Genomic DNA, 144,179 nt, shown 5'->3' on the forward strand with positions numbered 1-144,179 from the left:
TAGAATAGATTATTTAATGCTCGCCGCATCTATATAGATATCGATACTTCGTTGACGGCAAGTAATTTGAGTGATTCTTTCACATAAATATGTAAATGTAGTTTGAAAATCGGTTGTCGAATACTTGAAAACTTGATTATTTGAAATGAATAAACTTGACGAAGACAAAAAAAATCATTTTTGACCATATTTAACAAAATAAGCGGAAAAACTAATTATTTCATGAGCAGGAACTGCTAAGGGGAGCTCTTCGTAAGAATTGAAAACGGAAATCGTAAAAACGTCTATGTTTTCCGAACACTTAGCTCCGGCATCGTGTGTACATATAATATCATTGTGAACGATACCAAGCAACCTCATATACCAGTTATTACAAATCACATCTACACGAAATTTCATTCATACTTGCCATAGATAATATTTACTGAATAACGTTACTCTTTCATTTTGATGAAATAATATGTCATTTTGAACGTAACCATTTTCTTCAACAAAATTCTGATCCCGTTTGTCAGCGGCTTAGTATCTCAGTAACTGCCCATCACAACTACTTAACACATTTCTTCACCATGGTATACCACCTGAATGACATAAATTCCATCATTTTTTTTTTTCATTTTGCTGAAGTCATACACTTATTTATACCTGTCATTTCTTTTTCCTCTTTTTTGTCTTGAAAGTGTTCTGTATGCGATTGTCATTAAGTTACAATCTCAGTAACAACACATCACAGCTGAATAAAACTCGATGGTAACATCAACTTAGATCCAATAACACTCGCTTTCAGGTGGATGAAATTATGCACCTGTTGTACTCAGGCATAATATTCCTGATTAGCTCGTAGTGACGAAAGTCGTCAGAGAAATTGCCATACCGCGGCTTCGGCTTACTTATTCTCAGCAAGCTCATATCTCAGTAATTAATAGCCACAACAGAATGAAACTTCATACATGATTTCCCAATGATAATACCAATTGAACGATATATGTTATATACATACAAAATATGAACAGGATTCTAGAACTTAGATTTAGAGATTTTGGACATGTATAAATACTATTTTACACCACTTCAGATATTTTGTATTTTAACAAGACTACACTCATTGTTCGCGAAACTGCCTAAATAAATGTGTTTTCAGTTTTGATCTAAAGCTGGCTTCAGTCTGAATGTTTTTCAGATAGCTAGGTAGATCGTTCCACCATTTAGGACCGACGACTGCCATAGATCTGTTTGCTAATTTTGTTCGCCGTCTAGGGATGATAAGGTTAGTGACACTTTGTGAGCGAAGTCTCTATCGTTGTCGAGTAGGTACAAACATTTCCCTCAGATATACTGGAGCTGTATCATTGATGACACGGAAGACTATTACTAAGACTTTGAACATGACTCTGGCCTTAACTGGAAGCCAGTGTAGTTCTTTCAGAAGTTCGGCACTTGGTTGTTCATAGGAAGCATTCTTGACTACTCTAGCGGCATGATTTTGGACTCGCTGTAGTTAATTGATTTGGTAGGCTGGAATTTCTGTAAATAAACTGTTCCCGAAGTCAATGTGAGAGTGAACAAATCCATGCATTAATGATTCAGTTGACTTTTGTGTGAGATGTTTCCGTATAGCCCTAAGGTTTCGTAACTGCACATGAGCTGTCTGACACTTTTTCTGAATGTGATGGTCAAAGTTGAGTGTATTGGTCATAGTTACACCTAGGTCTCTGACATGATCGACGCATTTTACGTCACACCCACCAACGTTTACACTTGTGATGTTCAATTTTGCTAACTGTTTTCTGGTTCCATACATAATTATTGCAGTTTTAGACTGATTCATTTTCAGTTTGAAGGTTGTCATCCATTTTATGATTTCATTGAGACAACTGTCGAGTTGTTGAAGAACAGTTGTCTCATTTTGAGAATTTTCCGCTTGAAATTTTAACGCAGTCTTGTGGTCGTCCGCGTATCCATAGAGACCAGCTGGATATTTCTGCACCACTCGGTTGAGAGCCGATATATACAGGGTGAAGATCTCCGGTCCGGCACAAGAACCCTGCGGGACACCAAACCTCAGTGGCTCCGTGTCAGCTGCTGCCTGTTCGACTAAAACTTTCATTGTTCTGTTCGTGAGATAAGATTTTATCCATTTCACGGGAGTGCTATGTATACCAAATTCATCTTGAAGGATTTGTATCAGTATCGGGATATCGATGGTATCGAACGCTGCACTCAAGTGGATCATGACCACGATTGTTCTTTGATGTTCATCTACGGTTTCCAAAAGATTATAATACATTTTGACAATTGCTGTTTCAAGAGGAATGGTAAATTTGACACAGGGCGATAGTTTTGCAGTTCAAGTGGGAGACCTTTCTTCTTCAACAAAGGTTTTATCACAGCACTTTTCCATTCCTCAGGGAACACACCAGATAGCAGTGATCGATTTACAATTTCTGTCGCAAAGGGAGCAAGTTGTGAAAAATGCTCCTTTAATTTCTTAGTTTGTAGCACATCAAGTTCACATGTCAAAATATCGTTTTCGGAAAGTGGTTTGAACGCAGTAATTGTATTCATAATCACAGGTGGATTTGAGTAAGAAGAATTACCATTGCTGAGGGTTTCAGTTGATACGTTGTCAAGATCATTTCTCAACTTGATTATTTTATCAGCAAAGTATCGTAGAAAGTCATTTGCCAAAGATACTGCACTTGTGTATAATGGAAGTGGATTGTCCTTCAACCTTCCCAGTAAATCGGATGTTACAGCATATAACTTTTTGATGTTTCCTTCTACTTTTCCAATCTTGTTCTGGTAGTACTCATCCTTGGCTCTAGAAAGTTCAGCACTATATATATTTCTTACACCACTATATACTTTCTTTGACAGGTCAGATTTGTCATTCATAAAGATTTTCTCTATTGATCGGTTGTACTGTTTAAGCTGTTTTAGGTATCCTGAGTGTCTTACGTCTGTCGATACTAATATTGTCCATTAGTATGAAGTCGTACTTTCCACGCACCACCCCGCACCTTTTAAAAATGTATCTTACTTTTGGCTTCTTCTGTTACTTGACAATGTCTCTTAGAAGCCACTCACAATACCCCAACGCACCACCCCGACCTTTGATACATTTTTAGATAATATCAATTTACTTTATTGTTCTCTCAATACTATTTCTTATCTAACAGACCAACAAAACAGTACTAAAATATACCCACCCTACCCTCCCCCACCTTTCAGATGATGACCTTTCTCTGATGGTTAAACCCGTTATTTCGGCAAGCGGCGTTTTCTGCTAACAACTCTTGTTAAATCCGTTTTACATCAGCCAGAAGAGAACTGTAATTTTCTTTCTTTTTTTTAAAAAAAAAAAAAACGTCCGTTTTTCTAATGGCGTGGCTTGCTCATTATCAAAGAAAGAAAGAAAGAAAACATTTTTAAAAATTCAGACCATCCTGATTGTAAATTTATACGCCTTTGGGATATTGATCGAACAATCAAAATGACAACAAACAATTATGATGGAAAAGATAAAACAGAAACATACAACATTTCCTGAAATCGTTCTATAACCTGAAACTGCCATTGTAAGCTTTTTAATGTGAAAAATGTTCAAAGCCAGCGACAGAAAAATACTATTGGTCTAATCAGGCTGAATATTAATTCTATTATTTGGATTTACTTCATTGTTTGTAAAAGTTCTGATAATATCTTTGCTCTCATCCTGTTTTGAAAAGGGTATTCCAGAGTTATTAGACATTTCAATTAGTTTAATTCTCTTAATTGGAGACGTGCATATTTCTAATATCGCACATCTTGTCTTGATTTTAAAGGCATAACCACTGATAGTGCGTTACATGTGATAAATTACAATATCACTAAAATGATCCAGATTATTGTTCCAGATTTAGGACTTTAAAGGAAGTTTAATATGTTCGTCAGTTTATTTTTAACAGGTTTTTGTGTTCTTACTTTTAACAATCTTAGTGCTGTCTCTGGAATATCACTCTGTAAACGAGTAATATGATACCACACCCAGTCATATTAAACTAACACCGCGGTGACCAGTCCAAACACTATGAAGCGACTAGTGCAATTTTTAAGTCTTTGTTATGATGAGGCCTTTGAGTGAACCTAAAACCTCCCGCAAATCGAAACGGACGTAGTCTCACTAAGCTAACGAAACGGTAGGTTAAACTGATCAAGTCAGCTCACATGTCATTCTAATATTTTTATTCATTTGCTAATGTTTTGACATAGGATTTCGAGTAAATCCTCCTTAACTAGCTGACTTATTTCATAAAAATGATAGTATTGAGAATCAATATTTGTAACTGCCTTAGCAACCTACTGGATAAGCGTCCGCTACGAATGCGGTAAGTCGTACTTTCGCTCATAGACTGTATCGTACCAAAAGCGCGAAAAATGTGTCCATAACACACTGCTCCACGCTCAGCATTTAAAGTTCTCTGATGAGGTATCAGGAGGGATAAGTGTAAAATGAAGAACGTCTCATAGCTGACCTCGATAAAGTAAAATAACGATGACGCCAAAAATAAATACAACAAAATATATCAGTTGATATGTATAAAAAAATTGCGAGGATGTAACGAGTTGGACAATTCTTAAAAGAGAAAAAAATCGCGGTGATTGCTATTACACCGCGATTTACAATGAGCCTTGTCGATATGTTGTCCCACTTGATCCCAATGAAAATATAGGTAAGTGTTCTCATGATATATGCTAATTCTATTCATTTTGCATCAATGAAGTATGAAATAATTCTGAAATTGTGTTTGTAAGCTTGCGAATTACATCTTTGTCAACAAAATAAAATGTTTCAACGATTAAAAAACACTTTTCTTTCTTCGCAGTTCCGTGCAGAATGAGCCCAAATATACCTTTATTTAGTACATAACTTTGATTTTTAACTGGAAATTTACAGACCCGCCAAAAATGAACTTCATTGAAACAAATATATCTATAACCAAAATAAAGGCCCTCGCTGCATTAATTTTGCTAACACGTTACCTGTTATGCAATTAATCTTTATTCATTATATTTTGAATATTTTAATCATAGTTAAATGTATATCTTACTCTTTCGAATCAGAAGTCTGTTTGCACTTGTCTAAATATGTTTACCCCTAAGTCTTAGCCTCATAAATTTCATTATCAATTTAAAAGAGACCATATGATTGTATATCACAGTTGTTGTTGCACATCGTGTATGATTATCATCATGGGAACACAATCTATGGTTGATGTTTAATACTAGAAATTAGGAATTGGTCTTACTAATGATTCGTTGTTTTTATACGCTATAAAATAACTTAATTTCATAACCTGCGAAGTACGCTCTTTAAGGTTTAAAAGTTCCTAGAAATCTTACTGAGTCCGATCACTTGTTCAGCAGCGTTTTCTTTCATAAATAACGGCATAGTACCGCTCTTTCGTTCTTGCATTCACACGCTTCTTGCGAAAAGCTCTAATACTTGTGGTATATATCTGAGAATATAAATTATTTCCTTCTAAACTGAGCTCGTACCTTTAAATCAGACTTTCGTTCGATAGAGGACGTCCTGGCCAGTCGCTAAAAAGTAAGCCAATACAATAATGAGCTGTCAAAATAAATTCACCTAAAATATGGTTTTTATATTAGTATTGACTGAGATCTTGGCTAATGAAGACCTAAGTCTGCAGGATTTATATCAAGAAAATGCACTACGAGATGTTTGCAATTGTTGTCTTTGCAGGTAGCTTATAAAATTTATTGAATTTTATTTTTTTCTTAAATATAAGATGTTACGTTTCATGATTTTCAGTTTATATTGGTGTAATTATTTTGAAATTTATGTAAAACTTATACACAACATATTAATGAATCGGAACGAAAAGGTTATTGTCTTAGTTTTAAAGTTTGATATAGACCAGGAAATAAATTTTTATAAGTCTCACATAAAAGTAAAGCTAAACGTCTTATATTTTACGTAGTATTTTTACATGCTGTATGAAAGGTAATTTAGATAAAGTCTGCCGTTACTAATCTCTGTGTACTTTAATGTTAATTACAATTCCAAATTAAATTAAATTGATAACGTAAAAAGTGTTTAATTCCTTTTTAGTCTTCTGTGGGATACATGTAAGTCATGGAAGCAGTAGTCCTAAATACACGTGGCCTCTCTTCACTGGAAATCCCGTACTGGAAATAAAACAAGATGTTGCTGAAGGAAAACAAGGTTGCTTCATTAAATCAGGGAGTGTCCATAGTACGCTTGATTATAGCGGTATTTACCTGACAGGAAGTGCTCACTCTTACGTTGATGTTAACATTGATGACTCAGCAGAATTTAAGGACTTTTCGTTCACCGTATATGCTTGGATTGAAAACGTTATGGGAGCAGGAACAATATTCCACTACAAACAGACTGGAACAGGCGGTGAAGACACGGTTGCACAAGACATAAAAGATGTGATTTTCTGGAATAACCAAACACATTTAGCTGCAGAAACATATGGACCAAACAATGAATTATATAGTTCCACTACAGCTGAGTTCAATATTTCAACCATGGTTCAGCAATGGGTAGGACTTCGCTTCAGCCATTCACACAATCAACAAGTTAAGCTTGTTACAAACACAGGTGTTTACATAAAGATGGAAACAATGCATCACACGCATCTTGGACAACCTGGTACGCTTAGATTTGGATCTTCATTCAATGCTTCGCGACCATCTTTCTACGGAAATCTTATATGTTCAAATATGTATGACACATTCGACGGCAGCCTATCCGATTCACTTAAAGAGTGTGCAGCTGGCGTCTGGCAGCAAAACACAGGTATTTTAAGCATATTTCTAGATTGTTGAGTGGTCGGATTTTTATAAACATGTAGAAAATATATGCATAAACCGGAAGTGTACTGATGAAATCATATTTTAATGTCTGAACAGTCATAAAGAAGAATGTTTGAATTTGAATATAACGCTGATATATAACAAAATTACTGGTAAATAAAAAAAGAATAAATTGAATAAAACGTTTGTGGCATATTGTCAACATAACAAAATAATTATGAATGCTTCAAGAGAAAATACATTCAATCAACTTAGCCACACTATGATGCAGAAAACTTTGATATGAAGCAATATAAGCACCAGATTTGGTGTTTATTTTAATTTTAAGATAAATTGGCACAAAATGCACAAAATCAAAATAAAATTCGTTTATAATATATGAATGAAAATAATGTAATTCTATCTACGAAAACAATAAGAAATAAAATTGCCAAACTTAACTGCACTTTATGTGCTTTAAAGGCTATTAAACATATTGCATGAAATAATGAAAGAAGATTTTACAAACGCAACGCGCGAACTTGTATGTGTGAAAATTAGCATTTTGGGACCTCACTAATTGAGATACATTCTGCAAAACTGACATGTTTAGATCATCTTTTCTGCAATAAGCTGATTTCAGAAGTATAACATAATAGTTTTTTTATTATTATTATTATTGTTGTTGTTGTCGTCGTTTTTGTTGTTGTTATTTACACCTTCAGTAGCACACTCACAAGGTATGTCGGACGATGTAACTGACAGCTGTACTGGATAGCTATTTCAGTTTTCATCCTACGCTATACCGCTTGTTTCATCTTTTAGGTATGATGTTATTTCATTATCTCACAATAACATACTCGATCATACCGAGTCTTTTATAATGTTACATGGTTCCGTTTTGTGCTTCCAGCGGATCTCTTACATGATTTATTGTTAGACCAAAAACATGATATAACAGTAGCCTGTATGCATAAATCCATTCAGGTAAGGTAAATGGTTTTGACCTTCAGTTTCCGCTGTGTAGAAAAATTCCAGTTTCTAACGAATGGAAATCTCTTTGAAATAACAAATAAGTTAAAATAACGATACTCAGTGAATGATTTTAGCAAACAATGGAAACTGCATAATATGCTTTATCAATCAATTTTCAAAAATCATAGAGACTGGATGTATTCTAATTCACCGTCAAAATGGTCAAAGCTTATTCAATACAGTTACAACACATAATTATTGTTGGAAAATTTACATTATTATTCCACCATATTATGATGGTAAAACGTTATGTCTCTTTGATCAAATATGGTCCTACTGTTGAAGTTCCCAAGTGCGCATGTCAGTAATGAAGCATATAATCAGTCTGAATGATATTTCGAAACATTGATAGTATGGTGTGTTTGGTGTTCACCGCTCAAACAGTTTGACGGTACGCTTTCGTCCGATTGTATTGAACCCTATTATAGCAGTTCTTAAATTTCCCCGGGACTCGGCTGTATTGAAAAAGTTTCGTAGAGCCCTGTTCTATGACATTGTAACATGATGGTGTTAACAGTGAAGTTGGGTGCACGCTATAAGCAGGTTTAATTTCCCCAGTGCTGTGTTTTCCACCGGTTCAGAGACAGTGTTCCCATGTGTTCCTACATCTAATTGTTGTGTCTTAGTTTTCTACACGCCTTACTTGACCTATTTTTTGTGTATAAACGTGATTGCATGCGTGTTGGTCCTTTGCATTACAGAGCGCGCACTTCTAAGGGTTTCGGTTTGTTCTTGGAAAGGGATGTCTTAATGTTATTTTAAATAAACTGATTGCCTTCATGTTATAGCATTCTTCGAATTGTGGTTTTTAGAGTTTTTTAATTTCGGCTACCGAGGTAACCCATTTATTGTCCCCGTTATAGATGTGCGGGGGTCGGGGATTCATCCCCCATCACATCTTACAAAAAGTAACATGATTGCTATTACAACTAAAATATAATCATATTAGCTAATGAACTGTTGTAACAAAATTCTTGGGGATTTTTTTTTGATAATAGGGACTAATACCTTCTTAATATACAATTTAAGTGAATCTTTATTTAACTATACAAAAAAGTATTTACTTAATCTGTTTAATTATGCACTTCATAAAAAGATTATATGCATAATATTAGTTAATTAGACAAATCATTTTTTTAAATAAAAAACAAAAATTAATAAACATTTGTAATGGTTAAATTTTACATACTGTCTTCCGTTGTCTAGCGATTTAAAAGCATTTTTGCGTAGGATAATATTTCACTTAAAATATAAATAGACAAAATCTGCATTTCGAAGATAAAAAGGCCTTTAGTTCGAAACAAAAACGTTTACTTTCTATGTGATTGTAAATATTTTATGTAAAACATAAAACAACAGGTTTCGGGCGAAAGAGAGTGAAAAATGAAAAACCTGGGTTGGTGAGGACACGTAGAGGGGGCATCTTATATGTGATACAAAAGAAACATAATGTCAACAGTAAAAGCTTACAAGTATATTCTTTCATATATATTCTATATCGTTTTATAGTGTTTTGGAAGTTATTTAACCTTGTGTTTTACTGAAAAAAACTTCAATGTATTACTCTAGAAAAAGATTTTAGTATTTTCCCCATAGAGTTTCAAATTAAGTCATTTCAAAATTTTTGAAAGCAATATATCTTTCCGTTTTGTAGTAAGAGATCATTTTTCTTTTAAATATATCGATTGATGGCATCTGACCTTGTATTTTGTTATAATATAAGAAGTGTTTGGCCTGCAACAGAATAATGTTAATAGGTACATAGAACTTCTATTACCGAACAAAATATCTGAAGGATTCCATTCTGCTAAATCAATGTTACATTTATTTCTTATATAATTTAATAGTTGGATCCAAAAAAGCTTAGTTATCTCACAGTTCCAGAATAAATGTATTATGGTTTCTTGGAAATTGTTACAAAAAGTACAGCTATCATTACCAGTTATATTCATTTTCTTTAACAAATAGTTTGTGGCTAAAATTCTATGGTTTATCCTATACTGAAACCAAATTAATTTTGGGTCTTTAGTAATTCTAAAAACGATGTCATATATTGAATAATTAGGTATATTATTAACTTGTAAATTGAGTAACCCATTTTGCCATTTTAGAAATGATTTTGGGTACTCTCTCTTTTTATTTATCTGCTTATAGATTGATCTGCAACCTTTATTATCTTTCTTTAACAAAGCAAGACTTATTGGTATAAGCGGATTGTAGCTTTTTACAGGTAAGTATCCAATACCCTTAACTTCGAGGAAGCGCCTGACGGATGCCAAAAGGCCATTGTACTCTAGAAAATTAGTCCTAATGTTATAACTGGAAATAAAGTCGTAATATGTGAAGAAATTTCCTTCGGCATTAATGAGATCGCCTAAAAATACACCCTTTGCAACCCATCTTCTATAACATACACTTGAACCTCCGACCTTAATACCTGGGTTATACCACAGATTAACCGCTCTAAATTGGCTACTGCACGTCGGATTTATATTTAACATTAGAGAAAGATAACTAGATAACACATTTTTCCAAAAAGGATTTTGCTCTTGAAGCATCTTTCTTTTTGTATAGTCTGAACCATATTTATAAATGTCTTGTAAAGCCGGATAAATATATTCAACCAATTGACTGGATTTATTATTCATGTCTAACAAACGTCTTAACCAAGTGGCTTTTAAACTATGAACAAAAGTCTTAATATCAATCATTTTAAGGCCACCGTATTTGTATTCCTGTGTAATTGTGCTTCGTTTTACTTTATCTTTAGAATTATTCCAAAGAAAATTGAAAAATAACCTTTGCATTATATTAAGTTTTTCTTGTGAAGGATTAGGTATTGCTAAGATTAAATGGTTTAGTTTGGCGAGAGCCAATGTTTTATCACAACAAGTTTTCCTAACGGTGAAATCACTCTTTTTGACCAGCAAGAGAAAAGCTTTTTGATTTCCTCAATTTTAGCATCATAATTAATATTTACCATGTGTGTCAGATTAACAGAGAAGTTCACCCCAAGTACGGTAAAAACAGTGTTTTCCCAGTATAACTTATATTCTGGGCAGAGAACAATTGTACTATACTTTCGTGCTCCAAACCATATAACTTTTGTTTTCACTGTATTTATATTAAGGCCGGAGATTCTGCCATAGAATTTTAAAACTGACATTGTGTTTATTAAAGAGCCATCAAGTAAGAACTTGTGTCTCAGCAACTGAATATAATCAAATTTTTAACGTGTATTTTAGACATTTATAATATGTGTATATCTTAATAAAACTGCAAGATTTTCTGTCACAAAGATATGATTAGGTTGGGCGACAAAGCATCACCTGACGACAGCCTCTTTGCAAGAAGACCAGTCTGACATTGACCATTTTTATTACACATGATCAATATTAGTATAAAATAACGAAATCATTATTACTGATGAGACCAAATAAATCAAACCTTTCGCCATAAAATCCACATACGTATTCAAAACTCTGCAAAGTTATAGTAGTAGAGGACCAGATGTTTTATTTTTCTGTAAAAAACAAAATGTAAACAAATGCCTAATGTTAGTTGCATCAGCCGCTGGTCAAAAATCTGTTCGGTCTTCATAATAAAATTATGACATACTTTTTAATTTAAGGCTGCAGCAGATCGATTTGTAGACACATTAACAAAGAAATAGTCCATTCTTAAGAGAGATTATCTTTGTTCTTTGTAACATTTTACTGTGTGATAGAAAGTTCTCCAACAGTTATAATTGATAACTTTTAACAAAAAAGCGATGTCATTCCAGAAAAACCTAATAAACTCTAATGAAACCATCATTCCTGGACTGGTTTATTGGGCATCCTTTAAGTATTTCCATTAGTTGTTAGTCTCCTCGAGAATATGTTTCGTTTCGAAAGTTTGGACTTGTTTATATTAAATAAATCATTAAAGAAATCTCCGTGTCATAACTTAAAAGCTAAATGACGTTACTTTCTGTCAGTATTCTCCTGTGTTTAAAATTTCCATTTTCCGTTTTTTAATGTGTCATAACTAGAACAAATTTCTGTTTTCTAAATTGCAAAAATATTTCGCTGTTTTCGCCTCTTGAATCCATCTAGCTCTTGATCTTACATAACTCCTTCCATTCTTTTTCCTCAAATCAACAAGTCCTCTTTTACTGTCTAATAAATCATAATTTATAACTGTTTGTTTCCATTTTCATTTCTTTCTCAGTGAATTTTCTTATCAATTTTAATTTTTTTATGGAATGCAAAAAAATGGTTTTTTCCTCTAACTGCTAAAAGAAAATTTAAAAAAGCTGATCATTTATGTATGTTAATTTGAAAGGCCATCATAATAGTCATTATATGTTCAGCGATTATGCATATTGAGATTATTTTGGTTTTTATAACCGTATTTTTATTTTCCTTTACATATGTGTATTTTAATAAGAGTTAATAGATTTCCAGTTGATATTCCTTTTGAATTACCAAATTATGAATAAAAACTAAGAATGGTCGTCCGATATCGTAATACTTTAGACTTAAATCGTAAACATGTATCCGTAAAGAAAAAGTCCAGTCTTGCTTAATGATTCTTGAACCATGTAATTTATTTCTAAGTGATTCACACTCCAGAGTCTATAAAAGTTAAAATCGACATTATACTTGTACTTCATCTTGGCATTTGGTATTTACATTAACATAATTATACGAATTACTTCCGCGTTAAGAATTAAATTAAAGTCTCCGCCAAATGAAAAAGAATTTTATAACTGAACATTTTATCAAAACCTCTGGGAAAAATTGATTGTCTTGTTTGGACCTATATGGTACAACGTAATTCTTTATCACATATTTTACAATTAAGATTAATAAATACCTCCTTATCACGTTCACTTTTAATTAATTTAAAGTTGAAGTTATTGTTTACAAGAGTTGCAACACCCCGAGATTGACTACTGTAACTACTAAAAAAAAACATTCGTAGCCCCATTGACTTCTTATATATTTTTCTTCCACCTCTGTAAAATGAGTATCTTGCAACATACAAATGGTATACCTTTTACTTTTTAAGAGATTAAGTACATCTTTCCGTTTATTTTTGTCGCCCATACCCTGAACATTCATTGTTATTGGTTTAAACAATATTTATTTTTCAAATGAATTACATGCAATTCATACAATATACACACTACAAAGTTATAGCTATACAATATAACATAACAAATTTCAAAAGGTGTTAATGATTGTTCACAGAATTGAGGAGAAAGCTTGGAGCTTATACTAATGCCTCGCTTCTGAAGGTCGTATAATGCTGCACTTACGGTGTTCAAACATTTCAGTTATATGGGTTTAAACCTACGTGAAACAAAATATAAATATGTAAAGTGAAGGTTGATAATAAGAAATAAATGAAAACTTGGAATGAATAGCTTAGCAAGCATGAGCAGCATACGTACAATGATAATAGTTGCAATGATATCAGGTATCGCATATGTAATGTTAAGTTAAATAGAAAAGAGTGGAAGATGAAAGATGTATAGAAAGAGAAAGGAGGGTCAAGTTCCAGGTAGAAGCAAGTGTGGGTTCAGTGTTTGAAACGTTGGGTTTGAGTGATGTAGTCATGTACATGTTGATATATAATCGTGTTTGTGTTGTTGTCAAGAGTGTCATTTCCAAAAAGTAGAATATTTGTAGTGATTGGTGTTACGTTTGCTAGTTTGTTTAAAAGGGCAGTTCTTTGATTTGTATATAGAGGACAGGACAGAAGAAAGTGGTTTGTATCCTCGATGACTCCACAATCACATAAAGGGCTATCAATGATGTTTTTAGAGAAAAGGTGTTGTTTAAGAGAGCTACAGTGCATGCGTAATCTTGCATGTTGTATTGAGGCTTCTCTATTACCAGAATAGTAGAAGTTTGGAACATTTGGATTGTGTTTATTAATAGCATGTTTGAAGGCTGATATTGATAGTGAGTTTTTTATATTGTCAGATAGGGAATTCCAAGAGGTAATTGTAGATGGTAAGAAGGAGTTTGCGAAGAGTTGACTATTTCAGGAGATGTTTCTGATGTCTTCAGAGTTACGTAGACCATACGGGGTGTTGTGTCCTACAGTAGCTGGAATCATGTCTGTGAGATATGAGGGCGTAAGTGAATTTACCATTTTGTAGAAAAGAATAAGCTTATGTTTTCTTCTACGATCCTTTAGAGGTTCGAGTCCAGTTTCTCGATAGAGATTTGCGGAGGAAACAAGTTGAGTAGCACCAGATATGATTCGAGCAGCGTCCAGTTGTATGCGTTCAAGGTCGTCTTGTTCGCCTTGAGGGATATTATCCCATACAATGTCAGCGTACTCAAGAACAGGCCGGGTGAAAGAAATGTATAAAGTTTCAAGGGATTTTCTTTCTAGAGTGAATTTAAGGGATCTGAGTATGTGTATACGTTGCCAGGCTTTGTTTTTGATTTGGTGAGTGTGGTTTGTCCAGGTACCGTTGTCTGAGAAAGTAACACCCAGGTGTTTGTGAACAGTAACGTTTGCTATGTGTGTATTGTTGAAAATGATTGGTGGATGTATTGGTTTGTTTCTTTTGCGTGTGATTATTAATGACTCAGTTTTGGAAGGATTGAAAGACACGAACCATTTGGTAGCCCAAGAGTTAATTAGGAGAAGATCAGAGTTTAGTTGGTTTGCAGCAGTTGCAGGATTGTCAACAATAATGTATAGAGTTGTATCGTCAGCAAAAAGACGTATTGGAGAGGAGATGGTAGTAACAATGTCGTTTATGTACACAAGAAAAAGAAGAGGCCCATTGATTGAACCCTGGGGAACTCCAGCAGAAAGCGTAACTGTATCAGAACGGGTACCAGACAAGACAACAAATTGTTTTCTATCAGAGAGGTAGTTTTCAAGCCACGAGAGAACCTGACCGGAAATGCCACTTTGGCGAAGTTTGTACAACAGGCCACGATGCCACACCCGGTCGAAAGCCTTGGAGATTCATTGTTATTATAGAGACAGCATTACTCATTTAACCCTTCATATTTTACACTACAATTGCAATCTTGGTGGGAATTATACAAAGGATTTACGTTTCTTGTATGTATCAAAAATCCCCCTCCCTGACCAGACCATCCACATAAATGTCATCAGTGTTCTTATGTAGTTTAAACATAATTAAAGTTTCAAATTGTTGAAGAGAAACTGGTAAAAATCTAGGTGTTTTAATGTATTACGTTATTCAGATTTGTTAAATAGAGCTAGTCCGAAACAAAAATGGGACTAATAATATCAATTAGTTAATCATTTACAGTCAAGACATGTATCAGGCTCTATGTTTTACCAATATTTCATTTCCAAAAACTGTGTATCGCACTGCAAGGTTGACCAGTGTACAGTCCATTAAACTATTTTATCCAACCACTGAGTCACGCTTATTATTGCCGCAACAAAGGAATTTAATACAGGTGAAATCAACGATTACCGAAAGAGGTCACAGAATATGCAAATGACTCAATCAACCTTAGCATGCTATACTTCATATCTTATAGAACCTATTACCGTGAAATAAAATCCATGATATGTGTACATGTAGTAGTATAGTGAACGTGTAATAACTTTTTACACATACGCTATATATGATATAAAAAATTACAACACCAGGCATCCAGTTCTGTTCATAACTAATTGTGAGGCCAAAGTATTGCATTTGATCACAGCGGGTGCAATCCATCTGCCAATATTTGTGTTGTATGTTCTAAAACTAGTTACGCATATTTTAAGTTCTTTTTAAACCGTGCAAAATATTAAATAATTAAGCATGAAACATCACATGTTGACAATGTCACTATTTTACTCAAACAAAAACATCTACTATTTTTATGTTATTCCTATTAAATAAACTAGAGACGGGTACCTGCAAAACCTGTTTTGGCAGGTGGAGCCACTGCTCGTCACAAAAGCGCGGTAGCTATTTTCGGTGAAGCATAACTTGGCGCTCAATCAAAACACTCTAATTTTCGGATTTCCCCAATGCCTGGTGCGTAATACACAGTAAATATAAACAAACGCACGTGCTCAAAAATCAAAACAGAAAATAGTAAATCAAGACTGTAAATTGACAGATCTCTTATGACTAGGCAATAAAATTATTACGTGTCACACATAATACTCTATACTTGTTATAACAAATATTACCTAAACTTTATTTTTAAACGTGGAAAATAATGAAAAAAATAATGTATTGATAGTAAAATCATTTCAGAAAACTGGCTGAATCCTAGAAAAAGTAAAAGTAGAAAGTACAGTATACGAGTACGGCAATTTAGTTAGTATGGCTGTAAAAAGGGAAATACATAAAGATGGTCTCTATGATGAGTACTAAAACTTTAAATGTTTTCTTAAGCAAAACTGTTTTTAAATGCGCAAATTATAAATTATAATAGTTTCAAATGTATGAACATGCTCACGCATCGAAAGTTTCATACAGGAAAATGTTAATAGTTTAAACATGGAATGATCGGTCTTAACCTGTTAACCTTCCTTTGCACCCACTTCTGCATGTAATTTATTCAGAAACTACTATTTTACTGAAGTCAGTCTTCCTATCAACGACAATCTTTTTGTTGTTTTTGAGAAGGGCTATTATTTTACCCTCGTCTGACCATGCCGTTTTCACTTTGTCCTGAGAACTTGTGTGTTCAAGTAGTTTTGCGTTATGGTGGATCAGATCCTCTCTAATATCTATAGCTGAGTTTTACAAATGTCTTCGCGCCTTAATGACATCGTGTTTTGTGAAACGAGACACAAACTTACAAATAATTGGTCTGTTGGCGTCACTTGAAAACCTCCCCATTCTGTGAGCTATGTCAATATCAGCAGTTGATATTTTGACGTTGAGTTTTTCATTTACCAACTTTGCAACTCTTTTTGCGGTCTCCATGGATGTTTCATTTTATTTTTAATTTATTTTGGTCTTCTAAACCGTACAATCGGACAGTGTTTCTTCTGGTATACTGCTCCAGGTTATTTATTTGTTCTGACTGAACGGTTAGCTTTATTTCGCGCTCCTGAAGTTGTTCTTTCATTCTTTTGTTCTCCTCCACTATATGAGCAGTTTTTTTTCTGCATATTTTCCATGGCAATTTCCATATCTGAAACTGTATTACGGAGATCAAACACAGACCTTTCCGCCTTCGTGACCCTATCTTTCAAACCATTTACCTGTTTATTCACATTTTCAAGTTCTTTCTTGACTTGACATTTTACTTCTTTTTCTAACTCTTTCAGTTTTGTACTAACAGAATTCTTCTGTTACCATTTCTTTAAGCTTTGATTCAATAAAAGCTTGTGAAGCAAGTTTATTCAGTTTTTCTGACACATTTTCAGCGTTTTCTCTATATTATCGTTTTCGAAGTTTTCAGTAGGTTTTAAATGTTTATCAATCGTTGTCAGACCATCTTTTACTTCTGGTGGACCTTTTTGTTTTGATTTATGTTCAGGGTAGAGAACCTCAGGAGAGTCCGTCTCACCGACCGTTTCTTCTGCACTTTTTCTTTTTTGGTTTGTGGCATTATGGATTTTAAGCTTATTTGTATGTTTATGTGTTATTTTGACGAGAAAACACAGTATAAAAATACCTGTCAATATCTGTCAATTTTCAATGGTATCCTTCACAAAATCCCGTAAATTACGTGCTTACATTTTCATTCGATTTATCCAAATTTTTACATTTCTCTTCAAACAATCCAAAAAATCAATCCATAGTTATATTCCTTGATTCAAAACCTCTCTTTTGATACAAGTTTCTACTAATTTAACTCACTAGAAAAAACATAAATCCTTGTTTAGCTGAGAGAAAGTAAAACACCGCTACCGCGTTTTTTCGCAACCTTGACCTTTTTTTTAGAGTTTGCTACATACTTATTTTTATTTAACTGATGACCTTTAAGAGGGCTAGAAATTAAACATATAATAATAATAATCTAATTTCATTGCAAATCAACATAGTGCTGTTCAATATCTGTTTTCAATTCTTTGTATTTACAGCTGGAGCTACTCCGACGGAAACCTGCGACGATTTAAAGGGATATCTCGAGATTAAACAAAGGAATGCGTCAATAGATGCCTCGATTACAGCTTTAGATTACATGGCAACAATGTCTAGAGTAAAGTGTGCAGAATTTTGTCTGCGTACCGAGTTATGCTGGACATTTACGTTGGATAAAGGTTTAGGGGTTTGCAAAATTTACGATGCCGACTATTCATCAAACATCTTGTCAACCATCGGATGTAATTATTATATACGACGGGATGTGTGTTGCTGAATTATGTCTTTGAATAACTACATTTATTTTTATTTATAGCAGTAGTTGTTGTTGTTACCTGTCTGGATGCTTTAGTGGAAGGTATAAATCTCTGGATGAGCATCCGGGGTCTTTGTCGATCATTACAAGCTAGAAAGTCGCGACGTTACCGGTTTTCTGTAGACTGGTGCTGTTATCATTTCTGGACCTTTGAGATCATTAAGTAAATTCAGTGTTGCTGTAAAACAAAGTTGGTTCTAGCGAGTGTGAAGGATATCTGATTATCTCTCATAAGTATTCTCAGTCAAACTTTTATATATATAGAATTTGATAATTTAGAAAGTTCGGGATATAGTGATGCGCGGGCACTTTCATTCACGATTCATTCATGTTTATTACACGTACAGTTTAGCGGGATTTTTTGTTCCTTTTTGTTTTTTTTTTTGTTTTTTTTTTTGTTTTTTTTTTTTTTGCTGTTGTTTTTTTTTGCTGTTGTTTTGTTTTTTGTACATGTCAATACACATCTACTCAATGTTGGAAGAACTGTCCTGCACTCATAAATCTTCGCCAAAAATGTTTGAGCGTTTTCGTTATTTTACGCGAAATTTGTATCCTGAAAATTTTACATTACATTAAATTACATTATTAAAATAACCAATAAAGTTAACCAATGACACGGTGACGTAGTGGTAAGCTCTCTCAAACGTTCTCTGTATCCGCATTAACATTGCCTTGAATTCAGTTCATACCATTTTTGTAATTCATTGTTATGTAATTGTATAGATATTATATTTATTCTTAAATAAATTTTATCAAACGTATTACTTAGTTATTCAAGAGCACCATTAGATGTGGAAATACTGTGTAGCTCACGGTGAACGGTTTGTAATGCAACCACTGATTTAAACTATTTTATCTGGATGTATGAGTTAGAAGGATGTAACAAAAATTCGCATCTGCTGATCATTTTTATCAAGTAACGGATAGGAATACAGTTCTGAGGATTGATGTTAAATATAGTACAGATTTCATCGGAATTTGCTAACATAACGTTTGATTATGGTGCTGTCATATCCACTAGCAATAAAAGATATTTGAAATTGGCTTGATTTATTTTTTTATTATACAATTTAATTCGTTTGGCGCAGAGGTTAGATGAGCCCAATAATGTAACAACCAAAAGTCAATACTATAAAGAAAACCCATTCAATAGACAATGACCCTAAACGTATGTATTTCATTGTGTAGAAAAATGTGAAATCCCGAGAAGGAGTTTTTGTAGAACACAGCTTTGGAATGAAAAAAAAATATCATATTATAACATTTGTAAAGAAAACTTTGTTTCTAAAGTGTGTAAGTTGTGAAAATTAGGATAAAAATACACACCCTTACAGAAATACAAGCTGATGCAGGAAATAATATAATAAGTATAAAAAAATCAACACTTTCAAAAGAAATATTTCAATAGAAATTTGATTACTTAATAACAAAATCCGACCACAATATAGAATCTTTTAACGAAAATAGGAAATCAGAAATAGGGAAAAATAAGGATCTAAATCCATCAATTTTATCTGAAGTACAGAGTATAGTTGCTAACGAGGAGACGAAACTCATTATGTCGAAATACGAGTAAACAGAAATTCATAACAGAATCAGCGTAGTTTGCAAAGTACGTACTCAGTTGCATTACTCCTCGAGCACCCCTGGTATCATTGAAGTGCTGTAGTTACGCATGTATTTACAATGTCAGACATGTTTCAAATAGAACCAAGTTATGCCAGAAAATGCATTACTATTTTAGGATGCCCAGCGAACTTGTTTTATTTAAATTACATGAATAATTATAAGCTATAAGACTACGGAATAAACATTCATCTTTCATTTTTGAAATATTGCATGAAATGACTTTTTAACAAAATAATTCTTATTGTGCACTTTGTTACTATTGGTTGTTTTAAAGGATTCACTTTTGTTTACACTGTTTACACTTTGTAAATATGTTGAGGGCACTGGGTGAGGCTTTCAATCCAAACTCTGTTTATACTGTAAGTCTTTGTCCACTACATTAATACAGGATAAAGTAAGGTAGATACTTTCTACTGGATTTTGTTAGCGTTTCAAATGTTTATGATTATGCTAATTTGACTAAAATATTTTGTCAAGCTAATGACAATACAGATTGTGCAAGTTATATCGACCTACCTACGTAATCAGGTTTCTTGACTTTGGAACATGATTGTGATTAGGAGTGAGGTATTTGTGTGCACATTGCTGGTTTAATCTCCCCAGTGCTGTTCTAAATATCTGCCAGTGTTCACAATTTCAGAAAGAACGGAAATCTTGTTAAAGGGGAATTACGCAAAATGCTGTTTCTTATTTTGGAGGCAGAAAAGAAATATAAGTCTGCCTTACGGAATTATTTTCCCTCCAACGACTTTTCGACCAGACAGACACAGAAAAAAAACTTGAAATATGCATTAAATTTTGACTTGTCACGGCTTGAAGTTTTTGACGCAAATTTCAACTTGTTGACCAAAAATTTAGCAGAAATTTAAAAAATCTATTTTCAATCTCTTGTCCTAAGATATTTCCTCGACAAGCTGAAAACTTGACGTTTACGACAATTATTATCTTGCAAACGTGAACCTGCCGCTCATAAGACAGTGCTATATGTCGAAACTTTAGACTTGTTCCGCAATGTTTTGGTTAATATCCTTGTCGTTTCGGAGAAATTTAGAAGGGCTAATTTCAGCTCCTCGTGTGCTAAGATATACACTCGAAAAATGAAAAGTTGACGTTTTATCAACACTATCAGCATTTCTATTAGCCTGGAATAAAGTAAACATACAAGTGAGACATGATTATGTTGTCGACATTTTAATTTATCGTACAGAGTTTAATAGAGAAGTTACCTAAAATTTCAAATTAAACTTTTCAGGAATTTGTATTCAATGATAAAAGATTGAAAACAAATTCATAAAATATGTATTTTTCTTCTTATAAAAACAGAACTATTTGATATTTGAAATATGACAATCTAAAAATGGCAACTCCTGTATTGACAGTTTTTCATTGAACTCGAGATTTCATCGATTAGTGTCTGTATTAAAAGTCTCCAGGAAATACATTCAATAGATTATAGTGTAATCTTAGTCTGCTTCAACACTTTGAGACTATATTGACAATTCATCAAATCTCCTTATACCTCATAGATACCCTTTTCAGCATAAAATGAGAGTTAAGATCTTATATCATTTTTATTTTCTTATTGTACAAAGCCAAAATGCAAACAGAAATTATAGACCCATTATGAACATTTTTGTCGTTGGCTTTGAACATTTTCCTCTATAGGATAGCGTATAATGGTAGTTTTAGGTTATAGTTCTTGTTCAGGAAACGTTTCATGTTTCTGTTATTTTTCATCTTTTCAGTCATAATTATTTGTTGTCATTTTGATATGTTCGATCAATATCTGAAAGCTGTATACCAGGGATGGACTTAATACAGTGAATATTGTATCGTATTCACTATTGGAAATGTTTTCATCAAGCTGTACAATTATAATGTTTAGCAAAATGAACAATACATATTAACATACAATTTGAATAACGTTTAAACAAGCATACTAAATATTAAATTATGTTTTCTTGCAGACGAAGCCGTATTTTAGGTCTTTCGTTTATATAGGATGCTGTCTACTGAACCAGCTAATATAGTACTGGGGTCAATGAGGTCTACCATGCACCCCCCTCCCCCGCCCCCACCCCTCGACTTTTTTTCATAGGTACCAAATTGTTCGGCCGGACCAACTCTTTCAAAATAAAAAATGTTCCCATGAAAACACTCTTTTCAACTATATAAGATTTCACTGTTTCCATGGCAACCATTCATTTTTGGAAAATACGACTATATAGAGGATTATCAGTCATATCTTGGTCAGTTTTGGTGATTAAAAATGGTGTCAAAATGGAGCTAAGACATTGACATTTAAAGCCAGCATTTTTATGATATTAACTAATTTGCATATTCATGAATATCAATGAGAATGTTAAAAAATAAAATTTTGTTAAAAAAACAAACATTTTCTAAGTTTTAAATCAATTTAAATGTACTAATCAGCTTTGTTCTGGTCTTAAAGTCTCTCAGTTTATGTAATATATTATTTTGTTACTTTTATGGCACATTTATTTACTCAAAACTGGATGTGCTCAGCTAATTTGCATAAAATGAACCAGTGTCACAAACAACGAATAAAATTCTGAAACCCTTAAAACTGAATAAAATGAGATAATTAATTGTTATCAATGAAAAACGCATTTTTATGTGGTCTATAATGTTATTTTTACATAGAATTAACACTTTATTTAAGGAAGAATAAAAATGTAACATACATTACACATGTTACGTTACCATTTCAACAACCTTGTTGTATTGCATCAATTATTCAGAAAATATTCCATAAACATGGTTAATAGTAATTATTTTGTACTATAATAATACAATATACTTCTTTACTTGTCAGAGAGTGTAATATTTTTTCCATTACACACTTTAAAATACGTAACCACTACCATTGCTTTTTAAAAAGATATTTTATAAGAAGTTGAAGCCCAAATTGTCGCATACTGATTTATTTAAACTGTAAGCTGTAAGTTTTAAGAAGGTTTTCTTCTGTTATTTCAGAAATAGCCTAAAATATATATTGCACCATCCATAAACCGTAACATTAAGAGAAACACTACTTAGAGTAACAATGCATCAATCATAACATAAAAGTTTGATTATCAATTATGTTACATACCAAAGTTTATGACAAAGGCATTACCTCTCTTTGTCAAACTGTAGCAAGAGACTCGAGATTATGATACAAATTGCTTCAGAATCAAAGTGTAATCAAATTTCATTCATAAAATTAGAGTGATTTTGAGAGCCTATGATCTTCTTTTGTCATTTGCTTTCTAATTTATGAATGATATACTATAAAGCAACATATAATTCATAACAGATAACCAACAAGAGAGCAAATATGCTATATTAGATAACATTAAAGTTAAAACATCGTAAGTAACATCTTAAGCAAGACATGCAGGATTTGATTCTTGTAACACTACTGCCTCATAATCTATGCATTCCATATTTTTCAGACATTTCATCTGATTCTAAGTTCAAATTTTAAGTAATCCATAATATTTCACTATAACAGAACACTGTTTAAGCTAATGCTAGGGGTATGAGGGCAGTTTCACATTTCACTACATCCAACGAACAGACATAATCAAGTCAGCTATTATTTTGCTCGATTGTGTTGTTATGCTTCAAAAGGATGAGCTTAAAAAAACAATTTGCTATTCCTTAAATACTCTTTAAGTGCTATATGATGGTTGTAAAAAGTATCCTCGTTCTCACTTTCAGTGTTTTTTTGATTTTCTGGTACCATACTTACTAAAATAGAATTCCTCCTAAGCGAGTGCTAGGGGGCGTAAGGTGCTTTTCACACTTCGTTACCTCTCATAAACAGCCATGATCCAACTGAGTTTGCTATTTATTTGCTTGGTTGCGATCTTTGCTTCAAAGTGATCTTCTTAAAGTCTGTTGCAAAATGTTTTCAGCAATTCATTAGTGTCGTTCATACAGCACTTAGTATCTTTCTGTCAGTTTTAAATAGCATTATGTGATTGTTTTCCTAACAATTTGGTTTTCATAGACTTACTATCATTCACATTCTTGACTGCTTTTTCAAATTTTATAAGTTTAAATCTAAAGATTACCTGAGGTACCTGAAATTTCATTTTGTTTTTTAGTTTTTGTTCAGTGCAGCTTTTCAACAGTGAAGATTTCATCAATGAGCCCGTGAATATCTCAATACCATTCCTGTGTTTCTGAAACTAAAAAGCAAAATGCTAAATTTCTCACGTAAATAACTGCATTGGTGCACTTCACAATAACACGAAACGAGATAAATATTCCATTTAAACGATTTCCATGAAAGGAAGCCCCAAATTGTAACCCTATTATCAGTGTATAAATGTTAGCAGGGATGTATACATGATTAATATATACAGAATATAATTTTATACAAAAAATATATAATCAATGGGAAATCCAAGTATTGACAACAATATTGAAACCATCAAATAAAAGAACAACATATTTAAGAAACAGATGTTAGTATAATTAAACCGATAGATGCATTAATTCAAAATGAAAAAAGGAACATTTAATGTGTAATGAATGTTTCAGATAATTTCTTTGTTGACAAATGTGAAGAAAGAATGTTAGAATTAATACTTTAAAGTTTTAACAAATCCATGATATCATAATATTAAAATCAGTGGTTCAGATTTCTTCATATATATTTCTAAATACAGCAAAGTACAGTGGTAACGTACTTTAAAGCGCCGTTATGGAAAAAAATCTCATTGCTTGGCAAGTATGCAGCTGTACTATTTTGTAGAAGTATTTAACAACTCGATAACTAAATATTCTTCTACCATTTCCTGAGAAAAAGAACGATACAATAAAACAAGATTACTGGAATGGTAACGTAGCATGTGTTAAGTATGTTACAAACAGATTCCTCCTTCAAACAAGTATTTACATTATATTTTTATGTGCTTCAGCTCAAATAACACAAGTTAACTGATTACAGTTTAGTTCATCATGTTGTTCAGTTTTAGTTACATCTTGTTTTCAGAGATGTCTGTTTCAGCATAGATTTATTCAAGCAAATTTGCTTAAATACCTAATGTAGAAAAATTATTTACCTTCACAGTAATAAAATACTATTCTAGAAAACACTTAGAGACATTAAGACCAGATCAAAGCTGTCTGATCTATATTTTCTAAATAACTGATGTAACAAAACAAGGTTATTGAAATGGTAACGTAGCATGTGTAAAGTATGTAACATACTGATTTCTTCTTCAAAAAGGTGCTCAAACTTCATTTCCAAACAATATAACTCGCATAATTGTTATTTCATTGATAACATTTAATTTTATCATTATATTAGATTTTAGTGGTATCTTGTTTCCTGAGATGTTGGTTGTGGTTATGGTTAATATTATGCAAATTAGCTAATTAAAACATACCTATTTTGGAGTAAAAAAGTTACCATCAGTGTTACAAAATACTATTTACGAAAACACTGACAGACTTTCAGATCAGATCAAAACTGTTTGGTACATTTAAATTGATTTAAAACTTAAAAAACATTATTTTTTAATAAAATTTTGTCATTTTGTAATATTCTCATTAATATTCAGGATATGCAAATTAGTTAATTAACATACAAATGCTGCTTTTGAAAGGCCAATGTCTTCGCTCCATTTTGACACCATTTGTATTGTTTAATCACCAAACTGACCAAGATATGACTGATTATCCTCTATATGGTCGTATTTTCCAAAAATGAACGGTTGCCATGGAAACAGTGAAATCTTATATAGTTGAAGAGAGCTTTTCATGGGAACATTTTTATTTCGAACAATTTGGTAGATATGAAAAAAAGTCTAGGGGTGCATGGTAGACCCTACTGGCCCCCTACCTAATACTTTTGTTTGTCCAAGCAGGCAGTTGATTCATTCTCTGTAAGTGGTACTAAACTGGATCGTTAGGATAATCGGACAAGTAAAATATTTTCTTTTTAGATACCTTCTGCCAATGTAGGTATAGTGAAGTCAATGTTTATAACTGATATTGGAAATTTAAGTTAACATACAAATTGACATCACACTACACCAATCTACATGTTCCTTGACCAATCCATTCATATATAGATGGATATGCATATTAAGTTAACAAACAGCATAGTATTTTGGTCTTAAATGGAAATCTTTCTAACTCGAAATCACCTCTAATCCGAACATTGTCCTGATACGAACATGTTCGGATAACGACGGTTCAGCCGTTATATTTCTTTCAGCTTTAGTCATTTCTGTAGAGTTTACGTCATCGATGATTTTGACCAGCTGGCAAAACCAACAATCTACCACAAAATATCCAGAACACTCTTAATTTTACATTTTACGATATTCGCAGGAAAGGTTTTGACCCAAAGCGATAATTGGGCTACTTACCACATCAAATGAAGAATGCATGCTTATTCAAATGAAATGAATACATCATTTTAGTAAACGTTACACACCTCTTCATCATTGGATTACATGTAGAATGCTCAAAACTGTCCACAAAATGTTTAGTGTATAGAACATCATACGTAGTGGAAGCCTAAATCGAACCGTTTTAGTTGAAAATAAATGTCCGACCATATATTTTGAAAAAGAAACAGAAAAGTCTTCACTTGAACTACATAGAGAGTATGAAACACATGAACTTGTAAAAATGGAAGCGTTTTAACCTCAACGCAATAGGCAACGGACACTTAACATAGAATTCTTACTTGTTCTGGATGAAATATTTTTCTTTCACACGACACACTCTCACGGTGGCGATACCCTGGGTATGCAGGGGTGCAAAATGGCGGCGGAATCTCTCGATTCATGTAACATTTTTCATTATTACTGTCTTAGTACTTAACCAATTTTAACGAAATAAAGACGAGTGCCCGCTCATAAGAATACTACACCCTCGGCTATAAAGCCTGGGCTCCTGAGTTTCGTAGTTTTTGTGAAAAGTGCAACGGTGCATTCTGATGGAAAAAATGCAACTGCTATGTAGGGGGGCATTTTTATGAAAATGACTAAACCAACTATCCCCGTGTGTTTCGAAAAACGGCTTGTAGGGCGGAACTGGGCTTGACATGTTCCAAAGCTGTTGTAGAACTTTAGCAAGTGAAATCGCCAGTTTTCGGCAATTCCGGGCGATTAAAAGGAAATGCTATGTGGGGGAGGTGTTTTCATTATGTTATGTGGGGGTGCTTTTGACATGTGGGGGTGACTCAAGTTAACTGGGTACTACAGACGCGCAATAATACGGACAAATGAAGCCAGCGAAAAATACTTTTAACTGTTAGGGCATATTATATGTCAAAATATATTGTGATGATGTCAGTCCGTTCGTCTTTGCATGTTTCTTCTCATACATCGTTGGCACTAGAAACTTGAAACTTGATCACGATACTTCTATGGCCTTTGGAGAGTGCATTTTCATACGACACCTAGATATAAAGCTTTAGGTGTCATAAGGGGCCTGGATCTATTATATTAAATTTGGCCATAACTTGTTCTAAATTAGTACTTGACCAATTTGGTTAATAATCAAATAACAACCTTGTTGACAAGATGTTCAATTATGTTCTTTAATATTTGACCTTTACCTATATTTGACTTTTCACCTTTACTTTTAAAATTCAGAACATAGTCATTTTGATGTCCATCTGATATTTGACATCTACTGTTTAAACGCTAAAAACAGTTAGTTTGCTGTAATGTTTTTATTACTTCACACATTTGACTCATATTCACAAATACCAATTCTTGTGACAAGATGTTCACTTTGATGTATTTAAGTATGACAATGTCCTTCATTTTACTTTGATCTTTGCGTTTAAAAATCGGAAATAATTAAAATCCCCATAACCTTTGTCAGATTTTATAACCAACTTGGCTGTAATGTAAACTGAACAATCCATGCAACAAAAAAGCGGCATAGATACGCGATGGTATCATTTGACAAATTCTAGTGATTTATTGTAGTCCTTTAAATACATTGTGGCAACGGACGAAAACACATATTACCTTTAGGCAGTCAATAAAACAACATAATTACCAATAGTAAGTCATTTATTGTAATGTTACATACTCAATACTATAATATTAAAAAGTTGTAATCACTTCACATTTCCAAATGAATGCAATTCTGTTTCAGTATTGCTATTATACGACAAAGATTGTCTTTATTTAATGAAGAAAACGCTTCACGATCTCATTTTCCACCGGTGCAAATGTCATGTGAGAATAGTAAAATTTAATTTGAAATACAAATGCTGTTTCAGTAAGACTAACCCCGACGTGTATTACTAAAAACATATTATATCTCCGTTGCCGCTGTTGGTTTTTTTTGCGAATTTTGCGACCGGGGTTTATATCAGTTGATTGGCTGCATCTCCACAACCAGGAACAGCGATGGTAACATTCATAAAAAGTCTTTTAAAGAAATTGGAAAAAAATTAAAGGTGGCATTAGAAATTGTATTGTACTGAAATATAGTCATGACAGCTGAAACTTAAAATATTCTATGGTTCTAAGTGGTAAAGCAGTTGTCTAAATAACGATTTTAAACATTTTCGATATCACTATCTTCCTCCTTATTTTAAAAAGAAACTGTACGTAAAACATAATATTATTAAATAGAACCTTTCAATTCTTTTTTTTAATTGCCAGAACCTTGTTGGCCCGTATAAATTTATTGCTAGTCCATAGGGGAAATAATTGGCCGTTCGAACAATATTTTGATGGGTCAAACTCGTTCACATACACAGGCTAAATTTCAAATATACAACAATTCGGTTTGAAATATCATGCTACGATTTTGACTTTCACTATATATTTCTACTAACACGTTCTTCTTCATTTTTTTTCAAAGTTAAAACAGTTAATCAGAAAATAAGATAAGGAAATATTGCTGCCACAGCACTCGTAGCACCGAAAACAAAACAAAACAAAATATATCAAGAAATGAATCATTCATTAGCATTAATTTGATAAATAGGAAAATTGCCAAGTGTCTTACCGTGAAAAAGTTATCCTGAAGGTCATTGTAACATGTCTATATATCAATGTAAAGGTAATATGACAATGAGTAAAGTATGTGAGTTTCAAAGACATCAATTAAGAAATGAATTATTTATATGATATGTTTACGCTTGGAGAGAGAGAGAGAGAGAGAGAGAGAGAGAGAGAGCAACAAAGATATTGTCCCCGATTTAACGGATACGGGGATAAAAACACAGGGAATATTATCAAAATACAAGTACGAATCTGAACGGACAGAGTTGACAGTCTGTTCCAGAGATATGTACCTAAATGTGTCCGTAGAAGGCATTTATATGTTTACTTCACATCCACCTTCAAAATGAAAAATTCTTGAAAAGGTTTTTTCCATGAGATAATTTCGATCCATATTATATATACCTTATATATCAAATGATCATATCACTGCGTGCCTCTAGCAGCCTAGCAGCCAGTTAAGTCACCCCCACATGTCAAAAGCACCCCCACATAACATAATGAAAACACCTCCCCCACATAGCATTTCCTTTCAATCGCCCGGAATTGCCGAAAACTGGCGATTTCACTTGCTAAGTTCTACAACAGCTTTGGAACATGTCAAGCCCAGTTCCGCCCTACAAGCCGTTTTTCGAGACACACGGGGATAGTTGGTTTAGTCATTTTCATAAAAATGCCCCCCTACATAGCAGCTGCATTTTTTCCATCAGAATGCGCCGTTGCACTTTTCACAAAAACTACGAAACTCAGGAGTCCAAACTTTATAGCCGAGGGTGTAGTATTCTTATGAGCGGGCACTCGTCTTTATTTCGTTAAAATTGGTTAAGTATTAAGACAGTAATAATGAAAAATGTTACCTGAATCGAGAGATTCCGCCGCCATTTTGCACCCCTGCATACCCAGGGTATCGCCACCGTGACTCTAATAGTAGGACAGAAATTATGAAAATCGTGCAAGATTCAAGATTGCTTCAATTTTCAAAATGACCGCTACCAATTAGACACAAACTGTACATGCATCTAAGATAAAGCCATTCTTTTTCTGCCCTTAAAAGCACCCGTTGTTATCTAAAACAAGTCAATATATTGACAGACAACACAACCTGGTTATAACAGATCATTCTTTTCGCGATGGTTACATCGATGGTCATCCAAAATTGGACAGAAAATATATAAACGGGATAATTATTACAGGTATTACCCTATGCTCAAATAATAACATAATAACATTGATTTAAAAATGCAGTACTGCGAACAAAAAATACAGTTCTGTCTGAAAAATATGGCCGTCAATTTCAAAAATGGCCTCTAGAATAAGCCCACATACATTATGAGACTAAACATTGTATTAATTGATTTATCGATGATATATAAGTAATCATCATATTGATTTTTTTTAAATATTTTACATTTATGGCAGAATAAATTAATTATGAAGGAAATTATGATAAATATGGCGCCATTAAAACAGCTTTTTAAAATATGACGACAGATATACAAATGTATTCAGTGCTGCTAATTACATTCATTTAGATACTTTCAAAACACTAAAAGTGATTTAAACACAATTAAGCTAAGGAAAAATAATTACTTGAAAGAGACAAATGATTTGAAAATATCGTTTAAATGTTATTTCTATTTAAACATAAACAAGTTATCTAAAATTACCTATTAGAATTTGTACGTAATAATTATCAGGAACGGTCAAAACAGCGAGCCACAAAATATCCGCCTAAAATAACACCGCATTTATACTGCTTAAAGGTTAACCGCTTCCAAAATACAGTTTCAATACTGCAATAGCTTTGAGTATTCTTTTTCATCAGTATAATCGGTAGTGAGAAAGTAAAGTGTTGGTGAAATGCAATGATACTATTGTTAACAAGCCTTTAGCTGTGTTTTCAAATGCCAACATTTTTTCTCACATAAGAGCTAACACAATATTATCTTTTGATGATTTTTTTCTTGTTACTGGACTTTTCAAAGGAGTATGGATTTTAGTTTGGCTGCCAAGCTTTGATATGCCAGGCAAATAATTCACAGAACTGTTTTTGAGTTGTGGTTTCTATGGAAATAAATGAGGCACGTGGTATTAAACCTGGTACAAATAAGTGATAGCTATTCCGTTTATTGTTGATTAAAATATGTTGAACTAAGCGCAGAATGATGAACTTAGCTGCAAAGACAAGTATTCATATCTTATAACACCACCTGCTTGCTTTACATGCAACAGCAAATTATTAAATTTACAGCATAATGGCCGTCAACTGACATAGTGTTGGAGAAAATTACTATGACCAATCGAAAATATAAAATTATGCACTTTCGTTAAATATTTTAATCAGAAAAATTGACTTGGCGAACATGCAATATTTAGTTTTGCAATATTCCTTAATCAAATGCTTCTTTAGGAATAACAATGTACCAAGAGCGCAGCCTCGCCGAAACAAAACCCTACATCTGTATCTGTATGTATGTGTAAATAATTAACGTTTACTCAAAAAATGCATGTAACAATTAAATTAAATACACACGCAAGAACAAAAATGTATCGCTTACCAGAGTTTCACAGCTCAGACAGACAGAACAGTAAATATTTCTGCCAAATTCCTTGAAAACTGGCAAGCAAATTCAGCGAAGATTTTTTCCAGACATACAGAGAAATACAGACCTGTCCCAATAGCACTGGCTTTTTGACAAATCAATTAACAATTTTAGAAGAGGGTCATCTATGGTACATTGATGCGAACTTATTTCAAAATCGAACAAGCGATGTAGGAAGAAATTGAGTACAAGGATCTTTTTATATTTTGAGATCTGGTGGCCGTGACCTTTTGACAAATCGGAATTATATGAACGCTCTTGGTAGACGGTCACTTAAGTGACCACGCCGTCTGGCAGCCAGCCATTTTTCTTCGAATCACAATAATTTCAAAAATGGTAAAAGGTCACCCAAGGATCATTCATGTGACATTGATTTAAACTGGGTCAGCAACTTGTCAAAGGGAGATTTTTAAAGTTTCCGCTATATACATAGAAGTGACCGAGACCCCTGGTGGCTTAGCTTTCTTATGAATCGGATTATATTAAAAATCATGATAGTGTCACCCGAGAAAATTTCTGTAAAATCACTTTAATATCTCTCTGGTTACACCGAAACTAGACTACTGTAACTTGCTGCTGTATAGAATTTCCAAAGACACATTGCAAAAACTTCAATGTGTACAAAACACAGCGGCCCGCATCATAACCAAGACTCCGCGTTGCAATCACATCACACCAGTCTTGAAGGAGTTGCATTTGGCTTCCGGTTCAGCACCGAACCGAATTCAAAATCTAGACACTTACATACAAAGCCATGCACAATGAATCTCCTAAGTACATTGTCGATATGCTGGACATGAACAAGCCTCGTAGAGAATTAAGGTCGGCAAATGGCCAAGTGTCTTTGGTTGTACCGAGGAGTCGAACGGTAAGGTATGGTGACAGAAGTTTCAGGCATGCAGCTCCAAAGCTTTGAAATGCCCTCCCAGCAAGCATCAGAAATTCAAACTCACTGTTCGCATTAAAAAAAAAACTTTGAAAACACATCTCTTTCACGCATGTTATATAAAATAACAAAATCTGAAAAACTGTTGAAAATGGCGTTAAACCCAAAAACAAGCAAATAAAAATAACAAAATCATGACAGGTTTGTTTCGTGTTGAGAAAGGGATTGCTCTCCTTTAATAGTGTATGTAATGTAATTTAACGTTGAACATAATTGATGTATGATCTTGTTTTAATTACTATTCCTTTTAATCTTTCACCAATGTATTTACATGAATATATATGTATGTATGTGTTCTTTAGGTCTTTGTAAAGCACTTTTGACGCACATATTTTGTATGAAAAGAGTACTACATAAATGTGGTATAATAATAATAATAATATCAGACCATTTGTTTAGAAGATTTCCTTGTAAGATTTTGTCGTCGGCCCCTAAGTTCAACCAGGCCAAACCATTTGATTAATTTTGTTTGATGACCATCATATAGTTAAAGTTTAATCAACTTCCTTTTTCATGGAGATTGTGGATGCAAGGACGCACGACCAAAATATCTATATCACGTTATCAGAATAAACACAAAGCTTTTGCAGAAAGCAGGCAAAGAGGAGAAACGCCAACTAACATATGAATAAAAATTGCATTTTTTATTGCTATGATTCAGTTCTTGTAATGTCTCATTGCCAGATGGTACTGAAGGCTTCAAGGAAATAATTCAAGCAGCCGTGTACGAAACTTCATTTATATTATGGAAGAGTCTGGTGTTATGTCCAACCATTCACGTTATGTACATTTCTGTGAAGGATCAGACAATATCGAAAGCTAGTACGTCTAAGCTGTTATTGTTGAAAAATTCATGATAGTGTTATTAAGAAAGAGGTGTCCATTCAGCTACTGACTTTTAAATATACTCTTCATTACAAATGAAATGCTAACTAAAAATGATTGAACATTTAAAAGATAATCTTAGAAATTAAAAATAAAAAGTTCTGTTTTGTTGTTGCTACTCCCGACTGAATATTTTGAAAGTGATGTAATACGACTTGCAGTCTATTATGGTCTTGTAGCTGTCGTTGCTGACAGTAATAATACCAGTATACTGGAATTAATTTGGAAGCTTTACATACAGAAAATGTTAATGAAGATGTCTGGCGGTCAAGACGATTATTGTGATGTTGGTTGGACTATTTTGATGTAGATCACGATATTTATCAATTCTATTACATTAATTGTAATGTCCGATGCGGCGTTCCATATTTTAAACACTTAACTTTTGCGCATGCGTCATAATCAGATTTGTTTGGTTTTATTCATTAGTGTTTGACTTCCGGTATTGAATCGGTTATACTCGTCAATGTACGCCGGTGGCGGAAATTGGCGAAGTCCACTGAAGCAGTATAGTTGGTGAACACTTGTCAGTCTATTGTACAGTACAGTACATGTCTAATCGTTTTGTTCGTTTCCTGTTTTTGTATGTGAGTTAGAATGAGAGAAAGTCTTTTTCTGCGCACGCATTTGCTTTCCTACCCCGCACTTTCTATAGTCCACTATTACGAGTAAGACGTATATAGATCTACATTTAGAGAAAAACTTCAACTACAGTTACTTTATTTCAATTTCGATTGAAATAACTTATACAGACGCTGTGGTAAGATTTTACCTAATGTATTGATATATAATTTATGTATGTTTAATCCACGTTGATTGAATATCTATGTGCAATGTTGTATTGTTTAGCTATCTTTCATGTTTGTCTAATATATGTTTATATGTATGTATGTTTTAGGGCAATTAATTATGGATTATAAAGAAAAGAACATCGAACCTACGCCGATTTCTGAGGAGGCGAGACTGATCAAACCGAATTGAACAGCGTATGCCACTCTATGCTCAATGCTTTTCTTTTGAATAAAATGAGCGGACTTTTTTAATCATGGGCAAATTTCTGAAAACCAAAAACATTGACCTATACATTTAATTTTACCATATTATATGCCATATGTTCATTAACGATTACGTTAAGTTTCATTATAATCTAGATTGTAGAAAAAATCTGTTCGGGAAAATGTTATCAAAATAGGCTCCAATTATGAAAACTTGTGTTAGGTCTCTCTTTTGTATCCGTCTAGCAAAAAACGTCAAGCACACGACCCTTTCGTTTTTGTTTAATCATACAGTATAGAAAACGTAGACCCTAGCGTGCAAAACTACCTCGATGTCAAAAAGACTGTAGATACCATATCACCTTGATATTGTGTAGAACATGTAGAACAGTAAGCGTTGTTTATATTTTCTGCCGTGAGAATTGTGCTGAAAAATTGTTTACAAAATTCCTCTTTAGAAATTTATGAGGTCAGCAATGCAAATAGCGCTTATTCATATTTGCAAAATGATTTTCGTGACAGATTAACAAGATATTTTGCTTGCATTGTTCTCATAGTAAATGATCCAATACGGTTATTATTTACAAAACCGATCAATATTCGATTAAACGTACTTGCAGCAATACAGTCCTTGTGAACTAGACATCGCGTCAGATATTCTTGTTCTGCACCTTTGATTAACCGGAAAGGATGGCGTAACGTCATTTATCCGGAAAATCTACAATAATGCTCTAGATTGCAAGGGGGTGGGTTTTCATAATTTTGAAGCACGTCCCGGATACTCAAATATTTTCGTTTGTATTCAAACAGATAAAAAGTATTAGCATTTGTACTTCATTCTGTAATATAGTAGTAACGTTTGCTTCAAAATGACATCAATTTAGACCTTTGACTATTTCAACCTATCCTCATGCGCTCTAAATATCAAAGAAATTTAGGCATGTTTTCCTAATTTCTAAATCGTTTGCGCACTCAAATATAATTTGACCACGTATTAGACAGAACAACCCCTCTGCAGCTAAAAGAACGTTTCATTAAATCTACACCGTTGAACTTTTTCTTTACGTAAAAGTGCCACAATAGGTCGACAGACGTCTAATGTGACTTCGGGTCTTTCTCTTGGATACCACGCGTTGTCTTATTGTTGAGTGTTTGAGCTAAGCTATTTGAATAGTCTGAACAGAAATAATCTGTAGAATGACCCACAAATGCTCGTTTTTAATAGTGACCATAGACACAGTATGTCTTCGTCCTGTTACAGCGAATGCTTGTGTACAATCATCTAAAAATTCATTAAGAACATTTCAAATACTTATTAACACAGGCTGAAATGTATGCCAATGATTAAACGAATATTAACTGTAAGAATGCACAGATTGTCAAAGTCTGGTTTTATTTGCTTATAACTTTAGATATCAACCATTTTGCATAAAATTTTACTAATCAAATATATTAAAAGGACAGACATTAATTCTTCAAAACTCTCAATTCAGATGGTAAACATTTTTCTAATTTTGGATAGTTGATGACTTTAGTGAAATCAAATGTAAGTGGCTTAAATATGTATGCTTTGATCAAAGCATATTTAAGGTGACCAACAGAAAGTACCAAATGCAGATGGTGAATTCAAAAAACGTTCGACAATCGGTTACGTACCTATTTTTGCAAAACCATATGCAAGAAATTGTTAAAACAAACATTCATTTTGTTGATTTCAGTCAAGAATTTTATTGGTTACAAACATTTATCCGTTGTCAATGTTAGTTAAGCGTTCTAGTGACTGGGAATAGGTGGTCCGAATATCCATGGTTTGTTCCCACAATGGCCCATATGATCACATGCCACGCATTGGTTCCTGTGTTCAGGACCACACTGGCAGCTGTTCATGTCGGACTGACAGCATGCACAGTTATACTGAGTTTTGTCGAAGGCGCATTGACAGTCTGCTAGAGCCAATGTGTATCCGTCGATTCCCATATCTGGGCCCGCTTGAGCTGAAAAATAAAGCCATCATTCTCTCAAACAGCAAATGCTGTTAAAGCATTATTGACAATTATTTGATTTTATTCAACGTAAAGTATGGTTCACAGGGATCTTTCCAGTAAAAGTTATTGACATATTCATTAATGGACATTATCGTAGGACAATGGGTGTAACCTTCATAGAAATAGAAGGATTAGCGGCTATTTTTACATCTTGCATGGTTAGAAAAAGATTAAATCACCTAATTATCAAGTGCACAACCTTTATTGGAGAGATCACTATGAATCTTTTTACATGAATCTATAGATCAACGGAAGAAAAAGGAATCTTTCTAAAGTCCCGCGTGATACACAAGGAATAATGTTGAACTGGCATTATTTGTCTAACTGCCAGTTTTTAGTGGATGTTATTATCATACGTTACAAGCAGGTTTAACAGCAGACAATACATGTATATAAAAATTACAAATTATTTCGTCACTAAGCTCTATTTAAATTTCTTTTTATTTACAGCTTGCATATGAAAGGGAGCTTTAGAAATTTCCAGAAGGTGGTAATATTTTGTGCTGTAACATCTGTGCATCTGAAATGTTTTAAGCTTTAGTATTTTAGAGTGTGCATGTATGATCTTGGTGCTAGTAGTGGCTGGCGTATCTTTTTATTTTTCTAATGCACAGCCGGGCATTTAATTATGTCAAAGCTTCTATGAAAAAGACAACAGCTCCGAAAATCAGGGCTATATATCCCCGCAAGATGAAGAAATTTAAAACTTAAAAGATTCCTGTTTTCTTAATGTAGGTGTGTGGGAGCGGGGATGTAATATGGCGGTGGGTGGGATGAGGAGCTTTATGCGACGGCGGTCATGGAAAACTAAGGCCTAAAAAACTTAATGTGATTTTTTTTGGAGAGGGTGTGGGGTAATGTGTGGGTATATGGGGGTGGGGGTGAGTAATGTGAACTCACTTTGGGACCTTGAACTTTGACCACCTACCAACAAAGAACATGTGTTTTGCACATTGTCTCATCGCCATCTACCTATATGATAATTTTATAGTCAATAACTTGGGCGGTTATTCAATTAATTCCTGGACACAAAATTGATTTTACCTAACTGTAACTTGACCTTAGACCTAACGACCTGGTTAATGCGCTCTGCAAATTGTTTTATTGCCAATAAATTACCTATATGCAAAGACTTAAGTCAATACCTTGAATGGTTATTAATCCCCCGCCGTGGCGGAGGGTTTATAGGAATGGTCTGCGTCGGTCCTTCCGTCCGTCCTTCCGTCGGTCCTTCCGTCCGTCCTTCCGTCCTTCCTTCCGTAACAAAATCGTGTCCGGTCCATATCTCCTAAACTCCTTGAAGGATTTTCATGAAACTTGGTTCAAATGATCACCTCATCAAGACGATGTGCAGAACCCATGAGTCAGCCTTGTCGGTTCAAGGTCAAGGTCACAACTCAAGGTCAAAGGTTTGAGCCTGCCATTTTGTGTCCGCTCTATATCTCATAAACCCCTTGAAGGAATTTTATAAAACTTGGGTCAAATGATCACCTCATCAAGACGATGTGCAGAACCTATGAGTCAGTCATGCCGGCTCAAGGTCAAGGTCACAACTTAGGGTCAAATGTTTGAGCCTTCCATTTTGTGTCCGCTCTATATCTCCTAAACTCCTTGAAGAATTTTCATCAAACTTGGGTCAAACGATCACCTCATCAAGACGATGTGCAGAACTTATGAGTCAGCCATGTCGGCTCAAGGTCAAGGTCAGAACTGAAGGTCAAAGGTTTGAGCCTTCCATTTCGTGTCCGCTAAACCCCTTGAAGGAATTTTATAAAACTTGGGCAAAATGATTACCTCATCAAAATGATGTGCAGAAATTATGGGTCAACCATGCCAGCTCAAGGTCAAGGTCACAACTAAGGGTCGAAGGTTTGAGCCTTCCATTTTGTGTCCACTCTGTATCTCCTAAATCCCTTGAAGGATTTTCATCAAACTTGGGTCAAATGATCACCTCATCAAGAACACGTGAGTTAGCCATGTCAACTCAAGGTCAAGGTCACAACTGAAGGTCAAAGGTTTCAGCTCTGTATCTCCTAAACCCCTTGAAGGATTTTCATGAAACTTGGGTCAAATGATCACCTCATCAAGACGTTGTGCAGAATTCATGAGTCAGCCATGTCAGTTCAAGGTCAAGGTCACAGCTAAAATCAAAGTTTTACCCTTTCACTATCCATAGCAGTGGCGGGGGATTTAGCTGTCCTTCAGACTGCCTTGTTATGTTATGCGCCAGACACAAAATTTGAAGGACAAATTTTACCTTTGGGCTCCATTTGTAAACATACACTTAGACCTATCGACCAAGTTCATGCGCTATGCACATTCTCCTAACGTTACCTACCTATATGCCAAATTTAAAGTCAATGACCTTAATAGTTCCGAACAAAAATATAAAGGTCAAATTTGACCTTTAAGTTCCTTTTCGTTTTCTGACCCCGATATTTCCTAATTTTGAAGAGTATTGAGAAAACATTCATGAAATAGTTTTCTACCGCCATGTCAATGATGTAAACTTGGGGTCATATCATTCAGGCGGAAATAAGTCAAATAAAGTATACATTTTTTATCTTTAATTTTGACAGAAATAAGATAATTCTAGAAGAAAATGTAATTAGATATTCAAATTTCGATTTAACAAAGGCCTTACACGCTATTATTTTATAATAGTGGAATTATTGGAGAGAAATGTTAACGCAACGACACATAAACCGACGTCACAAATGACGCCATATACCCGATATAAATGAAAATATATGACATAAGGTTTGTTTGTAACTAGGAAGACTTGTAGGGAGTTCAAAAATGAGTACGAGGGCCATGATGGCCATAGATCGCTCACCTGAAATTCACTGCTGGATTTAAATATTTTGGAACTAGGTCAATACTGTTAGATTATTTTCACATCGGCCTAGCGGTTTCAGTGGAGAAGATTTTCAAAGTAATAGCCATATAGGGAAACTATCCCCACTGGCAGCCATGTTTTTAACAAAACCGAATGGTTTAAGGATTTTATTAGAGGGTCACCAAAGGAACATTGATGTGGAATTATTTTGAAATCGAGCCAGCAGTTAAGAAAAGAAGTTTTTTATTTTTGTTATCTTTTGGTTTACATGGCAACAAGAATTCTGCATGAATGAGCGACATTTGAATGAATCTGAAAGCGGACCATCAAAAACACGTTCCTATGAAGTTTGATTAAAGCTTGACGGACGGAACAATGACGGACATCAAAAGATTCTAAAGCTCAACATGAGTAATTGGTGCTTAGGCGAGTTGCAAATGTCCGATTTCATAAATATTTCGGCTTTAATGTTTAAAAGGTAAAACTTTATGAAAAATGGCCTACAAGTGTAAATGTAAAACACTAAAAACATTATGCTCTCCTAATCCAAATCTTTTGAACCGCTCTAGTTCTGTAAAATGCAATAGGCTTTTGTTAAAGTGAAAGAAATGAAACAATGAGCCCCATACAAACATTCTCTGAAATCTGATAGCTTACGTGTTCCACAGTTCTTTGATGACCCGCAAAGTGTACACTGCTGTTGGTTAGGAGACGGGCACTGGCAACCACCGTCATCACAACATGCGCAGGTCTTTAGGGCTGGCTGGTGTGCACATGGACAGCCTGTCTTGTTACTGGATAAAGACCATTTTTAATAAGGAGATACTTTTATAAGATAGTGTGCTTCGTTCATGTTTGGATATTCAAACCCAGATGATACTTTTTATTGCAATTATTAACTGATAAAAATATTCATAAAACTTTAACATACTGACACATGTTCACAACTTTAACACTATCCATTGACTTTCGACTTCACGTTATACTACGCTACAGATACGGACACAATGACATTTCAATACAACGCGCATTAAACAAACATTAAATGTCTATCATTTTTTATTCGTAAAAGTCATTATTGATATTGACTACAATAAACAAACCCTGAAATGACGTTAATTCTTTAGCGGAAAAAAAGATAAAAACCAAGTGCATACACACTTAACCAAGTCTAGTTGATTACCTTGTCCATATATCAAATCTCTTGTATTCCACCCCACCAAGCGGTGCTATGGGTAATGTGATGGTTGCCTGTCCTACAGAAAAAATAGAACCCTTGACGTGCAACTTCGGAAAATTTTAGAAATGTAAAACTTGACAGCTTTGGTGTCTACCAACTTTAGAATTTATTTCTTAGAAGCATTTTTGTAATGTTCATTATTTTAAAAATGAAATGATATGATAAAATTTTAAGAACAGCAGACAAATAAGGCAGCCATTTTTGTATTTATGGTGTCGCTGTCCTACTGCAGAAGTACAAGTAATTCACATAAGACATATTGAAATGAAGAAGTACAATTATTAAGGAAGTGTCAGTTGCTTTTAAGTTTTGTTTATTAATTAGTAAACTATTAGTAAACTTATATAATTATTATTTTGTTTTGTGTATGGCAGCTTATTCGATGTTTAAATATTCAAACATTCCCCTATGATTTACCGTTTCTTTGAAGATCCTTTCACTCCATTCAATTGTTTACTAATTCTTACTTTTCTAAACATTTTTATGGTCACTCATTCATATGTATGTCCTTTTGATTTCGAACTTTAGGTATAACTTCTGTTTGTACGTAATTACAAAATATAAGCAAAAACTAATTGATTCAGTGCGTTTTTATGCTTCAGACATAAATTTTAAACTATTGATGTTTGCGTGCAATACGGGGAAGCAGGTCTATGAATCCTGGTGTCATGCGTTCGTTCGCCGAGCGAGGCCTATGTTCCTCGTGACGATGGATAGAAGATATTGTGTCTGAAATCATTTTCCTCCACCTCTGATTCATATTGGGACTTGTATGGTGCGGAATCCAGGAAGGTCAGTACTACTGAGGATAACTACCCGCCGTTAAATAACTAAAATACTGTTGAAACAAGGCACTAAACTCCATTTTAACAAATAACACAAATAAGTTGTACTTTGTATCATTCTCATAAAATAATATTTTCAGTATTATTGCTATCTGACCGCTCTGTGATTGATAAATGAGTCTTCATGCTCAATCAACTTGTAATATGTTTTAAAAGTAAGATTGTTCAAAAATCTATCAAATGTAACATTAAACCTTATGAAAACAATTATTCGAAATGTCAATACATTTTCTTCTACATACCCGCTTCAGATGTCCATGCTTGCTTGTTTTTAGTGGGATCACATTTCATGTTTCTATTTGCTGGGTTAATGTCGCCAGGCTTTCGGCAGTTGCCGTCAATCAGACATGTGTTCCCCTGTTAACAGACACATATCAAAAATATTCCATATTAAAACAATTATATTGCAGATGTGCAAGTAGAAACGACCAAATTAAGAAAGTTCCACAATATTGTTATACATGTAATAAAATTTAAATGACCCATTAATTCCCCGTCTTAACGACATATGTGTCATAAATTGTTTACAAAACATCGCTTATGCAACGCTTTTCAGTGAAGTATTGCAGTTCATTGACGCCATTGGCGGGGAAATAAATTGGTTTACTTCTGTAGAGGATTTAAACAAGACAGTCATGACGGCACTTTATCGCTTATCTGAATCAATAGAGAACATTTGTAACACATGAAATAAACGAAATGATAAACATGTGACCCCCTGTGCGGGCCAATTCTAACACCAGGGACAAGGTTTAAACAACCTTTGTGGAGAACCACTATATAGTATTGCTATATATACTGCTATACACTAAGTGTCTTACTACAAGAAGATTTTTTAAGCTTTTCATGTATAAATAAAAAAGCGGTCCCCAGGGCGTGACCAATTGTATCCCAAGGAGCACTGTCTCGGCAAACTCGGTAAATGACCACAATACAGTTTTCATGTCAAGTGTCTAAGCTCTAGCTCTTGTAAATTTAGACAAGTTGTTTTTTTAATTTTCTCACATAAATGTATTTATCATATATTTGACGTCGCGGAGTCTCGCATTTTATTATTTTATTCAACTCGTTTAATAAATTCATTACGAAAAGACCATCATGTAATATCCTTTATGTAAAACAAGTGAACCCCTGGGCGGGGCTAATTGTGACGAAAAGTGCACCATTTGGACAAAATTTGTAGAAACGATGCAACACGACAGAATAAGTCTTGATGTTCTTTAAGATTTTCTGACATAATTCAGTTCAAATTTCCACTACATGCTTAAAGTGAAAAGTGATTACGCCGTCTGGCGGCCATGTCATCAATTTAACTGGCTGATATTCCATCATAACAGCTCTGAGGGTCGGAAAAATTACGTATGGTTATTCTTTCTAAACTTGGCCAGTAGTTTCTGACAGCAAATATTTTTGAAAGTTCTTCCTAAATATATATAATGAAAAGATGCCACGTTTTTCGACGAATCGAAATAATTTAAGCAATTCAGGTACAGGGTCATACAAGGAACATTTGTTTGATATGTTTTTTTTTTTCAAATCGCACAGGAAGTCTCTAAATTTCCCATTCTATGCATACAGGTAAAAGTGACCATGTCTTCTGGTGGTCATATTTTTGACGAATTATTGTACCATTAACAGTCATTAAAATATATTTGCATGAAGATTCATTAAGAAACCTTCTATATACATTATAGGAAAAAGCGATCACGCATTTTATTTGATTTTTTTTTTTTTTTTTTTGACGAATCAGAAAACACGGAACAATCTTGGTAGAAAGTCACCCATGGAACACTTCTGTTAAATCATCCTGAAATCCTGCTTGTGGTTTCTAAGAAGACTTTTACATGGAATAAAAATTTTTGAAAATTTTAGTAGAGGACCAACCAAGGTACATCCTGGCCAACTTTCATCAATTTCTCCCTAATGATTTTAGAAATGTCGTTTGAAAACAAAGTGTGGACTGACGGACGGGCGATGTATGACGGACAGTGAATACTCAGAAGAGCTAAAAAAAGAATATATAAGAAGGAAAAGAGAAGAAAGGTAGGTTTTATGCAGGAGCGGATCAAGGATTTTTCCAGGGGATACAAATGAGGGTAAGTGCGGGAGGGGGTATCTGCTGGTGGGGGTACGGGGGCCTCCCCCAGAAAATTTTTGTTTCTCGGGGTCAACGGAGAGCGAATTTCGAGTGTTTTAGAGTAAAAAAAAAACACCAAGAATCTGAATCCCATCAAAAATGTAATCATCACTTCGAAAATAAAAAATCCAATATTATTTTACAAACTTTCCCATGATACGAAAACGAGCATAGTGAGAGTACGGATGAACAAGGATGAAAAAATCATTATTGGACTTGACTACGTTTAAGCCCCCTGCCAATGACTCGCCGGCTTCTAAAGGGTATTGCCATTATCGATGTGGATGTTTGCCGTTTGATCTCAAATGTTTCCAGTTCCGTCTAACCACGAGGAGGTATCCACTTTTAGAAGCTTTTATTTATTTTATGTTAGATATAGGGCTTGGGGTGTACCGTTCTAGACGAGCTCATTTATCCTTGAATTGAATTTATGATACACAGCAAGTTATGTCTAGATTCTCGGTGCCGCAGCACATAATATGAGTTTTGTACTGTTTGTTCAACTGTGAGAGTGCAGCGAATTCATTTATTCTTGAATTGATTTTACAATAGTACTATACACAGCAAGTATTGTTTAGATTCACGGTGACCGCAGCCGCAGTACGTTATTATATGACTGTTGTACTGTTTGTTCAACTGTGAGAGTGCAGTTCCAGTGAACATCAAGATCAGCCTGCTTGCAGTTTTTTGAATAAGTAAATTTGTTTGTGACACATTACCTGAATGTGGCATGACTCTCCAGAGTCCCTGCAACTGAGGCACGTTGAATCTGTCTTAACGACCTTCACCTCGTTACTATAAAGATGACCATCATTTGTAATAGACATATTGTAACTGATCACTGTGTGTCCTGAAAGAAATTAGCATATCAATGAAAATGTAAAGGTTGTGAAACCTTCTGCCTAATTGATGCACAACAGGGCTTATGGCAATTTGGACTTAAGTGTAGAAAAAGCTATCTGTCCTATTTTCAAATTTTCGCTGGTTCTCGTGGCAACACACATTTGCGTACGTATCATGAAGACTGCTAGCCTAAAAGTAATTTTATTTCTTATGTCGAAAAACTGTCACTAATTCAAGGGCGACAACATGATGTAACCGTTGAGCGGTACATCTTGTGACTTTACACGTACTGAGGTTTCAAGATTGCCCATGTAATGGTATCTTCACTGCGTAAACAGTTAAACAGTTGACCGACGGACGACAAAAAAGGACGATCACAGTAGTTCAACCATTAATTCTCAGTCCTCAGGAGTGCTTTAATTGCAGACAATCTGATGTAATATACTGATTAAAGAATTTACAGCAACAAAAATATATCATTTAAGCTAGCAACTTTACGATGTCTATAATAAAATTATACCTCCAACTGTCTGCTTAGCTGGGAGTTTGCATCCAATGTTGTTCATATTATTGTAGACAACGCCTGTCGTAAACTGTCTTCCAGTTGCCACAAAACCAGCCCCATCAAACTAGACAAACATTGAAATTAAATAATATAAATCAACCTGTTTTACGATCTGTGTGCATTGAAGAACAACTTTCGCTTTCACGTATCAAATATTGACTTAAAATAATGGATACATAACTTAGTTTTAACAGATAAAGTAAAATTGTTCTTACAGAAAATGTAATGGTTTAGTTGCATTAGAAAATATCATTTGACGTCTGGTCCTGAAACAAACCACTTGGGCTTTTCTTGATGCAGTGAATCGCAAACTGATTGTGACTTATCAAAAAGTACATGTAGTTGTAACAACTTTAATGCTTTATGAATCCAAAATTGATTCAGTTTTACAAAAGAGAAAATATAGTACAATTTGTCGAGATCTGTATTGAAAATTAATGAAATATAACTCTCAAAGCTTACTGAATTTAAAATAGTGCCATATAGAGAGCTTAAAATTCTGACATCCGTTCCAATATTTCAATATTTCAAAACATACAAAAAATTATTGTTTTGTAAATAATGTTAATAATATTTTAACATTGTCAGTTGTAGTCTAGAAAAATATTATGAAGAAACATTAAATAAATCTGCAAATATATATCAAATCTGATCTGATACAACCTACATATTATAAAAGATTTATTAACAATACTTTAGGCAAGTATTTTGTTCTTAACTTTATTTAGTTGTCACAGATATTTTCAAAATTTTCCTACAGCATCTATCTGCAGCTAGTCACAGATGGATCATGCTTTTTATGTAAGCAAACCTTTTGAAGGTATATCTACTTAGTATACAAGGATTTTAATAGTATTATGTCAGTGACTTAGTCATCTTACAAAATATTAGGTCTTAGAATATGTAAATGTATAGAACTAGTGTATAGATCAAATTGTCTCTTAAAAAAAGCCATACGTATTTTTAAAATATTTTAGTAATGCATTCTTTTATCATGCTGTACGCATGAAGAGACATAAATAAAGTGAACATGCTGTACGCATGAAGAGACATGAATAAAGTTATCATGCTGTACGCATGAAGAGGCATTAAATAAAGTTATCATGCTGTACGCATGAAGAGGCATAAATAAAGTTATCATGCTGTACGCATGAAGAGGCATAAATAAAGTTATCATGCTGTACGCATGAAGAGACATTAAATAAAGTTATCATGCTGTACGCATGAAGAGGCATAAATAAAGTATTTGACTCGACTTCGTTCCGTAACAGTAATTACTGACTTGTTTTTTTTTTTGGTGGGGGTGGGGGGGGGGGGGGGGAGAAGTGCGGTACGGGGGTTGGTATTAAAAATTATATACATGAACACAATTTTCAAAAACAAACCCTGAATTCCTCTATTTTGCACGACAGTCTTGAATTATTGTACATGTTGTCTCCAGCGACAAACACGGTTTCGCACGGTCTGGTTGTGACGTCGCATAACACGGATCCTTCAAAGTCGCTATAAAACAACAGAACAGAAATAAAATAATACAAAACCGCATAATCAGATGTAGATAACGTTACAAAAGTAATAGTTGGGTGTCAGTAAACCACTTCTTTCACATTTACATTGTGACGTCACATAACAGCGAAAAGCAATGGTCAAAAAACAAATACTAAAACAACGCGGCATCACAGCATACAGTAACTACAGTTACTATAAAATCTAGCTATTAACAAGCACAAAGAAATTTCCGTTTATATATCTCCTCATAATTTGCTTGCTGTTAAGGATGTAGGATCAAATTTTTTCTTCAGTTAAGAATTTATTCATACTCTATGAGCTTGAAGAAGTTTCCAAGACAACTTAGGGCAAAAAAGCACTGGTCATCGCACTCGATTTGATTTTATAGGGCATTTTCTTTACCCAATGTTTAAGCATTTCTAAAATGAAGTAAAACTGAAAAAAATATCCTACTTAATGTTATAGGGATTTCCGGCTTTACACTATATACTATAAATACAGGGTGATATCAGTAACATATAAATAAGCATATATCACACTAACAAATCTTTTTCATTTTCACATGTTGGCATGATTACCCCACCCACTTATTTTTAAATAAACAAAATATATTTAAATCTAAAAAAATCTGCTGTTAAGATTTTAAAAATATTTCGCTGCCTAAATGACACACAAAAATGCTTCAAATGTACATTTTGGGCAAATGCCAGCCAAAAATAAAGGTGAAAATTTGTTTTTTGCAGGAAGTAGAATCTGTTAGATTTAATGGTACATTATTAGTCATATTTTAATTATTAAGCATTGATTTTTGGCATAAATTTTGTTAGAAAGAAATATTTGCTTTTTTTTTTTCAAAATGGCGGATATCCTGACAAAAGGAAAACGCTGGTACCTTCTTAAACAGCCATATAACCCCTAAAATCAATGAAAAACGGTCACCGCATCATGCTTATATCAGTCTACCTAATAATATTATATATTTCCGGCGGAGTTCTGGTGTTGATTTCACAACCGTCGCCAACGAAGCCACTTGTGCAATGACAAACGCCGTGCACACACGCCCCGTTTCCGGAACAATCGTTCGGACAGCGGTCTGTTGCTATAAATGCTGGAAGATTGCCGTCTTTGTCATAAAATGAAGAATTTCTCAACACGGCATTGACACATGAGGCTACGGCTGCTCCTAATGCGCTGTTGATGAATGATCCGTCGTCAAAATACTGAAAAAAAAAGCATTTAAGTTTTAACATATAATTTATATATCTTAATGCTGGAGGTATTCCTCAGACAAGCGATATAGGTCGTTGCTGACTCGGAATCACCTAGACATCTCCATTTCACAATCACAATCATTTTTTTATTTTATTTTTGTTGGGTTTAACGTCGCACCGACACAATCATAGGTCATATGGCGACTTTCCAGCTTTGATGGTGGAGGAAGACCCCAGGTGCCCCTCCGTGCATTATTTCACCACTAGCGGGCACCTGGGTAGAACCACCGACCTTCCGTAAGACAGCTGGATGGCTTCCTCACATGAAGAATTCAACACCCCGACTGAGGCGCGAACCCACATCGATGCGGGGCAAGTGATTTGAAGTCAGTGACCTCAACCATTCGGCCACGGATGCCCCCAGAAATAATCAAATAATGTGGTAGAAGGTCAGTGCTTGTACCGCAATGCCAGAAATAAGGAATAACGAGCCATCTGGTGTCTTCATCCACCAAAATTGTAGAATTGTCGTCAAATAGCGAACAATATGAAGCCATATTTATTAGAGATACTTTTGAGAAAAGCGCATGTCTCCCACAACTGCCCCTATGAAAAATGTCTAGTTTCTCTAGATGGCTTAGATGAATGGACCCAGTTAGACGGCTTGGACGAGTGGACTCAATCAGTAATTCTAGGGCCATAATTCAGAAGTGCCTGGGCGGATTTGGCTAGTTATCGAACTTGGCCGAGGTCTTATGGTCAAACATATTTTGTTCAAGTTTGGTGAAGATCGGATGAGAAATGTTCGACTTAGAGTACGGACAAGCTTTGTGACAGACAGACACACAGACAGACACACATACTGGAGTAAATCAATATGTCTCCAACACCACTGTGTGGTGGGAGACATAATTAAAGTAAAACTATTTTTCTGTCCATGAAAGCATGAAACAGACCAACATTTATACAGCTATCACCGGACAAGATGGACTGTCATGACTAAATAAGGTCTAACCTTGAAATCCTCGACGCATGTCTCTTTTACAGACGTGAAATCCATACCAACATGTGTGATACACTGTTGTATGGTTGAATGCTTGCTGAAAGCATCGTTACAAGCTTTCTCTGCATCCACTTTCGTTTTTCCATTTTCTGTGGGGAAATCTCTCAGCGTCGGTGCGTATGCTGTAAGTATGAAGTTTTCCTGATTGTTAATGTCAAAATATTCTAAAATTAGTTTTAAAATAGCAAGTGTTGAACGTTTGTTCTGAACAATAAGGCATATCTGCCTACGAAGTGGGAAAAATAAAATGATATTCGCATGCACATTAACCATTTTACTCTTAACGCAAGAACAAATATGATTATTATAACAGAAGTTGAATACACCTAACCAACAAGCAAACTTACACAGGCCGTAGTCAAAGAAGTAGTGTATCGGTGCATTATCATCCCCTAGGTTTCCCGCCGCTCTTCTTTTACGGCCTGCCGCATTATTTCCTTTCCCTCCGCCATTTAACGGTATGGTGCATGCTGGGCATACGGTCTAAAACAAGAATAATTGTGAGGAATGAAAAATCATTAGAACAGTGGTAAATATTGTTATTATTAGTTTACCTTACAACTGACAAAACTAGTCCACGTTCCTTTTTCTACATTTTACTCGAATCATATCAATGTACGTATTTAGCGTAGAAAAAAGAGCAGTTACGAGATGATAAAAAAACTTGACAAACACATACATTTTTATTCTCCTGTTTAAAACATTCTAAAAGACTTAATTAACACGTTTCTTCTTATTTGAACTTTAAGAAATAATACGGAAACAGAAATGTGGTTTAGATATTTAAAAGCTAAGAGGTTATACGTCTCTCGAAATACAACACAATATATTAACATAGTTTATAATTCGATGAAAACAGTGTCTTTCTGTATGATTTTATAGCAATCTGACTTAAGTACTTGATCTTCTAAACGAAGATCTGAGAACGACCCATTCACACACGTCTTCTGTATATTTTGGATTTCCAGTATTGCTATTTTTATTTTAACCAATTAGACGACTTGTTTGAATGTCAAAGAGTAAGAAAAATGTACAGTCATTCCAGGGCTCGAACCCGGGACCCATCGCTTACAAAGCAAGTGACCTACCGACTGAGCTAACCGGCTATCTGACACATTACGACATAAGAATTGTAAATATCAAAAGTCAAGGCTACAGGTAGATTTGCAAAATGTTGTAAGTTAAGCTCTGATTGGCTAGCACAAGGGTCGTCAGAACGAGGCTATGAATAGGTCGTTCTCAGATCCTATGCGTAGCGTAATAGGAGATGTACTTTAGTCAGATGGGATTTTATAGCATCTGTCAAACATGTATGATAACGTAAATGTGCCGTCTCAGACAGAAAAAAACCTCATTCGCCAACATAATCTTTTCAAAAATCGAAGTGCCTTACAAAGGGACCATGTAAGGTAAGTTGAAACACCACGTTCTATGTGTTTATCATAAGTTTCAGTATTACATTCAGTCAGTGAAAACATTTTTTTATACGTTAACATATCTTTTTGCACAGCCTTTCGGATATTTTAAATTATTTCATTTTGAAGGATGGGATAAAGGATCATTTTACAGACGATACAGATGAAAGATAAGGCGGAAATAACAACACAGCATGTTAGATTGTACGGACATAAAGGAAGTCAAAACGCGTAAAAGAAGAATGACAAAATTACAGCTGACCCAAAGTAGCTTTACATTCATATAGCATAAAGTGAAACCCTCATATACATTTATCAGTTAATCAAAATAGAAAGTATAAAGAAATGAAAGCAGTGTGACACCTCTTGGAACCGCAAATTTCCTAAAATAGCCGGAAACTGTGACTGTGTGTGTTTGTGTGACTGGGGAGTGAGTTGTGGCAGAGAAGAGTGATAAACCGCACTTGTAACATAACAGCCACATACATACCCCAACTTCAACAACTTGTTATTCGAGACAAAGATAATAAACTATTCTGTTTTTTGAGCTATGCCATTCATACTATGCATAGTTGTTAAAATCTTAAGGTCACTGGAAGGCATAGATGACAGGATCTTACATAGCTTCACAATTACTTTAATCAGATAGGCTGGACATCAGTACGAGGACTATTGTGTAACTTTATTGTAGAATTTCCGAGGCTGAACATAATCAATTGTAAGTTGTTAGTACTTGGTATTATCTCTAAAATTGTGAAATCATGGCTACAAGAGCTGTACTGCTGTTTAAAGAAGAGATGAAGGCCTCAAACATTATAAGGTTAAACGAAACCCTTGTTTAATTGCGGAGTTTCAGTACTGTTAAGAGACGCATTAGAAAGAAAAGTAAAAAATGTAAACTTACGTGTACAGCCGGGGGATTTTTTATATTATCAAATGTGCAGTCTACAATGCCCTTTTTCTGGTCGCAGTTACAATAGTAGATGTCATTGTTCCATTTTGGGTCAGTCGGAATGTTTTCTTTCAGGTCAAACATCGATGATCCTATAGGAATCCTGCAAAAAAGCATTTATGGTAGTAAATACCGCTAGGAATTTAGAGTCCTGAAGACAAAATATTTTCCTTCAGCTTAAAAAATAATGACACTGTAGTGATCCTGAAAACAAGACCGTCATAACGGTTCTATATCACTTACCAAAGTTTCACAGTACAATCGGGTATAAAACTAGAAACATTTCTGCCGAATTACATTGTAAACTGGCCTGCACAATTTTCCGTTGGGAAAAAACTAGACTGTCCCGAAAAATCAAGATGGATGTTAACACATCTAGTAGCAATTCGCCTAAGAAAATTTCTCTGATGTTATTTCAAAATCGACCAGCTGTTTATATTAAAGGACAAATTAGAATTATTTGAACAATCTTGTTAAAGAGTAACGTAATAAACATTTGACGAATGTATGAAATTTGTTTAAAATCGACCAGGAGGTCTGAGAAAAGATGCCGTTTGAGGTAGGTAATCAATCAGCACTTCAAAACGGAAAGAAAACCCTCAAGTTTTCCCCAGATAAAATGGCATTTTCATGTTTTATATAAGCTAGTTCTGTTTTTATTCCATTTATGTAGACCTACATCTGACATTTTGGTAGCATTTTCAAATAGATGACACTTAAAGAAATGTAAACAATCTTATTACACATGTGTTCGTATCCACATTCTAGCTACGGAGGTGTACTGCGAACAATAGGAGAGAATGAGTTACTTTACTGCATACGAAACAAAAAGTCCATATGTCGCCGTGGATCAAGAAAGAAAATACAACTCCAGGGGAGGAATGAACTAGTGGAATGGCAGAAGTGTTTAACGATCAATATGAGGTAACATTAGAAAACGATATAAACAATAATTAAACGGAGCCAGGTGGTGAGGGAGGCGTTCTAATAAACTAGATCAAGAAGTTGAAATTCAAATTTTAAAAAAGAAAAGGAACATGATTTCCATTGTTTCATTTTTGGAAAGGGTGTTTGAGGGATAAGAAGAAAAACCAGAGAGTGTACATAACGGGGTTGGGTTAGAACTTGATGGATATGGCTGAATAGTCTCAAAATACGATGAGACATGTATTGTCAGCCAGATACAGTGAAGCCGAGAAGCGTGCCATAAAGCTCCAATTAACGCCATAACAAAATCTGATCCCAGTGACCTTAACCTTTGGAGTACCTGACCCTAAACTAAATCCTTATGTGAGGTGTAATAAGTATGAATACAGAAGGTATGAAGATATAGTAGCATTGAGAAGCTTTACCCTGTTAATTTCTAAAACGGACTTGTCCTTCATTCAGTTTGGGCAGTAACACTTCCTATCCAAAGGAGTATTCACTAAAAATTTACTGACTTAATAGCGAACAGTGCTGACCATGGTGAGCTTTAGTCTGCATAGGTCGCAATGGCAAAAGCACTTGCCACTGGCTGGCTAAAGGTTAACCAACACTATTACAGTTGTTATTGCCTCTGGGGTATCGAACACTAAACCAACAAATGTCTGCGCTTACCAAAGTAAATCATTTTAAGGAGTTGGATGACGATAGTAGCAGTAATTGGGAAGATTCAGGTAAATCGAAAAGCACTAATATGACAGAGGCTCTCTATTTTCCCACATTATGATTTATGTAATGAAGTTGTCTGTCACTTGCTGATAGAACAGATTAATACTTGCAAGACATCCATGAACACCGGTTATGCTAAATGATTGCGATATTTAGGCGGAATACATCCAAAACACTGTTGAAAAAACGCAATAAACCCATCATTTGATCAACCAAACCCGGCAACGTTTTAAGTGAATTGTGGCTTATATTATGCTAGTAGCAAGAATGTGTAAAATTAAGAAGTAAAAGAAATACCGCCATGATTCAACGAATGGGTGAGGCTGAAACTGTGAATGTTTGGTCAGAGGAAATTTATCCTGAATAAGGCCTCCTTTGTGAGTGAGATCGTTGTCGCGATTGCCATCAAATGTACCACAAAGACCACTAGTTGCTGCAAAGTCGTCCTCCGGGGGAGTTATGTAAACATTGTAATACCTTCCTTTACCTATATCAACATGGACTTGAGCTCCGGACGGGAAATCAATCTGTAAAATAGTGTAAATGTTTTACACAACGATATATAACGATATATAATGTACATTTAAGTCCGACAGAACGCCTCCACACTTTCGGATTTAGAATGGAGTATTGCTGTTAACGTCATCGGATCGTATTGACAATTAGCATTACGAAATTATTAAGTTCTGTACGGATGTTTTGCAAGTTAGCGCAAACGGAATTTATGAATTAATGAGCAGAAGCCTTGGTCTTCTGAGAAAACAAACAAATAAAATTAGTGGGCCGGCGCTGACGTCAATCTATGACGCATTGGGCGGTTCTTAATGCGCACCTTGTCTGGGATATTTTGCTTATCAATAAGTGGGTCTAATGTTTTCAGAATTCTAACCGGACAACCGAACAAATGATTATGGTTACGGGTCTAGGTTTTGTATATCAAAATTAATGATTTTAGTTGAAAATAATATAATATATGCACGAGGTCGCTGAAATACATAGAGGATTTTTGTTTGTTTCACTTTAAAAATACCAGATATTTTTCAGTCTAGTATTTTGATAATTCACTGAAAAACAAATATCCACTCTGGAACTGCCCTCACCGTTCCACCTTACTTTATGATGTGCTGTTAGATGGAAATTTTATTCTCTAAATTCTGATGAATCCTAGCAAATCAAAATAGGTGCATACAGCTTGCACCTCATTATGCTAGGAGCATATTTATCACAGTTGACTACAACTTGCCTGAGAATTCCAGATTCGTTTAGATCTTGAATAAAATTACTGAATGATGATTGTGTCCACCATATCGAATCTTTTTTGAAGGTGAATTGAAAACTAATCAATACAATTTGACATAAAATCAAGTTTTAAAAGTTTCGAATTCTAAAGATAATTTTAACATATTTAAAGAGAAATTAAGGAAAATGTGGTCTAGGTTTATCAAGGCTGACCATCATTAACAACTTACCAAATAGTTAAGTCCAGATTTACTCTGAGTAATCACTGTTCCCTGTGATAATGCACCCCTGTGAGGAATTATCACCTGATGATAGAGATAAACAGTGTGTGTAGTACATAATAATTCTTCAAATCCTCTATAAATTTGCAAATTCTCCAGAATTCATTCAAGAATTAAGTACTTGCTATATTTGGATGGCGCTTCAAAATTAAAATATTCTGACAATGGCCTCATAACTTTTCGTCTTTCATCGCATTTATAGTATGAAACTACTATATATATAAGATGAGTCTAACATTGTTGCGTAAACAGTAAACACTGTTTCGATGTATGACATCACCTTGTCGTGACATCATTCGAATATCGCTCAAGCGTCATTGTCGCGGAGCAGTGCGCACGCATTAAAACTGAATATGTCACAGATAAAACAGGTAGATCTAAAACAATTTGAGGTGATATTTTTGTGAAACGTTTTGTGATCCTGCAGTTTTATTTAAGATTGTTATTAGATGGTTGGGGCGCTTTTCGAAGGGTGAAAGTGACATTACTGATGAGCCTCGGAGTGGAAGGCATATCGTAGCATCGGATAAATATTGCGCTGAAACAGATCTAGAAGATGACTATCACACTGAAAGAGTGAAGGAAATGAATTAAATATAGCCGATATAGACATGACAGAGGAGACTGCTGAAACTGCGAGGTTATGTTAGAGGTCTGCATATACAATTCTAATGCGGCATTTGAAAATGCGACGGGCTGTCGCAAGATGGATGCCACATTACGTGACGCTCGATCAAATGCAGAAAAAAGAAGAGATTGCAAAGGAACGCGTTTAAAAAAGAAGATAAATGGTTTAACATAATGGTTTTATCATTGCGATAAATGAAGGCATGGCTGCGAATCTTTCGAAATAATACCTAAGTGGACAGAATGGCACGTTTCGAACTCACGACCCACAAAATAAAGTACTAAAAACATCGGACCTTTAAATAATTTGTAATTTTCTCATATGACTACAAATAGTGGTTCATTAGCTGCAGATTATGATTCTGTTGGAGAAACAATTAACGGCATTAAATATTAAAACTTTTTGAGAAATATGTTACAGTCAGCTATCTACTTGAAAAGCGACCAGCGCTATTAAAAACAAGAACGGTACTGCGTTAAGACAATAAAAAAGCCCTACCGATCTGGGTATCTAGCGTCAATAATCGACAAATATCAATAAAAAAATATTGTGACACCTGATAATCTCTCCTTATTTGCGCTCTTGTTAGTCTGACCTTTTTCAGAATAGAAAATAAAAATATAGCGCAACCAATCAGGTTCAACTTATCTCCCCTGATTGCATAGCAATCGAAATTGCCGAGTAACCAAACGGTGAAGAGCTGTCATTGAAAGCAGGAGCAATTATTTAATGTTTTCTATTAATTAAGGTATGTCCCTACAGTTAGTTTTCTTACAGTAAAATCATTGTCAGAACTTTTTGAAACACCCTTCTACTATCTAGCATATTCACACTGGCCATAGCTTTCGCAGAAGCGGTGGTTCCAACGCCGCGGCGGTGGAGAATTCGTCGCAGAACCGCTACGATGGAGAAATATGGCCGGCTGACTACATTACGGTATGTGTTCTAATGAGTTTTCCCATATTTATTCATGTTTGAATGGAAACAACCAGTGAGACAGGAGCCCACATGTGTACTCTTCCAGCCACAAACACTTCCAGGGCAATTCTTTGTCGTTATTGTAAACACTTCTGTATAGTTTGACGAGGGACTGCTGTTTTTGTAGAATTTCAATTAAAAAGGGTAAACTATTGTATAAAGCGACCCATGAGCACGTTTGCATCAAATCGTAAGTGTGACACAGACAAGGAAAAACTATTTCTGAGTAATCGGTGAATCTTTATTGCAGGCATATAAAGTAATAAAAAATGTGATTCCAACGCAGTGGCGGTGGGTACAATTGCAACACATTGCGATGGATCTTGTTTTTTTTTTTTTAGTGTTCGTTATGGACTTTTAACTTAACTAAAAACATTTTCCCCGAGATTTTGATTAAGATAAATACGTGAAATCTCTTTGACAATAGACAGCAATAGAAACTGAATGTTTAGAAATAATATTACATTGATTTGCACTTCCATTCTTTTGAATATATACACGAAACGTTAGCTTAATGTTTTGAACCATAATCTCCTGCCAAGAAACAACACCATGTTCCATCATACCAAATACGCTTCAATTATGATTGTTGATATGAATACATGAAAGATTTCTTTAAAGACATTTTCCCTGAATATATACAATTATCAACTGACAATATCGATTGTTTAATTAAATGCTGACCACATGCGACTTTTACATCATATAACATACCAACTTGACTAATGCACAATATAATTACTTATACGTAGAATACCATAACAAAATGCCATTGCGCAGCTGTGTTATATGCGTTATACTTTCTACAAGTAGGCCGATGTATCTCTAGTTCTCTACTTCTACAATATCCTTTTCTTTTCTTTTCACAAGATTTCAAAATTTTTTTCGTTTCAACACTGAAAAATAAACGGAGAAACAGAGTACAGACAACTATGTAAAAAAATTATAAAAAGATACAAATATCCAATAGATAACATCACTCTGACTCTTTTGTTGAAGACGGTAAAGTGGTACAATTGTTCTACGTTACACGAGATGAAAAGTAGAGCGATGTTATTAAGGGGTATTTTGTATTTTCATAAGGTTTAGAAACATAGTGAAAAATAAGAATTCTCGCCTAAGAAGATTTTCATAGAACTTCTTTATTCATGAAATAAAACATCGTCAACCATTTCTTATTCTCTCGAATTATCAATTGTTCTTTATATTTTGACGGCCTATGAATCACTTGTTTCTTTGTCGTCTTCTTGGCAATAGGACAAGGAGTAAACTGTTTCTTAGGTTTGATTGGTGATATGACAGTTTTTTAGGTGAATCAAGTTGTTGTCTATCATTTGTCATATCATTGCTTTCTGTTTGTCTTTTGTTAGTTGTTTGTACTCTGTTTCTGAAGTAAACGAAATACTAGCATTTCATGCGTTCATGTGAACATTCATAATTGAAGTGCATTTGGTACAAAACAACATGGTGTTATTTCTTTGCAGATGATTATGGTTCAAAACATTAAGCTTACTTTTCGTGTATGTATTCATCAGAACGGAAGCGCAAATCAATAGAATATTATTTCTAAACATTCATTTTCAATTGTTGTCTTATGTCAAAGACATTTCATGGATATATCCCATTCAAATTCACGGGAAAAGTGCTGTTTAGTAAAGTTAGACGTCTATCACAAACATTAGGAAAAGAAGACCCAACGCAATGCGTTGCAATTGTACCCACTGCCTCTGCGTTGGAATCACATTTTTAAATGCCTGCAATAAAGATTCACCGATTACTCAGATTTTTGCTTGTCAGTGTCATACTTTCGATTTGATGCAAACGTGCTCATGGGTCGCTTTGTACAATAGTTTACCCTTTCTAATTGAAATTCTACAAAAACGGCAGTCCCTCGTCAAACTGTACAGACGCGTTTGCATTAACGACAAAGAACTGCACTGAACAAGTGTTTGTGGCTGGATGAGTACACATGTGGCCTCCTGTTTCACCTGTTGTTTCCATTCAAACGTGAATAAATATGGGAAAACTCATTAAAAAACTTACTGTAATGTAATCAGCCGGCCATATTTCTCCACCGCTTCTGCGACGAATTCTCCACCGCCGCGGCGTTGGAACCACTGCTTCTACGAAAGCTATAACCAGTGTGATATTTCCTCATACGAAAAGAGGCATAATTATAAAAAAAAATAATATCTTCTATGAACAGTAGCAGTAGCAGTAGCAGTACAGTAGCAGTAGCAGTAGCAGTAGTAGTAGCAGTACCGTAGCAGAAACAGTAGCAGGAGCAGGAGCAGGAGTAGTAGCAGTAGCAGTAGCAGCAGTAGCAGTAGCAGTACAGTAGCAGTAGCAGCACAGTAGCAGCAGCAGTACAGTACAGTAGCATAAGCGGTACAGTAACAGTAGCAGTAGCTGTACAGTAGCAGTAGCTGTACAGTAGCGGCAGCAGTACAGTAGAAGTAGCAGTACAGTACAGTAGCATAAGCGGTACAGTAGCAGTAGCAGTAGCTGTACAGTAGCAGCAGCAGTACAGTAGAAGTAGCAGTACAGTACAGTAACATGAGCAGTACAGTAGCAGTAGCAGTAGTAGTAGCACTAGCAGTACCGTAGCAGTAGCAACAGCAGCAGTAGTAGTTACTTAGTAGTAGTACTAGTAGAAGTAGTACTAGTAGTCGAACTAGTAGTAGTAGTAGTAATAGAGGTTGTAGTAGTCGAAGTCGTAGTAGCAGTAGCAGTTGTTGTTGTTGTTGTGTTCGTAGTCGTTGAAGTAGTGGTAGTAGTCGTCGTAGTAGAAGTAGTTGCCATAGTCATCATCGCCGAAATAGTTGTTGTAGTAGTAATAGGCGACGTAGTAGCAGCAGTAAAAGCCGTCGTAATAGGCACTAATACTAGTCGTTAAAGCCATCATAGAGTAATGGTAGTAGTAATTAATATCAACGGTCAGAATGCGATAAAAGTGCAAAATGTATGTAGAGGTAAACATTTATATAAATACGTACCTGTGGAAACGATTTTCCATAATGCCCATGACACATGTCAATTATGATTATATCATTTCCCTCACGTGCAGCAACTGCACACATGCATGACACGCGACCGCAAGACCACGTGCGAACTTGAACCTGTGGTAAAATCATAGATAAAGGCTCTAAATTGAAAAAAATGCCTATATTTAATAAAATTACAAAACGTAAAACATGGTAATCACATAGATCTATTTGCAAACTTTTAAATAACTCTACTGAAATCTAACATCCATGTTACATACCATACAAAAATCCAAACTATTGTACAAAAAAAAATGTTTTTCATAAAGCAACAGAAGTTTAACCGTTTCTTTTTTATCACTGATTCAAATTCATATTTCAAAACGAATACAAAATGGAAACATGATTAATAAGTGACCGAGTGGCAATACAGAAGTCCCCTAGCGATGGAAAACTTCCATACGCATAAAAATTATGGATCGGAATTAATTTTTCTTTGACCTTCAGTAGTGACCTTGATCGTAGACCATGGATATTGTGCGCGACACAGCCTAATCTGTGTAGTTATGAATAAAATCCTTCAATGCAATAAAATGTTATGGAGAAGTAACGAATTTTCATTTGACCTTAAACAGTGACCTTGACCTTTAACCGCCAAGCATTGATACATTGTCTCACGATGGGGAACATTTGTGTTCACGTAGTACTGCGACTAAGATAATCCCTCGATTACTGAGCAGAAGCAATATTACTTGACCTTCAATAGTGACCTTGATCTGTAACAACTATAAGTCATGTACGTGCATAATTTACATATTGCCCTCTATTTACACACTAAGTTTTATGCACCTAGCTTGAAATATTTTTGAGTAATTGAAGGATCTAGATTTACGGACGGACGGAGGCATTCCTATAATTCTTCCCGGTGTTTCTCCGGTAGGAGACTAAACGGGCATGGTGATCAATTGACTGATGACGATCGCGACAACGACCTGACTAAGAAATGGGGCCTTATTCGTGACATATTTAACATGTATAATATCACCATACTTTTTGCCATGCTTATATATTCATTGTGAAATATAGATTTGAATCGATGATAAAGGACAGGCAAATGGACTCCCGCTATTTGATTTAAAAGAGCACCGCAATGCGGAGCATACACGCCCGAAGGTATGACCCTTGATCCCTAAGTGTGATCAGATGATGGGAGCAAAATTTAAAGAACTTGACTGTTGAAACCAAAGGACAGGAACAACAAAGGGAAGAAATTCCAAAAAGAAATTCCGAAGAAAATAATCTAAGTCTACAAAAAATCCTAACCAGGTGCAGATATGCCAAAATACACCTAATAATGGGAGGCACCATCCATGTTGTACCACATAAAAGTGGCCCTGGTTTTTCCCTTCGGCCAATAATAAAAAAGTTACAAAATAAGCTATTTATAGCAGCATAAAAGGGAAGTAATTCAAAAAATATTGAAAGTGAACAAAATGGGGATCTGCCAAATAAAAACAAGAGCACCGCAATGTAGAGTAATATACTCACGAAAAAAAGTCATATGACATTTAATCCCTAAGTGTGATCTTGACCTTGAAGTGAGCCATACGAAATATGCGGTCTGCACGTCGACTAGATGTGGTTAACATTTGTGCTAAGTTTCTTTGAAATCCTTCAAGCAGTTCAAGAGTTACAGAGCGGACACGAAACAAAGTCATTTGGCATTCGACCTGTAAGTGTGACCTTGACCTTGAAGCGAGCTATCCAGAATATGAACGTTGTCTCGATGTGGTAAAGTTTCCTCGAAATCCTTCAAGGGGTTCAAGAGTTACAGAGCGGATACGAAATTTCTAACGGACGGACACCGGGGGTATAACATAACAGATCCCTTCGGACGTATAAAACTTTTTTTCTACAATACTTTGGACTTTTTATAGTAAATGGATGATCTAAATTATACTGGTAAGACTAAAAACTCAGCAAAAGCAGCAGACCAACAAATGACCTTAAACAATGTTTAAATCAATATTAAAGATAAAACTTGTCTTGCATTAACCTGAAACAGTCGATTGGCTGCTGTGCTCTCAAACATGGTGAATTCACCGACCTTATAATAATCATAATATCTGAAATAAAAAAGAACTGACTACAATAAATTTCGATAAAAGTTAAAATAGTTTTTCTTGTCCTGCTTCAAGAATTTTGTCAATACTGAATGAAGTCAGCAAAACATATTAAGATACTTTGTCGATATCACCATTCCCATTTTATCTAAATGACTACTAATGGATAAATTGCGAAAACAAACTTTGTACAAGAAGTACGTTCTTTCAGTTGTCTACTGTCTGTCAAGCAATCTGCACATTTCTTTTGTTATGAATACGGTACCAAACATTGCAATTCCTGCGTTCTTTTGTAGAACATACAGTCTCACGTAACTTTTATTTACCTATTAATAAAAGAAGACTGAAACTGTGTGTTATTATGCAACGCATACACAGTTTTATACGTCACAATTATTACATCAAAGCGTTAATCGTCATAACGGCGCGATGGAAAGGAACACCAGAAAACAAGCAAATATTTGGTGAAAATCTTCAAAATGTTCATAATCATTAGATTCTCAAACAGTGACTTGCTCTTAAAATTATTGTCGTTCAGAAGTTGTGCCCTCGTGATATTATTCCATCGCATCTGAGCTCGGAACAATGACTTACTAGTATTCCATGACAAATTACTGTTTGGGATCATAGTCTTTATTTTTTCTTAATCAAAATAGTGCATCACGTACGTGCTTTTATTCGTATACATTTTATCCAATCTCACTGAAACAAGCTCGACCTCAGCTTAGATATGCTTTGCACATTAAAAGCGTATTGAGGAGATGTTTGTGCAAAACGTACATTAATTTTTATGGTAATTACTGTATCAAAACTACGCCAGGCGGGTGTTCCCTTTTGTTGCATATGTAAACGATATCATAGGAATGAAACATGTATTCCTTCTCTAAGTATTAGACCTTTCTAACGTAAACGTAATTACGAAACGGAATACTGAATCCGTAAAATTTTAGGCTAATTTGTGGTCTATGGGAGACAATTTCATCCAATAGTAATACAATAGTATCTCCCTTAGACCATTATTTGCAAATAACATTTACGGATTCAGTAATCTGTTTCCGATTTACGTTTACGTTAGAAATGTCTAATAACGGTATCAAATGTATTTAATACGTACGATCATTGACTGGTAGTGTGCACGTGGTACACACTTCAGATATCATATTGTAAAAACTCCACAGGTCGCTCAACATGACAAAAACGAAAATATTACAGGCTCGGTTTATTTGAGCCGGTAGTGGAAATGCATGCTACCGTCCACGCCCTCTAGTCACTGGTTGAGAAAAACCCGACATTAACACATGTTACAAGTACAAAAAACAATTTAGACCCATCATCAGATGTGTTTATATAGCGGTGTAAACGGAACCTTCAATGATACACTAAAGTTTGGTGTGTAATTCCATGAAAAGCGGCGTGTGGTTCCCAGTTATAATAATGAGGAGCTTGCCCTAAAGGTAAAAACAATAAACAGAACTAAACAAACTGGAATTTAGAGAGGGGATCTGAGTTACTGACTCTATCTGGGCACACTTGCTTATGGTTTGACCTGGAGGTCTACTTTTGTACCACAGATGACCTAGATTCAAATTTGATTTAGGTTTCACAGGAGACATGGGCTATAAACGGTTTAATTATGATATATGTTTTAGCTCACAAAAGCACAAAGTGCTCAAGGTCAGCTATCGTGACCGGTTGTTGTCCGGCTTGCGGCGTCGTGGATCGTCAGTTGTCCGTCAACATTTGCCTTGTTCTGCCACATTTTCAACCCAATCTTTATGAAACTTGGTCAGAATGTTTAACTTGACAATCTCTAGAATAGTTTGAAACTGGGCAGTGTGGGGTCAGTTGCCACAGGAGTGTTTGTCTTGATGATTCCTAGGATAAGCTTGAAATTGGGCCATTTGGGGTCAAAAACTATGTCAGTAGGCCAGAGATCAAATGAAAATTTTGTTAACACTAAAGAGTCCGCAGTTTAAGTTTGAGAAATTGGTCAGAATGTTTCTCTTGATGACCTCTAGGTCAAGTTCGAATCTGGGTTATGTTGGGTCAAAAACTAGGTCACCCGAACAAATCAAAGGAAAAAAACTCGTTAACATTGTAGAGGTCATGAAACTTGGTCAGAATGTTTGTCTTGATGATTTCTAGGTCACGTTTGAAACTGGGTTATGTGAAATCAAAAACTAGGTCAGTAGGCTAGATCAAATGAAAATTTTGTTAACACTCTAGAGTCCACAGTTCAAGTTTGAAACGCACGAGAATTGTTCTGAATGTTTCTCTTGATGACCTTTAGATCAAGTTCGAAGCTTGGTTATGTTTGGGTAAAATACTAGGTCACCTGAACAAATCAAAGGAAGAACTTGTTGACACTCTAGAGGTCACAGTTGTGACCCAATCTTTACAAAACTTGGTCAGAATGTTTTTCTTGAGGATATCTAGTCACATCTGAAACTGGGTTACGTGGAACCAAGAACTGGGTCAGTAGGCCATGTCAAAGGAAAATCTTGTTAACTCTCTAGAGTCCACATTTTAAGTTTGAAACTCATGAGAATTGGTCAGAATGTTTTTCTTGGTGACCTCTAGGACAAGTTCGAATCTGGGTTATATTGGGTCAAAAACTAGGTCACCCGGTCAAATCAAAGGAAAAGCTTGTTAACAGTCTAGAGGCCACAGTTGTAGCCCAATCTTAATGAATATTAGTTAGAATATCTGTATAGATGATGATTAGGTCAGTGTTGAAACTAGGTCATGTGGGGTCAAAAACTAGGCAACTAGGCTAGATCAAAGGAAAATCTTGTTAACACTCTAGAGTCCGCAGTTTAAGTTTGAAACTCATGATAATTGGTTAGAATGTTTGTCTTGAGGACTTCTAGATCAAGTTCAAATCTGGGGACTCTTCACCATGATTACTTAACCGAACAAAAAGTTTGTTTTGATGAAAGCGTCACACATACATGCAGAACGGCGAAAAATATGTCATCATTTAAAAAAAAACACACACAACACTACAGAACAAAACAGAACTGAGCAGAATGAGATTAGAACCAAATAGAATAGGCTTAATAGAACTCACAATTTCTTTTGGACGCTTGCAACAGCCCCAACCCCCACCCCTCTCCGTATACACACCAGCAAGCATTTTTCTTTCTAACTGATATTACCTGCATTATCGGCATCTGTAAAGATTTTTTATCTTGAATAATATAGTGTAATTTTGTATACTCGAAGTGTCGATAATTGTACATTCGAAGTGAGTAGGGTCAAGGACAACGATATTACGTGCCCCTGTTGTTAAACGTTCGTTTCAAACAGTCAATGAGGTACGAGGGAATGCTCCGCCAAAAAACGTTGTGTTTTTACATTATAGAGCATTTCAGACAACCATTTAGAAGGTTTCTTCTGAAATAAAGTGTGCTTATTTATAATCTGAGTGTCGATATTTGGAATAGGTAGGGGCGAGAACAGTTCTAGTATATTGCCCACTTTGTCATCATACTGTCTTAAGACTGACCGTTGTGCAGTAGGATTATTTATTAGGTTATTGAGGAGGCACGGAGGTTTCAGCATTTAGGAGCTATGATGAACTGTTAACGATATATTATCAAGCTACTATTTAAGATCAGTGTTGAATCCTCTATTGTCGAGTTTTTTTCTTCAACAACGAATCATGTACTGCTTAATGTTTGAACAAGAACCGTTTTAATTCATTCGTTTGGCAAAGATGATTATATATAGATATATTTATTGAATGAACAAGCGTAGACAGCGAGAAAGCAGGAATAAAAAAGTCTATGTTATTTTACTCTCCAAGAACGCACCTTGCTCGGCCTAAACGTAAGCTCGGCAGATTTTAGGTAGGAAACGCCGGGTGCACGTCATCAATCGATATGCAATACTTACAGTTCTCGTTTGAATCAAATATAGTGCAATACGTAAGTTTCCTTTTGGCATTAAGTATAGTGCAAAACATAAGGTCGCTATTGGTATCAAATATAGTGCAAAACATTAGCTCCCTTTGGGTATCAAATAAAATAGGGTGGTTATAACAGTACCTATGTCTGCAATGTTGTATTAAGCTCGGGTGGATTTTACCAGCGCCAAGTGTGATCCGGTCTGGCAAAATCCACGAGATCAAGGAACTGTTATAATGACCATTTTGCTTTAAACATATAGGCCTATCCATTTCTATAAACTTATCAGTTTAAATAAGACTGAGAATGAACTGTTTGACGTATGGAACGTCGCAACTAAAACAAATAGTCCCTCTAACATGTTCCTGTATTCCTTGGGAGTAGAATACAGGGTTTTGTATCCGGCTGTACTTCGGACAGGAAATTCTTATATAATTATTATGTTTGTCATAAAGCGCAGTACTTACGAGTTTTTATCGATCAGTGCCGTATCAAATGTTTGGCAATGGGGATCCCCCCAGCAAGTGCATTTCGAAGTGGGTTTGTCTTTCGTATGAACCTTCAATAGAAAAATAATCAATTCTATGAAACACAGACAGAATTCAAACAACCGGTACTCGTTATTTATGCTTATCATTAAAGGATGATACTAGACTTTGTTTAGAAATTTCCTACTACATTTTATGCATATGAACAAGCTTGGTGACATTAGGAATATTTTAGAGTTACATATTACCAGCTGGGCCTGCCGTGGCAGCCTTGTTTACTGAAAAAATTACTGGCAAATTAAAACGGACTTTAACATATGTTGTAGGGACATACTCAGGAAACATTCCTGTGAAAGTGATTTAAAATCGGGCCACTGGTTTAAGACGAGTTTGTGTTTCAATATATTTTCATATTTAGCTCTTGCTGCCATATTTTGACGTTTGCTGGTGTTGTTTTCTTTATTTTAGTTGTTTTAGTTCATATCAAAACAAAATAAAATGAACAATTCTGGTAGATGGCGACCCAATTTCTATGAAATTGCTTCAAAATTATACTAAATGTCGGAGATATTGCTCGGAGAATTTCGTCACTGAACTATATGGATGTCATGTTTTTGACATTAAAGATAACTGAAACAGTATTGGTAAATGGTAACCAAAAACATTTTTGTAAAATTATTTTAAATTCGGACATGCGGTTCATTTTTTTAAGTTTCCACCATATATAGGGAAAAGTGACCTCGCCTACTGGCGGTCATGGTTTTTGACAAATCTGATTACTTCGAAGGCCAATAGTTTCCGACAAAAGATTTTAAAGATTCTAGGATATAGTTCTCACTATATACAAAAATTAAAACAAACACGCATGCCTTTGGTGAATCTGAGTAATTGGAACAGTCTTAGTATAGGTCGCCAAAAAGCGTTCTTGTGATATCATTTCGAAATTAGGCCAGCAGTTCTTAAATTCCCCCACTCAAAGGAACATTTACTGAGCCCTTTTTATTAATCGGATGAATTTGAAGAACAGTGGCAGTGGGTCACCATAGAATGGCTGGTGCACTTTCGTGCAAAAAGACTTACATGGAAATTTTACCATGCTCCTTGCGACAACCCTAAACAATCTTTATGAACGGAAATGTGGGTAATGTTATTTTAAAATCTGAGCAGCAGTTTCTGGCAAGAACATTTTTTTTAGATTTTACTATATATACATATACTGGAAAAAGATTGTCCGGTGGCCACGGGAATGATTAGAACAGTCTTGATCACTTGAGGATACTTTGTATGAAATTATTTTAAAATTGGTCCAGCAAGTTTCTGGCATGATTTTTGTTTCCACTATATCGAGGGATTGGTGCAAAACTATTGTAAGTGTATATAAATAAAGAACAAGATACGATAGTTTTACGCCAAGCCCTCGATATATAAATATAGAAAAATGCGACATAGCGACAGTTGTTGTTATTGAATAAATTGAGCACTCTTTAAGAAGAAACAAATAGGATTTCTTTGTGCGAAATTACTTTTAAATTGCATAAGTAGTTTCTGACAGGAAGATTTTTTTAAATGGATTATATAAACATAGGGAAAAGTGACAACGCTCCTAAGTGCTAGGGGTATGACAAATCAAAACATTTGGAACAATCCTGATAGGCAGTCACCCAAAATATTTCTGTGAAATCATTATAAAATCGGAACAGCGATTTTTGAGATGTCGTTTGAAGATTTCTCTATTCCTAGCTCTTGTGCTCCCTATATGCAGGTAAGTGAACCCGTTTAAACAACTTTACTGGAAGGCCATCCATGGAACATCCATTATAAATTTCATCAACTGCCTCTAAATACGTTGCTCGAAGAAATGTGAAACAGACTGTGAGTTAGCACAACAAATCGCTCCAGCAAATGTGTTCAAGTGAGCGAAAACGCATACCTTTACATGCATGTCATTATGATAAAGCAGATATTTGTAGGAAATAGAATGTGACTTATATATACCTGGATAGTGCTATATAGACTTAATACTAGAGCTGTATAATGCCAGCGCGCTCGATTATGATGATGTTAAAAATTGTTTCAGAAAATGATGCAGACGGAAAACATAAGAAGAATCTATATCAAACGTATACACTTGACACATACCGTCAGATAGGGTATGTTGTATCCGTTAAATATTGGTGGACCATCTGCGGAAAATATATTTTGAAAATGCATAGCAAGGATTTTATCAGGGTTCTTCTTTGGATCTCGTTGTGCAAGAATCTGGAACGGAAGTACAGCTTGGTTTGTAGCCGGGTTCCAATCAGTTGGCCTCAAAACTTTTGTACAGGACGTTGTTGTTAATGTATTATCTGGAAAAGCAAACGATTTTAAACATATATGTACAGTCATTTCCAGTTGTCTTAACACAATCACATGTTTAAGTTAAGGATGGAGCCATAGCACTGGAAAACCAACCGCTGCAAAACACAAATGAATTCTTTGATTTGATACAATATATATTAGATAGCATCTACCTTCCCAATTGTTTCCATTCACCTAAACACAAACATAATTAGTGATTACTGACTCAAAGGCGGAGCTAAAAAGTCAAGTTATTGATCTACAGTTACTGTACATAGTGACGTCATAACACAAGAAAAATTATCAACCCTCTCTAGCACAAAAAATGCAGCTCATTATGCCCGCCTGCTTTAGCTATTTCAAGAGCTTATATATCCGTGAAACATGACTCATGACTGACGTATAAATTCATATTTTTTCAAAGTAACATACAATACAAATCAAATCACTTTGTAATACACTGTATGTAGAACAGTGTTTCTGCGCAAAATATGACTTGCATGCTTTTTGTACTTCTACAAATCAGAAATAATAGTAAATAGATCTGTATGAGCCCAATAAATGCAAGTCTGAGATGGTCATAGAATATTTGCAATTTTACTAGTTTAACGTACTTTACGTTATTAAGTTTGTTTTAAACTTTTAATTTAACCCTTAGCCTGGCGGCGGCAAGGGAATTGCCTTTACGACCAGAGCAGCACATCTTGTGCAGGCTGGTCTTGGTCTGTACTGTTCGCTATTCAGCAAGTAAATTTTCAGTGAACACCCCTCTGAATAATAAGTGGTGGTGCCCAAATTGAATGATGCACGAGTCCATTTTAGAAATGTAGCAGGGTAAGGGTTAAATACCACAATTATTTCCATAATCATCAATGAAAACAATTTAGGACTCTCAATGGTCTAGTTGTTTCAAATCAAATCAAAATTTATTTATTGTCGGAGAAATTTCAACAAGTTAACATAAGCTTTGTATAGCTTTTCACCGACCCAAGTTGTTTCAGATCGCAAGCTTTCTACCATTGTAATTCCAGTACCCCAAAGGTGTAGATGTAACTGGTCTGTCTATGTGCCCGCGTGTGCCTTGAAATATCATGATGGTCTTCCTCTACCATTCAAAGTTTGAAAGTCGCCATTTGACTTAAAATGTGTCAGTGAGACTATCAACCAAAAACAATCAAATAACCAATCATACAAACAAAAGGTATCCCTACACTGTTATAGAGAAACTTACGGTTATTACTGTCCAGATATAGTTCTAGTTTACAGGATGCTTGGTTTTGTTTATCGCAGATGATTGGGATAGTTGATATAAGTTTAATTTCCTGTGGTGGATCTTTTGTACTCACAGTAACACTTGGCTTGTCGAACTGAAATATACATGATCACAGTTCAGGTATTTTGCTTTCATATAACTTTATTCTTTGCTATCAAAACAAATCAATATTAAAGTTAAGGCCTTTATAAATCAGTTACAAGCGGGTTGTCTTGTCAATCTGAAAACAGACATGATAAAACTTAAGGTTTTTGTACTCATTGTTACATAAAACTTGTCAAAATCAAAACAAGAATCAAAATAAAGGAAAGAACTGTATTAAGGACTTTATACATAGTTACACAGTGTTCGTCAAAATAAAACCAGTATAATCAAAAATAAGCTTTTTGTTCAAAAATAAGCTTTTTGTACACTTGGTTTTTCAACCCAAAATGCAGAAATTATTATCATTATTTATTTAGTCAGGAAATGTATTTGCAATGACTGGCTCATTCTCCAGTTGAATAAGACAAAGAAAAAGTCTGAAAAGATACAGATCTAAATATGAAATAAACAAAACATATAAATTGTTTGAACGTATATGGAGTTGTTACCTTAATTCCGCACCAGTATCCATTGCTTGGAATGAACGGACCATTTCTAAATGGTGTGTTTTTAAAGTAAGACCGTACTTTGCAACTCAGCTGAAATTGATAACAGCTTAGTTAATTTAGTTTACGAATTCAATTTAAAGCTATTCTTTGTAGGATGTTATGATTTTATCACAGTCTACATTAAATAAATAACAATAGATTTATTTTACTGTACTAATTTTAGGTACCATTAAGTTTACGGAGTGATCAGTTTAGACAGCAACTTTGTTAAATACCTTTAACAGAAATGACAATGTCATAACAAGTTAATATTACACTGCACAAACGAATTCAAAATGAACTACTGACACGAACCTTGTGTTGTTGTTAGTAAAATCACTAGACAAACGACTTTAATGAATGCCTTCGCATGCAAAAGATTTCTTATGTATGATATTAAAGGCAACATTGCCCCGAACGTTGTGTTGATAACAAATCTATGCTATACGACTTCTGGTGTCACCCCGGTATAGAAGTACTTCCGGGTTGTTGTATCCTAGAAAGTAGTTCTTTGAAATTTTGATGTTCCCAATTTAACGCTATCCCTACTTTGACATGTAATATTCCAAATGTATTTATTGATACTGTGTACATTTTTTGTCATTTCTGATGTCTTTAACAGTTGTTTTTTGTGTGTTTTTCAGGATTACATTTCTGTGCGGAAGGATTAAAAAACTACACCAGACTGGTGGCCATGACAGATGTCAGTGGGAAATTTAAACATGGACTAGATACTTTGATGTGTAGCAAAAAAGTTCATCGTTGATGATGGTGTTTTTCTGTGCTATATTGACTGGGATAGTATTACTCTTCAGAAATACAGAGCTGTCAATGCTGCAATTTTGTTGTGAAATTCACAATCCATGTCCAAAAGTGCTTGTTTTACTATACAGCAAAGAAGGAGAAATTGTACTGGGCCGACACCTTATACCACAGTCACACATACGGCGCGAATAGCTACGTTTAGCTACGGTAATAACGTTGTAATCCGTACCGATCCGTACCTGAGCCGTACGAATTGGTACGGATTGATACGGGTTACTACTTTAAGGTACGGCTCAGGTACGGATCGATATGGATTACTACGTTTCTATCCGTGGCTAGACGTAGCTAGCCGCGCCGTGTATGTCACTGGGGTATTAACCATAATCAAATGGTTACAAAACATTCCATGTTCAAAATGCTACAGGACTGTCCAGATCCTAACGATTTCTTCGGAACATATGCAGATCATAAAGAATTCTTACATGATTTTCTAAATCAGTAATGTTATAGAAGTGTTATCCACATCAAGAACGAATCTATGTCCATAATGCCATAGGACTTGAGCAGATTAACAACGAATTATTATTAAAGGTATATTAGATCCAAACTTCATATTTTTAAAATATGAACAATCACTTCATATAGTTTATGTAAACATGAAATTAACAAATGTATGTGTATTAGAAGTACTTTTTTAACAATGCATTAGGTTTAATAATACACACTGTATACACGTATAGGTAAACACAATATAAATGCGTACTACCACAGAAAACTGGCTATTTTTATACTCAGCTGTTAATTCAGGACATTTAATTATGTACTGCATGCAAACTTAATTAATATATCAATTCAATTGAAATACATTTGATGTGGACTTTATACTTTTGAAGGAAATGTCTGAGAATAATATATTTTTAGTGAAAGATGGCCATTAGATATCTTTAAACTTTAAGTCCATAATGCTAAACGAAAACTTGTGCAGATCATAAACGAATGGAAACACAATTTTATGGCTAGGCTAGTGCAGTATGATAAGGGTCGATTATAAATGAATATTTACAAACTTTCCATAGTGCTAACTTGGGCTCTTTTTATTAAGGATTCTTACGGATTCTCCCAGATGATTAGCCAGATATTTCTGATCAAGAAAAGCATCACGTTGTGTGCCAGTTAGGTGAGTAGCAGGAATGCTTGTATCCGTCTTATTGTCAAAGACCCACATGACGTCAAATCCTACGTCAGAACGGCTGGCGTCGAAATCCACGTGGCATTTGAACTCAAATGTGTTCGTTTTTACAATTGGGTTGGACAATTGCGGACTGTTTAACATTTTAGGATACATATCTGAAAACGATGCAGAGAATTAAGAATAAAGTAGCCTACTGTTAAACAGAAAAGATATACTATGCAGTCCACTAGATCTAAATAATAAGAGGTTAATTAACGACTGGGTTGTGCCATAATGGCACACCCAGTGTCGTAAATGCTCGAGGGCCATTAAGGTGTACCATTATGGCTAGAAGGCACAACTAGCCGTTTATTGACCTTTTTAGTATATACCGTCGCTTCATATTTATCTTGGTATTTTCATTTCACATATTTTCCAAAAACTTAAATGCATTATTTGTATTGCCTTTTAACCAACAATGCCATCAATATTTGTCAATTGATCTGAAAATGATTCAGCGCCCTTTCAACCGCCATAATAACGTTGCTACATGACGTCAAAATCAGAACGCGCTGACGTTCCGGTTACCTGTCCAATATGGTTATGGCGCGTGACCGTTTTTAACGGCTTTTTTGTTACTATTTATAGTATGGTATATAATAATAGGTCATACATAACGTAAGTGCAGAAGAAACACTACAATGTTGCCAAATTCCATTTCTCGCTTTTTAATTTTCGATTTATTGCATTTCACACACAAAATAATTAGATATTTTAAGAGCATTTTAATACATTCTTGATGCTATGTAAAAAAAGGCTTTGATGATAATAACTCATGTTTGAGCTCACTGATAGTTTGACCTTGAGTCGACAAGTGATAGGCTTTGCCGTACGCTGGGTCATACATCGTCTCGCTCACCTTTACATCCTGGCTGGTAGCCTGATGCTGACCACTGGCCGGGAGCACACGGAACGCCGGTGCCTGTTAAAAAAAAACATAATTACTGAATATGGTAACACATAGTCAGGCACTGCAGCAATTGCTGGTACCAGGAACAATAATCAAATTAATTTGTATCATTTTCCAGTGATAATAAAGTACATCCCTAAAACAATTAATGTTTCATTTTTAATCAGTTATTTTTATCAAATATCTAGTATATATTTCTATATTTTTGTAACAGTGAAACGACACTAACACTATTAAATTCCCCAGGTGCCAGCGGCTACGACAACGACACAATAACAACTGATCAACAGATGTAGTCGCTAAAAGCAGGAAACACACAATAAACTATGAATCCAGGAAACATGCTACAGTCACCATAGAAACAATGCAAATGACAAAAGACTACAATGCGAAGGTGCATCAACATTTTGTGTGCTTATATAATAATTTTTATTACATTTTGCTTGTAAATTTAAAAATTATTTGAATATCTGACAGCATATTGTACAATTATGTTCTATGAATAATTATGATAGTATAAGCCCCAGCATGATGAACTGTATCTCGTATACTCATTTTAACAAGTCAGAGATGTTTGTAAAATATTATGTTCCCTGCCCCCTCCACCACGACCCCCTCCTAACCCAACAATGATGTCCTATGGGGGACAACTTGGAAAGATATTTTGCATGCCGTAACCTTGACATTTGGTCATATGACCTAAAAACAATAGGGATCATTTACTGACTACATGCGACTATCCTATGACGATTGACAGTCATAGGCTAAACTTTCTTCAGTAACTGATCAGGAACAATTTTTAATGTCAAGGTTACTGCGACCTTTACCCGCCAAACAGTAATCTCCTGACCAAAGGCAATCATTCTATGAAATCTAATAGCCCAAAAGTGTTGCAGATACGGATCGAAAATCGTGTTCAGTTTCAAAGTAACTATGGCCTTGACCTTCGACCTATTTAGTTCTATGAAGTTAAAAAACATTAGACAATAGTTGTTAAATTGTTACTTGAGGTTGATGTCACTTTGGCTCTCTTCCTATTGCTACTGAAATCAGGCAATTATCGTATGAAGTTTTTCCACTACAGGCCAACGTATCCATTCTTTAAGAGCGAATCGTTTTGTCTTGGCTTTTGAAACGGAAACAGTCATATACTACTATAGTCATATGCAATCAACCTTTAAAGTTTAATGACTGTATCATAAAATGTTCAGTGGAAACCGTTTTCAGTCCCAATGTCCCTTTAGCTCAGTAGGGAGAGCGTTGGTCTACGGATCGCAGGGTCGCGAGCTCGATCCCCGGGCGGGGCGTACTGTGAAATCATTAATATTCGTGGGGGACTAATTTTCGTGGATTTCGTGGTTGAGTCAGTCCACGAAATTTAATCCCAACGAACAAGTAAAATTCCCATTCATTTTATGTTCAAAAGTTGAAATTCACGAATTCATATCCCCACGAAATTGTCGTTTTGACCAAAACCACGAAATTTCATGCCCACGAAATTAAATGATTTACAGTATGTTCTCCGTGACGATTTGATAAAAGATATTGTGTTTGAAATCATTCGTCCCCCACCTCTTATAATTCATGTGGGGAAGTTGGCAGTTACTTGCGGAGAACAGGTTTGTACTGGTACAGAATCCAGGAACACTGGTTAGGTTAACTACCCGTTACATGACTGAAATACTGTTGAAAAAAAACGGCGTTAAACCCAAAACAAACAAACAAACTGACCTGAACATTTATGCTATTGATCTCCAAAATAATAGGGGTCGTTTACTGAACACAAGCAACCATCCTATAAAGTTTGTTCTTTGTGGTTGTTCATAGTGTTTTAACAGTCTGTATTGGTCGTATCAAATATGCACATTGTTGGCCACTATATGTTGGTCTAGTAAGGTAGTGGCAACCAACAATTTCAGTGAGGTTGAGTGTTTTTATTTATTTATTTCGGTATTGAATTTCTCCGGCCATTAAATGCAGATACTACGTGGTTTTCTATATCAGCCGAGAAAGCCGAAATCGTGTTTGGTAAACCCTACTTTTATAACCCCGCCCCCAACCCTCCCCGCTTCAAAGAAGAGCAGGTAAACTGTTTTGCTCATTGTGTCAGTAGGTTGGTCTACCATTTGGTTGGTTTCCTAACAATAACTGGAGAATGCTTAGTCTCAAGAAATGCGAACAAGTACCTGCACAGTACGCTATGGAACATCCTCTTGTAGGCTTCAGCTCATACACATAGTATGTTCCACAGTTTTTGACCCGGATTGTATCTTTGTAAGCACAGCAATTATTGCCGTTAGTCCCACATATCTACAACAAAACGTGGAAAAATACAAATGTAATATTCTTTTTATCACATGTAAGCTTTTCCTGCTGAAACATCAGCAATCCTTCTTTTTTTTACTTATAATAGACCAAGTAAATTCGTCAAACGTCTTCTATACTTAATTAACTTTATTTCGCTTCCAAGACGTCAAACTTTGTGAAAGCTTTCAATCTTGTCTTTTTTTAACAGCTATAACCAGTAATTGTGCTGCCTTATATTTAACAAGAATTTGTAATAGAGTTACCAACGTTCCCCCGCCACAAAACATATTGCATGCCAATACAACATGTTCTTCTAAGTAATAGGGTAACATACTAACATTTTTTATAAATCAGAACTATATATCATATAATTCAAGATATTAGAAGATGTTATGTAGTTTCAAGATGTCTGAAAATCCACAATTGGTGAATCCTTTCAAATTTTTGTTTCTGTATTTTAAAGATTTAACGTGATTGTATTGCTAAATTTGTCAGAAAAAAATGAATAAAAATAAAATGAAATATTTTATCATATTAAAGGGAGGTAATTAATATGCATTTCACAATAATATGGTACTTAAGAAACTTGTTTTTAACTTACACACCAGAAAAGTGTTGGTCAGTGCAGAGCTGCACTACATATCAACCTATTGTATTGCAATCATAATAATGCTGTGTTTACCTATATATACCATAAAGTTATAACTTGTGCTTGGGTTTGCATTCCTATTTATAAGTACCAAACTTTTTACTTTAAACATGATTTCATTTTTTAATTAGTGGGAAAACTGACATAAAAACCCATGTATTGTACTTTATCATATAAAAGAAAAATAATTTCAAGTACAAACAAAACAAAAGAAAGCTAACTTGGGTGCCCGTGACCTTGACCTTTGCACATGACACAATGTCTTGTAATGATAAATATTTATGACAATTTATTCAAATATAGACCCATGCATAAAAAATTACAGACCAAACAAAAGAAATACCAAAACTGTCTTAAAAGGTGACCTTGACCTCGAGTTAGAGGTCTGAGTCTTACATGAAAAAAAATCTATTTGTTATAGTGGCTGTTAGTGGCAAGTTACTTGAAGATCCATCAACGCAAAGTAAAGTTACTGACTAGACCAAAAAACAGTCTTTTCCTTTAAGTGTGACCTTGGTTTTTTGCACAAGACTCATCGTCTTATTATAGGGAACATTTGTGCCATGTGATTTTTTTATCCCTTGATGAATGGTAGTGATATTGACTTGACATGAAACTGATGCTCCTAACCTGTGACTTTATGACCTTGACCTTGAAACTAGAGGTCTGGTTCTTAACTCGTTATGGTGAAATCTGTGCCAAGTTATTTAAAAATCCCTTGATGAATGGCAGAGTTACGAACCGATTAAGAAACAGACTTTGTTAACCTTTGACCTCTAAGTGTGCCTTTGACCTCGGAGCTAGGTGTCTGAGTCTTGCGAGAGCATCAGTAAGTTGATTTCTAACATCACTGACCATGTTTAAAGCATAGAAAGTGCAGTTTTGCATGAACAAAAAAAATCCCCAAAATTCTCCAATGCCATAGAAACATTTAGGGTCGGGCCAAAAATTTAAGGTAGGTCGGGATACCGGATACAAACAAACGTTATTTTCAAAATCCCTTCATGGATGGCAGAGTTACTAGTATGGGAAGAGCAAGAAGTGTGACGGACAGAAGGACGGATGGACGGAAGGAAGGATGTAGCCTATTTCTATGTCCCACATTTTTTCTTCGAAAAAGGCGGTGGAGAAAAGAAAGTGTACAGTTAAATCATATAAAATGTCAAACAGTTGATAAAACCCATTGTTTCTTTGAGTTTGAAATAACTTCAATCAGAAGTTTTGCGTCCACGCATCTAAATGGCTCGGTATGTGACAAAGTACCTATTAACCTTATACTGTTTGTTATTTCTTTGTAGAAATTCTAATCTATGCTTACTATGTATATAACTATATCATTGCATTTCTAAAGATACTTTTAACAGTGAAATCGTGTATGTCCCTATCTGTCTAAAGTAAGGAATAAACTTTATATGAGCCGTGCCATGGGAAAACCAACATAGTGGGTGTGCGACCAGCATGGATCCAGACCAGCCTGCGCATCCGCGCAGTCTGGTCAGGATCCATGCTGTTCGCTAACAGTTTCTCCAATTCCAATAGGCTTTAAAAGCGAACAGCATGGAGCCTGACCAGACTGCGCGGATGCGCAGGCTGGTCTGGATCCATGCTGGTCGCACACCCACTATGTTGGTTTTCCCATGGCACGGCTCATATTATCATGTAATGCATTATTCGTTGTTTTCGGAGTAGTAACGTCCCTTGTACTACAAAACCCTAAGTGCAAATTTTCGTTCTTTAAGATCAAAGTTAAAAAAATCAGTGGTAGTTATAATAATAAAACAAAGTTCTACTGTATCGTAAATACCTGTCTAGGAACGACTCCATCCGCAGCTGTAGGATGCGTTCCATTCATCCATAATGGAACATGTGTCCCGCAGTGGTATTGTTGTACACATTTTGTTGCTAGACTAGCGGGTGTCGACCCAGCTGAACCTAAAATGGGCTAAGCTTTATCATTATGTTCCTTTTCATTCATATTACATTAGTAGTACATCTAATACACAAAGCTCTTTTTTTTGCATGTGCGTAAAAAACAAATGCATTGAGAAACATTCAGTTTAGTTCAATGCCCAGGATTCAAAGTTTTGCACAAGTATTTGGCAACAGTCACAGCGACATGTTTATAACTATTGAAATTGATATAATTCTCTCTTGCACATTTACCTTCTGTAATAACATATAACATTAATGACAAGCCAGTCTCACCGTTACCCTAGATTAATACTTGCCTATGGTAAGTGTCTTGTTAATGATAAGCCAGTTTCACCATTACCCTAGATTAATACTTGCCTATGGTAAGTGTCTTGTTAATGACAAGCCAGTCTCACCTTTATCCTAGATTATCACTTGCCTACGGTGAGTGTCTTGTTAATGATAAGGCAGTCTCACCGTTACCCTAGATTAATACTTGCCTACGGTCAGTGTCTTTTTAATGACACGCCAGTCTCACCGTTACCCGCACTGTTACCCTAGATTAATACTTGCCTATGGTAAGTTTTTTGTTTATGACATGCCAGCTTCACTGTTACCCTCACTGTAACCCTAGAGTATTACTTGCCTATGGTAAGGGTCTTGTTAATGACAAGCCAGCCTCACTGTTACCCTATATTAATACTTACCTATGGTAAGTATCTTGTTAATGTCAAGCCGGTCTCACCGTTACCCTAGATTAATACTTGCCTATGGTAAGTATCTTCTTAATGACATGCCAGTCTCACCGTTTCCCTCACTGTTACCCTAGATTAATACTTGCCTATGGTAAGTTTTTTGTTTATGACAAGCCAGCTTCACTGTTACCCTCACTGTAACCCTAGATTATTACTTGCCTATGGTAACGGTCTTGTTAATGACAAGTCAGTCTCACCGTTACCCTGTATTGATACTTGCCTATGGTAAGTGTCTTGTTAGTGATAAGCCAGTTCCACCATTACCCCAGATTAATACTTGCCTATGGTAAGTGTCTTGTTAATGACAAGCCAGCCTCACCATTACCCTAGATTAATACTTGCCTATGGTAAGTATCAAGCATCAAAGGCAGCCACAATCACACGAGTTGAACAATGCCTAAAAGAAATCATCTCATGGATGAAAATTGAATACAGACAAAACTGAAGTAATTCTTTTTTCGAGTCAAAAACACTCCAAACATGTTGAAAATCTAGAACTGAAAATTGTCGAATCGAGCATAAAACCATCAAAAACTGTTCGAAACCTTGGCGCTACGCTTGATTCGAACATGCACATGGACCATCATGTTATTTCTGTGACTCGAACATGCTACGGCCAGATACGACCACAGGTGCCAGACACATAACCAAATATTTTACTTAAAATACCTATATATGTATATAATAGACTTAAGGTACCCAACGGAACAAAAACATCATGCTGAACAAACAAGAACACTGTTGCAAGAATCGATCAGATCATGGTTTTCTCTTTGTGGTCGCCACTTGAAGGCATCAATGCAAGCGTTAACACTTTTTATTTCATTAAAATCCCTCAAATAGCAAAGAAATGATGAAAAGTTTCACTAAATACCTCGATTGTCAATCCATGTCGTTTTCGACGTCCATTCTATACATGTATACAAAACACGATTTCTGATCGATTCCTACGAAATAAACAAGAAACGGCTAAAACTTCCACATACTTTCATTAAATGAACACTTTTCCTGTCAATCTGCGATGCCTTAACTGAACAAAAGCCCTCTACAAACATGATTCATCTAAAGAGTACTAAGTTATTTAATTTGTGACAGTTATTTTATCCCCATGTATACTGTTCTGCACTTAATATTATGCTAGGACTTGATTGGTTAAAACCATTGTCATTATTTACCTGTTTCATTATTGACCAATCGTATAACACTATTACTTCGCATCATTTTCCTGTCACTTCAGAATCAAAATGGCGAGCATTACTTGAGCTTTGCTTCCACGGGTGATATTTTCAGATGAATAATGTTTGTAGAGGGCTTCTGTTCAGTTAATACAGATTGACAGAAAAAGAGTTCATTTATTGGAAGTATGTGGAAGTTTTAGCCGTTTCTTGTTTATTTCGTAGGAATCGATCAGAAATCGTGTTTGTATACATGTATAGAATGGACGTCGAAAACGACATGGATTGACAATCGATGTATTTAGTGAAACTTTTCATCATTTCTTTGCTATTTGAGGGATTTTAATGAAATAAAAAGTGTTAACGTTTGCAGTGATGCCTTCAAGTGGCGACCACAATGAGAAAACCATGATCTGATCGATTCTTGCAGCAGTGTTCTTGTTTGTTCAGCATGATGTTTTTGTTCCGTTGGGTACCTTAAGTCTATTATATACATATATAGGTCTATTTAGTAAAATATTTGGTTACGTGTCTGGCACCTGTGGATACGACACGTTGGTCATATTCGACCATATTTGACAACTGAAGCCACAAAAACCCTGATAAACTCGCTTGTGACCTCACGATTAGATTACTGCAATGCTCTTTTGTACGGCGTGCCAAAATCAACAACGAGCAAACTGCAAAATGTCCAAAACACAACTGCACGTCTTATTACGAAAACAACCCGTTTTGAACATATAACACCAATCCTTAAAGATCTTCATTGGCTTCAAATACAAGATAGAATCAAATACAAAATTCTCATTTAAACATTCAAGGCCTTGCATGGACAGTCGCCGGTGTATATGAGAGACTTACTGGAGGTGTACGTGCCAACTAGAAATCTGAGGTCAGCAAATGCAGCAACAACCCTTGTGCCACAAAAAAGTCGACTGGTTACCTACGGCGATAGAAGTTTCAGGGTTGCCGCCGCAAAACTATGGAACTCTCTCCCCGACAATCTCAGAAAAGATTCATCACTTCATTCATTCAAAAGAGCTCTCAAAACACACCTTTTCAAAATTTTCTACAACACATAGATACCAACTGTGACTGTTTCTACTCATAATAAATATGCCATTGTTATTTTTGTAATGCAGAACTACAGCAAGTCATTCGTCGCTGACGAAAATCTCTTAACTGTACAATTCACCATGTAATTAACTAAATTGACAATCGATGTTTTATTTCATTATGTCACATTTTAAGGGTTATGACGTTCTATGTGTGTGTTTTTTCACAAGTCTTGAGTTTCACTTGAAATGTGTGGTATTTCTATCTAATACAGTACATGATGGCACCATTTACCGGGAGGTTGAACACCTATATGCAGCCCGTCTGGGCGTACCAGATGTTTAAAGCACTGGTATTGGCAATAGGAGTAAAACGACCTCAAGGGTGGGGGTGCGGTCATGTTAAAATAAGGCTGTACATATTATCATTGTTCATTTATGATGTTGTTGTAATAACTATTATTTTTTATTATTATGTACAACGCCATTGAATATATCATTTATAAAAAAAAGGCGTTTAATCAAATTGTTTAGTTTCAGTTTTTGTGATTGCATATGTCATGTTTTGTTATTTTCCTACATATCTGCGATGTGTCACATGTTTAACTGTAAAGCGCCTTTGAACGTATATTACATATGAAAAGGGCGCTCAACAAATCTGGTATAATAATAATAATAACTGTTAATGACAAGCCAGTCTCATCGTTACCCTCACTGTAACCCTAGATTATTACTTGCCTATGGCAAGGGTCTTGTTAATGACAAGCCAGCCTAACTGTTACCCTAGATTAATACTTGCCTATGGTAAGTATCTTGTTAATGACAATCCAGTCTCACCGTTACCCTCACTTTTACCCTAAATTAATACTTGCCTATGGTAGAGTTCTTGTTTATGACAAGCCAGCTTCACTGTTACCCTCACTATAACCCTAGATTGTTACTTGCCTATGGTAAGGGTCTTGTTAATGACACGCCAGCCTCACTGTTACCCTAGATTAATGTTTGCATTTGTTAAGTGTTTTGTTTATGACAAGCCAGCCTCACAGTTATCCTCACTGTAACCCTAGATTAATACTTGCCTATGGTAAGTGCCCTTTAAATGACAAACCAGCCTCACCGTAACCCTAGAGTATTACTTGCTTATGGTAAGTGTCTTGTTACTGACAAACCGGTCTCACTGTTACCCTCACTGTAACCCTAGATTACTACTTGCCTTTTGTAAGTATCTTGTTAATGACAAGCCAACCTTACCGTTACCATAGATTAATACTTGCCTATGGTAAGTACAGTAAAACACCTTTTATTCGCGAGAATTTAATTTTCGCTAATATTCGCGAGGTTAAGTACTCGCGAATTCAAAGTGACCGCGAAAAATAGCTTTACCTGTTCGTGTTTATCCTAAATTCGCTGATGTCCGAAATATTGTCCGAACGATAAATGTTCGCACTTACGAAATTCAGTTATTGTGATTTTGCGTGTTTCCACCATGGTTCAACAAGTACGGTTAAATGACTATATTATATACAAAATATACATGTATACAGCAAAGTATAATCTTTATTATTTAATAGTAAACATTTATCCAATTCATGACGTATCGATCAGCACAAGGGCAGAAACTAACGGTGTTACTGTACATGACTGCTCAAACAAAGTTACCTAAATCCATTACAATACTTTAGTACATGTACTAAGTACTAGTAATTCTAAATTAAGCTGTGACGTGAATTCCAGCCTGAATCCAGCCACGCTGTACCATATCAGTGTCATTCTCAATTTTCTGCATGGTTTTAACAAGCCATTTAGCGTGCAGTTGTTTCACAGTGGACAAGCGTAAATCAACATTTACAGTGTCAATGTTACTATCCTTTAATTGGACGGCGATTTCGTTAGCATAAAACTCCTCAAAACACGCTTTCATGTACAACTTGAAATTGGCATACATACACGCAATTATTTTTGACGCCTAACGAAACAGTTTCCCTTTTCAAAAGACGAAGATAATTATTATACAAAATGTACCATTGTTTACCAATTTTATAATGGTTTACACTTTTTTCAAAACTGAAAGAAACTGTGAAAAGTTTGCAATGATTGGGTGCATAATAAATGTTCAAAGATCAAGCGTTCATTGTAAATATGGAGTCCCAGTCGAGCCATAATATTTTTTAGTTTAAACTTATTTATTTTACCTGTTTTGAACCTTTCTCTTCCATCGTCCATGAGCTCACCGGCACGTAATTACATTGCGATTATAGCCGGTTTCAAACCCAATCTGATACGTCTAACATTTGTAAATGTTACGGATATTAAAGCTACGTAATAACAAAAGAAAGGAACAATTTATTGATGACTATACAACAATGAGCACATATCAGATATTAAAGGCATTAATCTGCTATCAATAAAGAGCGTAACACGCACTAGCGGACCGGTGAACAAACTTTTAACAGTGACGTCATACAGGTACCATAATTGCAGAAAGTAACCGAATGCAGTCGTACTTCCGGTTTTCTTCCGGATTCACATTCGCGAATTTAAAATTACGATTTTAACATCACGAATTTAAGATTTCGCGAAATAATAAAATGCCAAAAATCGGGACAAATTCGCGAAATAAAGATCTCGCGAATTTAAAGTGTTTTACAGTACCTTGTTACTGACAAGCCAGCCTCACCGCTACCCTAGATTAATACTTGCCTATGGATAGTGTCTTCTTAATAACAAGCCAGCTTCATCGTTACCCTAGATTAATACTTGCCTATGGTAAGTGTCTTGTTAATGACAAGCCAGCCTCACTTTCACCCTAGATTAATACTTGCCTATGGTAAGTTTCTTGTTTATGACAAGCCAGCCTCACTGTTACCCTAGATTAATATTTGTCTATGGTAAGTGTCTTGTTAATGACAAACCAGCCCCACTGTTACCCTAGATTAATACTTGCCTATTGTGAGTGTCTTTTTAATGACAAGCCAGCCTCACTGTTACCATAGATTAATACACTGTTACCCTAGATTAATACTTGCCTACGGTAAGTATCTTGTTAATGACTGGCCAGCCAGCCTCACCGTTACCCTAGATTAATACTTGCCTATGGTAAGTGTCTTGTTAATGACAATCCAGCCTCACTGTTACCCTAGATTAATACTAACCTATGGTAAGTGTCTTTTTAATAACAAGCCAGCCTCACCGTTACCCTAGATTGATACTTGCCTGTTAATGAAAAGCCAGGCTCACTGTTACCCTAGATTAATACTTGCCTATAAAAAGTGTCTTGTTAATGACAAGCCAGCCTCACTGTTACCCAGGGTTAATACTTGCCTATGGTATGTATCTTGTTACTGACAAGCCCGTTTCACTGTTAACCAGGATTAATACTTGCTGTTAATGACAGGTCAGCCTCACTGTTACCCTAGATTTATACTTGCCTATGGTAAATGTCGTTTTAATGGCAAGCCAGCCTCACCGTTACCCTAGATTGATACTTGCCTGTTAATGAAAAGCCAGGCTCACTGTTACCCATGATTAATACTTGCCTATGGTAAGTGTCTTGTTAATGAAAAGCCAGCCTCACTGTTACTCAGAGTTAATACTTGCCTATGGTATGTATCTTGTTAATGACAAGCCAGTCTCACTGTTACCCAGGGTTGATACTTGCCTATGGTATTATTTTGTTAACGACAAGCCAGCCTCACTGTTACCCAGGTGTAATACTTGCCTGTTAATGACAAGCCAGTCTCACTGTTACCCAGGGTTAATACTTGCCTATGGTATGTATCTTGTTAATGGCAAGCTAGCCTTCCTGTTAACCAGGATTAATACTTGCTGTTAATGACAGGTCAGCCTCACTGTTACCCTAGATTTATACTTGCCTATGGTAAGTGTCGTTTTAATGGCAAGCCAGCCTCACCGTTACCCAAGATTGATACTTGCCTGTTAATGAAAAGCCAGGCTCACTGTTACCCATGATTAATACTTGCCTATGATAAGTGTCTTGTTAATGACAAGCCAGTCTCACTGTTACCCAGGGTTAATACTTGCCTATGGTATTATTTTGTTAACGACAAGCCAGCCTCACTGTTACCCAGGGTTGATACTTGCCTGTGTATGTATGTTGTAAATTTGACAAGCCAACCTCACTGTTACCCAAGAGTAATACTTGCCTATTAATGACAAGCCGTCTCACTGTTACCCAGGGTTAATACTTGCCTATGGTATGTATCTTGTTAATGGCAAGCTAGCCTCACTGTTACCCAAATATTAATACTTGCCTACAGTAAATCTGTACCAGCCAAAAATTCTCGTTCTGTCACAAAGCATGTGCTCGTAGTGTTCTTCCTTGATTTGATAATCGGAGCTCCTGAACTTCTCGTTGATCATTTTATTTTGGGTGCATGGGTCTGTACTGATGGCTATAGAAATAAAATAAACTTATTAGAAAAGGAAACTGATCATTGTTTTTTGCTTAACTACTAATGCAGCATATATTTCATCCATCGCTTTACCAAAACCGTGCATCCGTGTACACAGATTTCAAAATTAGGACTAACGGGCGGCTGAAGATTACGTCTTTATTCTTTTTGAATGAGATATTTTTAAAATAGTGTTACTTTACGATTTAGTAAAAAGAAAAGCGTGAAGAAGAAGAATCTTTATTATGCAATAAATCAAACAAGATTCTTTAGCATATCTTCAATATACAAAGTAATACATATAAATGTATGGCAAGATAGAAGATATGAAAATACAAGTTTAATAATTGTTTCAGTAATTCACAGGTATCAGTTATAACATAGCTTTGGGACAGACAATTTTGATAACCCAAGCATGTGTATTAGCTAATTAAACATTAGAGTTTATCTATTTAGATACTTCTTTTCTTCAAAAGCTTTAAAGATATACGTTGCGAGATTTCGAGTATCTTTACTATTTTCATTAATAAATAATTGCAAAAAAAAAAAAATAAAATAACTTTGACTGTGTCAGAAATACTTCCTGATATACTATAATCTACAAACCCCTGACATTCAATGACAAAATGTTACACATCATATGTGACAGTTAGTACAAATTCTATTTTCATAAGGTATGTTATTTGGACGACTCCATCTACCAGTCTCAACAGCCAATTCTATGCGAAGACAACCTCAGTCTTGCTAATGCTATTCTGAACTTACTTATATATTTATAACTGTTTAGTAATTACTGAAACTGAACTCAAATACATTCTTTTAAAATAGTGCTCGACTGGATTCATTTATAGATGTGTTCAAATCCTGTATATAAATGTCCCTTAGACGCCGTTTTATAATATTAAGAAAGACATTTGTGTCTCCTACACACTGAGCAAGCCAAACATGATAGAATCCTAATTTTGAAAACAAAAATTTCACCTTGGAGACCCAGTCAATTTTGCGAGGATTTAGATGTATACAATTCTTCAAAACAAATATATACTTGTTTAGTATATTTAACCTGGTCACAATTCCTAATTTTCAACCAATACTTTATAATGTCTGTCTGTTACTAAGTTGTATCTACCTGTTTCCGGATAAATAAAACTGTTCTGTGGTAATTTTCACCCCGAGTAACCTTTTACAGAAGCTTAGATGTGTTCGTTCTACTTGTACACCTTTATTAAAACTCCTAACTTCACTTGAATAATTCAAAATTGGTATAATGAGTTTATCAAAAAGATCTAATGTATGTTTTGGCCCTATATCTGTAAACTTGTAAAGATATTTATTCATTTTAAAAATTGCTTTAAGTGCCTGTCCTGAAAGCATTTTGTCAGACTCATTAAAAGAGCCACCTGAGGTAAATAAGATACCAAGATATTTAAATTTACTCACTATTTCTAGCTGAATATTCTTATATCTGAAATTGATATATTGGCTCAGCCTTCCCCCTTTTCTAAAAATCGTAACTTTTGTCTTTTCTGTATTAACAGTTAGTTTCCATATACCACACTATTCGGCTAAAACGTTTAAAGATTCTTGCAGATCATGTGCTGTTTTCGCAAATAAAATGATATCATCCGCATATAACAATAAACAAATTTTTATTCTACCAATATCTATCACTTCAATGCCTTTCAGTAAAAAGGTCTCTTCAATATCATTTAAAGATATGCTAAATAGAAAGGGAGATAAACTCTTCCCTTGTCTAGCGCCTAGCGAACAGGAGAAACTTTAACGACTCCATGCTTTTAATTTTTGACTTGACATTGTTATACATAAATTTAATAACATTTTAAGTATATTACCGCGTACACCATATTTGATAAGTTTGAACCAAAGACTATCCATAACAACATGTATGACGTTGCGTACGTTGTTGGCGAACATCGGAAATTTTTCAGTTTCGTTCACTTCAATGTTTATTGAAATTCGTTTTAAGAAATTACTTGTTTATCTTTCTTATATCAAAGAAACGGCAAAGCAAGCTCTGTTAGTAAAGTTGATTCGCATTTAGCGTTTAACAATTAGTAAAAATTTAATGCGCATGATCCAAGAAATAGACAGGCAACCGTATGTAGATGTAACCCGAACCTTCACCAATTGCGCATTTTTAAACGCTACGTAAATTATATAAACATTTTTTTTACTGTACAAATAAAAGACTCGTACGTGAGTTAATATTGAGTCATTGTCAGTCATTTGCTGTTCAATACTCCCTTGTAAATACAGAAGAAAGACAATCACTTGAAAACGTAGATTTAATGAGTTAGTCGGGGACAAGGATTTGTAAAGTTCTGTAATTTCATTAACCATTGTAATTCTTCTATATTATCATTTGACAAAAAGACATAAATTCGACTTTTGAATTAGTAGTTTTGTCGTTTTGACTTTGATAAATGCGTTTAATACATGTAATTTAATCTTTCGCGATGTCCAGTGTCAAAAAATGCAAAAAATAAAAATTACGAAGTTTAGTCGAAATTTAAAGAAATATGTATGTGTTTACAAAACACGACTACAGTTGAAAGTACATACAATGTCTGCAAATTGATATGGCATAGTCTTACGCTGAATGATAAATTTTAAACATGAATAAATTCCGCAAAATCTAGCCGAGATGTCACAGCGTGAAATTACTGTAACGTCGACGTTACCGTTTGAAAAACTGAAATTATGTATATGTAATATACAAAATGTTTGAACACGCAAATAATTCACTGTCTGATAAAGAGTTGATGTGAATAAATATTATATTGTAACATCTATATCAAATATTTCCTTAAATATCGAAACGACATGATTTATGAAAAGTGTAGTCCAACTACCCCAAGTAATCCCTGTAACGTCTAAACGGCTTAAAACGATGATAACGTCAGTTACGCTAATGTACGCCAACAATGAGCGTAACGTCGTATGCAATCAAAATCGCAAGGGATTGGAAAGCAACTTGCACGCATTCATTACTGGACAGTCGGACATGTTATTGATAATTAAAAGACGTTTGCACCAAGTACCAGAACTTTAAACTCACTCTTTATATTTTGTGTTATTATAAGAGCCCCGCTAAACGAGACAATATATGCCCGAAGCGATCTAGATCAAGTGAGGAGGAAGTGGAATTTGAATACTAGTATGTTTTTGGGAGAGAGGGGTGGTCGCGGGAAATTGTGCAAAGACGGTGGTGGTATACTAAAGCTCAACGAAAATTGATGTATGCCTGTCCGGAAATGGGAGGTGGGGGAGGGGGCGGCGTAATGTGGATTGTTGAATTCCTCCGATCGCCTAGTCACCAACCACCTACATTTCATGTTTTAAAAAGTCAATACGTTGAATAATTTTGATGATTAAACATTTGTTCTTAGGACATAAAATACAAATGACAGATTCTTATTTATGGGCTGTGTACTTTGACCTGCCGAACAAGTTTATGCCCTTGAATACAAAGATATGGGAATTTTGAAGTATATTTTGAGGGTAGTAGAGAGGGTGGGAAGAAGGGTTGACCGTGGCTGGTAATGTACATTACTGCACTTCTCAAATTACCTCATCATTACAAACTTGAAAAGGTTTGAAGACACAAAATACGGACATATTTGAGCTCTATTTTTGACCCTTGGTTCATGCACTCAGCACATCCTGTACGAAAATATGACCTGTTTTACAGCTGTAAATTTAAACTTCTGTAAAAGAACTGTATTTTGAAATTACAGCCGTAAAAGACCTGTAAGCGAAAATTACCAGAAGTACAGTTGAAATTTACATGTGTAAAACATGCAGGTCTCAAAAAATACAGCTGTAGAAAATACAGTTGAAAGTTAAAACTGTAATATGGTCATGTCTCAAACGTAAAGCTGTAACATTTTTGGAGAGAAACAAGTGTATTATCAGCCGTCTTTAATGCATTTCGGCGGGATATAACTAAAATTTACAGAGACACCACCGCACCGTCATTAATCCAAAATACTGGAATTTTAGCTATTGTGGAATAAGTGCAAATGTTTAATCATCAAATACAGTTCTAAAAGGAGTTGTGTAAGAACTTGCATTAACAATTTACACTTTATTTGAAACTGATCTAACTTTTACATTAAAAGAAAAAAATGCAAATAAAAAAAACATAATAAGCAACATTCAACGAGAAAGATAAATTTATTCTAACATTTTTCTGAAAATTTCGATAAAAAGCAAAATATAAGATATTTAAAACATCTCTGATACCTCGGTTACTTTAAACGATTAGATAAATAGGATACCGTGTAGATTGTTTGCTATTCTGATGATAAAATTACCCGAATATTCAATTCTGGTCATAAAGAGAATGACACTGAAGCCGTCGAAAGACCCTTTATCGTACATAGTTGTTTAAAAAATGAGATAAAATGAATTACCATGGAAACAGGAGCCCCGAGAGAGAAGCATTTTAAGCCTGTATTAGAAAGCTAATGTACGTTCTAAAATACACTGAAAATGTTAAGTAAATGTATTTTCCCTCTCCTTTCAATATGAAATACCTTTGGAGGTGCATGTACTTCAAACCTTGATAAAAAAAAAGTTAACTTGAAGCGTGAGAAATAACTTAAGATTGTAAAAACTATAACATTGAATTAGAAAATCTACACGAAATACAATAAATTGCAATGTTCAATTAATCTGAGTCTACCCAGGTATTGATGCATTCAGCACTCGGGTGGAATTTTGCCAGGCCGAAACACATCCGGCGCTAGCGCCTCGTATAAGATCCACACCTGGCGAAATTCATCCTAGCCAAATACAACGTTGCAGATCAAAGTACTGTTATATTACCCTATTTTATTTTTCAAATGAACATGCCTTGTTTTTCAAAATAATGTAAGACTGGGGGCAGTAGCATAATATAGACTACAAAAGATAACATAGAATAATGGTAACACATGAAAGAAAATAAAGCCATTTTCTTCATTTGCAGTGCTAAAAATTGGAAGTATGTCTACACACTGAACGTTGAGACGCTACTTAAAAGATTAATGTAAATTGATTAATTATATATTGTTTTCAATTAGCATGGGTGAAATATTTTGTACGATTACGTCTATGATAAGCAAATATAGATTTATAATTAGAAAAAGAAAATATGTCGCTACAAAATCACATTTTTTGTAACTAGGGAGCGATAAATTCCCCATTAATCCTACTAACCTTTTTATTAGGTGAACTTGTGGACCAAAACTGTTTCCTTTTTTTTAAACGTTTGGCGCATCTTTGATAATGTTACTGTTTATAAAATGCTTAACGTGTTGAAAAATAAGAAGAAACTTAATGATTTTAAATTGATACTAACCTATCGGCAGCAGCGCCAGAAAAATCCAATAGATGTCCATATTTTCAACTTCTGTTCACTTATGACTGTATTTCGGACAGGTTTCAGCCTCTGTGTTAATGGATTCCGTGGTGTCCAAGCAGCCCTAGAAACATAGGGCAGTTGAAATCTATGATAACTATTTTGTTAAATAAGCTGGCTGATATCAAACGAATGCAGGTCACTGTCCTGTATAAATCAAACTGACATGGACAACATTTTGGCATAGTTCTTTTGACTGCATTTAAGTATTAAAGTTTATTTTATGTACGTTTAGACGGGTATAAACCACAGCTGAAATTCTTGCAGAGTTATCGCGCCAGCGATTCTTGAATGATTTGATTTTAAATGAGTCCCAATGTGGTAAATTAAGGTATTTACAGTAGTTTGCTGCAGGAAGTAGCGGTTTCCTTTCTTTATCAGAACATCACAATATATATGCCAGGCTACCGGTCTTTTCAAACATCTAAGTAGAACAGAGAAAAAAACCCATCTCAAGTAACATTGTAATTCACGTTAGTTCTTTTTGGAGTTTGGTTCCGATTTAGCAACATTTCTTCAAATTTTCTTGAAACGATGCCATAGCGTTAATTGATAATTTGTGAATGCCGACAGATTGCACGTGTTATCTCGACGAAAAAACCACCTTAGACATAAATGCATCAATGATGTTTTTTTTTTGGGGGGGGGGGGGGGGGGGGGGGGGGGGGGGGGGGTTGGATTAAACTGCTGTTATTTGGTGTCCATGCATGTGTAAATACTGTCGAACAACGATCACATTATAATTCTTAGTAAAAAATGTTTCTTGGCTTCTAGCACCAAAAATTTCGAAACAACTTCTTTTGACTTTGAAAGGTGCTTAATCAGATTTTGGTCAGCTAATTGATTTGTTCGAAACTTAACCAGCTGATCTTTACAGTTTTTTTATTTTTTGTGTGTTCACCTAGCTCTTAACGCTCGTCAGATTTTCACTAAAAGTATTTTTAAATTTGGTTTTCCTATCCTGGTTACTCAACCAAGATAGCGTTATTCTTGCGTAAGTATAAATTTAAAATTAGATAATCGTATTTTGCCAATATCAGCACTACTATAAATATTAAATGTCAGCTGTCTGTCAAACTGAATAGTTATTTAGAAATGAAAATGGGCTTATACACTTATTATATGCTCAAACATTTTGCATGAGGAAGCCATCCGGCCGGCTGGTTTCGGAGGGTCAGTGGTTTTACCAAGGTAACCGCAACTGCCTGAAACAATGCCCAAAGGGCTGCCTAAGCTGTATTCTGTCATAAAATGCTTGAAAGTCACCGTATAACATCGTTATGTAGGTGTGACGTTGAACCGAACAAAAAATCCGAATAATTTTAACCTAATATGTGTCGTAAATCAGCAATATCTTTACATTTACCTGTGCTGATAACAAAGTATTATATTGTGCAATAATAATTCTGAAGTGGATTGTTTGCATCAATCTATTACTAATTAGTAAAAGCAAATGGGTTTCACGGCAATTTGAAATTGATTTGGAGCACGATGTTTTCCTGCGGCTTTGATCCAAAGGTTAGAGGTCGCCAGTTACAGTTGATACTCGGTATCCCTAATTCATTTACTACGAGATAATTGAAATTCCACATAAAATGATATTTTGAGCAAGTTTTTTTTCCGGGTGGGAGTTAAAATGTTTTCAAAATAGGCAAGAAAACCTTGATTTCTCATTGAAATGTTTTGATAAAAATTATGCTTTATAGCATCTACCGGAGCAGTAACAAGCCGGACGTCATGTGGCAATTTGACGTCATTACAGCTCTTGTTCAACCAGTATTTCAGTCAGTACTCATTAGTTGTACTTAATCAGCCTAGTGAGTTATGTGCTTTACACTGCTGTATATAGAACAGAACACAACAGGACAGAATGTTCACTTAGATTTGAGGATCTTAGTTAAAGCCATAACATATTAACAAATGGCGTGCAAAGAGAAAATATAACATATGGACAATCAATACTGAAGAGATCAAAGTTCTGTTACAGAACCATGTGTTGTAGGAGCCTAGGGGATAAATTATGTATGTGCAGTTTCTTTACTACAGCTTGGACGAAAAAAAGAAGTAAAACATTGGCTGTTGTGTACTATAAACTGTTGCATACCCTCATTCAATCTAGAAATCACCCTCTATAGTTCTGTTATAGGATTATTTATTATATACTCGTTTCTATTCCCCGTTAAGTTACACTGGCACCGGAAACGTCAATATTTTTCCATACACTGACGCCTGAATTTCATATCGGGTGCGTGACGTAATTCAGTGTGTGTTGTTGCACTACTTTTTTTTTTAGTTCAGTATTATCAATCCTATTCAGGCTATTCAACAAATTTATGATATTTACATTATATTTATACGAATAGATGCGTATGTAATAAAAAGGTTATCTTTGCATCGAGAAACATGCACTCGTTCTTCAGCGTAGGAATATTGCTCCTAAAGTCGCGCAATATTTCCACTGAAGAACTCGTGCATATTTCCCGATACAAAGCTAATAACCTGTAGATGTTTTACTAACCTAACGGATAAAATTATTACAACTGGCGTTTGTTTATTGTAATAGAGCGTACATTCAATCTGTGCTTGTTTCTTACCTAAAGTCAGTGAGTCTGTGAATAAATCCTGACTGACAGTACTGTTATTAGATCAGGTTTTGTACTAGCTTAGGGGTTGAAATTATTTCATGTACAGTTTGTTTACTGTTGCTTGTGTCTCAGAAACATTTAATTGTACATTTAACACGTGCTGTATAATGTACACTGCTGTTAAGCGCCATCAAACGATGAAAAGGTCACTGTCATTGTTAAAACCTCTACAAGTATAGTGTTTTGTAATAGCCTATCGGATACATGGGCTGCTAGCTGTACACGCTTAATTAATGTACAGTTCTTTTCTAACTTCTTTGTTCCAAGAAAAAATACGGTTACTTTCAATCAATACTTAACACATTATCAACTATATCTGCAAGCGATGAATACCCCGACAAAGTCAGTGATGTTATAGGACCATGTGTTGTACTAGTAGGTCTAAGGGGTAAAACCACTGGCACCAAAACAGAAAGAAAATACCTCTGTACAGGTTATACCCTACCCCTATGTATTCTATAAGAACCATCTTACCCATTTCAATTACGCATTTCATACCTAAAACGCGCAGTTTGGTAAATGTGCACAATGGATATTGAACAAGAGGTGTTTTATCTTTCATTGTGTACCGGTCACATTTTTTTTTCAATATTCCTTACTTGAAAAAAATAACGCGTACAGTTCGTTTTCGTAAACATCATGTTTGTAAACATTAAAGATTGCGTTTTGTAACCTTAACTCAGGGTTCCATATTTTAATTTGTCTTGTATAAGAAAAACGTGAGCTCAAGCTAAAACAAAACATAATCAAAAAGTAGAAAGGTCATTTTGCAAGTAGAGAAAATTTGGTTTGAAAACGTGTAAACACGTATGACCTAGTAATCGAACTGTAGTTTATCCTCTAGTAAAGTTCCTGTCTAGATTACAAAACCATTCTAGGTATCGCACAGTAATAAGGCGCTTTGAAATGTAAACAAACAAAACAATAGCATAAATTTAAGTCAATACATAACGTTTACGCTGACAACAGTAATACCTCGTTGGCCGAGCGGTAATGGTACCCGTATTATACTTTTTCATTGGGAGTTCGATTCCCGGACCCGTAAAATAGTATTTTGAAAAGTGTATTTAATTTCTATTTTTTTTTTCCAATACGATTCAATGAAAACAACACAAGTTTCTTAATCTAGTACTAACTTGCTCTCTAACTTATATATGTCACTGTTAACACGTAACCATATTTAAATACTCTTCATCTTTAATATGATCTAATGCTTTTGAGGTTTTCGTGAATAAATTAGAAATCAGAGAAAAACACAAACAAATTAAATGCAAAATAAAAAAAATGATGGATGCAAGGTTCGAACCATCTACTCAAAACTGTCACTACAAAACTATAACATTTCTATCCACTCAACCTACTGCGCTATCAAGCCAACTGCTGATCTTACTTCCAATATCTTCTGTTTTAAAACAGATTGCTAAGTACTGATTGTTTATTTACATGTTGCTAAAAATAAAAACGACATAATACTGTGCGGTACTATATAGCAATTAGGAGTGACCTGTCGCTTTTATTTTTAGATTTGGATTTTCCAGACTGTTCCATTTATTAAATAAGGGTTTGAAAGATATTTGACTTATTTAAAACTGTAAATTTACTTTGAATACCAGGCGGATTGAAATTGCGTTGATAGCTCATTTGGTAGAATTGAAGCATCTTGATAATGATTTAACTTTTTGCGATTAAGAGGCTGTGGGTTCGAATCTCACAAAGGGCGATTGTTTTATGATTGAATTTGTTTTATTTATATTTTGCATATTTTTTTAAATTTCATTTTATTTCATCATTTCAATTTCAGTTCTTATTTCATTCATACAATTTCAATACATTCATAACATTTCAAACACACGCGCCCAATGGAGCATCCTCACACTCGCTGACGGCGTCGGTTTCCTCCAAATCAGTGCCATCAGCTAATTGAATGACAAAATTGTCAAGAGCTATGTCAACCATGTTGAATAATTCACAATCAAAAAGATATTTGAAAAACCTATGTTGTATGCAAAATATAAAATGAAAATAAATAAATTAAAATGAAAAAAAAAAAATTGATCACCGTTGGAATTCGAACTCACAAAAGTTAGATTCAAGAGCCGTCACGCTTACCGCGGCACCACGGCGTCTAATTGTCGAAGCGGCAGTCATTTAAATATTTATTATAAAATAAGTTACAAAAAGGTAGGGTACCCCTTTACTGAAGTGGTTTATTCTAGTAACCTTTCAAATCTATTAATAAAAGCGACAGGTCACTCCTAAATGCTAGTAATTGGCTGATGTGAATTCGCTAATGTGTATATACAGCATAAATGTGCAATAAGAATTAATTAAACAGTACAGATGTATACAAATGCATGACTTCAACTTCAAAATCATATAAAAGATGAATTTCATTCATCATTTCGAGTTTTATTGTAAAACTGTGAATATTTTGCATTCTGTTTTTATTTGTTTACATTTCGCCTAACATGTGCACACTGCTGTGACCTCCAGACCGGATGTTCACTCAAGTTTTTTTTGTGTGGAGTATCTCTGCAATATGAAATATTGAGACAAAGTGACTGGTACATGGTGTAAGATAAATTACAGCTTGTTCAATATGCTGGGTACCCATTCACCGAACTTTGCGTTTTAGGTGAGAAATGTACGATTGAAATGGGTTAGTGCACTTTCCCGTTCATGATCATGGTTCTTATAGAATACCTAGGGGTAGGGTGTAACCTGTACATAGGCATTTTCTTTCTGTTCTGGTGCCAGTGGGTAAAACTGTTTCTTGTATAGCTTCTGTCCATGATACGTTTGAAGCTTGTGATGTCATAATATCTGAAAATAAGGAGACCCTGCTGCTACCAGCATGTTTTCAGCCAGAATATTTTTCAGCCTTTGAAAGACGAAAAAAGTCACAAAAACGTTGATCTACTGTAGTGGATAAGCGGGATTATTGAAATGCGCTACATTTCCATCTCCCAGAAACTTTTGAACAATGGCACCTTTGCAAGCCGCAGCGTTGTCAGGGATCAACTGAAGACCGCGAAGACCAGTCCTTGACACATATTTTATGTTTTCGTTTAACAGCTGTCTATACTTTTGTCTCTATTACACTTTCCAGAGACTGATTTTCCTGACGGTGTAGAAATGTTTGCAACAGTGCCCCTTGATTTAAAGAAGATGGAATGTAAAACAAGTTTAATTGACACTTTTAGTTTTTTGGGGGTTTTTTTTGCAATTACTGGTCTATGGTCACACTTTCGCAGCCACTCTGTTGTTGTGGCTCATAAAAGTATATCCAGGTCTCATCTGTTAGAAGCTGTGAACTTGTGCGATCATCTAAATCTGAGAGAAGTTTTTCAGTGTCTTAAGCACATTTAACCCTATTGGCTTTTAGCCCCTCAATTAACCAGACTCAGTTTGTAAACTCAAGTGCTTGGCAAGAATTTCAGGAGTTCTCCCTGTTGACATGCCAGGAAAAACGCTATTGGACACCGTGTGTCTGGCGTCTGTATCAATCAGACGTTTTACAGCAGCAATATACTTTGACGTCACTGCTATTCTGGGCTTGCGAGGACGTGTCGTGTCTTTAAGGACAGTCTGACAATTTTTTTTTTAATTTTTTGAATTCCCAAATGAAGTATGCAGTTCACTAAATCTCTGCCTCGCAAGTACTAGTATTTATAAATAACAACGTACTGTAATGTACTCTACTTTTCGAAGCTATATATATTTTGCTTGGGAGACAATCAAAATCCCCTTGATCAAAATCCCCTTCACTAAAAAATGACAGGGTGTTACAAAATCCCCATCATACTTTTGCAGCGGGTATCATAATCCCCTCTATGATTTTAACTTATTTCATCAAGTTCAATACAACTATATACAATTTAAAAGTCTACTGCATAAAGCACATAAATACAATGCCTTAATAGCAAACATAATATAATTTGGAGCACTGATATGTATATATCTATAATGAAAATCACAAAGGGGATTATGATACCCCCTGCAAAAGTATGAAGGGGATTTTGTAACACCCAGTCATTTTTCCATGGAGGGGATTTTGATCAAGGGGATTTTGATATACACTAATTTTGCTTAGTGTATAGAACTACACCTGATAAGAAATCAAATATCACCGAAACGGTACGATAGTTTTCAATAACAACTTGTAGGATTATAAAGAAGTAATGCCAAACTTCTAGAGACGCGCGCAATTGCCATCATTTTTAGAATGGCCCTGGTATGTATGGCTGTGTAGTGATTAACATCTACGCAAAAATATGTAGATAAAGAAAACAAATAGACAAAGGCGACAAAACGAAGGAACATCATGCGTCACTATCTTGTGATGTTTAGTGGCAAAACACCATTTGAGCCCTGAGGCTTAATATCCACCATGTTCCAAACACATGTGACGGTGTAAATTAAAAGTTGTTCTCGGCTGATGACTCCAATATACACATAATGGTAACAAAAGACACAAAATATGCTCGTGAACATACATACTAAAAAAAAGTATACAAACTCTCACAAATCAAACACTTGTTTATTCGTATACTCAATGCCTTGGCAGAAGGTACAGAAACAAGAAAAATACCTTGTTTTAGTTACTGTCTGCTCTGTATGATTATTACACACCTTTCTCGTTCATATGCAACATGTATGTATATCCCAACAAGATTACGGAAAGAACGCATTCCCCAATCGAACTGTTTAAAATTTATTGTTCAAGATTATTCTGTAAGTGACGAATCTACAATATAAAAAACCTCTAGAAAAAAGAGTTGTGAAGAAAAATCACTTTACAAGCAAGTTTAGTTATACTTCAACAGCTATTTTCGAAGTTTTTGGTCATATATATGTAGATCTAAAGGAAGGGGTGAGTGATTTGAAATTCAAAATTGCTCCTATAAAATGTTTCAGTTCTGCGATAATGAAGTATAATATTTTCCCATTCATTAACCAATATATATTTATTTTAATAGGAAATGCAATATTTTACAAAAATATGACTCTGAGGGCAATTTTGCAGCCTTACTACAAGAAGTTATAACTCTTTCAATTTTAGCCTGCAAGTGATTATTATGCAATTCCACCAAACAAATAAAGCAGTAGAAATATATTTGATATATGAAAGAAACATATGAAGAAAGTATTATTTGTAAAAAATAATGACGAACTGAAACTTACAGCATATTTAAGTTTTGGTTAGTATTATTAGGTTATTTAACATTGTTCTGTACATTACGGAGATATATTTGGACGAGTACCCAGCTGAGCGGCGAGTCCAATATTTTTTTTTCAGCTGGGTACGAGTCCAAATATATCTCGTATTGTACAGTTCAATGTGAAATAACCTTTTTATTCTATATTTATTTCATTTTAGTTTGAATTAAAAATGATTCACTGAATATTGTATTTCTGCATTCCTCATTTCAAGACGCATAATCTTACTCTGTACATAGAGCGCCTACTTCTCCCGATTTCATTCGAAACATTTCCGCGCGTTTCGGGCTTTATCGTATGTTTAACATGGGACTTTTTGAACCGTCCAAATACGGAAAAATACAGGCTTTTGTACGCACGTGCGTCCAATCAGGTAATATATTGTACGGTCACGTGTTGCAAATGAACATTCATGATTGGATAGATAAATAGATAGAGAATAAAGTTATATCTAGGACAAACAAATGATGTATTTTCTTATTTTACATCAGATGTATCCCGCGTCATTTACGCAGTAAAGTACTTTTTCTATGTATTAAACAAACCATACGAGAGATTTTCAATTTACGTCGTTTTGTTAAATATCTGAAACAATTTCATTCTGAAACGTTAAAACACTGTGTGGCTGTTATCCAGATAATCAAAGTAAATCACGCTGATTTCACTTATAGGCAGATGAGTTTATAGATATAACTCTAAAACATCAAAATCAAACAATAAAAACATTCACAATTTATTCAATCAAGAGTCGAGGTATTTGGAACAGGAGGTCAAATTATTTAAAACATATATTCAAACGTCTAGTTTCTTGGAGACGTGTACTAAGTCTTGTTAAACATGACATATTCAATCGAGCGTCTAGTGATTTGGCATTGGGGGTCCAAATATCCAGGGTTTATTCCCACAGTGGTCCATGTGATCACATGCAACGCACTGGTTCCGGTGTTCAGGACCACACTGGCAACTCTTGATTTCCTCTTGACAACATGCACAGTTATACTTGGTTTTGTCGAATTTACATGGACAGTCAGCTAGAGCAGTCGTGTACCCGTCAATCCCCATGTCTGGACCCGGCTGAGCTGTAAGAGACAAGTCAGACTTTTCAAACCGCAGCGGAATTTGCATATTAACTCCAATAAAACAATACTACGGACGAGGCACTGAAATAACGAATTTACAACTTCAGTAGTGTTCGAGCAAATCCTCTCATCTTAGAAGACGGGAGTAGGTTAAAAATTGCTGTTTTTTTTTTTTTGCTCGGGAAGGACGCAAGGCTGTAATGCCATAATGCGAGTTTACATACATGTATCAGAATAAAGCTTTGCGATTGGTCAATCTTTAAAAATGAAGTCAGAAACAGCCAGTTAGATGCTGAACATTTGACACTGGTTTCCTATCTGCTTTATATCCCCGAACACTTGTACTTTTCTAAATATATATATATATATACATATAGTTGAACTCTTCTAAATAAAAACCGATGAAAAGTTCACTGAACAATAACCCCTACTAATGAACTATCCTTTTAGTGTGAGACTACCCGGGCCGGCTTGTTCCACTGTGTAATGATTGAAGTTTTTTAAAAAAAGTACAGTTTTTTGAAGTTACTCACGTGTTCCACAGTTTTGTGTTGAGCCACACAGTGTACACTGATGTTGGTTCGGGGCGGGACACTGACAACCACCGTCATCACAACACGCACAATTCTTAGAGGTCGCATCACCTGCGCATGGGCAACCAGTTTTATTCCTGTACATAAATATAAAAGTAAGCTGCTACAAGGCTGATGCACGGATTTGACTTTTGATATTCAATTTTCACTATTCTGTTGAAATCAGCAAATATACGTGCCTTAGTTTACAGATAGTTTGATGCATTATCTACCAATCCTTTAATAGACCACAAATATTGATAAATATTCATGGAAGGTTAAGGTTTAAAAACACGAAAAAATAAAAATGTTTGTGGAGTTGAGGGATGGGAAGGGGGAGGGAGTAAAACCGGGGTGTAGGGGGGTGACCGGGTGTAGGTACACAACTTCACATATTGTTAATAAGTGTTCGCGGAAAAATGAAAGAAGCTGAAAGAAGTTTAATGAAATTCTACCAAAGTTTTCTTTAAATATTCCAAATCATTTACTAGATATTGCTCCAGACAGTCGGACGGACAACGGCAAAGCAATATTCCTCCGCCTTCGCCGGGGGATAAAAAGGTGGATAAAACGGGTATAAAACAGACCTTGTCCAGATATCGAATCGTTTGTACCGTATTCCACCCAGAGGTGCCGTTGGTAGGCTGCCAGTATCAATACCTGAAAAAATGTTTAAGAGGTAATATACTCTAGCGGTATTATGACATACAGTTGTTACATGCAGTCAATTTATGAAATTGTATTGCATGATTATTGTTTGTACCTAGATGGAAGTAAACAGACTTACAACATTAATTAAGAGATGGCGAATTAAAGATACTTTTATTTAACATCTTTAACAAACTTTAAGTGAATAAAACCAAAATGAAAATATTTGAATCCCTTTGCAAAATCATTTTCTAATGTATAGATTATTTACACCAACGTGAGAAAATCTGTTGTTAGGATGTTGGACCTTTGGGATCAAGGAGTCTGTACATAGGTAATATAGTTCCGCTTAAGCCGCTGCTAGGGGCGTGAGGGGTGTTACACTTTCCACTACCTCTCAAGAACAGACTCAATCAAACCGAGTCTGCTATTAAATTTTGCTCGGTTGCATTTTATGCTTCCAAAGGATCTTCTCACAGGTTCTATTTATAAATAGATTACGCGTTTACAGTCGTAAGTCGCAGTATACCCGTATTCTCTAAGAACTAAATCTGAAACTTGGTTTACACATTCTATACTGGTTGGGAACCATTTTCCGGACACATTTTTATATTTCGGCTCCATTATTCCCTAAAAAAGATATTTGACACAAATGAAGCCCATACTGCACATACTTCAGCTCCTTCCACATCCGATGTTGTAATCAGCATCGCGCTGTGACGTAAAATATGGGTTCCATGGGGCCTCAAATGAGGTCACTAAAATGAGTTATTTTTCCCGTCAGGTAAACCAGTTTCCGGACAAATATTTTGACGGTGTTTTGTTGTTAATTTGATATCAAAATAAGTAATTAAACTATTTCTACATATTTCTTTATCATTCAACTCTTCAAAATTACACATGAAACATAACCCGACTTTCAATAGCAGCTATGAAAGCAAACCGAGGTTGACTATAAAAAAACTCGAATTTCGTATTATACGAATTCTTGCTAATTCCAATAGATATAGAATAAAATTAGTGCAAAAATCGACAGCCCTGCATCTTACGTAACTTTTAGCGTGAAATTAAAAGTAGAACATGTTATCAGCAGACAATCATTATGTAGTTTGAATATTACTTCCCCACTTGATACCTCGGCATGTGTGAACTACTGCGCATGCGCAATGCTATCTTCATGCCCCGTTAAGACAGAAAGTTGTTTTGTAAACGCAGGTGAGTTATCATCAAAAACCCAAACATAACATAGCCTTATAAAATAGTGCTTTGTTGTAGACATAAAGACTAAACATCTAAATGATCTAGAGGAAACAATTCCATGAATAACAACGAAATAAAGCGAATATTACACGTGTCCGGAAACTGGTCCTGTCCGGAAAATGGTTCCCAACCAGTACAGTTTAAACTCTATATCGCAAACTTGCTTATTACAAAATTCCGGCATTTTCAAGTCTTCTCCCGAAAACACGCGCATAAAATATCATTTTAAGTCGAATTTCGGTTATCTCGAAGAAACATGTTCGTTCCCTTGGGATTCGAGATAGCAAAACCGTGATGAAAATAAGCCGGTCATATAGCACAAATATATAATAATTACAACTTCTTAGAGAAAGTGTATCCCGCAGATTGAATTTTCACTTACGATTGAATCATTGATAGCCTTTCAATTAATTTTCTACATGGCAGAAAGTTGAATTCATAACTTATGTTTACTCATGATACAATCTAATAAAATGTAGTAAAACTTCTCAAGTATATTTTAAAGTGTAATTGAGTAATGCTTTTCTGCTCAATTTTAGTTTCTTTACTAACCTGTCGACAGCGATGTCCACGCTTTGTTGCTTTTAGCTGGATCACATTTCTGGTTATGATTCATCTTATTCAACTCCCCAGATTGCCTACAGTTCCCATCTATCAAACACATACCGGCCTAGGTAGAAATGTATAAATTATACTCAACAAGGAAAATACAAATTATGAAATATTTACTATATAAATTGCTTACTTAAAAGGTAACTTATTACATTTTAACAGTAAGTGCCTTGCCATATAAAAGTTAGAGTGTTATACTAAAGTTTTAAAACATTTAAAAGTTTGGTAGATATTGGTATCTGTTTTATTTCTGAGCCTTAACTCACTGTTTGTGTATTTATCACGTTTTGTGAACAAGCGCTTCAAAATTTATCCGGCTGATGAATATATGTTAAACAGTGTAGCGTGAAGCTGCTGTTGGGACGTTTTCACAGGAGTAAGTTAGCGCATCCTAGTTGTTAACACATACTTCTTATATGCACGTTCTACGGACAAACGTAAACGAACAACATATACATAATTCAAAACGAAATGACGTCAACGTTAACTAACAATGCTGATATCCTTGCGCATTTCACAAACATGTAATGACGCTGATGGATACTATATTCATTTTTGACCTTTTATACGTGTTTGTTAGAATAACTTTTACGTATGTTTGTTGTTCTAGTCTTCAGAATCCCCAGAGATACATCGATACACTCGCCCTACCGAGCTCGGACACAAACCAGTCCCTCAGGACTCTGCAGATGTTATAACACGCAAAAGCATGCGTTATCCCTTTAAAGTAAACAGTATTCATTTTCAATTAGTACTCCCCAAGAGCGAAAAATATTTCAGCCGCATACAAGCTGCAGCATGAACGTATTCAAAACATGTGCGCAAAACTTGCCCTTAACAGGAGGAAATTTGACAGTTCTAAACAAGCATTGTACAACTTACATTGGTTGCCCGTGAAAGCAAGAACTGAGTTCACGATACTTTCTTTTATGTATAGCTGCCACACTGGCAAAGCACCTCTGTATTTAACAGAATATATTCCTAGTAGACAAAGTTTGAGATCGTCTGAAAATTCTGAATGTCGTTATGTTGTTCCATACAACAAGTGCAAAACATTCAATGATAGAAGTTTCTGTACTATTGGTGTAAAACTTTGGAATGAACTGCCGTTAGAACTACGCAAAAGTAAATCACTTGACACGTTAAAAAAATATCTTAAGACGCTGTATTTCAGAGATTTCCGGGCATTGTTTTAAATTCTTGATAACTGTTTATCATGCGAAAACAGCAGGTGATAGTTCTTAAACTTTTGTAAAAGGTTTTACATTTCAACATTTATATCTCCAAGGTTTGTTGAATAAATGCACTTGTTGGTAAGGCTCTATGAGTAGGGTAGTGTGTAGTATTTCTTTCTTATTTTATTTATTTATTTATTTATTTGGGTTTTACGGCGCACCAACACAGTATAGGTTATATGGCGCCAAACAGGACTACAAATTTTTGTTTCACATCTCATTTACATCGAAATAAAAGCATGAGGTATGGAATCAAAATTTGCATACCTGCTGGAGTCACAGAGTTACAGCAAAAGCAAGTGTTAAGACCCTATTAGTCGCCTCTTACGATCATGCAAGGGTAAGGCAGTGGTTCCAATTCTTTTCATAAACAGATCGTCCAAGAACCACATGCGGCATTTCTTTCTTAAATAGTATATGATGGCATCATTAACCGGGGGTTTGAACCTCTATATGCAGCTCGTCTGGGCGTACCAGATGCTTTAAGCACTGGTATTCGCAATGGTGTATGACCTCAAGGGGAGGGGTGCCTTCATGACTGTTTGTTACAAAAAGGCTGTTATTATTATTATTGTCATTATTAATATTGTTATAATAACTATTTTATTATTATTATTATTATTATTATGTACAACGCCACTGAATATATCATTGTATAAAAATAGACGTTTAATCAAATTATTTAGTTTCAGTTTCTTTCTGGTTTATTTTTGTTGCGCAAATTTTACCTGTATCTGACACGACAGACCATCGTCCCGACAATTCAAACAAGTAGAATCTGTCTTTACGACTTTGACCTCGTTACTATAGTGACGGGCATCGTTTGTTACAGATATATTGTAACTGATCACCGTGTAACCTGCAAAACGTTTGTGATCGAAATGAAGTCAGTCTGTCATACTTACAAATTATCTATACACTACAACAATGAAGTGTTGTTCTGATCAGATTTTGTATAAAACACAGCGCAAGAAGATATTAAGATGAAAGTGGTCCATTGAATACTTTCCAGACTGTCTCTGATTGAGATGCAATTTTTAGACGTCTTGAGCCTTTTAATTATGATATAAATTTGTATATATTTGTTGATTTCGGCTTTCTTCTTTAAAGATTAAGTGTCATCATTTAATGTTACTGGTAAATTTTGATGCTTAGGTCAATAATACTAACCATAAAGTACATAGTGTCGTTCACTGAAACCACTTAATTATTGAGCAATGAAAAAAATGCACCTTCACGTCATTTTTATTGTACATGTATAATCTCGCCAGTAAATGAAATTCATTGATAAAGCTTTGAGACAAAGACCGAAATATGTAATTGTATATAATTTACGATTTCAGGCTACGTCGAATAATTATCATATTAAATGTTAAAATGTTGTGTAGGTCAAATTAACCATTTAAAACATAGTGATTTGCCAGTTTTATACATGAGCTGTCTTCGGGACTGTATTTCTGATGTAAAAATGAATTCAGACGAGAAGCTTTTCAGACACACATTTGAATTAAAAACACCGATCATGTAGTAATATTTTATATTCAAAAGTAATAACCTGGTAGTTAGTGTAACAATTAACCTTTAAATAAGTGATTAGTTTTAACATACCGCCGACTGTACTTTTGGCTGGCAGTTTGCATCCAACATGGTACATATTATCGTATACAACCCCGGTCGTAAAATGTCTGCCAGTCGCCACAAAGCCTGTTCCATCAAACTAGAAAATAAACGGACACGACGGTCATTTGAAAGTAACAAAACATGAAATTTTAAATGAGGTTTATACCCAACTTGGTGTATATACAGTAGGTGATTACGAGTGCTACCACTGTAGGCGCATATTTACCAAGCCGGACTATGGCGACCACGTGACCGGTACACCAAAATACTCAGCATGTCCCGGAGGTGTACCAAATTGATGCGTGTGCAACTTACCCGAATAAGAAGAGTGTAAATCGGTGAATGGTCGTATATAACCAAGCCCGTTTGGTGCATAAGAACGGACGAAGTGGTCCAGTTGTAACACTGATTACAAAACCAGAAGTCTTGATTTCGAGACCCCGCTCCTCCAACTAAAAGCTATGGTTGCTTTGCACACCTGACACAATAAAGAACTATGGAAGCAACTTGAATTGGAGTGTCCTGTATTTTGCAACATCTTCTAATTAACATTATTAGTAGTCTTCTAGAGGAGTCGCACAAATCGGTTATCGGTTCCGATAGCATGAGAATTGGTACCGCTGGATATCATAGAGAAAACTAATAAAACGTAATAAAAGAAAATCGCTTCATGTAATAGGACAAAGATATAAACAACTATGGACATTGTGTCATTTTGTTTAAGTATATGAAGGCAATTCTTCAAACTATTACTCTGTGCAACTGTGAAATAAACAATGTAACTACCAGCTTCTTACGATTGTAAAAGTGACGGCATTTCTATCTCACTACGTATAAAAGGAGAGCCGCACCTTAAATTCCTCTATTCTACACGACAGCTTTGAATTGTTAAATATGTTACTGCCAGCCATGTAAACAGTCTCACACAGCCTCATTGTGACGTCACACAAAACAGAATCTTCGTAAGAGCTGAAATCATTAAATTATTAGAATCCGATTGAAAGGACATCTGCAGCAAAATCACGTTTACAAGTGAGATAACTACTTCTACCAGTATTTGGTAACCGCTCTAAATTTTGAGTATGTCTATTATTTATCTACCATCATTGGCTCTGAAAATGATTGTGACATATTCTATTTTCTTTTACAATAAATCCGACGACTCGGCAACCGGAGTCTTACTGACACTGCTTCCACACTACCAAACACTCTCAAATTATGGAACGCTCTCGCAAACAAAATTAGAGGTGTCAATACACTGACTGCCTTTAAATGTCTATTAAAAAGTAATATTTTATACAACACGTCGTAAACTGAAATATTAATGTTGTCTCTCATGTTTACATATAACTCCGTTTGTCTTGTTTGGATTATGTCCTGTTTTCAAGTCATATCCGTTTAAATTTTGTTGAACGTCTACTGTAAGGCACTCTGAATCATCATGGTGAAAATGTAAATGTTGTTTAATAATAACGTAATAACGAGGCTGACCACAATTCATTCTATAGAACTGATTATCAATTATAGCCTAGGCATTAACTTATGGTATTGTACATTTCTGTGACAAATGTCCAGTCACATTAGGTACATTTTATTTACCTACCACATGTATATTTGTCACTTGTACTTACGTTATAACATTATACAATTCTGGTGGCTGTCTTGAGTTAATTTCGCAACCATCTCCAACGTAACCCGTGTGGCAATGACACGTGCCGTGAACACACGTGCCTTGATTGGAACAATCGCTAGGACACCTATCTGTTGATATGAAGTCAGGAAGTTTTCCGTCTGTACCATAACAAGAAGCATTTCGTGACATTGTCGCAACACATGACGCCAAAGCAGAATCGATAGCACTTGAAACAAACGACCCATCATCGAAATACTGCAAAATTAGGGACAATTTCATCAGTATAGAAAGATACCCTATTGAAAAGGTTGAATTACATATCTGACTTCCTGTGGTAAATTTAGAACAAGAGGACCATGATGGTCCTGAATCGCTCACCTGTCCACACATGACCCAGTTTTGAACTGAGTATGATGCAGTATTTTCTATTATTTGACATAGTGACCTAGTTTTTGAGCTCATGTGACCCAGTTTTGAACCTGACCTAGATATCATCAAGATAAAAATTCTGACCAATTTTCATGAAGTTCCATTGAAAAATATGGCCTCTAGAGAGGTCACAAGGTTTTTTATTATTTGACCTACTGACCTAGTTATTGACGGCGCGTGACCCAGTTTCGAATTTGACCTAGATATCATCAAGGTGGACATTCTGACCAATATTCATGAAGGTCCATTCGAAAGTATGGCCTCTAGAGAGGTCACAAGGTTTTTCTATTTTTAGACCTACTAACCTAGTTTTTGATCGCAGTTGACCCAGTTTCAAACATGACCTAGATATCATCAAGATGAACATTCAGACAAACTTTCATACAGATCCCATGAAAAATATGGCCTCTAGAGAGGTCACAAGGTTTTTTATTATTTGACCTACTGACCTAGTTATTGATGGCACGTGACCCACTTTCGAACTTGACCTAGATATCACCAAGGGGAACATTCTGACCGATTTTTATAAAGATCCATTTACAAGTATGGCCTCTAGAGAGGTCACAAGGTTTTTCTATTTTTAGACCTACTAACCTAGTTTTTAATCACACGTGACCCAGTTTCAAATATGACCCAGATATCATCAAGATGAACATTCAGACAAACTTTCATACAGATCCCATGAAAAATATGGCCTCTAGAGATGTCACAAGTTTTTTCTATTATTTGACCTACTGCCCTAGTTTTGGATAGCACGTGACCCAGTTTCAAACTTGATCTAGATATCATCAAGATGAACATTCTGACCAATTTTCATGAAGATCTTTTTAAAAATATGGCCTCTAGAGAGGTCACAAGGTTTTTCTATTTTTAGACCTACTGACCTAGTTTTTGACCGCACATGACCCAGTTTCGAACTTGACCTAGATATCATCAAGGTGACCTCTACAGTGGTCACAAGCAAAAGTTTAAGCACGCACGCACGGACGACGGACGCTGCGCTATCACAAAAGCTCACCTTGTCACTGTGTGACAGGTGAGCTAAAATATGTTCAATGCTAGAAAAATAATGGAATTAAAATAAAACTGAGTAAAGCAACGATAACGGAACACAAAACGTCATCTGTTATTTTGCCTTATCTTAAATGTAACTTTCAAATATACACTCGAATGCCTCGTTTTGATAAAACGTGCATATATCTCAAACTCACGGGAACCGAAGATTTACTTTACATTTGCCATTTGATATTAAATTTCCGTTATCGAGGTTTTGAATAGCATAGATCTAGATTCTTGAATTTTTACCATGCTAATTTTATATAATTATAATGAACTTGTCCATCTTTCAGTTTGGACAGTACCACAGACTATTAAAAGGGTGCTTATCAAAAAGATACTGACTAAACGGCGAACAGTGCAGATTATGATCAGACTGCACGGATATGCAGGCTGATCATGATCTACACTGGTCGTAAAGGTAGAATCAGTCGTGCCCAGCATAATAATTGTTAATACTAGTATAGCAGAAATATTTTGATAACAGTTTCAGTTGTAAATCTAAGTCAGCATTTATATGAAGTTTCAGTGCATACATTCAGAACTATTTGAAAAATTACGATCAAACTACATTAGTGAAATAGCTGCAATCATATTCGTTAATTCTATGCGACTTCTTTATTAAGTCCTTGAACTCTTCAGAAAGGTGAATATATACTTTTCAATGTGTCCAAGAAAATAAACAAATTCTGTTTTAGATATTAACTGCACAATGCATATAATTACCCTAGCGATGTATTAGTTCAGTGTAGAAATTTCTTGATTACCTTGAAATCTTCTACACATTCATCAATATCGGAGGAAAAGTCCATTCCAGCATGCGTTGTACATTGCTGAATGGTACTGTGCTTGCTGAAAGCGTCCCTGCAAGCTTTTTCAGCATCGGCCTGAGTCTTGCCATTTTCTGTTGGGAAATTTCTTAATTGTGGAGCAAATGCTGAAAATAAGCGGTCATTTGAAATGACGTAATCAGTTATTCAATTAGCTGATTTTGAAAAGTGAATCAAATGGTAGTAGGACTCAGCAAAATTTTACGCGAAAAACAGTACAAGTGATGAAAAATTATACAGCTTTGACTGTATTTGCCATTTTGTGAATACATTCTTAAGTAATTAAGAACGAAAATGTAATTCTGTTTGGAAACGCATTAAAAGTAATGTGCTTTTAGGATAACTTGACTGTGACGTCAAATGGCATAAGTTTGCATTTACATTAATTCGAGAATATTAAGGATTATCTTGACCTTCAATGTTTCTACTTACAGAGCCCATAGTCAAAGAAATAGTTGACCGGTGCGTTATCGTCATCTAGCCCGCTTGCTGACCTCTTTTTACGACCCGCTTGCTGCAGTGCTTGAAGGTTGATGTGTCCATTTTGTATGACCGGGTTACATTTTGACCCACAACGTGTCTAAATGAATTTCAAAGAAACAAAATCATTTTTGTATGATTTTTAGCTGAAGGACGAACACGTTATGATGAACATTCATGGGTAAAACGTTTTGTGCAATGAAGTGTGCTGCAGACGTTTTTATTTTAAAGGTTATTACATTATTTATTTTGTGTCGCTTGATGTTTTGAAATCAAGTGTATTATAAAGTGTGCTGTCATTCCAATATTTGTGAATAAAAGCAATTTGATTGAAGTTTTCCGGTATGTTTTCACATGTATTCCAGCTAAAATTAAAAACAAAAGCAGCGATAAGTTTCGTTTTCATACATGTATATATTTCTGAACAATACCAGACATTTTCTTAGTTTTATCGTTTCCTATCTACGAAGCGCATGGATTCAAACTAAAATAAATAATTCATTCTCAGTTAGAAAATTTGATCTGCATGTTATGTACATGTCTTACCCCCATTACGCTTCATTTTAATTTTTCGTTGATGACTCATTGTTTACTGTAGAGTCTGTCTTATATTGTGGACATCATGTGTGTCAATAAGTTATTGATCCTCTTTGGAAAGCTATGAAATGTTTATAAATAAATCTTGACAACTTTATTTTTATTTAAAACTTATTTAAAATAATGAAAGTGAAATAAACATACATGCACCGCTGGAAGATTTTTGTTGTTATCGAATGTACAATCTACAAGACTCTTCTTCTGGTCGCAGTTGCAGTAGTATATGTCGTTATTATACTTTCTGTCGACGGGGATGTTTTCTTTCAGATCAAACATTGATGACCCTATAGGAATCCTGAATTAAAGTTAAGTAACATTATTATATAATTCCTTACATAAATCGTCGGTCCATAGTTGACCGGTCTGTAGATCAACAAGAAATTTTCCTGTCTTGAATACAAAACTTGAAGTTATTAAAAAAAAATATAAGAAAATCAATTTCTCATATTATGCAATCAAACACTAAGCCTTACTGAATGAATTGCAGGTCAAAATAGTCAGAACTAGAAGGTGTTTTTGTCAGAAAAGAAATGTGCCCCCACCGCATGTCATATACATTTAGCTCTGGCGGCCATTTTTGCGCAGCGAAGCGGAACGTGCCGGCGATATGCACAACCAGGCTAGGTACTGATCACTCCTGTGAAGTTTCGGCGAAATGTGTCCAGCAGTTTGACCAGTGAAAGCCGGACAATAGTTTCCTATATCTAGCTCTGATGGCCATTTTAGGCTGCGGAGTGGAAGGTATCATTGTATAAAATAGGCGTTAAATCAGATTATTCAGTTTCAGGTGCCGGCGATATGCACAACTAGGGTCGGTACTGATCACTCCTGTGAAGTTTCGTTTAAATATATCCAGCAGTTTGACCAGTAAAAGCCGGACAAGATTTTTCTATTTTTAGCTCTGGTGGCCAGCAGAACATGCCGGCGGTATGCATAACTGGGCTTGGCACTGATAACTCCAGTGAAGGTTCGTCGAAATCCAGCCAGCAGTTTGACCAGTGAAAGCCGGACAAGATTTTTCTACTTTTAGCTCCGGCGACCATTTCGTGAAGCAAATTAGAATGTGCCAGTGATAGGCACAACTAGCCTTGGTACTGATCACGTCAGTGAAGTTTTGTCGAAATCCAGCCAGCAGCTTGACCTGTGAAAGCGGGACAAATGTTTCTACTTTTAGCTCTGGCGGCGATTTCATGCGACGAAGCGGAACGTGCCGGCGATATGCACAACTAGGCTTGGTACTGATCACTGAAAACGCAAATACAATATGTCTCCCCAATTTTACAGGGGAGACATAACTATAGCATTTATCTCCTCTTGACCTCGGGCAATAATTCTGACTGTCGACTGGAAGGCGATTCAAATCAGAAATATGTGTTTATAATTGGCCCTATGGTGGTACGGTAAGAGGAGAACTCCGAGTTTCTAGAGTTCATTTCATAAGGCAAGACAAAGAAACAAATACAGTCATTTTGATTTTTTACCTCCAGGACTCAACAAAGGAGTTGGGTTGAAAACGTTTCATTGAAAATGTGTCCGTGGTTCCATCAGGATGCTTCAGGTCATTATCTCGATTGCCGTCTAATGTTCCGCATAATCCTTGTGTTGCTCCGAAATCGTCTTCGGGAGATGTGATATAAATATTCAACAGTCTACCTTTATATGCATCCACTTTTACTTGAGCTCCGGATGGAAAATCAATCTAAATGAGCAAATAATAGGGAAATTTCATTGACATCAACAGTTAGATCATAAAAGATGGACGGACCTTAACTTTTCAATAAAGATTTTTTTTGCAAAACTCTTGAGACTAGTGTAAAAATGGACTTGATAAGTTCAAATAAATCCTATATTTTTTATCATTAATACGATAAGATATGCGTTTGTAAAAGTACTACTTCATTTCATAAGATAGTAAAGGCCATCATTTCATAATCAGCTTGCTTGGTTGCGCATTTAGAATATGTATGTTCATTAAAGAAAAATCAATCAACAGAACTAGAGCTGCTTATTTCTCCCACAACTGCCTAATAGCAGTACAAGATCGGAGCGTAAACCTACTCCCTATATATCCTTAATTCCAATCAGACTTTCACTGCTTTATCAAAAACAACCCAACTGCTTTGATAGAATCCAATCACACTTTCAGTGCTTTGATGCAACCCACTCACTCTTTCAGTGCTTTAATTATCAAAAACAATGTTCCAAGGGACATATTTCCGAAGTGCCTCGGCCGATTTCACCAGTTATCGAATTTGTCCGAGGACTTAACTGCAAACACATTTTGTTCAAGTTTGGTGAAGATCGCGCGAGAAATGTTCGACTTACAGTGCGGACAAGATTTGTGAAAGACGGGCACACACACACACACACACACACACGCACACACACGCGCGCGCGGACAGACTTCAGTAAATCAATATGTCTCCCACCACAGTGGTGTTAGAGACATAATTTAAAAAACGGGGGAAAAAACGACGCACGCTCTTGCATTCTAATGTCTAAACAACGTCAACGTACAATAAGTTTTCTCATGTCAATGTTTCAAAAGAAATGAAAAAAAAAACAACAACATCAAAACAACAAACAAGTCATTTGATATTTTCAAATTTGCTGTATATATATCCAAAATAAAAGAAAATATTTACTGAAGTTAAGCATGCTTTCAGTGTACTTTTTCCATAAAATATCAAAATTTCAAAAATATCGAACTACACAATGATATATCTTTATTCATTTTACTTCCTCAACCCATCATTTTCTTCCCTCATAACGTATTTTGCTCGTTTGTATTTGGTACTTTTAATTTTAGGGAGACAGCTATATAACATTTTTATCAGTATTAATTATTTTTCCAAACTATGTTCGACTAATACGTCTTCCTCGAGGACGCATCTACTTGTATAAACTCATTCGGCAACTGCACACTATCACAGTCAAATACTTAGATTAATGTGTACACCGACAGGATGAATCCACCTCCAAACCATGCCTTTCAAAGCTTGATCCTGACTTATAAAACTCCATGTTTCACCAGCATCCTAGAAGAGCACTACATACAAGTTCTGCAAGCATTATTCAAGACAAGAACTAAATGCCGACCACCATTACTAAGGTCAACACCCTATAGGGATTCGCCGGCCTATAACTGTATCTTGTGTGTGAAAAGCTTTTGTAGAACGTGTGAAAATAATTTTTGAAAGGCGTGTGTTTGTCCTGCCGGTACACATTTTCCAGAAAGTGTGTTCCGCCTGGATCCCGGCTCAAATCTATTCATTGCAAGGGTGTTCCTTTGTGTGGAAAAAGGAGTAATCCTTGAAAACAATGCGGAAGTATTACTTTTATCGTACCCATACTCACTTACCAGAAAGTGGTTTCCGGCTGGATCCTGGCTTACCACTGTTCCTTGCGAGAGTGCCCCCTTGTGTGGAATGAGAACTTGTGGAAAGGATTTTCCATAGTGGCCGTGACACATATCTATAATGACGATGTCATTGCCTTCACGTGCAGCCACACCACAATTACACGTGACTCTTCCACATGACCACGTGCGAGCCTGAACCTGTTTTACATGAAAGGTATATGAGAACACTTAACCTTTACGCTAAATTTCTAAAATGGACTGTTCCATCGTTCCGTGTAGGCAGTACCACTTAATATTTTAATGGGTGTTTACTAATATTGACTTAAAAGCGAACATTGCAGACCATGATCTATGCAGACTGATCATGGTCTGTACTGGTCGCAAAGGCAAATGCGCTTGCCGCTAGTAGGCTAAAGATAAATGTTTTAAAAAGCTATATAATTTCTATTAGTGACCAATTTGGTAATACACACATATGACGTTATTTTTCTGTTCTTACCTGAAACAAGCGATTTGGCACTGTGCTTTCGTACATCATAAATTCTCCAACCTTGTAGTAGTCGTATTGCCTGAAATGAAACTGACAGTGTTCATAACTCATAAATGTCCCGCCAGCGCTTCCGTAGATAGAACGTCTATACTAGGGCAGGACGCTCTTTTACTGAGTGCTTTGAGGATCGGATTTTAACATTAGAATTTAGTGTTAATTTGAAAGTTGTAAAAAAAAAATGAATAAAAAGAAAAAGAAAATGGAAGGTTTCCCGAAAGAACAGAGCATTCAAATCAGTCAGAGAGCCATACATCGCTAATTAGGCCCGCAACAACAAACATTCTGTAGCGGAATAATATAGCAGACGGTTGCTTAATCCAACAGCATGTATATCTTAACTATATGCAAATGATTGGTTGAAAAAGGAAGGTAAAATGAAATAAAGCAAAGATGAATATTCAACTAAAAAAAAACAAGAGCTGTCCGTAAGACAGCCAAGCTCGACTATTCGAAATATTGTCCTAGAAGCAGGAAAATATTACCCAAAAAGGTTAAAATATCAAAAGAATTTCAAGTTCAAAAGGAAACATAATTTCACCAAAATGCATATCAGAGTTACGAGTTACGGGACTTGCTGCTGTCAACTAGTTTTATAACCCCGAAGGCACATGTGAAGTTTCAATTCAATATCTGCATTAGTTTTGGAGATAGTAACTTGCATGTAAAACTTTAACCAGAATTTTCCAAGTCCTAAAGGGTGCATAATTTCCTCAAAATACATGTCAGAGTTATGGGACTTGACCCATTGAGGTTGGTAATTGACCGAGAAAAAGAAAAAATAAGTTTCAAATCTATATACCTTTAGTAATAGATGTATGTACCTGCACGCAAAACGTTAACCAGGATTTTCTTAGTAAAAAAGGGGGCATAATTTGGCCAAAATGAAGGTCAGAGTTATGGGACTTGGTGCTATCAACTAGTTTTATAACCCCGAAGTCACATGTGAAGTTTCAATTCAATATCTGCATTAGTTTTGGAGATAGTAACTTGCATGTAAAACTTTAACCAGAATTTTCTAAGTCCAAAAGGGGGTATAATTTCCTCAAACTACATGTCAGATACATGGGACTTGACCCAGTGAGGTTGGTAATTGATCTAGAAAAAGAAAAAATAAGCTTCAAATCTATATGCCTTTTAGTAATAGCTGTATGTACTTGCACGCAAAACGTTAACCAGAATTTTCTAAGTCCAAAAGGGGGCATAAATTGGCCAAAATGAAGGTCAGAGTTATGGGACTTGGTGCTATCAACTAGTTTTATAACCCCGAAGACACATGTGAAGTTTCAATTCAATATCTGCATTAGTTTTGGAGATAGTAACTTGCATGTAAAACTTTAACCAGAATTTTCTAAGTCCAAAAGGGGGCATAATACGCTCAAACTACATGTCAGATATATGGAACTTGACCCAGTGAGGTTGGTAATTGACCTAGAAAAAGAAAAAATAAGTTTCATAGCTATATGCCTTTAAATGATAGCTGTATGTACTTGCATGCAAAAACTTAACCAAGGTGTGACGCCGACGCCGACGCCGACGCCAAGTGAGTAGAATAGCTAGACTATATTTCGAATAGTCGAGCTAAAAACGCAAACTATCTGTTGCCAGAAATATTGTGGGCTCTTAACCTTACTAAGTAGAAGGTGGTTAACTCTGTGTGTGCATGCGTGCGTGCGTGTGTGTGTGTGTGTCTGTGCGTGCGTGCGTGCGTGTTTGCGTGAATGAGTGAGTGGGTGAGCACCGCCTTTACACAGAAAGGAGACTCGGGGTTTAAACGCGTTAAGGGTATCCCGACCCCACTGTAACCCTATTTTCAATCTGTTTGACAAGACAAGTTACCGATGAGAAAGGCTCTATCAGTAGTGAAAAATACCAGATCATATTAATCTTCTTCTTCTTGTCGTTCGCATCTACACTTTCAGACCAGTAGCCTCGATGAAACTTGTGGTTTGCCTAAGATCCTCAATGCCTCCATACAGTTTCTGGTGGATTGAGGTATCTATTGGCCAAGTCGCAGCTCGCTCCTGGTCGTGCCTTTTGCATCTCTGAAGTATATGCTCCGCAGTCTGATCTTCTTCACCACATGGACAAGCTGGCGATGATGTTAGTCTGTATTTCTTGTACATGTGAGCATTGAGCTTGTTGTGCCCTGAGCGGAGATGAAATGCATCTTCCTCCATCCTTGGTCTCGTTAGTGCCTTGATGATGGTGACTTTCTCCTTGTAACTCACAGGTACTGTTGGTTGTTCTGACTGAGCTCCTAGCTTAGCCAGTTTGTCTGCCTCTTCATTGCCTGCAAGTCCACAATGGGATGGAATCCACTGAAGTGCTACTTTGCAGGTCATACTCAGGCTCTGCATTCTCCTGGCTAGCTGCGGAGCTTTATTGTTGATCAGAGCTTCCATGGCAGACAGTGCATCTGTGAAAAAGACGACTGAGGAGCTTTCTTCTGCCGAGTCTTCAACCACTGAGACGGCCTTCATGAGTGCTTCAGTCTCTGCCTTATAGTTGCTGCAGTGTTTTCCTGTGGCTGCATGTAGTGTTTCTCTCTTGCCAGATGGGTACTGAATGAAAACTCCTGCTCCTCCATCTTTGACGGTATCATATTAATCAAAACATATAAATGAATGATTACACCAGTTTACTTAACAACTACCGCCTCGGTAGCCTAGTGGTAGAGCGTCCGCTTCGAGTGCGGGAGGTCGTGGGTTCGATCCCCGGCCGCGTCATACCAAAGACGTAAAACATGGTACTAGCAGCTTCCTCGCTTGGCGCTTAGCATTAAGAGGATAGTGCTAGGACTGGTCAGCCCGGTGTCAGTATAATTTGACTGGCTGGGGTATCATGTCACGTGTCTACGGCGTGATATTCCAGTGAGGCAGCACTATAAAGTTGGGTATTGTGCTCACTGCTACAAGTAGACACCGTCGTTTATATGACTGAAAAATTGTTGAAAAACCCGAACATATACACACACACTGAACAACTTGTCTGAAGTCAGAGCAACAAGAGTAAATCATTGCACAGAGCAGAGCCAATCTTTTCACGTGCTGTATACTGCTGTTATGTTGACCAAATAGCGTTTTTGAAAAATTTGTGTATATAATTGAACAACAAGTAGCTATGGACTCGCTCTGTTTCTCGGTATATTGTGAGGAGTTTATTAAAATTGGAAACTGACATTAGTTAATTTTAGTTCAGTTAGTACAATAATGCTAACTCCAGCGAATTCAAATAATTTGGATACATAAATACTTCTGCAGAACTCTTTGTCGTCGAACAACGGAAGTTCTATTTCTGAGGCACAGAAAACAGTAGTCTGCAAAACAGGTTAATCATGTGTCGTAAACAAAATTCCTAAGGCTAATTACAATAGATTTGTAATTTCCTGCACTCCCTATTCAATGTTTGTTTCAGCAAACACTCTGTCCCGTCATCAGGGGACAAACGAATTTTCAACCCGGTTCCGAAGTCTCCTACTATGGCCCCTGAAGAACCGCTTTCTTAAAAAGGAATATATTTAACAAATATTCTGTATGTACAGTAATAATTTAACACTTGTTGTTTAATGTCTGTGTATCTATTTGCATTTTACACATATGCCTTCTAAGAAACAGACATGTATATATTTCTGCAATGACTTTAATTAGTATATAGAACATGACTCTTATAATTCTGTCATATTAAGTGCTACTATTGTAGGGCTTCCGTGGCCGAGTGGTTCAAGTCGCTGACTTCAAATCACTAGCCCCTCACCGATGTGGGTTCGAGTCTCACTCGGGGCGTTGAATTCTTCACGTGAGGAAGCCATCCAGATGGCATACGGAAGGTAGGTGGTTCTTCCACGGAGGGGCACATGGGATTTTCTCCACCGTTAAAGCTGTAAAATTGCCATATGAACTATAATTGTGTTGGTGCGACGTTAAACCCACCAAACAACATAACTACTGTATTGCACATGGACAAGACTAACATAAATACATGTATAACAAGAGCTGTCCGTAAGACAGCGCGCTCTACTTTTCTCAATGCTTGACTCTGAATTAAAGCTATGCCAGTAGAAAATCCATCTTAAAAAGGGACATAACTCTGTCAAAATTCAAATTGGAGTTATATGAATCCTAATGTAGACTTCGGTTGTAAATAACTATTTTGAGTTTCAAGTCAAAAGCTTTGATAGTAACAGGGATATTTGACTTTATCAAAAATTTTAACAAAAAATTCTAAGTTAAAGAAGGGGCATAATTCTGTCAAAATTCAAATTGGAGTTATTGGAATTGTTTCTCCTGGAGTAGACTTTGATGGTAAATAAGTATGTTAAGTTTCAAGTCAATAGCTTTGACAGTAACAAAGATATTTGACTTTATCAAAAACTTTAACCAAAAATTCTAAGTTAAAAAGGGGCATAATTCTGTCAAATCAGAGTTATTGGGATTGTTTCTGCTGGTGTAGACTTTGATAGTAAATAACTATTTTAAGTTTCAAGTCAATAGCTTTGATAGTAACAGAGATATTTGACTTTATCAAAAACTTTAACCAAAAATTCTAAGTTAAAAAGGGGCATAATTCTGTCAAATCAGAGTTATTGGGATTGTTTCTGCTGGTGTAGACTTTGATAGTAAATAACTATTTTAAGTTTCAAGTCAATAGCTTTGATAGTAACAGAGATATTTGACTTTATCAAAAACTTTAACCAAAAATTCTAAGTTAAAAAGGGGCATAATTCTGTCAAATCAGAGTTATTGGGATTGTTTCTGCTGGTGTAGACTTTGATAGTTATTAACTATTTTAAGTTTCAAGTCAATAGCTTTGATAGTAACAGAGATATTTGACTTTACCACCCCCCCCCCCCCCCGGTATCTAAAACTTTAACCAACGGCGACGCCGCCGCCGACACCGGGGCGAGTGCAATAGCTATACGTTTTAGTAGCTAAAAACTAGTAAGAGGTCTGGATTGATAACTTTAACATTTTCGGTCGGTTAAATATCAAAATGTTTTGTTTTTTAGTGCTTCGTCTTACGTGGTTATCACTTTGACAATTATTTGACATGAAACAAGGTCAGTGATAGTACTTTCAGATCGAGCTAAAAAAAAGCAAGGTTTTTTTGTAATTTCTTAACAGTATTTGATCATATAAAATGAAAAAGGTCAACTTACGCTCCTTTTCTGGTTAAATGTGTGTCGAGGGTGACGCAATGAGGATCCCCTGTACATCTACATTGTGATGTGTCTTTGTCCTTGGTATGTATCTGCCCAACAAAGAAATTTAAAGAAATAAAATGCTTAAAACAAATAAATTTAATCCCTACTTTCCGTAAGTAGGGAAGACAGTGCATTTCATTATGTATATTTCAAATTTAATATTAATATTACGAAATTATATCAAATGAGTTCTATCTGTTTTGTGATAATATATTTCTAAAACATATTTATCATTTAATGGTGTATTGCACTGTTTTAGCAAGATATCTCTATCAGATAGAAACTGTTTTTGTAGTAACGAAAATGCCGTTTGAATCAGCACCTACTACAACCAAACAGGTGTAAAATTTGGTAAAAGTCTGATTTATCATACTGGCAAATAGGGGATGTTGTATCCGTTGAATATTGGTGGTGCATCGCCCGAAAATATTTGCTGAAAATGCAAAGCAAGATTTTTATCAGCGTCCTTCTTAGGATCTCGTTGTGCGAGAATTTGAACCGGGATTACAGATTCGTGTGTAGCCGCATTCCAGTCTGTTGGCTTCATAACTTTAGTACAAGACGTCGTTGTTACGGTGTTATCTGTAACAGGAGAGAGGTGTTTGTATACAAATCTGTTGTATTTTCTATTTTTAGAACTGATATGACAGTGATCGGATGTGCAAACGCCGAATGTCCATTTTTGTAAACAGTGATGTTTTACTAACGGCTTTAACTTTCTTAAAACACAAATTATATCAATATCATTTTTTGATAAATGGAAAGGTTATGAAACAAGAACATTTTTAGTTATTTTTAATTATCATTTCGAAATGAAACAGAAAATAATAATGAAAGCTTAACTCACAGTGTTTTTCTAAAAGTTTTAAACATCGCTACGCCGCTATTAAAATCATATGTCATTTAAAACGGTTAGTCGTTTGAAAAAAAAGATATTTAAATACGCAAATATGAAAATTGTAAATATGAAAATATGAAAAAGTTATAAAAATTTAAAAATTCTTATCCCATACACAAACGACGTAAAAACATTTGTTTTGCCCACCACCAGGTAAACATATGTTAATGCGTGTCGTCACGTTGATCTCTCCTATGAATAACTGTTTCGAAATTGTAAACAAGAGGGCCAAGATGGCCCTACGTCGCTCACCTGAGAAACACACCGTAACAGTGCAAACATGTTTGACCTAGTGATAACATAGAAACAAATATTCTCACCAATTTTCATTAAGATTGGACCAAACTCTTGAGGGCAAACAAGTATTTTCTTTGATTCGACCAAGTGACATAGTTTTTGACCCATATGATAAAGATTCGTCCTTGTCCAGGATTCCATAAAAACAAACATTCTGACAAAGTTTCAGAAGGAACTAAGCAAAAAAGTGACTACAAGCTTTTCCTTTTATTTGATCTAGTGACCCAAATTCGAAATCATCCAAAACTTTAAACATCAATATAAATATTTTGACCAAATTTCATGAAGATATGGTCATAGATTTAACCGGATGAACTAGTTTTTAACCAGACATGACCCAGATTCAAACCTGACCTAGAAGTCATCAAGGCAAACTTTGTAATCAAATTTCATGAAGATCCAGTGTAAAATGCAGCCCCTATTGCGTACTTAAGTTTTTTCATTTGATTTGACCCTGCGACCTAGTTTTTGATCACAGGTTACCCATATTTCAATTTGAACTAGATTTCATCAAGACAATCATTCTGATAAAACTTTTTGAAGATCCAGTGTAAAATGCAGCCCCTATTGCGTACTAAAGTTTTTTCTTTGATTTGACCAGTTGACCTAGTTTTTGACTCCAGATGACCTATAATCAAGTTTGACCTAATCTGCATCCAGACAAACATTCTTACCAAATTTCATGAAGATCCGGTGTAAAATGCAGTCCCCATTGCGTACAAAAGGTTTTTCTTTGATTTGACGTAGTGACCTTGTTTTTGACCCCAGGGGACTCATATTTTAACTTGACCTAAATTTCTTTAAGGCAATCATTCTGACTAAATTTTATGAATATCTAGTGTAAAAAGAAGCCCCTATTGTGTACACAAGGTTTTTCTTTGATTTAACCGGGTGACCTGTTTTTTTTACCCTGGATAACCCATATTCAAATTAGAGCTAAATTTCATCCAGACAAACATTCAAATGTAAAATGCAGTCCCTGTTGCATACACAAGGTTTTTCTTTGATTTGACCTAGTGATCTAGTTTTTTACCGCAGATTATCCATATTCGAACTTGACCTAGATTTTATCAAGGCAATCCTTCTGACCAAAAATCATGAAGATCAATCGAAAAATACAGCCTCTATCGCATACACAAGGTTTTTCTTTGATTTGATCTAGTGACCTAGTTCTTGACCCCAGATGACCCATATTCAAACCTGGCTTAGTTTTTATCAAGGCAATCATTCTGACCAAATTCGATGAAGATCAATTGAAAAATACAGCCTCTATGACATACACTAGCTAAATGTTGACAGACAGACAGACGACGGACGACGGACATCGAGATCACAATAACTCACCCGAGCATTGCTTGTGTGAGCTGAAAAAGAAACGGCGTCAGCAGACGTAAAACCAGTCGCTAGAAAATATCAAAGAATATATTAAACATACCAAAGATGTGATCTGTATCAAATTTTAGCTTTTACTTTGTTTATATGAGAGTTAAAGGCCATTTTTGTGCGATCGAGTTTGGATTAAATTAGTGATTTAGAAGTCCCAGTTGGGTTAAAAAGCTTTTATATTTCATTTTGACCGTAGCTTGTTCTATGAGTATCAGAGGATGAAAATGAATGCGAGTATATTGATCTTTTCAACATCTAAAAGTACTGTCAAAAGGGCCCGCTTCAATTGTAATACGCCAAAAAAGTGTTTAACAGTCGTGTCAGTTCAATTTTTATATTTACGGTTATAAAAACTAGTTTAAGCTTTGATCTTTCTTTCTCATTTTCATACGAAATATGTTTTATCACATATTTACCAAATATATTTGCTACCTTCAAAGTGTATCAGAAAAAAATCACAAAACGTTTTCTTCGGCCATGCCAGCAATGTAAAAAAAATGGTTTTAACGTCGGTTTGGTGGGTAGAATGCCGTACACGCAAAATATGTTGTAATGGAAGTCCCTGGGAAAACAACTGGATGCAATACGCCGATCATACAAGGAAATAGCCGTCTAATAACAAACGAATACTTACGGTTATTGTTGTCGAGATATAGCTCTAATTTGCAGGACGGCTGTGCGGCTTTGTCACATATTATTGGTATAGTTGATATTAGTTTTACTGTTTGTGCTGGATCCTTGGTGCTGACAGTTAAACTGGTAGGAGAATACTTTTAAAGGAAAAGAAATATCATTTCCTTGGACATAATATCATAGAAAGCACAAAATAAATGATTTAATTTTTCTTTATATAAAGCATATGGATAAAACTCAGTCACAAAACTATATCGATACACTTAGTCGCACAAAAAAAAAAATGTTTAACATTTCTAAAATTAATTTTAACGTATCTGGTTCGTGAAATACTGCTGTAGAAGTGGTTCTGTGGATCGTCTTGTATTCTGTAGTAGGAAATTAGAACTAATGTAATACCTTTATCCCACACCAGTAACCATTACTCGGGAGGTATGGTCCTTTCCTGAACGGTGTAGCTTTGAAGTAAGACCGAACTCTGCAGCTAAGCTACAATTATACAGATATAGATCATTTTCACTAAAACGACATAATGTCAATAAAGTTCAATATCCAATTTCGCGGGGTGAGAGCGAAACTGCTCTAAAAGCTTCTTTATTTATAATATACACTTAGACCACTTTCGCTCCAACCCATTTATTTGCAGTTTTAGAAATATATACACTGAACAAAACAAATAAATACTGGCACTCCAATTTAACTTCAATTTTTAAGGCATTTTCAAGAAAAGAAATATAATTCACCCTTCAGGAAATATATTCAAACCAACAAATTGTTAGATTAAGTATATGAAATAACAAGAACACCGCCTTGCGGGTGCTGACGCTCATCTGATTTTTTTTGTGTAATAGAAATATTGTCCTACCCATGATTTTCTAAGTCTAAAAAGGGCCATCATTCTTGCAAAAAGCAGGATAGAGTTATGTTTCTTGATGTACAGTGTCCACTTATGATGGTGAAAAACTGTTGCAAGTTTTAAAGCAATAGCTTTGATAGTTTATGAGAAAAGTTGACTTAAACATAATACTCAACCAAGAAAATGATTTTCTAAGTCCAAAAGGGGCAATAATTATTGCAAAAAGCAGGATGGAGTTATGTTGCTTGCTGTACAGGGTCAGCTTATGATGGTGAACAAGTGTTGCAAGTTTCAAAGCAATAGCTTTGATAGTTTAAGAGAAAAAGTTGACCTAAACATAAAACTTAACCAAGAAATCTGATATTTTCTAAGTCCAAAAGGGGCCATAAATCTTGCAAAAAGCAGGACGGAGTTATGTTTCTTGCTATACAGGGTCAACTTATGATGGTGAACAAGTTTGCAAGTTTTAAAGCAATAGCTTTGATAGTTTAGGATAAAAGCTGACCTAAACATAAAACTTAACCAAGAAACTGATTTTCTAAGTACAAAAGGGGCAATAAATCTTGCAAAAAGCAAGATGGAGTTATGTTTCTTGATGTACAGGGTCTGCTTATGATGGTGAACAAGTATTCCAAGTTTCAAAGCAATAGCTTTGATAGTTTAGGAGAAAAGTGACCTAAACATAAAACTTAACCAAGAAACGATATTTCTAAAGTACAAAGGGCCATAATTGCAAAAAGCAATGATTTGTTTCTTCAATATACAGGTCAGCTATAATGTGTTGAACAAGTTTCCAAGTTTCAAAGAATACTTGATAGTTTAGGAATAGCTATGACCTAACATAACTTAACAGGCACGCGACGCCGACGCCGACAACCGCTCAGTGATACAATAACTCTCATTTTTCAAAATCAGATGACTAAAGTAAATTGTTGAACTTGAATTGCGAACTTTGGGCATGCATACTTATGTACATTTCAGCTTGAAACTCAGAAAAACTCATTGGTAAGAAATCCGATTTCAAATATTGATAGAAAACTAGAGCTATCACTGAATGTGATGAATGTACCCTCCGCACGCACTGACACAGTGCATTGCAATTTGACGCAAACAAGATTGCATAATTATGTGGACTGTATGTATATAGTAAAGTAACAAAAAATAGAAGTCCCATAACCCTGCAGATATTTTTTTTCTGAAAGAACCTATTAGACATGCACCATGTACAACAAGGGCATCTACTGATCACTTGTGTTAAGTTTCATTCAATTGTGTGCATGTGTTCAGGAGATTAGGCGCGCGCAAACTCTATTTCAATTCCATAAAAATAACTTATAAACAAACTTAAGTAAATGAAACAATTCACTGATGAAACATATTCACTAAAATTAAAGACAGTAAGTTTGCTGATGGTAAGGCCAGTATGAATTAAATGCTAGCTTATCATTTTCAGTATTCTTGGAGCGAGGATTATTTGTCTGATTTTATCCCCGATATTTGATTGTATGCTGTTAACAAAAGCACACAACTGTGACCTAAAATAAAAACAAAATTGCATGGAGTTAAGTATATGGCAAAAAAGTTAATGGCTTATAAAACAGAAACCATGGCAAATATCATCATCTTTGCCAAAGATTCTTTAATTTTAAAAAATGCCAACGCCAACGTGTTTGAGAGAAAAATGGAAGTTGCTTAAAAAGTAGGAGCCGAGTGGCGTTTACTTATTATGGACTGATATACCGATTCTCCTAGGTGTCCAGCAAGGTATTTCTGATCCAGTACGGCGTCACGCTGTGTTCCACTCAAGTGAGTATCCGGGACACTGGCATCGGTTTTATTGTCAAAATACCATTGGACGTCGAAACCAACATCAGAACGCGACGCGTCGAAGTTTACGTGGCATTTAAACTCGAAAGTGTCTGGTTTAACTATAGGGTAAGACAGGCTTGGGTTGTTCAACATTTTCGGAAACATGTCTGAAAAAATAAAGCAGAGTATTTAATGACAACAGCAGTACGCACTGATGAGAATATTACAGTACAAATACACAATGCCACTCCCTGAGTTACTTACTCAGGAAGTCTTCTCTGTCATTAGTCTCAACAATGTACATGTTTTATAGATTCTAGATCGTTATTTATCTTCATATAGTTATACAAATTTAAATTACACTTTAGCTCAAATAAAGTCATGACGATAATTCTGTAGTGGTAAACTGTATTGTATCGTCACGTTTGTAACATATACTACAGTTCTACTTACCTACGCAAAATCATTCTTGTGCAATTATTACAAAACAATAAAATGAATCTAAAGCTCAAGTTAAAATGATAGAACTACAATACGTCCCGTTGGTAACACAAAATACTTCAGTACACGCCTACAAATTACTCTTCTAGTTCTATTATAAAAAAAATCCAAAGCGGTAAAATGGACTGTAACGATACGTCACGCTTGGAACACAAAATAAGGATTGTACTACTTACCTACGCAGCCTGGCTCGTAACCAGTGGCTGACCACTTATCTGGCGGGCATGGTACACCATTACCTGTGAATAAAAAATTAAACCCAGTAACTGAATGCTGGTTATTCTAGGGTGCTGTAATTACTATGTGATAGGAGTTGTTGGAGATTTTTTTCAAGAGTTTTAGACTACTCAGATAAACAAACTGAAATGCATGCGATGAACAAGAGATCACAGAGTGATCCACCATTGAGCCATTTTTGAATGTTCCAAATTTCAAGACTAGCTCAAAGTCAAAATCAAGGTCAATATTTATTTCTGTACACAAAGCTGTGCATGTGGTCCATTCATGTGGTCCAAATTTGAAAGCTGTAGCTTGGGAAATGTGAAAGTCAGTCACTAGATCAATTTCAAGGTCAAAGTTCATTTCAGTACACAAACCTACGCATGTGATCCAAATTTGAAGGCAGTAGCTTGAGAAATGTGAACGTAGGTACTAGGTAAAAATCAAGGTCAAATTTCAATTCAGAACACAAAACTATGCATGTGGTCCAAATTTGAGGCCTGTAGCTTAAGAAATGTGAAAGTAGGTCACTAGGTCAATCTCAAGGTTAAAGTTCATTTCTGTATACAAAACTATGCATGTGGTCCAAAATTGAAGGCTGTAGCTTGAGAAATGTGAAAGTAGGACACTAGGTCAAAATCAAGGTCAAATTTCATTTCGGAACACAAAACTATGCATGTGGTCCAAATTTTAAGCCTGTACCTTTAAAAAGGTGAAAGTAGGTCACTAAGTCAATGGCATAGTCAAAGTTTATTTCGGTACACAAACCTATGCATATAGTCCAAATTTGAAGGCTGTAGCTACAGAAATGTGAAAGTAGGTCACTAGGTCAATCTCTAGGTTAAAGTTCGTTTCGATACACAAAACTATGCATGTGGTCTAAATTTGAAGGCTTTAGCTTGAGAAATGTGAAAGAAGGTCACTAGGTCAGACTCAAGGTCAAAGTTCTTTTCGGAACACAAAACTATGCATGTGGTCCAAATCTGAAGCCTGTACCTTTAAAAATGTGAAAGTAGGTCACTAGGTCAACATCAAGGTCGAAGTTCATTTCATTACACAACACTATGCATGTGGTCCAAATATGAAGGCTGTAGCTTGAGAAATGTGAAAGCAGGTAACTAGGTCAAAATCAAGGTCAAATTTCATTTCGGAACACAAAGTAGGTCACTAGGTCAATGTCAAGGTCAAAGTTTATTTCGGTACATAAACCTATGCACGTGGTCCAAATTTGAAGGCTGTAGCTACAAAAATGTGAAAGTAGGTCACTAGGTCAAGATCAAGGTCAACTCATGTCAAGGTTCATCTAGCCACTCAAAACTATACATATGGTACAAATTTGAATGTTGTAGGCTATGGACAAGAAGATTTTTAAAGATTTTCCCTAGATATAAGTCTATATAAACCATGTGATCCCCTGGGGCGGGGCCATATTTGACCCTAGGGGGACAATTTGAACAAACTTGGTAGAAAACCACTAGATGATGCTACATTACAAATATCAAAGCCCTAGGCTTTGTGGTTTTGGACAAGAAGATTTACAATTTTTCCCAGCTGCTCGTACCCAGGGGGCCATATCTGGCGCATGGTACACCATTATGTGATAAAAATTAAACCCAGAACTGAAGTGCTGGTTATTTAGGGTGTGTAATTCTATGTGATAGGATTTGGAGTTTTCTCATGAGTTTTAACTACTCGATAAAAACTGAAATGCATGCTATGACAAAACACAGAGTGATCCATTGAGCATTTTGATGTTTCAATTTCAAGACTAGTCAAGTCAATCAAGTCATATTATTATCTGTAACAAAGCTGTGCATGTGTCTTCAAGGTCCAATATTGAAGTGTAGCTTGGAAATGTGAAAGTCGTCACTAGTCAATTCAGTCAAGTTCATTTCATACACAACCTAGCAGTGATCAAATTTGAAGGCGTCTTGAGCAAAGGCGAGGACTAGTAAAATCAGTCAAATTTCAATCAGGACGGATAATATGCATGTGCATGTTGAGGCTGTAGCTTAGATGTGAAAGTAGTCACTAGGTCAAGTTTCAAGGTTAAAGTTCATTTTGTTAACTATGCATGTGGTCAATTGAAGCTGTAGTGAGAAAATGTGAGTAGGACACTAGGTCAAAATAAGGAATTCTTCGAACCAAAATATGCATGTGTCCAAATTTTAAGCTGACCTTAAAAAGGGCATAAGTAGGTCCTAAGTAATGGCATAGTCGAAGTTATTTCGTACAAAACTTGCATATGGGTCCAAATTTGAAGGTGTAGCTACAGAAATGTTGAAGTGGTTCATAGCAATCTCTGTTAAAGTTGTTCGGATACACAAAACTGCATGTGTCTAAATTGAAGGCTTAAGAACTGAGATTTAAGAGGTCACTAGGTCAGATCAGTCAAATTCTTGTCGGAAACAAAACTAGCAGTGGCCAATTAGCTGTACTTTAAATGGAAAGTAGGTCACTAGGTAAATCAAGGTCGAAGTTCATTTCTTACAAAAAGCAAGTGTCAATTTGAAGGCTGTAGTTGAGAATGTGAAGCAGTAATAGTTCAAAATCAGGTCAAATTTCTTCGGAACACAAGTAGCATAGGTCATGTCAAGGTCAAGTTTTTTAGTACAAAACCTAGCACGTGGTCCAAATTTGAAGGCTTAGCTCAAAAAGTGAAAGTTATGGTCACTAGGTCAAGATCAAGGGTCAAGCTCTATCAAGTATTAGGCATAAAACTTTTACATATGTCAAATTGCAATGTTGATAGGTATTGCAGAGATTTTAAAGATGTTCCCTAATATAAGTTATATAAACCATGTGATCCCTGAGGGCGGCCTTTTGACCCAGGACCATTTGAACAACTGGTAAACCACTAGATGATGTACATTCAAAATCATAGCCTAGCTTTTGTTTTGGACAAGAATTTTCAAAGTTTTCCAAGTGACGCCAGGAGGGCCAATTGCCTAGGAATAATTTGAAAACCTTAGTAGAGGACCACTAGATGATGTCACATACAAAATATCAAAGCCTTAGGCCCAGTGGTTTTTGGACAAGAAGATTTTCAAAGGTTTTCCCTATATTAGTCAATATAAACTATGTGACCCCCGGGGCGGGGCCATATTTGACCCTAGGGAAATAATTTGGACATTCTTGGTAGAGGACCACTAGATGATGCTAAATACCAAATATTAAAGCCCTAGGCCCTCTGGTTTGGGGCAAGAAGATTTTAAAAGTTTTTCCCTATATAGATATATTTATGTATCTGATGAAATGATTGCCCAAAGACTTTTGTCGTGTATTAAGTTTTCTTCATACATTTTTCATGTTCATAAACACCAATTTCAATTTCAAGTAAACCTATTCCGCTTCGGGTTTTCAACCCGTTAGATACATATTGATCTACCTAAAACAATGAGTGTTAATGATAACACGGCTACAAAACACTAGCTCCACCACCAAAAAGTGGTAATAAGGAAAGGAGCTGTCGTGCAGCAATCACCTGTTTCAAGATGTAAACAGGTTAAATAAAATTTACATTTTGTTTTAATTTTTTTTGACAGAGCATATTTCGAAACTCGGAAAGTGAAGTGCCTTGTTAGAACTATTTTACTCCAGGTTGGCAGTAATTTCATTAAAATACTATGTAAACTGAGGTGTCAAGAGCTTTTCTTCTGACTTTGGCGTTGAATCATTTTGATATACAGTTGTATTTTAACTACATTTCAGTGCACAGACGCACAATAAGAACATTGTCGCGTGCGCAAATGATCTTATTGTGCATGAAACATTAGAATAATAAAATTTCGTTTAAAAGGAATATGCCAGTATTTATTTAAAAGTTGTTGCGATATCGCGTCAGTGATGGAGCTATTAAGTAGTGGTGGCGCTCTGGCTTGTACTTATTGTTAATTGTCTGAATGACTAGAAATAAGTACTTTTATTCATGTGAAATATGGAGTGCTTCCACAGACTATTATGTACCTTGTTCTACTCATGTATTCAATGCTATTTTAGAATTAAGAGGAGAATGTGTGCGAACAATTAGTGAACGATTAATGTTTAAATCATACAAGTATCACTATGTGAAGTTCTGCGTACAATGTTTATCCATTGCAGGTTGGGATGTTTAAGCAGAAAGGAACAGGTGAACTTCTCTCCTAACAACTAAAGGAAGAAGAATATCTTGTCAATCCTTTCTCTCCAAAAGAATTATTTCAAATAAACACAAGTACACCATTGAAAGCAAGTTCTACAACAAGAAAACCGACTATAAAATATCGTCTTGCAAAATATCGCTAAATTTGTTCACCGATCAAAAATGCCATACAAAGTGAAATCCCCTTCAAAACAGAGTACAACTATGACAAGTCACTCAATATCAAATGAAGAAACACCTTGATTAAGATAGCAGACGTGACAATATGAAGAAATGCTTGAAAATGATAGCATTAACTAAGCAGATAAGTCGACTGATTCCTTTATTTTCAACAAAGAGAACTGTGAGGAGAGACTTTTCAGAAGCATTAGAAGATGTTCTAGAACTACTGGACGCTAAACCAAAACACACACAAACACACAGAAATATTTGGAAATAAATGTAAAAAAAACGAATTTCTGTAATTTCTGAGTTGCGGTCGGGAAAAATACTTTTGATAATGTTGTATGACTTAATATTGAAGCTGATAATATTTTGAATGGAATACCCTAAGAGTGAGTATGGGAATACGTCAGACACTTTGGAAGAGAATAACCATTGAGCATGGGAATATGTGAGATATTTTGAAACGGAAAAAAAATGACCAGGGGAATACGTGAGACACTTTGAAAGGAAATAACCACTGAGCACGGGAATACGTCAGACACTTTGAAAATAAATAATCATTGAGCACGGAATACCTCAGACACTTTGAACGGAGATAACCATTGAGCATTGAAATACGTCAGGAACTTTGAAAAGAAATAAACATTGAGCATGGGAATACGTGAGGCACTTTTCAAACGGAATAACCATTGAGCATGGGAATACGTCAGCCACTTTGAAAGGAAATAACCATTGAGCATGGGAATACGTCAGACAATTTGAAAGGAAATAACCATTGAACATGGGAATACGTCAGACACTTTGAAAGGAAATAACTATTGAGAAAGGGAATGCGTCAGCCACTTTGAAAGGAAATAAACCATTGAGCTTTAGAGTACGTGAGATACTTTGAAAGGAAATAACCAATGAGTATTGGAATACGCGAGACACTTTGAAACGGAATAACCATTCAGCATTGGAATAAGTGAGATTCTTTGAAAGGAAATAACCATTGAGCATGGGAATACGTCAGACAATTTGAAAGGAAATAACCATTGAACACGGGAATACGTCAGACACTTTGAAAGGAAATAACTATTGAGAAAGGGAATGCGTCAGCCACTTTGAAAGGAAATAAACCATTGAGCTTTGGAGTACGTGAGATACTTTGAAAGGAAATAACCAATGAGTATTGGAATACGCGAGACACTTTGAAACGGAATAACCATTCAGCATTGGAATAAGTGAGATTCTTTGAAAGGAAATAACCATTGAGCATGGGAATACGTGAGATATGTTGAAACGGAATACCCATTGAGCATGGCAATACGCGAGACACTTTGAAAGGAAATAACCATTGAGCATGGAAATACGCCAAACACTTTAAAAGGAAATAACCATTAAGCATGGGAGTAGGTAAGACACTTTAAACAGAAATAACCATTGAACATGGGAATACGTCAAACACTTTGAATGGAAATAAACATTGAGCATGGGAATACGTCAGACATTTTGAAAGAAAATAACGTTTGAGCATGGGAATACGTCAAACACTTTGAACGGAAATAACCATTGAGCATGGGAATACGTCAGACATTTTGAAAGAAAATAACCATTGAGCATGGGAGTAGGTAAGACACTTTGAACAGAAATAACCATTGAGCATGGGAATACGTCAAACACTTTGAACGGAAATAACCATTGAGCATGGGAATATGTCAGACATTTTGAAAAGAAATAACCATTAAGCATGGGAGTAGGTAAGACACTTTGAACAGAAATAACCATTGAACATGGGAATACGTCAAACACTTTGAACGGAAATAACCATTGAGCATGGGAATACGTCAGACATTTTGAAAGAAAATAACCATTGAGCATGGGAATACGTCAGACATTTTGAAAGAAAACTAGAGATGCTTTTGAGAAAAGCGCATGTCTCCCACAACTGCCCCTATGAAAAATGTTAGTTTCTCTAGATGTTTTAGACGAGTGGATCCAATTAGATGGTCTGGATGAGTGGATCCAATCAGTAATTCAAGGGCCATAAATCAAAAGTGCCTGGGCGGATTTGGCTAGTTATCGAACTTGGGTAAGGTCTTGTGGCCAAACACCATTTTTCAGTTTGGTGAGATCGGATGAGAATTCATAGGAGCGACAAGAGTAACAGACGGATTTTTCATAATTAAGTGCGAACTCTAAATGCTGACCGATTTGGCTAGTTATCGAACTTGGCCGAGGTCTCATGGTCAAACACATTTTGTTCAAGTTTGGTGAAGATCGGATGAGAAATGTTCGACTTAGAGTGCGGACAAGAGTAAAAAGGCCGGTTTTTCGATAATTCAAGAGCCGTAACTCCAAAATGCCTGGACCGATTTGGCTAGTTATCAAACTTGGCCGAGGTCTCATGGTCAAACACATTTTGTTCAAGTTTGGTGACGATCGGATGAGAAATGTTTAAGAGTGCGGACATGAGTAAAAAGGCCAATTTTTTGATAATTCAAGGGCCGTAACTCCAAAATGCCTTGACCGATTTGGCTAGTTACCGCACTTGGCCGAGGTCTCATGGTCAAACACATTTTGTTTAAGTTTGGTGAAGATTGGATGAGAAATATTCGAATTAGAGTGCGGACAAGAGTAAAAAGACCGATTTTTGGAATTCAAGGGCCATAACTCCAAGACGCCTGGATTTGGCTAGTTATCGAACTTGGCCGAGGTCTCATGGTCAAACACATTTTGTTTAAATTTGGTGAAGATTGGATGAGAAATATTCGAATTAGAGTGCGGACAAGAGTAAAAAGACCGATTTTTGGTAATTCAGGGGCCATAACTCCAAGACGCCTGGATTTGGCTAGATATCGAATTTGGCCGAGGTCTTATGGTCAAACACATTTTGTTCAAGTTTGGTGAAAATCGGATGAGAAATGTTCGACTTAGAGTGCGGACAAGCTTTGTGACAGACACACACACACACACACACACGCAGACTGGAGTAAATCAATATGTCTCCCACACCACTGTGTGGTGGGAGACATAATAACCATTGAGCATGGGAGTACGTGAGATACTTTAAAGGAAATAATCATTGCGCATGGGAATACGTCAGACACTTTGAAAGGAATAACCATTGAGCATGGAAATATGCGAGATATTTTGAAATGGAAAAAAAACACTGAACAGGGGAATATGTGAGACACTTTGAAAGGAAATAACCATTGAGCATTGGAATACGTGAGACACTTTAAAGGAAATAACCTTTAAGCACGGGAATAGGTCAGACACTTTGAAAGGAAATAACCACTGAACACGGGAATATGTCAGACACTTTGAAATAAAATAATCATTGAGCACGGAATAAGTCAGACACTTTGAAAGGAGATAACCATAGGACATGGGAATAGGTCAGACACTGAAAGGAAATAACCATTGAGCATGGGAATACGTTAGACACTTTTGAAACGGAATAACCATTGAGCATGGGAATACGTCAGACACTTTGAAAGAAAATAACCACAGCATGGGAATACGTCAAAAAATTTGAAAGAAAATAACCATGGAGCATGGGAATAGGTCAGATACTTTGAAAGGAAATAACCACTGAGCACGGGAATACGTCAGACACTTTGAAAGAAAATAATCATTGAACACGGAATACGTCAGACACCTTGAAAGGAAATAACCATTGAGTATGGGAATACGTGAGATACTTTGAAATGGAATAACCATTGAGCACGGGAATACTTTTTCAAGATGGTTTACCTGCGCAGTAAGCATAGGAACATCCTCTAGTAGGTTTCAGTTCGTAAGCATAAAATGTTCCACAGTTTTTCACCCTTATTGTATCTTTGTAAAGACAGCAGTCAGAGCTTGTGGGATGTGTTCCGCACACCTGAAAAACAATTAAATCATTTGAAATAAAGCGAAGTACTTTTCGTTTGATAAACATTTTATGCAAAATTTGGGTTGAAGCATGTAACTCCTGTTTCTATAAATAGTAGAATCGCTTGAAAAGTTGACCAGCAGATTAAATTTGATATTTGTTATTACCGCCATTCCTAATCTTGAAAGAATTAATAATTCGTCTTAAAGTTAAATAAAATAAACTCAAATTGTAAAAATGATATGATTTTAGGCACATAAAAATCAAAGTAATACGGAACTTCAACGCAACGTTGAACATCTTCTTGACATTTTGTATAATAGTCGATTTGTTTGTTATCTCATGCTACAGCAATTTTGCCCTTTGACAAATATGATCTAATAGGTTAACACATTATTATATAGAAGCTATGATGATATTTTATCGATAGTTATAGGTTATTAGCTTTGTATCGGGAAATATGCACGAGTTCTTCAGAGGAAATATTGCGCGACTTTAGGAGCGCAATATTCTTCCGCTGAAGAACGAGTGCATATTTCCTTATGCAAAGATAATAACCTTTTTATTACATACAAATCTACACGTATAAATATAATGTAAATATCATAAATTTGTTCAATAGCCTGAATAGGATTGACAATATTGAACTAAACAGAAAAAATAGTGCAACAACAAACACTGAATTACGCCACGCACCCGATATGAAATTCAGGCGTCAGTGTATAGAAAAATATTGACGTTTCCGGTACCATTGTAACTTAACGGGGAAAAGAAACGAGTATGTAATAAGTATTATTATCAAACTTTGTACATAGAGCGCCTACTTCACCCATTCGGAACATATTGTACGGTCACGTGTTGCAAATAAAAGTTCACAATTTAATAAATAAAATAGATATAGAATAATATCAAATATGTAATGGAATGTGATAAAGATTTATCTGTTAGACTTTAACAGCCAAGGAAGCTGAATAAAAGTGCTGATGTTTGATTATGCGTCTTGAAATCAGGATTATTTTTCGTTTGTTTGTAAACACAAAAACGGACGTGCAAGTCATGGCAATGCTGTCCGATTTGGATATAAACACATTTATAAATAAACAAAAGCCAAAATAGACGATTAAAAAACATCATCAGATAAATTGGATATAGAACAAAAGGACCATGATGGCCCTATATCGCTCACCTGAGTACCATTGCTCTTAAAGATAAGATCAAGTTTTAACATAGATCACAAAGGCATACACATTAAATATCATCAGGATAAATATTTTCATGTAATGTCCCTTTTGACCTATGGGTCACGTACTACTCAGGGCCAATCTCCATACCAAGTTTTAGGGTCCTAGGCTCAAATGCTGCATTTTTGTACTGGCATGATTACTCCTTACCCTGGAAGACTTAAATAATATTTAAAACCAATATCATTAGATGCTGCTCAGGTATATTCATTTACATAAAATAAAGGGAGGTAATTTGTCATAAATTCAGTCAAAAGTTATCTATGTAATCTATGTAAAGTATGCCATCTGATGGCATAAATGACATTTCAAAGCAGTATCTTCATTGGTTACTGAGATACATCCATTTTAATTTTAAACAAAGGGAGGTAAATTAACATAAAATCAGTCCATAGTTATCTACCCTGATTGTCTCAGTCCAACTAATGGCAATAATGAAATTTTAAATGAGTCCTATAAATACTTACCGAGATAAATCCAGTTTTATTAAAATCAGGGGAGGTAATCATGCATTGGTATATGCAAGTAGAAGATACAGAGTACAAGCCTTTACAACAATTTATTAGAAAAGTAAGTAAACTGAGTAGAAATTTCTTACCATGGAAGACTTAAATAACGTTTCAAACCAATCTCATCAGAAGCTGCTAGTTATATTCTTTACATAAAAAATAAAGGGAGGTAATTTGTCATAAATTCAGTCAATATGTATCTTCACCGATTGTGCAAGTCCATCTGATGGCATAAATAAAATTTCAGATCAGTATCTTCATTAGTTACGGAGATATACCCAATTTAATTTGAAATAAAGGGAGGTAATTTGATATAAATCAGTCCACAGTTATCTACCCTGATTGTCTGAGTCCAACTAATGACAATAATGAAATTTCAAATGAGTTCTATAAGTACTTACTGATATAAATCCATTTTGATTAAAATCAGGGGAGGTAATCAGATATAAAATAACTCCAAAACCTATGATTGGATCTGAAAGATTTATCATGGAATCCAAGATTTATTGTTGTTGAAGATATTTTGCAAGTTTGTATCAAATAAAACCATAAATGAAGTCCCTATATGGCTGCAAAAGCCAAAATAGCAAATTTTGGACCTTTATGGGGCCATAACTCTGGAACCCATGACGGTATCTGGTCAGTTTTCGAAAGGAACCGAGATATTATGCCAAAACAAGTTGTGTGCAAATCTGATTAAAGTTGATTGCAAAATGTTGTCTCCAACGTGTTAACAAGCCATAAATAGATAGCAAATTTTGGCCCTTTAAGGGGCCATAACTCTTGAACCCATGATGGGAGCTGGCCAGTCTTCGAAAGGAACCAAGATATTATGCCAATATACGTTGTTTGCAAGTTTTATTAAAGTTGATTGCAAAATGTTCACAAGCCAAAAATGGCAAATTTTGGCCCTTTAAGGGCCATAACACTGGAACCCATGAATGGATTTGGCCAGTTTTCGAAAGAAACCGAGATATTATGCCAATACAAGTTGATGGCAAGTTTGATCAATAAAAAATCAAATACAAAATGTGGTCTCTATCGTGTTCACAAGGAAATTGTCGACGGACGACGGACTGACGGACGGCCGACGGGCCATCATAAAAGCTCACCCTGTCACTACGTGACAGGTGACCTTATAAAAATGTTATTTAATATTGTAGTGTACAATACGAGATATATTTGGACTCGTACCCAGCTTGGAAAACCATATGGTTTTCTCATCTGGGCACTCGTCCAAATATATCTCCGTATTGTACAGAGCAATATTAAATAACCTAATAATACATTATAGTGTAATCACAGGCGCTTGAAACTCTATCAATAAATATATGCATTACCATATCCCACCCACCTAATATACTATGCAATAGTACAGATCTCTTCAAGAGATCTAACCTGCACATATATTTTGTTGATAGTTCTGGCTTCAAACACCTGTGGTGTAATAAGGCTTTCACGTCGACGTCGTTTAAAGTATCGGAGACGTTGTTCAAATTGACTTGTTTAAAATAGTAAAAGAAGTAGATATTTTTTTATCTTTCGACTGGAAAACTTACATGTAATAAAAAATATGAATATATTAAACTCTTTGAATAAGACTGATAAAACGCTCGTCAGAGCCTCGCATTTTACTATCTTAATCAACTCGTTTAATAAATACAATGTGAGGAGACACTCATGTAATATCCTCTATTTAACAACTTCTAAAATGATACCGACTATAAGTATTCTGATTTCAATTTTTGTTATTTGTAAGAAATAACGTTTAATTTTACAGATATTATAGTTATAGAGATTGTGTTACATGTGATGTATTGCACTCTCACAAATTTACTAGTATACGTTTATTATACTAGGTATTACCATTTTTTCGTATTCATGCATGTATATATTGTTGTATATGAAGATGAGCTGTATATGCTTAATTCAAATAAAATGTATGTTCTGTTCGGTTCTGTTCTGATATTTCAAAACTGATTAATTTGCTACTTAAATAATACGAAAGCTGTTGTCATTCTACTGCATATGCATGATACATGTAAGCAAGCAATCCAGCTGGCAAACTGGGAAAGCTAAACAGTGGTTATTATTTGTATGAGATATCAGATGATTTGTAATTCAGACTAGTGGTCTTTAGAGTCAGGCGGTGTCTGTTCACTGACGGTGAAAGTGATCATTATGTACAGATGGTCTTTATTTTATTTTTTTTATTTCTGAAGCAAGCCGTCTGTAATATTTTTCCAGTACAGCTCCTTTTTGTTATGGGCCTACTTTGCAAATGCATGACTCCGAGGCTGTGTTTTTAGTGCTCTGTGCTTCCGCCGGAGAAATCTACCCTTACATATCTTTTTTAGATAAACTGATAAATATTAAGTTGGAAATGCAACTGTTTCATATGAAACCATAAACAAACCTAAAATTGTTTTTCTTTGATCTTAACAACTGTATGTTAGATAATTATGTTACTTTTTAAATCCCATCGAAGTTACTTAAATGTTGATAGTAAAATTTAGTATACATGTGTAATATAAATAAAAACGCTCTCTTGTCCGCAATGAATGCGTTGCATTAAGGGATATCTGCGGATTGAACACGGGATAACGCTAGTTATACCTTGGTCCTGATAAATAGATTATTTTTTACTAAAACTACGGAATATCCCGTTAACCTCATGCTGAGTGTCACTCACCCGTCTTGCTATAGGTCGACGCAAGACGTGCGACACAACGCGCGACAATACGACTTGACACGACGCACGACAATACGTGTAATTTTGAAGTCCCATTGTCGTACATCGTGTCGCATTGTCGTTTAAGGTCGATGCACGGCATGTGATACAACCCACGACTGTACGACACGACACAACAATGCGACACGACGTGCGACATCAGTGCAGCGATGTCGCGTCTTGTTGCTGCCAGTCATGTAAAGACATAATGAGAACACTTAAAAGATACAATGATCTAAAATATGTTCTTAAACAGATGACCTGGGTTAAATGGAAATATTGTATTTATTTGTAAAAGGAAAGCCGACCCAATTTGGTCTTTTTAGAATGACTAAGAAGTGAAGTAAGGAGGATATAGACACCAAAAACTTCAGTAAGCGAGAAGGAAAACTGGAACTGGAAAAATGGATCGAATATGGTCGCATGTCACTGTTAATTTATGTCAATATGCTCTTTATGAATGGCTTTCCAACCAATAGTTAAGAGTTCTAACCAAACATCAAAAGTAAAACTACTGTTTTATTACACCATATCAAACTGATTTCTTTCTAGTTTTGACTCACTTACTACTGAACTCCGGCTTTCTTTTTTAGCTATATGGACCGGAGATTTATATAAGGAACTATGCAATAAAATAATTTATTACATGTTCATTCTATAATTCACCGGTCGATAATTTGTGCTTCAACACATGTTTATTGGGCCTTCTGATGTCTTGTAATAAAACTTTGACCGGATGGCTTATAAGAACCGCCATTCAGTAAGTGTTTGTAATAGTTGATAATTTTATACCTGTCTATTGACTATCCCGTCAGACACTGTAGGTTTAGTGCCGTTTATCCATAACGGTATATGAGTTCCACAATGATAGGGCTTTGTACAAGAATGGGTCATTTCTTTACCTGTAAAATGTATGTATCATATGAAATGTAGATGTTTTTACTCTGTAATAGAACTGAGACTACTTATAAGACAGCCCGCCCGCTTAGCTCAGTAGGTAGAGCGTTGGTCTAGTTCGATCTTCGGATGGGGCGTATGTTCTCTGTGATTATTTGATAAACGACATTGCGTCTGAAAGCATTAGTCCTCCACCTCTGAGAACAGGTTTGTACTGGTACAGAATCCAGGAACACTGGTTAGGTTAACTGCACGCCGTTACTGTTGAAAAACGGCGTTAAACCAAAAACAAACAAACTTATTAGATATAAATCTTTACCTTTCTGTCTCCTATAATCGATTGACATTTGCACTACACCGTGTTCACTGTATTTTATACAATATTTTCCAGGGGCCTCCATGGCTCAGTGGTTAAGGTCACTTACTTTGAATTACTTACCGCTCACTGAATTGGGTTCGAGCTTTACAGGGGCGTCAGATTTGCCCGCTGGATTACGGAAGGTCAGTAGTTATACCCAGGTGCCCACCCGTGATGAAATATATGAAGGATCTCCTGGTGTCTTCCTCCAACATCAAAGCTGGAAAGTCGCCATATGACCTATTATCGTGTCGGTGCGACGTTACACCCAACAAAACAATCAAACAATTATTCAATATTGTCATTGGACGATGCTTCTTTCTAGTAAAGTCTCATTTTTACTTCTGATAAAAATGATAAAAGTTTCCATTAGTAAGTTTTCGTTATCAGTCGTTCCTGGTCTGTTTTACAGTCTGAGAGATTAAAATAGTATGAAGAGATAATTTAATATTGTTATATTTTTATTTTGCTGTACAATAGATCTACAGGATATATTTGGAACCGTAACCATCCAAAATCCGTATTGGAATTTTAAGCAGTACAAATGTATAAGCAACGAAAATTTTAGGAGATTTAAAACAAGAGGGTCATGATGACCCTGAATTGCTCACCTGAGTAATATGAGCCGTATGTTTAAAATGGCAAACTGATGCTAAAATATTAGAAAGTAGGTCAGTAGGTCACATTCGTGGTCACTGATAGTCAGTTTTAAGATCATTGTGCAAAACTGTACATGTCATCCAAATTTCAAGGCTGTATCTTAAAAAACAAGAAAGTAGGTCAGTAAGTCAAGGTCACAGTCAAGTGACCCCTATTCACTTGGGGTCATCAGGTATTTATAATTACACAGTCTAGGAAATATGATCTGATAATTTTTAAGTATTTATTCCTATATAACTCATATAACAAGTGACCCCAGGGTGGGGCCTCTTTTCACCCCAGGGGCATAACTTGAACGATCTTGTTACAGATCAACTAGGCAATGCTACATACCAAATATCAAAGGCCTAGGCTTTGAACTTTAAGACAAAAATATGTTTTCCCCTATATAAGTCTATGTTAAATTTGGGACCCCCAGGGCAGGGCCTCTTTTCACCCCAGGGGCATAATTTGAACAATTTTGGTAGAGGACCACAAGGCAATGCAACATACCAAATATCAAAAGCATAGGCCTTGCTGTTTCAGGCAAGAAGATTTTAAAAGTTTTTTCCTATATAAATCTATGTAAAACTTGAGACCCCCAGAGCAGGCCTCTTTTTACCCCAGCGTTATAATTTGAAAATTTTTGGTAGAGGACCAAAAGGCAATGCTACATACCAAATATCAAAGACCTAGGTCCTATGGTTTTAGACAAGAAAATTTTTTAAGTTTTTTCCTATATAAGTCTATGTAAAACTTGTGACCCCCGGGGCAGGGCCTCTTTTTATCCCAGGGTTATAATTTGAAAAATTTTGGTAGAGGATCACAGGGCAATGCAACATACCAAATATCAAAAGCATAGGCCTTGCTGTTTCAGGCAAGAAGATTTTTAAAGTTTTTTTTTCCCATATAAATCTATGTAAAACTTGAGACCCCCGGAGCAGGGTCTCTTTTTACCCCAGAGTTATAATTTGAACAATTTTGGTAGAGGACCAAAAGGCAATGCTACATACCAAATATCAAAGGCCTAGGTCCTGTGGTTTTAGACAAGAAGATTTTTAAAGGTTTTTCCTATATAAGTCTATGTAAAACTTGTGACCCCCGGGGCTGGGCCTCTTTTCACCCCAGGGGCACAATTTGAATAATCTTCATAGAGGACCATGAGATGATGTCACACCCCAAATATCAAGGCTCTATGCGGTTTTGGACAAGAAGATTTTAAAAGTTTTTCCTTTTGGTTGCCATGGCAACCAGAGTTCTGCATGGAATTCAATTCTTTGAATATTTTTGAAAGCGGGCCACCCAAGGATCATTCCTGTGAAGTTTGGTGTAATTCTGCCTAGTGGTTTTCAAGATTTTTTTAGGAAATGTTGACGGACGGACGACGCACGACGGATGCCGGACATTGAGCGGTCACAAAAGCTCACTATGAGCCTTTGGCTCAGGTGTGCTAAAAAAACTCTGATGAATACGGGCTCCAGGTTTGAAATCCTATACTTGCCTCCAGCAAATTTGTACCATCCAGCAGCCAAAGTCCGATCACAAATCATGTGCTCATACCCTTTGTCCTTGATGTAATAATCAGAACTGCGATATTTTTCGTCTATTACCTTATTCTGGGTACACGGATCTAAGCTGAATGCTGAAATGAAATACGCTTTCTAAGTATGCAACTATTGTCATTTAAATAAACTTTATGCAAATTCTATGATAGTTATTATTCTGTTAGGTTTCGGCCAGTATTTAGTATTGTTGACTTGACCTAGGTCGAAGTTCGAAGTCAGTATCACTTTCAGACAGGTCAACAAAACCATATTTTGACGAGAAACGTAGCCTGCAATACACTATGTTGTACGTTCTATACCGCGAAAAATACTGTTGGCCAGTCCCAGCAGGTGTATGTAATATTTAACATTTGTATTCGGCTGATATAATATTTTACTGAAGTGTCTGAAAGCAGAAAGATTCTAATGCCCAACATAATGAAAAATCTCAGCTTTTCTCTTATATTCATTATGATGTTACGTTTCTTTATAAAAGTTTTAGAGTAAAGTGATATACTCGTAAAGGTATATTGCCTTTGAACGTGTTTATCATGAAAAGGGCGCTATATATATCTGGTATAATAAATATAAATATATATGAAGTCTCGAAAACCTGGACAAACCGTCGCATTTTATTCAGCATGCTATTTAGCCAATACTCCTACACCACAATAATAAGAAGCATAATATTTTCGTCCAATTCTTTACCTTTATATTCCTTAAAGAGAAATGTGTTACCATAGTACGGACGCAAAAAGTTATATCGACAAGATCTGAAATAACAAACCTGATGAAAACAACGCCAGCAGGATCGGAAACGAAATCATGATTCCAGAGCATAAAGTACGAAACAATAAAAACTTTTAATCTACAATCATGTCCTGGACCAAAACTATTTCAAAATGTGTTATCAATTTCGGTGCACTCTCTCCTGTAACCTAGGAAGAAACAGTGATAATAAGTAAACTTCTGACATATTTAAAACAAAGATATCTTAAAATCTAGACCAGATATCTGCGTCGCTGTGCTGCTTGAGTTTTTAGTGCGCCAACTTTTATTTAAAGGTCAACTACTGTCACTTATAGGTGAACAGTTGATAAAATTGCGCTGCACAAATGGAAATATCAGTATATACAGTTACTAGTATATAAAAGTATTATAAAATATTCGACATACAAACAAGTTTTGTGCAATTTAGTATTTCCGGTAATTTCGCAACAGTAAGGTTAAATTTGAAACTGGTAATTTTCATTCCGTTAACGTCTGTTTGTTTTGCATTTTACGCAGCCTTTCAACAGTATACCAGTTATGTAACGGCGGACAGTTAACCTAACTAGTGCTCCTGGATTCTGTACCAGTACAAACCTGTTCTCCGCAAGTAACTGCCAACTTCCCCACATGAATCAGAGTTGGAGGACGAATGATTTCAGACAAAATGTCTTCTATCAAATCGTCACATAGAACATACGCCCCTTTCGCGGATCGAACTCACGACCAATTAAAGATCCGCTAATCCCGTTAATGTTTAACTACAGTACTGAAGTTTCTCTTTTTCTTTTTTACTTAACTGTCATGCTAATTTCGTAACTTGCCATGGCATTAATGATTATTTATGCAAAGGACAGTCGTAAACTAATAAGCTTTCTGTCATAATTCATGAAATGATGTAAAAGAAACACGTTAAAAAACGAGAACAGTTTTTTTATTGATTTATCTTTTGAAATAGTAGGTTAAAGTTAGTGAATTAAACTTCAGTTGTATGTAAAATTGATTATTGCTGTCATAAGATAAAAATAATATATCTAAAAGCGAATATTTACAGACTGTTCTGATTGGAGAGTTGCCAAAAACTATTTTTCAATGTCAGACCTACAGGTACATGCGTACTTATTCGAAATATTGACGAGAAATGTTCTGTTATGTCAACAGATAGAAAACAAATGCAACAACTGGTTTCCGATTATAATTCAATTAATTAAAATTACAAAATATAGCAATATTACAGTTACTGGTAGTAACAAGAGCTGTCTGATGACAGCGCGCTCGACTATTCGAAGAATTGATTGAAGAATGGGGTCAAAATATTTCCACGGATATTCAGACTAAAGAAATAAATAGATTAGACAAACAATGTTCCTGTATTACTTTGATTTCGATAAGTCTTGCACTAAATGGCAATATATGAGGCAATTTCAAAGTCTAAAAAGGGCCATAATTCAGCCAAAATAGATGACAGAGTTATTTCCTACAGATAGAGACTATTATACTAAACAAGTGATAAAAGTTTCAAAGCCATATGTCAAACACTTTACAAAAAATATGAACTGGTACGAAATATTAACCAAGATTTCTAAGTCAAAAGGGGCCATAATTCAGCCAAAATCCCTGATGGAGTTATGTACTCTTGCCTGTAA

The 144,179-nt window shown here is 35.4% G+C and overlaps 3 protein-coding genes across 3 annotated transcripts; 1 reads left to right on the top strand and 2 right to left on the bottom strand.

The window, feature by feature from the left end:
- The first annotated feature begins 5,612 nt into the window (after positions 1–5,612).
- Positions 5,613–18,450, top strand: LOC128558837 (uncharacterized). Its single transcript, XM_053549049.1, has 3 exons — positions 5,613–5,746; positions 6,116–6,832; positions 17,893–18,450. The coding sequence occupies exons 1-3, from the start codon at positions 5,710–5,712 to the stop codon at positions 18,168–18,170; spliced, it is 1,032 nt and encodes a 343-aa protein (XP_053405024.1). The 5' UTR covers positions 5,613–5,709; the 3' UTR covers positions 18,171–18,450.
- A 17,185-nt stretch (positions 18,451–35,635) lies between these two features.
- Positions 35,636–90,124, bottom strand: LOC128558677 (von Willebrand factor D and EGF domain-containing protein-like). The gene is made up of 25 exons (XM_053548716.1): positions 89,996–90,124; positions 84,490–84,630; positions 77,127–77,254; positions 74,553–74,676; positions 72,316–72,378; positions 71,337–71,572; positions 69,422–69,511; positions 68,787–68,922; positions 67,355–67,563; positions 65,195–65,286; positions 60,753–60,822; positions 58,709–58,831; positions 54,056–54,130; positions 52,884–53,113; positions 50,886–51,036; positions 48,914–49,049; positions 48,519–48,688; positions 47,256–47,512; positions 46,169–46,286; positions 44,739–44,847; positions 44,095–44,225; positions 41,481–41,595; positions 40,337–40,409; positions 39,811–39,947; positions 35,636–36,263 (listed from the first exon to the last, which is right to left on the bottom strand). The coding sequence occupies exons 1-25, from the start codon at positions 90,033–90,035 to the stop codon at positions 36,043–36,045; spliced, it is 3,375 nt and encodes a 1,124-aa protein (XP_053404691.1). The 5' UTR covers positions 90,036–90,124; the 3' UTR covers positions 35,636–36,042.
- An 8,517-nt stretch (positions 90,125–98,641) lies between these two features.
- On the bottom strand, positions 98,642–143,581 carry LOC128558678 (von Willebrand factor D and EGF domain-containing protein-like). Its single transcript, XM_053548717.1, has 24 exons — positions 142,553–143,581; positions 141,723–141,863; positions 139,120–139,229; positions 133,726–133,855; positions 125,639–125,701; positions 124,893–125,128; positions 122,696–122,785; positions 122,298–122,433; positions 119,456–119,664; positions 119,038–119,129; positions 113,832–113,901; positions 113,333–113,530; positions 111,453–111,670; positions 110,116–110,266; positions 109,327–109,474; positions 108,832–109,001; positions 106,578–106,834; positions 105,798–105,915; positions 104,935–105,043; positions 104,055–104,185; positions 102,032–102,149; positions 100,159–100,231; positions 99,533–99,669; positions 98,642–98,999 (listed from the first exon to the last, which is right to left on the bottom strand). Exons 1-24 carry the CDS (start codon positions 142,590–142,592, stop codon positions 98,779–98,781), a joined length of 3,366 nt encoding a protein of 1,121 aa, XP_053404692.1. The 5' UTR covers positions 142,593–143,581; the 3' UTR covers positions 98,642–98,778.
- Between the last annotated feature and the right edge of the window lie 598 nt (positions 143,582–144,179).

This window comes from Mercenaria mercenaria, chromosome 7 (genome assembly GCF_021730395.1).
Source record: "Mercenaria mercenaria strain notata chromosome 7, MADL_Memer_1, whole genome shotgun sequence".
Taxonomy (NCBI): Eukaryota; Metazoa; Mollusca; class Bivalvia; order Venerida; family Veneridae; genus Mercenaria; species Mercenaria mercenaria.

Coding starts and splice junctions, on each gene's coding strand:
- LOC128558837 (XM_053549049.1), top strand. CDS start 5,710: ATGCACTACGAGATGTTTGCAATTGTTGTCTTTGCAG. Junction 5,747..6,115: donor TGCAATTGTTGTCTTTGCAG/GTAGCTTATAAA, acceptor ATTCCTTTTTAG/TCTTCTGTGGGATACATGTA. Junction 6,833..17,892: donor CGTCTGGCAGCAAAACACAG/GTATTTTAAGCA, acceptor TTGTATTTACAG/CTGGAGCTACTCCGACGGAA.
- LOC128558677 (XM_053548716.1), bottom strand. CDS start 90,035: ATGGACATCTATTGGATTTTTCTGGCGCTGCTGCCGATAG. Junction 72,379..74,552: donor TTCCATAGCGTACTGTGCAG/GTACTTGTTCGC, acceptor TTTTTTTAACAG/GCACCGGCGTTCCGTGTGCT. Junction 40,410..41,480: donor AGCATGGACATCTGAAGCGG/GTATGTAGAAGA, acceptor TTTTTTCTGTAG/GACAGGCAACCATCACATTA.
- LOC128558678 (XM_053548717.1), bottom strand. CDS start 142,592: ATGATTTCGTTTCCGATCCTGCTGGCGTTGTTTTCATCAG. Junction 133,856..139,119: donor ACGGGATAGTCAATAGACAG/GTATAAAATTAT, acceptor ATTGTTTTTCAG/GTGTGCGGAACACATCCCAC. Junction 125,702..133,725: donor TTCCTATGCTTACTGCGCAG/GTAAACCATCTT, acceptor TTTTATTCACAG/GTAATGGTGTACCATGCCCG.